Raw genomic sequence first — 128,619 nt, 5'->3', positions numbered from 1 at the left:
ACGGCGAAGATACACCGCTTCTTTTGCAGCCGTGGATAAAGCAACGTACTCTGCTTCTGTACTGCTCATGGCGACGACGCTCTGCTTAGCTGAAGTCCATGAAAACGCACTGCCTCCAAGGAAGAATGCATACCCACTGTATGATTTGCGATCTGACAGGTCGTTTGCCCAGTCTGCGTCGGCGAAGCCCATTACCTGTTCGCCGGACTTGCTGTATGTGATTTTGAGATCAACCGTGGCTGAGAGGTATCTCAAAACATGTTTCGCTGCAGTCTCGTCTTCACTGTGTGGATCATTATTTCTTTGCGACAGTTTGCTCACTGTATGCAAAATGTCTGGTCGGCTCAAGACTGCTAAATACATAAGGGAACCGATTAATGATTGAAATTGTGTTATATTTACCTTGACACAATTCTCATTTCTACAACCCATCTTATAACCAGGGTCTAGCGGCGTAGCTGCGGGACGACAATTTTGCATGCCATATTCATCCAATAGGTTTATGATGAACTGCTTCTGGCATAGCGAAATCGACCCTCTTGTACTTTCTCGTTGGATTTCCATGCCAAGGAAATAATTTAGTTGGCCGCCATCATGTATGTCGAATTTATTTGCGATCTTCCTCTTAATCGCGCTGATCTCGTTCTCGTCGTAGCTGATGATGATTAGATCGTCGACATATACTGCAATGTAACTGTGTTGTTGCTGCTGCTGCTTTACGTACAGGCACGCCTCATTTTTGCTGCGCTTGAAAACCAATGCTCTTTAAAACTTCGTCCAATGTGTCATTCCAGACACGCCCTGACTGTTTAAGTCCGTAGATCGCCTTTTGAAGCTTTAATACTTTGTTTGGATGCTTCTCATCAATGAAGTTTTGTGGTTGCCTCATATACACTTCTTCTTGAAGTCTGCCGGTTTAAATATGCGTTTGATATGTCAACCTGGTGCATGCATAGCTGTTTTTCTGCTGCTATAGCGAATAGCATTCTGATGGTTTCGTAGCGGATTACTGGAGAAAACGTTTCCGAATAGTTGACGCCCATCTTTGCCCACAACTTGAGCAACAAGTCTTGATTTAACTTTTGTATATTTCCCTCTTTATCCTTTTTGACGCGAAAGACCCACTTGGATCCTATGGCCTTCTGTCCTATAGGTAAATCACACAATGTCATGTGTTATTTGAAAATGAAGCATCATATTCTTTCTGCATTGACGTCTTCCAGTCTTGGGCATGCTCGCCTCGTAAAGCGTCTCCACGCACTGTGGCGTCTCAATGTCTTCAATGTAATTGAGGCTGTTATATGTTTTCTGGGTCTACCGGACTTACCACTGCGAATAATTTTTGGTCTGCCGGGTCCACGTCGAGGTGCGTTGCTTCTTGCTCTTGTACGTCTGGTACGATCTCCTCCTCAGTGAGAATTTGTTTTTCATCGCTTGCGCTTACAAACTCCTCCTCCTCTTCACCGGAGTCATAGCTGTCGTAAGAATTACTGCTCTGCTCGACCACCATGGGCATAGCCTGCCGCTGCTGCTCTGGTACTTGGATGTTTGACTCAAGGTGAATGATGTTTGTAGCGAAGTCATTATTTTGTTCCGAAATAGTGCATTTTTCAGATTCAGGGTTATCAAACTCACCCTCTACAAATTTGACATCACGATGTGCAACAATGATACGTTTTTCACGATCGTATAAACGGTAAGCTTTAGCTGTTGAAGAGTATCCTACAAATATATACTCTTTTCCTTTTGCCTGGAACTTGCTTTTTCTTGTCTTATCCAGTGCAAACGCGCGAGATCCGAACACTCGTAAATGTTTAACGGATGGCTTCCTATTTTGCCATATTTCGAAGGGTGTAGCGCCCATGAGTGCTTTGGAAGGGCACCTGTTACGCAAATATGAAGCTGTGGACACGGCCTCGGCCCACAAAAACTCCTCTAATTTCGCATGAATCAGCATACTTTTGGCCATCTCGACGATCGTTCGATTAGCGCGTTCCGCGACGCCGTTTTGTTGTGGTGTATACGGAACCGTTAATTGCCTTTTTATGCCGCAGGTGTTCAAATACTCTGTAAACTGCCTGTTTACATATTCTGTCCCGTTGTCACTTCGTAAAGCTTTTATTTTCTTGCCCGTTTGGCACTCGACATATGATTTGAACAATTGGAATTTATCAAACACTTCATTCTTCGCATGCATAAAATATATAAATATTTTCCTTGAATAGTCGTCTATGAACGTGACGAAATACTTGTTGCCGCCTAAAGAACTAACATTCACTGGCCCGCACACGTCACTGTGAACTAGTTCCAGTACACTTTGCGTAGCTCTCTCGCTATTCTGTGGGAATGGCAATACGTGTATTTTTGCCATATTGCATGTGTCGCAATTAATATTCACCGACATATTTTTAACGTCCATGCCAATTACTAGCTCTTTTTCTTTGATTTCTTTTAAACATTGAAAATTTAAATGACCAAACCGATTGTGCCATGTTGCCATGCGAGAGAATCATTCAACAAATGAACCGCACCGTTTTTAGAGCTACTTGTAAATAAATACAAATTGTCTTCTTGCATTGCTCTCATCATCACTTCACCTTGTTTATTTTTTATCACCGCCGCCTTTTTATCAAAAGTAGTTATGTTTTCGTACTCCGCAGACTTGCTCACTGATAAAAAATTCATATGCAATGATGGAACGTAAATTACATCTCGTAATTCAATTTTTACATTTTGTGATTTAAGCATGACAGTCCCGATGCCGCTCGATTTCACGAACTTATCAGCTGCTAGCATAATCGATGTTTCCTTATTCATGAAAGATGTAAACAATCCCTTGTCACAACACATATGCGACGTGGCACCACTATCAACACACCATATGTTCTTCCTTTGAGTGGTAGCACTAATATGCATCAAGCAGTTTGATTTCTCCTTGCTTTCCCCTAGTTTTTTATGCCTCTCTTTGCTCGGGCATTCTCGTGCTCGGTGTCCGAATTTCTCGCAAATGTAGCATTTGCCCTTGAAACTATGTTTTTCAAGGTTATTTTCTTCGCGTTGTTTTTGCTTTGCAGTTCCATGTAATTTTGTATGTACATACACGGCTTGGACAGAACCTTCGCGATCGTCCCTCTCTTGCTTGCGCGCTCCTTCTTCCAGAAGCTTCACTTTTACCGTTTCGAACGTCGGCAGCGTGTCGCGTGTTTCGATCGCTACGACGAAATTTTCCCACGAATTTGGTAAACTGGATAACAACATGATGCTTTTTAATTCATCATTAATTGTTATGTCCATCTCAGCTAATTTGTCGACTGTTTCAGCAAATTTATTGACATATTGAACAACGTTATCCCCTTCAAGCATTCTCAGCCTTGATAGTTTTTGATATAACTGCACTTTTCTGATCGGGCCACCTGGCAAATGTACATCACACAATTTTTTCCATGCGTCTGCTGCTGTTGTGCATGCCTTTATATGCATTAACTGCGTTGCTTTTAAATTTAAAAACAAACTTGCCAGGGCCTTTTGATCGAGCATATTCCATCTTTCGGAATCTTCAGAGCCATCTTCTGGCTTTACATATTGGCCAAAACGACTTTCCATAGATCTGCTGTTATAAGCACACTACGCATTAAAATGCTCCATACGTCGTAATTGTCGTCGCCTAATTTTTCTATTTGAATTGACACACTCATTTTGTCGAATTCCGCAAATTAGTTTTTATTTATTTCGAGTTTCAACCGGACGCGTGTTAGTCCATTTAATTACTTTGAATTATTCAAACCGAAAACTTAGCTTGCTGAAGGCCCATAACCAACTGTTAGTTATTTACCGTACGATCAGGACAACCGTTATGTGCTTCTAGACCGACCGACCAAATAAACACAAGAACGTAGTGGTGTAGTTGACGGTTTAATTGAAACTGAGTAATGGGAATTTCACAATGACTTCTTAAGCTATAATTGAGCGTTGCCAGATCAAAAACATATAAAGCTTATTTAAATTATAACGTAATTTCAACATTTACAAATAATTCCCAACTTGTTATGGTTTAATTTTCATTATATGTCCCCTTTGAGAGCCCATAAACTAGAGAGGACCGAAAGCTCCGTGGATTCAATTTGCTGCATAAAAACATTTATCATGTTGAATATTTATTGTTGACTTCCATCTAAAACTAAACTACATTTTGTATATAGAATTCATTTATTCTTGGTGTCATGCATTGGACCTTACATCTTTCTAACTTTTGGACACGTTATCGTTTATTATATCCATTACGTTTACAAATAATTCCCAACTTGTTATGGTTTATTTTCATTATATGTCCCCTTTGAGAGCCCATAAACTAGAGAGGACCGAAAGCTCCGTGGATTCAATTTGCTGCATAAAAACATTTATCATGTTGAATATTTATTGTTGACTTCCATCTAAAACTAAACTACATTTTGTATATAGAATTCATTTATTCTTGGTGTCATGCATTGGACCTTACATCTTTCTAACTTTTGGACACGTTATCGTTTATTATAATTCAAAACTTATATCCATTACGTTTACAAATAATTCCCAACTTGTTATGGTTTAATTTTCATTATATGTCCCCTTTGAGAGCCCATAAACTAGAGAGGACCGAAGAAATCAATAATATTTTTAAAGTAAGAACATCTGTTTTTTTTGATAATCAAAATTAAATTTAATCAACATTAGATATTAATCAAACAATTATAGACAAATAATTCGCAATATAAATTGTAAACAAATGGCCGATAAATATTCATTAAACTAATATGGTATGTTGAATTTTTAATTTGCTGCATAAAAACATTTATCATGTTGAATATTTATTGTTGACTTCCATCTAAAACTAAACTACATTTTGTATATAGAATTCATTTATTCTTGGTGTCATGCATTGGACCTTACATCTTTCTAACTTTTGGACACGTTATCGTTTATTATAATTCAAAACTTATATCCATTACGTTTACAAATAATTCCCAACTTGTTATGGTTTAATTTTCATTATATGTCCCCTTTGAGAGCCCATAAACTAGAGAGGACCGAAAGCTCCGTGGATTCAATTTGCTGCATAAAAACATTTATCATGTTGAATATTTATTGTTGACTTCCATCTAAAACTAAACTACATTTTGTATATAGAATTCATTTATTCTTGGTGTCATGCATTGGACCTTACATCTTTCTAACTTTTGGACACGTTATCGTTTATTATAATTCAAAACTTATATCCATTACGTTTACAAATAATTCCCAACTTGTTATGGTTTAATTTTCATTATATGTCCCCTTTGAGAGCCCATAAACTAGAGAGGACCGAAAGCTCCGTGGATTCAATTTGCTGCATAAAAACATTTATCATGTTGAATATTTATTGTTGACTTCCATCTAAAACTAAACTACATTTTGTATATAGAATTCATTTATTCTTGGTGTCATGCATTGGACCTACATCTTTCTAACTTTTGGACACGTTATCGTTTATTATAATTCAAAACTTATATCCATTACGTTTACAAATAATTCCCAACTTGTTATGGTTTAATTTTCATTATATGTCCCCTTTGAGAGCCCATAAACTAGAGAGGACCGAAAGCTCCGTGGATTCAATTTGCTGCATAAAAACATTTATCATGTTGAATATTTATTGTTGACTTCCATCTAAAACTAAACTACATTTTGTATATAGAATTCATTTATTCTTGGTGTCATGCATTGGACCTTACATCTTTCTAACTTTTGGACACGTTATCGTTTATTATAATTCAAAACTTATATCCATTACGTTTACAAATAATTCCCAACTGTTATGGTTTAATTTTCATTATATGTCCCTTTGAGAGCCCATAAACTAGAGAGGACCGAAAGCTCCGTGGATTCAATTTGCTGCATAAAAACATTTATCATGTTGAATATTTATTGTTGACTTCCATCTAAAACTAAACTACATTTTGTATATAGAATTCATTTATTCTTGGTGTCATGCATTGGACCTTACAACTTTCTAACTTTTGGACACGTTATCGTTTATTATAATTCAAAACTTATATCCATTACGTTTACAAATAATTCCCAACTTGTTATGGTTTAATTTTCATTATATGTCCCCTTTGAGAGCCCATAAACTAGAGAGGACCGAAGAAATCAATAATATTTTTAAAGTAAGAACATCTGTTTTTTTTGATAATCAAAATTAAATTTAATCAACATTAGATATTAATCAAACAATTATAGACAAATAATTCGCAATATAAATTGTAAACAAATGGCCGATAAATATTCATTAAACTAATATGGTATGTTGAATTTTTAATTTGCTGCATAAAAACATTTATCATGTTGAATATTTATTGTTGACTTCCATCTAAAACTAAACTACATTTTGTATATAGAATTCATTTATTCTTGGTGTCATGCATTGGACCTTACATCTTTCTAACTTTTGGACACGTTATCGTTTATTATAATTCAAAACTTATATCCATTACGTTTACAAATAATTCCCAACTTGTTATGGTTTAATTTTCATTATATGTCCCCTTTGAGAGCCCATAAACTAGAGAGGACCGAAAGCTCCGTGGATTCAATTTGCTGCATAAAAACATTTATCATGTTGAATATTTATTGTTGACTTCCATCTAAAACTAAACTACATTTTGTATATAGAATTCATTTATTCTTGGTGTCATGCATTGGACCTTACATCTTTCTAACTTTTGGACACGTTATCGTTTATTATAATTCAAAACTTATATCCATTACGTTTACAAATAATTCCCAACTTGTTATGGTTTAATTTTCATTATATGTCCCCTTTGAGAGCCCATAAACTAGAGAGGACCGAAAGCTCCGTGGATTCAATTTGCTGCATAAAAACATTTATCATGTTGAATATTTATTGTTGACTTCCATCTAAAACTAAACTACATTTTGTATATAGAATTCATTTATTCTTGGTGTCATGCATTGGACCTTACATCTTTCTAACTTTTGGACACGTTATCGTTTATTATAATTCAAAACTTATATCCATTACGTTTACAAATAATTCCCAACTTGTTATGGTTTAATTTTCATTATATGTCCCCTTTGAGAGCCCATAAACTAGAGAGGACCGAAGAAATCAATAATATTTTTAAAGTAAGAACATCTGTTTTTTTGATAATCAAAATTAAATTTAATCAACATTAGATATTAATCAAACAATTATAGACAAATAATTCGCAATATAAATTGTAAACAAATGGCCGATAAATATTCATTAAACTAATATGGTATGTTGAATTTTTAATTTGCTGCATAAAAACATTTATCATGTTGAATATTTATTGTTGACTTCCATCTAAAACTAAACTACATTTTGTATATAGAATTCATTTATTCTTGGTGTCATGCATTGGACCTTACATCTTTCTAACTTTTGGACACGTTATCGTTTATTATAATTCAAAACTTATATCCATTACGTTTACAAATAATTCCCAACTTGTTATGGTTTAATTTTCATTATATGTCCCCTTTGAGAGCCCATAAACTAGAGAGGACCGAAAGCTCCGTGGATTCAATTTGCTGCATAAAAACATTTATCATGTTGAATATTATTGTTGACTTCCATCTAAAACTAAACTACATTTTGTATATAGAATTCATTTATTCTTGGTGTCATGCATTGGACCTTACATCTTTCTAACTTTTGGACACGTTATCGTTTATTATAATTCAAAACTTATATCCATTACGTTTACAAATAATTCCCAACTTGTTATGGTTTAATTTTCATTATATGTCCCCTTTGAGAGCCCATAAACTAGAGAGGACCGAAAGCTCCGTGGATTCAATTTGCTGCATAAAAACATTTATCATGTTGAATATTTATTGTTGACTTCCATCTAAAACTAAACTACATTTTGTATATAGAATTCATTTATTCTTGGTGTCATGCATTGGACCTTACATCTTTCTAACTTTTGGACACGTTATCGTTTATTATAATTCAAAACTTATATCCATTACGTTTACAAATAATTCCCAACTTGTTATGGTTTAATTTCATTATATGTCCCCTTTGAGAGCCCATAAACTAGAGAGGACCGAAGAAATCAATAATATTTTTAAAGTAAGAACATCTGTTTTTTTTGATAATCAAAATTAAATTTAATCAACATTAGATATTAATCAAACAATTATAGACAAATAATTCGCAATATAAATTGTAAACAAATGGCCGATAAATATTCATTAAACTAATATGGTATGTTGAATTTTTAATTTGCTGCATAAAAACATTTATCATGTTGAATATTTATTGTTGACTTCCATCTAAAACTAAACTACATTTTGTATATAGAATTCATTTATTCTTGGTGTCATGCATTGGACCTTACATCTTTCTAACTTTTGGACACGTTATCGTTTATTATAATTCAAAACTTATATCCATTACGTTTACAAATAATTCCCAACTTGTTATGGTTTAATTTTCATTATATGTCCCCTTTGAGAGCCCATAAACTAGAGAGGACCGAAAGCTCCGTGGATTCAATTTGCTGCATAAAAACATTTATCATGTTGAATATTTATTGTTGACTTCCATCTAAAACTAAACTACATTTTGTATATAGAATTCATTTATTCTTGGTGTCATGCATTGGACCTTACATCTTTCTAACTTTTGGACACGTTATCGTTTATTATAATTCAAAACTTATATCCATTACGTTTACAAATAATTCCCAACTTGTTATGGTTTAATTTTCATTATATGTCCCCTTTGAGAGCCCATAAACTAGAGAGGACCGAAAGCTCCGTGGATTCAATTTGCTGCATAAAAACATTTATCATGTTGAATATTTATTGTTGACTTCCATCTAAAACTAAACTACATTTTGTATATAGAATTCATTTATTCTTGGTGTCATGCATTGGACCTTACATCTTTCTAACTTTTGGACACGTTATCGTTTATTATAATTCAAAACTTATATCCATTACGTTTACAAATAATTCCCAACTTGTTATGGTTTAATTTTCATTATATGTCCCCTTTGAGAGCCCATAAACTAGAGAGGACCGAAAGCTCCGTGGATTCAATTTGCTGCATAAAAACATTTATCATGTTGAATATTTATGTTGACTTCCATCTAAAACTAAACTACATTTTGTATATAGAATTCATTTATTCTTGGTGTCATGCATTGGACCTTACATCTTTCTAACTTTTGGACACGTTATCGTTTATTATAATTCAAAACTTATATCCATTACGTTTACAAATAATTCCCAACTTGTTATGGTTTAATTTTCATTATATGTCCCCTTTGAGAGCCCATAAACTAGAGAGGACCGAAAGCTCCGTGGATTCAATTTGCTGCATAAAAACATTTATCATGTTGAATATTTATTGTTGACTTCCATCTAAAACTAAACTACATTTTGTATATAGAATTCATTTATTCTTGGTGTCATGCATTGGACCTTACATCTTTCTAACTTTTGGACACGTTATCGTTTATTATAATTCAAAACTTATATCCATTACGTTTACAAATAATTCCCAACTTGTTATGGTTTAATTTTCATTATATGTCCCCTTTGAGAGCCCATAAACTAGAGAGGACCGAAAGCTCCGTGGATTCAATTTGCTGCATAAAAACATTTATCATGTTGAATATTTATTGTTGACTTCCATCTAAAACTAAACTACATTTTGTATATAGAATTCATTTATTCTTGGTGTCATGCATTGGACCTTACATCTTTCTAACTTTTGGACACGTTATCGTTTATTATAATTCAAAACTTATATCCATTACGTTTACAAATAATTCCCAACTTGTTATGGTTTAATTTTCATTATATGTCCCCTTTGAGAGCCCATAAACTAGAGAGGACCGAAAGCTCCGTGGATTCAATTTGCTGCATAAAAACATTTATCATGTTGAATATTTATTGTTGACTTCCATCTAAAACTAAACTACATTTTGTATATAGAATTCATTTATTCTTGGTGTCATGCATTGGACCTTACATCTTTCTAACTTTTGGACACGTTATCGTTTATTATAATTCAAAACTTATATCCATTACGTTTACAAATAATTCCCAACTTGTTATGGTTTAATTTTCATTATATGTCCCCTTTGAGAGCCCATAAACTAGAGAGGACCGAAAGCTCCGTGGATTCAATTTGCTGCATAAAAACATTTATCATGTTGAATATTTATTGTTGACTTCCATCTAAAACTAAACTACATTTTGTATATAGAATTCATTTATTCTTGGTGTCATGCATTGGACCTTACATCTTTCTAACTTTTGGACACGTTATCGTTTATTATAATTCAAAACTTATATCCATTACGTTTACAAATAATTCCCAACTTGTTATGGTTTAATTTTCATTATATGTCCCCTTTGAGAGCCCATAAACTAGAGAGGACCGAAAGCTCCGTGGATTCAATTTGCTGCATAAAAACATTTATCATGTTGAATATTTATTGTTGACTTCCATCTAAAACTAAACTACATTTTGTATATAGAATTCATTTATTCTTGGTGTCATGCATTGGACCTTACATCTTTCTAACTTTTGGACACGTTATCGTTTATTATAATTCAAAACTTATATCCATTACGTTTACAAATAATTCCCAACTTGTTATGGTTTAATTTTCATTATATGTCCCCTTTGAGAGCCCATAAACTAGAGAGGACCGAAAGCTCCGTGGATTCAATTTGCTGCATAAAAACATTTATCATGTTGAATATTTATTGTTGACTTCCATCTAAAACTAAACTACATTTTGTATATAGAATTCATTTATTCTTGGTGTCATGCATTGGACCTTACATCTTTCTAACTTTTGGACACGTTATCGTTTATTATAATTCAAAACTTATATCCATTACGTTTACAAATAATTCCCAACTTGTTATGGTTTAATTTTCATTATATGTCCCCTTTGAGAGCCCATAAACTAGAGAGGACCGAAAGCTCCGTGGATTCAATTTGCTGCATAAAAACATTTATCATGTTGAATATTTATTGTTGACTTCCATCTAAAACTAAACTACATTTTGTATATAGAATTCATTTATTCTTGGTGTCATGCATTGGACCTTACAACTTTCTAACTTTTGGACACGTTATCGTTTATTATAATTCAAAACTTATATCCATTACGTTTACAAATAATTCCCAACTTGTTATGGTTTAATTTTCATTATATGTCCCCTTTGAGAGCCCATAAACTAGAGAGGACCGAAGAAATCAATAATATTTTTAAAGTAAGAACATCTGTTTTTTTTGATAATCAAAATTAAATTTAATCAACATTAGATATTAATCAAACAATTATAGACAAATAATTCGCAATATAAATTGTAAACAAATGGCCGATAAATATTCATTAAACTAATATGGTATGTTGAATTTTTAATTTGCTGCATAAAAACATTTATCATGTTGAATATTTATTGTTGACTTCCATCTAAAACTAAACTACATTTTGTATATAGAATTCATTTATTCTTGGTGTCATGCATTGGACCTTACATCTTTCTAACTTTTGGACACGTTATCGTTTATTATAATTCAAAACTTATATCCATTACGTTTACAAATAATTCCCAACTTGTTATGGTTTAATTTTCATTATATGTCCCCTTTGAGAGCCCATAAACTAGAGAGGACCGAAAGCTCCGTGGATTCAATTTGCTGCATAAAAACATTTATCATGTTGAATATTTATTGTTGACTTCCATCTAAAACTAAACTACATTTTGTATATAGAATTCATTTATTCTTGGTGTCATGCATTGGACCTTACATCTTTCTAACTTTTGGACACGTTATCGTTTATTATAATTCAAAACTTATATCCATTACGTTTACAAATAATTCCCAACTTGTTATGGTTTAATTTTCATTATATGTCCCCTTTGAGAGCCCATAAACTAGAGAGGACCGAAAGCTCCGTGGATTCAATTTGCTGCATAAAAACATTTATCATGTTGAATATTTATTGTTGACTTCCATCTAAAACTAAACTACATTTTGTATATAGAATTCATTTATTCTTGGTGTCATGCATTGGACCTTACATCTTTCTAACTTTTGGACACGTTATCGTTTATTATAATTCAAAACTTATATCCATTACGTTTACAAATAATTCCCAACTTGTTATGGTTTAATTTTCATTATATGTCCCCTTTGAGAGCCCATAAACTAGAGAGGACCGAAAGCTCCGTGGATTCAATTTGCTGCATAAAAACATTTATCATGTTGAATATTTATTGTTGACTTCCATCTAAAACTAAACTACATTTTGTATATAGAATTCATTTATTCTTGGTGTCATGCATTGGACCTTACATCTTTCTAACTTTTGGACACGTTATCGTTTATTATAATTCAAAACTTATATCCATTACGTTTACAAATAATTCCCAACTTGTTATGGTTTAATTTTCATTATATGTCCCCTTTGAGAGCCCATAAACTAGAGAGGACCGAAAGCTCCGTGGATTCAATTTGCTGCATAAAAACATTTATCATGTTGAATATTTATTGTTGACTTCCATCTAAAACTAAACTACATTTTGTATATAGAATTCATTTATTCTTGGTGTCATGCATTGGACCTTACATCTTTCTAACTTTTGGACACGTTATCGTTTATTATAATTCAAAACTTATATCCATTACGTTTACAAATAATTCCCAACTTGTTATGGTTTAATTTTCATTATATGTCCCCTTTGAGAGCCCATAAACTAGAGAGGACCGAAAGCTCCGTGGATTCAATTTGCTGCATAAAAACATTTATCATGTTGAATATTTATTGTTGACTTCCATCTAAAACTAAACTACATTTTGTATATAGAATTCATTTATTCTTGGTGTCATGCATTGGACCTTACAACTTTCTAACTTTTGGACACGTTATCGTTTATTATAATTCAAAACTTATATCCATTACGTTTACAAATAATTCCCAACTTGTTATGGTTTAATTTTCATTATATGTCCCCTTTGAGAGCCCATAAACTAGAGAGGACCGAAGAAATCAATAATATTTTTAAAGTAAGAACATCTGTTTTTTTTGATAATCAAAATTAAATTTAATCAACATTAGATATTAATCAAACAATTATAGACAAATAATTCGCAATATAAATTGTAAACAAATGGCCGATAAATATTCATTAAACTAATATGGTATGTTGAATTTTTAATTTGCTGCATAAAAACATTTATCATGTTGAATATTTATTGTTGACTTCCATCTAAAACTAAACTACATTTTGTATATAGAATTCATTTATTCTTGGTGTCATGCATTGGACCTTACATCTTTCTAACTTTTGGACACGTTATCGTTTATTATAATTCAAAACTTATATCCATTACGTTTACAAATAATTCCCAACTTGTTATGGTTTAATTTTCATTATATGTCCCCTTTGAGAGCCCATAAACTAGAGAGGACCGAAAGCTCCGTGGATTCAATTTGCTGCATAAAAACATTTATCATGTTGAATATTTATTGTTGACTTCCATCTAAAACTAAACTACATTTTGTATATAGAATTCATTTATTCTTGGTGTCATGCATTGGACCTTACATCTTTCTAACTTTTGGACACGTTATCGTTTATTATAATTCAAAACTTATATCCATTACGTTTACAAATAATTCCCAACTTGTTATGGTTTAATTTTCATTATATGTCCCCTTTGAGAGCCCATAAACTAGAGAGGACCGAAAGCTCCGTGGATTCAATTTGCTGCATAAAAACATTTATCATGTTGAATATTTATTGTTGACTTCCATCTAAAACTAAACTACATTTTGTATATAGAATTCATTTATTCTTGGTGTCATGCATTGGACCTTACATCTTTCTAACTTTTGGACACGTTATCGTTTATTATAATTCAAAACTTATATCCATTACGTTTACAAATAATTCCCAACTTGTTATGGTTTAATTTTCATTATATGTCCCCTTTGAGAGCCCATAAACTAGAGAGGACCGAAAGCTCCGTGGATTCAATTTGCTGCATAAAAACATTTATCATGTTGAATATTTATTGTTGACTTCCATCTAAAACTAAACTACATTTTGTATATAGAATTCATTTATTCTTGGTGTCATGCATTGGACCTTACATCTTTCTAACTTTTGGACACGTTATCGTTTATTATAATTCAAAACTTATATCCATTACGTTTACAAATAATTCCCAACTTGTTATGGTTTAATTTTCATTATATGTCCCCTTTGAGAGCCCATAAACTAGAGAGGACCGAAAGCTCCGTGGATTCAATTTGCTGCATAAAAACATTTATCATGTTGAATATTTATTGTTGACTTCCATCTAAAACTAAACTACATTTTGTATATAGAATTCATTTATTCTTGGTGTCATGCATTGGACCTTACATCTTTCTAACTTTTGGACACGTTATCGTTTATTATAATTCAAAACTTATATCCATTACGTTTACAAATAATTCCCAACTTGTTATGGTTTAATTTTCATTATATGTCCCCTTTGAGAGCCCATAAACTAGAGAGGACCGAAAGCTCCGTGGATTCAATTTGCTGCATAAAAACTTTTATCATGTTGAATATTTATTGTTGACTTCCATCTAAAACTAAACTACATTTTGTATATAGAATTCATTTATTCTTGGTGTCATGCATTGGACCTTACATCTTTCTAACTTTTGGACACGTTATCGTTTATTATAATTCAAAACTTATATCCATTACGTTTACAAATAATTCCCAACTTGTTATGGTTTAATTTTCATTATATGTCCCCTTTGAGAGCCCATAAACTAGAGAGGACCGAAAGCTCCGTGGATTCAATTTGCTGCATAAAAACATTTATCATGTTGAATATTTATTGTTGACTTCCATCTAAAACTAAACTACATTTTGTATATAGAATTCATTTATTCTTGGTGTCATGCATTGGACCTTACATCTTTCTAACTTTTGGACACGTTATCGTTTATTATAATTCAAAACTTATATCCATTACGTTTACAAATAATTCCCAACTTGTTATGGTTTAATTTTCATTATATGTCCCCTTTGAGAGCCCATAAACTAGAGAGGACCGAAAGCTCCGTGGATTCAATGCATGTAATGGCTTAAATCTGCGTTGGTGCTGGCGATGTATTATTAGGAGCGTCAATGATGTTGTAAAGCAAGGACCAAAACGAGGCAGGTTCGTACTTTAAGAAATCAATAATATTTTTAAAGTAAGAACATCTGTTTTTTTTGATAATCGAAATTAAATTTAATCAACATTAGATATTAATCAAACAATTATAGACAAATAATTCGCAATATAAATTGTAAACAAATGGCCGATAAATATGCATTAAACTAATATGCTATGTTGAATTTTTAATTTGCATAAAAACATTTATCATGTTGAATATTTATTGTTGACTACATTTTGTATATAGAATTCATTTATTCTTGGTGTCATGCAGTGGACCTTACATCTTTCTAACTTTTGGACACGTTATCGTTTATTATAATTCAAAACTTATATCCATTACGTTTACAAATAATTCCCAACTTGTTATGGTTTAATTTCCATTATATATACCCTCTGAGAGCCCATAAACCAGCGACGACCGGAAGTTCCGTGGATGTTATTACTTAAATCTGCGTCGCTGCAGGCGATGTATTTTTAGGAGTGTCCAGGATGTTGTGCATCAAGGACCAAAACAAAGCAGGTTCCTAGTTTAAGAAATTAATAATAATTTTAAAATAAGTACATCCGTATTTTTGATAATCGAAATTAAATTCAATCGACATTAAATATTAATCAAGGAATTATCGATAAATAATTCGCAATATGAATTGTCAACAAATGGCCGATAAATATGCATTAAACTAATATGCTATGTTGAATTTTTAATTTGCATAAAAACATTTATCATGTTGAATATTTATTGTTGACTTCCATCTAAAACTAAACTAGATTTTGTATATAGAATTCATTTATTCTTGGTGTCATGCATTGGACCTTACAACTTTCTAACTTTTGGACACGTTATCGTTTATTATAATTCAAAACTTATATCCATTACGTTTACAAATAATTCCCAACTTGTTATGGTTTAATTTTCATTATATGTCCCCTTTGAGAGCCCATAAACTAGAGAGGACCGAAAGCTCCGTGGATTCAATGCATGTAATGGCTTAAATCTGCGTTGGTGCTGGCGATGTATTATTAGGAGCGTCAATGATGTTGTAAACCAAGGACCAAAACGAGGCAGGTTCGTACTTTAAGAAATCAATAATATTTTTAAAGTAAGAACATCTGTTTTTTTTGATAATCAAAATTAAATTCAATCAACATTAGATATTAATCAAACAATTATAGACAAATAATTCGCAATATAAATTGTAAACTAATGGCCGATAAATATGCATTAAACTAATATGCTATGTTGAATTTTTAATTTGCATAAAAACATTTATCATGTTGAATATTTATTGTTGACTACATTTTGTATATAGAATTCATTTATTCTTGGTGTCATGCAGTGGACCTTACATCTTTCTAACTTTTGGACACGTTATCGTTTATTATAATTCAAAACTTATATCCATTACGTTTACAAATAATTCCCAACTTGTTATGGTTTAATTTCCATTATATATACCCTCTGAGAGCCCATAAACCAGCGACGACCGGAAGTTCCGTGGATGTTATTACTTAAATCTGCGTCGCTGCAGGCGATGTATTTTTAGGAGTGTCCAGGATGTTGTGCATCAAGGACCAAAACAAAGCAGGTTCCTAGTTTAAGAAATTAATAATAATTTTAAAATAAGTACATCCGTATTTTTGATAATCGAAATTAAATTCAATCGACATTAAATATTAATCAAGGAATTATCGATAAATAATTCGCAATATAAATTGTAAACTAATGGCCGATAAATATGCATTAAACTAATATGCTATGTTGAATTTTTAATTTGCATAAAAACATTTATCATGTTGAATATTTATTGTTGACTTCCATCTTAAACTAAACTACATTTTGTATATAGAATTCATTTATTCTTGGTGTCATGCATTGGACCTTACATCTTTCTAACTTTTGGACACGTTATCGTTTATTATAATTCAAAACTTATATCCATTCCGTTTACAAATAATTCCCAACTTGTTATGGTTTAATTTCTATTATATATACCCTCTGAGAGCCCATAAACCAGCGACGACCGGAATTTCCGTGGATGTTATTACTTAAATCTGCGTCGCTGCAGGCGATGTATTTTTAGGAGTGTCCAGGATGTTGTGCATCAAGGACCAAAACAAAGCAGGTTCCTAGTTTAAGAAATTAATAATAATTTTAAAATAATTGCGTCCGTTTTTTTGATATTCGAAATTAAATTCAATCGATATTAAATATTAATCAAAGAATTATCGACAAATAATTCGATAAATATGCATAAAAATATTATGCTATGTTAAGCACTTATTTTGCTGCATAAAAAACATTTATAAACGAATTCATTTATTCTTGGTCTCATGCATTGGACATTACATTTGGCTAGCTCTTGACCACTTTATCGTTTATTATGATTTAAAACATATATCCATTAATTTTAATATAATTCCCAACTTGCTATGGTTTAATTTCCATTATATATACCCTCTGAGAGCCCATAAACCAGAGACGACCGGAAGTTCCGTGGATGTTATTGCTTAAATCTGTGTCTCTGCAGGCGATGTATTTTTAGGAGTGTCCAGGATGTTGTGCATCAAGGACCAAAATAAAGCAGGTTCCTAGTTTAAGAAATTAATAATAATTTTAAAATAAGTACTTCCGTTTTTTTGATAATCAAATTAAATTCAATCGACATTAAATATTAATCAAAGAATTATCGACAAATAATTCGCAAAATGATTTGTCAACAAATGGCCGATAAATATGCATAAAAACAGTATGCTAGTTGAACACTTAATTTGCTGCATAAAAACATTTATCATATTGAATATTTATGGATAACTTTCATTAATAACTAAACCACATTTTGGAGATAGAAATCATATATTCTTGGTGTCATTCATTGGACATTACATTTTGCTAGCTCTTGGCCACGTTATCGTTTATTATAAGTTAAAACTTATATCCATTATGTTTAATATAATTCCCAACTTGTATGGTTTAATTTTCATTATATATACCTTCCGAGAGCCCATAAACCAGAGAAGACCGGAAGTTCTGTGGATGTTATTGCTTAAATCTGCGTTAGTGCTGGCGATGTATTTTTAGGAGCGTCCAGGATGTTGTGCATCAAGGACCAAAACAAAGCAGGTTCCTAGTTTAAGAAATTAATAATAATTTTAAAATAAGAACATCCGTTTTTTTGATAATCAAATAAAATTCAATCGACATTAAATATTAATCAAAGAATTATCGACAAATAATTCGCAATACGAATTGTCAACAAATGGACGATTACATTTTGCTAGCTCTTGGTCACATTATCGTTTATTATGATTTAAAACATATATCCATTAATTTTAATATAATTCCCAACTTGCTATGGTTTAATTTCTATTATATATACCCTCTGAGAGCCCATAAACCAGAGACGACCGGAAGTTCCGTGGATGTTATTGCTTAAATCTGCGTCGCTGCAGGCGATGTATTTTTAGGATCGTCCAGGATGTTGTGCATCAAGGACCAAAACAAGGCAGGTTCCTAGTTTAAGAAATTAATAATAATTTTTAAATAATTGCGTCCGTTTTTTTGATATTCGAAATTAAATTCAATCGATATTAAATATTAATCAAAGAATTATCGACAAATAATTCGCAAAATGAATTCTCAACAAATGGCCGATAAATATGCATAAAAACAGTATGCTAGTTGAACACTTAATTTGCTGCATAAAAACATTTATCATATTGAATATTTATGGATAACTTTCATTAATAACTAAACCACATTTTGGAGATAGAAATCATATATTCTTGGTGTCATTCATTGGACATTACATTTTGCTAGCTCTTGGCCACGGTATCGTTTATTATAATTTAAAATTTATATCCATTACGTTTAATATAATTCCCAACTTGTATGGTTTAATTTGCATTATATAGTGACATATTCATTTCTTCATACGACATATTCACTCTTCATATAAAAAAGCTAAAGCCGATCTTTTGGAAAGCTTCACTCTCCAAAAGCCTCATAAATAACATTCCCCCAAGATACGAACCGCTTAACGGTAACGAGCTTAATGATCTGTTAAGCTTGACATATAAAGCTAGGTAGAACTTAAAAGGCTTATGTTAATCCTCTGTAAAAGGTTTGCTGGGCCGAAAGAATACCTTTGTAAATTAGTTCTTAACTGACCTCTGGTGAAACTTATTCAAATAAAGATCATAAAAAAGGAAAATATATATTTTTTTTCATTAAATCTATCACCAAAAAAGTTTATTGGCGCAGTCGGTAGGATACTGAAAAAAGTCCTAGTAAACTCGTTATCCTTTGACAATCTAGTGAAAAGAGGAAACTTGTACGACCAAGTAACCTTTTCTGATTGTACCCGCGAATTGGCCGCAACAAAGTGATTTCGGTTCGTTTAAAGTGACTAAAATCGGTATCCGCACAAGAACCTGTGCGATCGGAGTTAATTTAAAGACCTAATTTTGTGGACCGCTTCGTAAAGTGAGACCTCCACTAAGGTGTAATACAATTAAAAGGCGCACAGTGCAGTTCACTAAGACATAATTCTCGACATACTGTAGCAGTCTGTGAACAAAAACAGTAGCCCACTAAAATCAAAAGTGCGACCGCTACTATAGTATAAAACAATAAAAAGTTAAAACCGTGCAGTTCACTTAAGGCATAAGTCTCGACATACTGCAGCAGTCTGTGAACAAGAACAGAAACTAACTTATAAATAAAACTAAAATGGAATTACCAGCGGAAAATATGACTCAATTACTTCGGCAAATACGCCAAGTACCGAAATTCTCTGGAGACCCATCGAATCTCAGCTCGTTCATCAGACGTATCGAATACCTGTTGAACTTATACCCTTCAAACGACGCTCGACAGAAGGCGGTTATATTTGGAGCCATCGAACTTCAAATTGTCGGAGATGCGGAAAAGGTTACCCAATTTGGAATGCACAACGAATGGACAACTTTAAGAGACGCCCTAATCACGGAATTCAAGACTCAGACGCCCCTGGAGGATCTACTAGGAAGACTGTATCGCACACCTTTTAAGGGTAACTTACGTCTATTCTGTGACGTCAACGCTCACACCCTGATAGTTTGTTCATGACCTTAGCGAGGTATGACATTTCAACCGTTCAAAAGTTAAGACAATCCGCCCAACAAGAAGGTCTATACGAAAACCCAATTTCCAAAACATTCGATAATCAACAAAGACTTAACTCAAATTCACCTAACACCTATAAACATACTAACATTAATCAAATCAAAAACACTCACCCCAACCAACGATTCATTCGCCCCTTTATTCCATTAAATCCCACACAGATCCAAAACACTAACGTAAACAATCAAACCCCTTTTAGACAAATTCCTCCGACCAGACAACAGCAACTTAATCAGTACAGAAATTTATACAACGGATTCAGAACAGACTTACTTCAGGACCGTCAAAACGACACCCGAAACTACTATCAGCCCCCCCAACAACCAAGAGTGCCAAATAAGCGTTTTAGAGAAAGCAGCGAACAATCGCGTATGCAGACAAATGAAAATTTTCACCAGCACGAATTAGATAACGAAACTGAACACTACATTAATAACGACGAACAGTTCCACGAAGATCAATTACAGAATACTCAGACAGAATTGTTTACAGATCAGCAATATCAACAAGCTGAAAATTTTCCAATACCAGCCTGGGATCCCACCAATACATAGAGATCATGTTTAATAACCACAGATATAGATGCATAGTTGATACTGGCTCTTCGATAAACTTGATGAGCTCAAACTTTTTCAATCTTCAAGTTAAAGATAAGCAAATAACTGTCCGAAGTATGACAGGCTATTCTAAATTAAATAAATATGTAGATCTTCCAGCCAACGGTCTTTTTCAACAAACGCAAAAATTCTATATTCATTCATTTTCACCTTATTATGATATTCTGTTAGGAAGAAAAATACTAATGGAGAATAACGGTTTAATAGACTACTCTCGGAAAGAAACAATAATTAACGAAAGAACATTCATTCACAAAGAATTAGATCCATGCGATGAGAACTCTTGGGAAAACTTTAATGCACTCTTACAAGAAAACAACTTTACATCAGAAATAAACTATGCCATGGACAACAACATAGACTCAGAACACACATACAGACTAGAACATTTAAATAGTGAGGAAAAATACAGACTTACAAATTTATTAAAAGAGTTCAATGACATTCAATATTCCAAAAATGAAAACTTTACATTTACAAGTATAATACGTCACGATATAAAAACCTCTCATGAAAACCCAGTTTACAGACCATACTCGTAGCCGTTTTCCTACGAAGCAGAAGTAAATAAGCAAATTGAGGAAATGTTAAAACAAGGCATTATACGCGAAAGCGACTCCCCTTATTGCAGTCCATTATGGATTGTCCCCAAAAAGATGGATGCCTCTGGCAAACCGAAATTCAGGTTGGTCGTGGACTATCGAAATCTAAATGAAATAACAATAAATGATAAATTTCCGATTCCTAACATGGACGAAATACTAGGCAAATTAGGAAAATGACAGTATTTTACTACAATTGACTTAGCAAAAGGCTTTCATCAAATCGAAATGGACCCTAAGTCTATACCAAAAACGGCGTTTTCGACCAAACACGGTCACTATGAGTACACTCGCATGCCATTTGGCTTAAAAAATGCTCCTGCAACCTTCCAACGATGCATGAATTACGTCCTAAAAGACCTCATAAATAAGCATTGCCTTGTTTATTTAGATGATGTGATCATCTATTCAACATCTCTGAACGAACACCTAGACTCACTGAGGAAGGTTTTTGAGAAACTTATCTTAAACTCCAATTGGACAAATGCGAATTTTTAAAAAAGCAAACAAATTTCTTAGGTCATATAATAAGTCCAGAAGGCATACGACCTAATAAAGAGAAAGTTGTTAAGGCAATCGAAAAATTTCCTCTCCCAAAGACGCCAAAAGAAATCAAATCTTCCTTAGGCTTATGCGGATACTACCGTAAGTTCATTCCAGACTTTGCAAAGATTGCAAAACCTCTGACAATATTTCTAAAAAAAGGAGCTAAAATAGACACAAGAAACGAAGAATACAATAAATCATTTGAAAAATTGAAAACACTCATAATGAACGACCCAATTTTGATTTGCCCTGATTTCACAAAAACATTTCAAGTCACTACTGACGCTAGCAATTTCGCCATAGGAGCCGTGTTATCACAAGACAATAAGCCAATAAGCTTTGCAAGTAGAACATTAAATGATCATGAACAAAATTATAGCAATCGTTTGGGCAACCAAATATTTCCGCCCATATTTATATGGAGTCCCCTTTGAGATTTTGAGCGATCACAAACCCCTTGTTTGGCTAAATAATATTAAAGAGCCTAACATAAAACTACAACGTTGGCGAATTAGACTTAGCGAATATAATTTCAAAATCAAATATTTAGATGGTAAACTTAATCATGTAGCAGACGCTTTATCTCGCGTCAAAATTGAAGAAAACATGGTAGGCGAAGAAGAAAATATTTCAACAGCAGAAAGAAAACACAGTTCATTAGAAAGCAACGAAACCTACATTGAAATTACAGAAAAGCCCATAAACTATTTTGCAAGACAAATTGAATTTATAAAAGATAGCGTAGACCAAGTAGAGACAACGAAATATACTTTTCCAAAATAAAACTGACCATCAAATACACTGATATGACCCTGACAAAGACAAAATATATCCTTATTAAATACTTCTTAAATAATAGCAGTGTTATTTACCTGGAGAACGATAAAGACTTTTTAGTTTTTCAAAAAGCATATCGAGAAACCATTAACCCACATAGTAACGTGAAAATTCTGAAAAGTATCATAATGTTAAAAGACATAAAATCTTATACTGAATTTAAAGAATTCATTATTACTCAACATTCTAAATTGTTACACCCTGGTATTGAAAAAATGATACGATTATTTAAAGAAACTCACTATTTTCCAGATTATAATAAACTAATTCAAAACATTATCAATGATTGTGAAGTCTGTAACCTTGCAAAGACAGAACATAGACCAACAAAACTAGTTTTCGAAATAACTCCAGAGACAATAACCCACGCGAAATTTATGTTATTGACTTTTATGCTATTGACAACGAACAGTATATATCTTGTATAGACGTTTATTCAAAATTTGCGTCACTTATTAAAACAAACAGTAGAGATTGGTTAGAGGCAAAACGAGCCCTTACTAGAATTTTTAACGACATGGGAAACCACAGAAAATTAAAGCAGACAAGGACTCCGCGTTTATAAGCACTTCTTTAAAAACTTGGCTAAACAACGAAGACATACAAATAGATATTACCACAAGTAAAACAGGAATAGCAGACATAGAACGCCTTCATAAAACCATAAATGAAAAAATCAGAATTATCAATACTGAAAACAATAGAGAAAATAAAGAAACACGAATGGAAACAATTTTATACATATACAACCACAAGACTAAACATAACACAACCGGACAGATACCGGCTAACATCCTTCTTTACGCAGACACACCTACTTATGATACCCAGATGATTAAAGAAATGAAAATCAAAATCTTAACAAAAAACGACAGGATTTCGAAATCGACACAAAATTTAGACAAGCACCCTTAACACGCGCAAAATCAAAGAATCCCTTTAGAAAAACAGGCAGAATAGAACAATTAGACGAAAAACATTATAACGAAAATAATAGAGGTCAAAATGTTATTCATTATAAAAGCAAATTTAAAAAGAAAAAGAAAGTTAATGACAGCAAATACTTGCAGCAAACCGACACCTCCCAATCATCGGACTCATAATCACCATAATAACTTATATAACATAATAACGTATTGCGACACAAACTACAGCAGGAACAATCGAAATCAACCCAATAGAAAACAATCAAGGATTTATCTTGTTTGAATCTGGAACAATACAAATCCCCATCACCTTTATGCATCACTGTCTCACCATAAATATTACAGAAGTTGAAGAAACATTTAATAGTATAATTAAACAATGTCAAGAATTTAAAAAGGTCACAAAAATTAAATATTTAACCGAGAAAATGGAAAGAGAAATAAATGGCATACGCATCTCAAAACGAAACAAACGAGGACTGGCTAACTTTGTAGGTTCCACATTAAGATATCTTTTTGGCACACTAGACGAAGACGACAGACAACATATTGAACAACAAATTTCGACTCTATCACAAGACACAGTACATGTCAGCACTCTAAACCACGTTATTGACAGTCTCAATAATGGCATAGAAATAATTAACAACCAGTCCAATTCTTTGAAAAAGGAACAAAAATTGAATCTATTAATATTTAATATTGAACATTTTACCGAATATATCGAAGACATTGAAATGGGTTCACAACTAACACGACTAGGAATATTTAATCCTAAACTACTAAAACATGAAAATATTGGCAACATTAATTACAAAAATCTGATAAACATAAAAACTTTCGCTTGGTATAACGTACCTACTAATGAAATATTCCTAATGTCCCACATTCCTATGAATTCAATTGAACGACCAACTTTCATCATTGCACCTTACCCCGACAATAATGGCCAAATTATTAAGGAAAATATTGAAGGCAAATTCTACTCACATAACAACTGCGTTCTAAATACACTAACAAAGAATATTGTCACAGACCATTGCATAGCTAACATAATAAAACACGAAACACCAACTTGTACTTTTCAAAAATATCGTAAACAATCCTATATTCAATACATTAAACCAAATATACTTATAACCTGGAATATGACCAGAGAAAAACTTTATCACAATTGTAACGGTCAAGAGATTTATATTGAAAATAATAAACCTTTAAAAATATCCAACTGCACAGCAGAATTAAAACAAATTACAATATCTAATAGTATTCAACAATACACAAATGTAATATTTACTGAACACAATGTAACAAAAATCGAACCAATGTCACACATAGAAATAAAGGAAATGATTTTGTTAAACAATAAGAGTAACAAAATTTACAGAAACATACTAATAATCTTCATATCTGTTTTAGTTTTAATTTACATATTTTACTTTTATATGAAATGTAAAACAGCGCCTTACAAAATTATTATCTCTTACTAAAACCAAGTAAAACCACTAACAAAAATATCGAAAAAGAAACAGAGACAAAAACAGAAATAGCTGAAATTGCAAATCCAGTATCACACTTATATCCAGAAATAATCGCTTGAGGACAAGCTAATATCTAAATGGTGGGGGAGTGACATATTCATTTCTTCATACGACATATTCACTCTTCATATAAAAAAGCTAAAGCCGATCTTTTGGAAAGCTTCACTCTCCAAAAGCCTCATAAATAACATTCCCCCAAGATACGAACCGCTTAACGGTAACGAGCTTAATGATCTGTTAAGCTTGACATATAAAGCTAAGTAGAACTTAAAAGGCTTATGTTAATCCTCTGTAAATGGTTTGCTGGGCCGAAAGAATACCTTTGTAAATTAGTTCTTAACTGACCTCTGGTGAAACTTATTCAAATAAAGATCATAAAAAAGGAAAATATATATTTTTTTCATTAAATCTATCACCAAAAAAGTTTATTATATATACCTTCTGAGAGCCAATAAACCAGAGAAGACCGGAAGTTCTGTGGATGTTATTGCTTAAATCTGCGTTGGTGCTGTCGATGCAGTTTTAGGAGCGTCCAGGATGTTGTGAATCAAGGACCAAAACAAGGCAAGTTCGCAGTGTAAAAAATTAATAATAATTTTATAATAATAAAATAGGTACATCCGTATTTTTGATAATCGAAATTAAATTCAATCGACATTAAATATTAATCAAAGAATTATCGATAAATAATTCGCAATATGAATTGTCAACAAATGGCCGATAAATATGCATATGTTGAACACTTAATTTGCTGCATAAAAACATTTATCGTATTGAATATTTATGGATAACTTTCATCTAATAACTAAACTACATTTTCGAGATAGAATTAATTTATTCTTGGTGTCATGCATTGGACATTACATTTTGCTAGCTCTTGGTCACGTTATTGTTTATTATAATTTAAAACTTATATCCATTACGTTTAATATAATTCCCAACTTGTTATGGTATAATTTCCATTATATATACCCTCTGAGAGCCCATAAACCAGAGACGACCGGAAGTTCCATGGATTTTATTGCTTAAATCTCCGTTGATGCTGGCGATGTATTCTTAGGAGCGTCCAGGATGTTGTGAAACAAGGACCAAAACAAGGCAGGTTCGTAGTTTAAGAAATTAATAATAATTTTAAAATAAGTACATCCGTATTTTAGATAATCAAAATTAAATTCAATCGACATTAAATATTATTCAACGAATTATCGACAAATAATTCGCAAAATGAATTGTCAACAAATGGCCGATAAATATGCATAAAAATAATATGCTATGTTAAGCACTTAATTTGCTGCATAAAAAACATTTATAAACGAATTCACTTATTCTTGGTGTCATGGATTGGACATTACATTTTGCTAGCTCTTGACCACGTTATCGTTTAATATAATTTAAAATTTATATCCATTACGTTTAATATAATTCCCAACTTCTTATGGTTTAATGTCCATTATATATACCCTCTAAGAGCCCGTAAACCAGAGACGACCGGAAGTTCCGATGATGTTATTGCTCAAATCTGCGTTAGTGCTGGCTATGCATTTTTAGGAGCGTCCAGGATGTTGTGAATCAAGGACCAAAACAAGGCAGGTTCGCAGTGTAAAAAATTAATAATAATTTTAAAATAATTGCGTCCGTTTTTTTGATATTCGAAATTAAATTCTATCGATATTAAATATAAATCAAAGAATTATCGACAAATAATTCGCAAAATGAATTGTCAACAAATGGCCGATAAATATGCATAAAAATAATATGCTATGTTGAACACTTAATTTGCTGCACAAAAAAACATTTATAAACGAAATCATTTATTCTTGGTGTCATGCATTGGGCATTACATTTTGCTAGCTCTTGACCACGTTATCGTTTAATATAATTTAAAATTAATATCCATTACGTTTAATATAATTCCCAACTTCTTATGGTTTAATGTCCATTATATATACCCTCTAAGAGCCCGTAAACCAGAGACGACCGGAAGTTCCGATGATGTTATTGCTCAAATCTGCGTTAGTGCTGGCTATGTATTTTTAGGAGCGTCCAGGATGTTGTGAATCAAGGACCAAAACAAGGCAGGTTTGTAGTTTAAGAAATTAATAATAATTTTAAAATAAGAACATCCGTTTTTTTGATAATCAAATAAAATTCAATCGACATTAAATATTAATCAAAGAATTATCGACAAATAATTCGCAAAATGAATTGTCAACAAATGGCCGATAAATATGCATAAAAATAATATGCTATGTTAAACACTTAATTTGCTGCATAAAAAACATTTATAAACGAATTCACTTATTCTTGGTGTCATGCATTGGACATTACATTTTGCTAGCTCTTGACCACGTTATCGTTTAATATAATTTAAAATTAATATCCATTACGTTTAATATAATTCCCAACTTCTTATGGTTTAATGTCCATTATATATACCCTCTAAGAGCCCGTAAACCAGAGACGACCGGAAGTTCCGATGATGTTATTGCTCAAATCTGCGTTAGTGCTGGCTATGTATTTTTAGGAGCGTCCAGGATGTTGTGAATCAAGGACCAAAACAAGGCAGGTTTGTAGTTTAAGAAATTAATAATAATTTTAAAATAATTGCGTCCGTTTTTTTGATATTCGAAATTAAATTCAATCGATATTAAATATAAATCAAAGAATTATCGACAAATAATTCGCAAAATGAATTGTCAACAAGTGGCCGATAAATATGCATAAAAATAATATGCTATGTTGAACACTTAATTTGCTGCACAAAAAAACATTTATAAACGAAATCATTTATTCTTGGTGTCATGCATTGGGCATTACATTTTGCTAGCTCTTGATCACGTTATCGTTTAATATAATTTAAAATTTATATCCATTACGTTTAATATAATTCCCAACTTGTTATGGTATAATTTCCATTATATATACCCTCTGAGAGCCCATAAACCAGAGACGACCGGAAGTTTCGTGGATATTATTACTTAAATCTGCGTTGGTGTTGGCGATGCATTTTTAGGAGCGTCCAGGATGTTGTGAATCAAGGACCAAAACAAGGCAGGTTTCTAGTTTAAAAAATTAATAATAATTTTAAAATAATTGCATCCGTTTTTTTGATATTCGAAATTAAATTCAATCGATATTAAATATTAATCAAAGAATTATCGACAAATAATTCGCAAAATGAATTGTCAACAAATGGCCGATAAATATGCATAAAAATAATATGCTATGTTAAACACTTAATTTGCTGCACAAAAAACATTTATAAACGAAATCATTTATTCTTGGTGTCATGCATTGGACATTACATTTTGCTAGCTTTTGACCACGTTATCGTTTAATATAATTTAAAATGTATATCCATTACGTTTAATATAATTCCCAACTTGTTATGGTTTAATTTCCATTATATATTCACTCTGAGAGCCCAAAAACCAGCGACGACCGGAAGTTCCGTGGATGTTATTGCTTAAATCTGCATCGGTGCTGGCGATGTATTTTTAGGAGCGTCCAGGATGTTGTGCATCAAGGACCAAAACAAAGCAGGTTCCTAGTTTAAGAAATTAATAATAATTTTAAAATAAGTACATCCGTTTTTTTGATAATGAAATTAAATTCAATCGACATTAAATATTAATCAAAGAATTATCGATAAATAATTCGCAAAATGAATTGTCAACAAATGGCCGATAACTATGCGTGAAAATAATATGCTATGTTGAACACTTAATTTGCTGCATAAAAACATTTATCATATTGAATATTTATGGTTAACTTCCATCTAATAACTAAACTATTGTGAACCAAGGACCAAAACAAGGCAGGTTCGTAGTTTCAGAAATTAATAATATGTTTTAAATAAGTACATCCGTTCTTTTGATAAACAAAATTAAGTTCAATCGAAATTAAATATTAATCAAAGAATTATCGACAAATAATTCGCAATATGAATTGTCAACAAATGGCCGATAAATATGCATAAAAACAAAATGCTATGTTGCACACTTAATTTGCTTATTTAATAACTAAACTACCTTTTCAGATAGAAATGATTTATTCTGCTAGCTCTTGGTCACGTTATCGTTTATTATGATTTAAAACTTATATCCATTAATTTTAATATAATTTCCAACTTGCTATGGTTTAATTTCCATTATATAAGTTAACACCAGCAGTTTTCACGGAGTGAAACTGCCGAGTTGCGGGCCATATCCGGTGGCCTGCACGCGCATTGAAAAGACCGCTGATCCCGCACTTGCGCAATTGCCCGGAGTCCGAGCCAAACATTCGCGGAGCGAGTGATCGGCCGGATACAGAAGTGCTGACCTGGCCCTCTGCCGGCAGCGCTGCAACTAACCAGAGGCCTGGAGTTGCATTAGATTGTAAACTTAAGTTCAGTAAATAATTGTACTCCAGAGCTTACGCTCTGTACTTATTGTAACAATCGAATATTTCTCTCACCCTAACGGGGGAGTAGAATAATAAGTAATAATAAAACTAACATAAAGACTTATTAATGGTCGCCCAACGTGTTCAAACCCACGAAAAATAGCAAAGTAAAAGACAAAGTAGTCTCGCGCGGAACCAAAACTGGTGCAAGTGAAATCCTAAATTTTTTCTTAGCCTTTACAAGGCAAGAAAAATATCACTGAAAAGTAATTGGTGCAGTGTAATATTCATTCTTAGCTTTTAACAAAGCAGGAAAAATTAATCAAGAAAATAAAATTGATTAAGTGAAACAACATTCTCAACTTCTAGCAAGTGAGAAAAATTTAATCGAAGAAAATAAAGGTGGCAAAGTGAAACGCCATAAAAATTACCGGCTTTCAACAAAGCGAGAAAATTCAAAATAAATAAAATACAAAACGAAATAAATAAGCAAAAGAACTTCCAGCGAGAAAAATTAATGAAAACTGAAACCAAACACAAAACCAAAAAATTCCAAATAAATAAAATACAAAATCGAAATAAATAAGCAAAAGAACTTCCAGTGGGAAAAAATAAAGAAAACTGAAACCAAGCACAAAACCAAAAGGGGAGAAACTTCCCCTCGCCCTACAACGGCAGCAGCAACGGCTGCAATAGCGGCAGCAGCGACAACGGCAGCAACGACAGCGGCGGCGGCGATAGCGGCGGCAGCGACGGTAGCGGCAGTGACGGCAGCGGTAGCGGCGGCGGCAGAGGCAGCGGCGGCAGCAGCAGCGACAGCGGCAGAAGCAGTACCAACAGAAAAAAGCCGTCGGCAAATGCAAATTTCGAAATTAAATTTACAAAGGAACATGTGAGTAAGCTTTTTGTCCAAAAACTCACCGAACAAAAGAATATCATACAAAAAATAAATAAGAACTTGACTTTTGAGTGTCTAATACTTGATGAAAATAATTTACAAATATTCAGAAAAAATAATAAGAGAAATTAATTGCAAATAAAACAAGAGAGAACGCTATAGTCGAGTTCCCCGACTATCTGATACCCGTTACTCAGCTAGTGGAAGGGAGAAGGAGAGTCTTAAACACAATTTTTGGCGGTTTTTAGGCGTTATAGTGGGCGTGGCAGAAAGTTTTTTGGCAAATCGATAGAAATTTACAAGACCAATATAAAAATGAAAAAATATCAAAACATTTTTCAAAAGTGTGGGCGTAGCAGCTTTGGGCGGTTTGAGGGCGTTAGAGTGGGCGTGGCAAAAAGTTTTTTGGTAAATCGATAGAAAATTACAAGACTAATACAAAAATGAAAAAATTTCAAAACATTTTTCAAAAGTGTGGGCGTGGCAGTTTTGGGCGGTTTGTGGGCGTTAGAGTGGGCGTGGCAAAATGAATCGATAAACTTGCGCTGCTTCTATGTCTCTGGAGTCTGTATGCTTAATCTCAACTTACTAGCTTTTGTAGTTCCTGAGATCTCGACGTTCATACGGACGGACAGACGGACAGACGGACGGACAGACGGACATGGCCAGATCGACTCGGCTATTGATCCTGATCACAAATATATATACTTTATATGGTCGGAAACGCTTCCTTCTGCCTGTTACATACTTTTCAACGAATCTAGTATACCCTTTTACTCTACGAGTAACGGGTATAAAAAGAAACAAAGTGGCAAAGAGGGCAGTCGACACGGTCTCCACAGAAAATCAATTTTTTGACGGAAGAAAACTCCGACGAAGAAGATTACGACTCCCTTGCCCAAACAAACGCCACCGAAATAGAGGATGAGCTGGATGCAGAAGACTCCTGCAATTTTTTAGGGTAAAGTCCATGCTTCCCTACATAACACGTACGGTAGCAGGAAAAGAAATAAAACAAGAGAGAACGCTATAGTCGAGTTCCCCGACTATCTGATACCCGTTACTCAGCTAGTGGAAGTGCAAAGGAGAGTCTTTAACACTGACAGTTTTTGGCGGTTTGTGGGCGTAAGAGTGGGCGTGGCAAAAAGTTTTTTGGCAAATAGATAGAAATTTACAAGACCAATACAAAAATGAAAAAATATCAAAACATTTTTCAAAAGTGTGGGCGTGGCAGATTTGGGCGGTTTGTGGGCGTTAGAGTGGGCGTGGCAAAAAGTTTTTTTGCAAATCGATAGAAATTTACAAGACTAATACAAAAATGAAAAAATATCAAAACATTTTTCAAAAGTGTGGGCGTAACAGATTTGGGCGGTTTGTGGGCGTTAGAGTGGGCGTGGCAGCACGATTCGACAAACTTGCGCTGCGTCTATGTCCCTGGAGTCTGTATGCTTAATCTCAACTTACTAGCTTTTGTAGTTCCTGAGATCTCGACGTTCATACGGACAGACAGACGGACAGACGGACAGACGGACAGACGGACGGACAGACGGACATGGCCAAATCGACTCGGCTATTGATCCTGATCAAGAATATATATACTTTATATGGTCGGAAACGCTTCCTTCTGCCTGTTACATACTTTTCAACGAATCTAGTATACCCTTTTACTCTACGAGTAACGGGTATAATTATTACTCGATACCGGCACATCCAAAAACTATATTTCTCCACTCCCGGGGCTAAAAGGCGTCGTGGCAGCGGAAAAACCTTTCACGGTAAGGTCGATTCATGGCTTTACAAAAATCGAAAAAAAATGTTTCGTTTCGGTGTTTAACGTAAAAACACCCTTTTATATTTTAAACAGTCTTAAGGAATTTGAAGGCATTATCGGGCTCGACTTGCTTAAACAAGTCAATGCGAAACTCGATTTTACTGGAAATATAATAAATACTAGTAACGGAGCTGAAAAGATCTAGTTCACTAGAGCAGAAAACGTTAACTTCATCAAAATTAATGATGAAGACGTATCTCCTGCAATTAAGAACTCATTCAATAGGATGATTCTTAAAAATCATAGGGCCTTCGCTGACCCAGACGAAGCCCTACCATTTAATATAAACACGATCGCCACGATACAAACTGACGGGCAGCCGGTATATTCTAAATCATACCCGCATCCCATGGGTGTGACCGAATTCGTCAATGCAGAGGTTAACAACTTCTTGCGGACGGCGTGATAAGGCCATCCAAATCTCAATACAACAACCCGACTTGGGTTGTAGATAAAAAAGGGACAGATCTAAATGGAGTAAAAAAGAAGCGACTAGTTATCTATTTTAGGAAACTAAATCAGAGGACAGTCGACGATAAGTACTCTATACCGACAATTCCGACAATACTGTCAAACATGGGCGAGTCTAAATTTTTTACGACCCTCGACCTTAAGTCAGGCTTTCACCAAATAGAGCTGGCAGAAAAAGATAGGGAAAAAACAGCATTCTCTATAAACAACGGCAAATACGAGTTCTGTAGATTGCCATTTGGGCTTAAAAACGCCCCAAGCATTTTCCAAAGGGCCATCGACGATGTCCTACGGAACGGAATCTCGAAAATATGCTACGTTAACGTCGATGAAGTCATAATCTTCTCAAAAACAAAAGAAGAACACGTTAAAGACGTGGATTGGGTTTTAACAAAACTCTTAGAAGCAGGCATGAGAGTACCTCAAGAAAAGTCAAAGTTCTTTAAAAAGAGCGTTGAGTACTTGGGGTTTATTGTGTCGCAAGGGGGATTGCGAACTTCACCTGAAAAGGTAAAGGCCATAAAACAATTCCCCCTACCAAAAACGCTTTTCGAGCTCAGATCATTTCTGGGCCTAGCAAGCTACTATAGGTGCTTTAAAAAAGACTTTGCGAAAATCGCAAGGCCTTTAACGAGCATCCTAAAAGGCGAAAACGGAAATGCAAGCAAATATCAGTCAAGAAAGATTGATATTGATATGACTAAGGAACAGAAAGAAGCGTTCGACAGGTTGAGAGAAATCTTGGCATCAGAGGACGTTTTACTTTCATACCCAGACTTCAAGAGACCATTCGATTTAACAACGGAGAAACGAGAAAAACTATGCAACCAATGAGCGAGAGCTCCTCGCCATAGTTTGGGCGCTAAAAAACCTCCGCAATTACCTATACGGTGTAAAAGGCTTGCAGATCTTTACCGATCACCAGCCACTTACCTTTGCCGTTTCAGACAAAAACCCTAACGCGAAATTGAAGCGCTGGAAAGGGTTTATCGAAGACCATGGTGCTAAATTGGTCTACAAACCGGGGAAAGAAAATCTTGTGGCAGACGCTTTGTCTCGCCAAAACATAGCATAGACGTAGCAACCATTCACAGCGAACAATCGCTGACTTACACCATAGACACAACAGAAAACCCGGTAAACTGTTTAAAGAACCAAATAGAAGGAAAAGAAGGAAACAGCTTCTCGGTGGACACATTCATCTTGTTTAAAAGCAAGGTGAGGCACATAATAAGAATCCCTAACCGGGAAAATCTTCTTAATGCTCTACAAAAAGTAGTAAATGCCGAGGTAGTGAACGCAATATATTGCTCCTTACCGATCTTGGCATTTATTCAACACCGACTAGTGAACTGTTGCCAAGCACTTCTTTCAAACACACGAAGAGCTTTGTCCAAGACATTACCGATGCAACCGAACAACGGGAAATCGTTATAACGGAACATAACAGGGCCCACCGAGCCGCACAGGAAAACGTAAAGCAAATCTTGAGGGACTACTTTTTCCCTAAGATGCTTCGGCTAGCTACAGAAGCAACTTCAAATTGCAAGACCTGTGCAATGGCGAAATACAAACGTCACCCATGCAAGCAAGAGGTAGCGAAAACACCGATACCCTCCTTTGTGGGGGAAATCCTCCACGTTGACATTTTTTCAACGGACGGAACCCTGTTTCTCACCTGCATTGATAAATTTTCAAAATTCGCCACAGTGCAAGCCATCGCATCGAGGGCTATTGTGGACGTAAAGTCCCCGTTATTGCACATAGTAAATTTCTTCCCGAAGATAAAAACAATTTACTGCGATAATGAAAGATCGTTGAATTCTGAAACCATCAAAACGATCCTGCTAAACCACTTTAATATAACCATTTCCAACGCCCCGCCTCTACATAGCACCTCAAACGGTCAAGTAGAGAGGTTTCATAGTACCCTGGCAGAAATTGCCAGATGCTTGAAGCTCGAAACCAACCTGAACGATACGACCGAATTGATTCTGCTAGCAACTAACAGATACAACAATTCAATTCACTCGGTTACTAACGAAAAACCGATTGCAATTATCCACTCGAAGTCTAAAGAATTCGAAGGGATAATTAGCAAAAAAATTAAGCGGGCCCAGGAAAAGACCCTTGACCAGGTGAATAAAGATAGGACCTATAAGGACTATCAAGTTGGTGAAAAGGTGTTCTTAAAAACAAACAAACGCCTAGGGAACAAATTTTGTCCGCTATGTTCGGAGGAAACCATAGAGGCAGACCTGGGGACCACGGTCTTAATAAAGGGGAGAGTGGTCCACAAAGACAATCTACGATAAACATCTTCGCAAGATCCTTGACCCCGTTTCCTATCTTTTTATATTTTTTTAGGTTACGATATTACATTATAATCATTATACTAACGACGGTATGGACAGACGAGACGGTAAGACTTAACGTCTATACGAACGCGGACTACATCCCAATAGAAGACAACGAAATTGTCATCTGGGAATCGTACGGATACTTACAACACTCGACGAACATGACAACGTACGAAGACTACGCCGACAGGACGGAGACGATGACAAAGACATTTACAGACGACCACAGGACTCCAGTAATAATGACGGACTTGACACACATTCGCAAATTAGTAGCCACCTTAAGATTCCACCATAGGGCTGCTAGGAGTCTAAATTTGATCGGGACGGCACTAAAGGTCATCGCCGGCACCCCCGACTTCAATGACTGGGAAAAAATTAAATTCAATCAGGAACAGTTAGAAAGAACCGAAGAGGGTCAAACGGAATTGAATATCAAATTTCAGACACGCTTGAACGAACTCGCTAATTCATTAAACCAAATTCAAAAAACTGAAACAAATAGAGAAACCCACCTCCTGGAAATCATTTTGGCAAAAAATAGAATTGTTATCACAGATTTAGAGAATATTCTTATGGGCTTAACCCTGGCAAAATTAAACATTGTAAGTCCGGCAATTTTGGACGAAACCGATATTGGCGAATTTAGGGACAGACAGCTTATTGACGTTAGCTTAATAGAATTATTAGAAGTATCTAGTGTAAGCGTTTTTCAAAATTTTGAAATTTTACATTTTTTAATTAAATTTCCTAGCCCTAAGGTCATATGTAAGAAAATTACTGTCTTTCCGGTCCAGCGCAGCAACAAGATCTTAAACTTCGAAGACGGAAACTTAGTGGCAGAATGCAAAGCTCGAAACCTCAACATCGGGCAGGGAAGTTCCCTTCTGCAGGGAACTTCAAAATGGCACCTGCGCCCAGCAGATAGTTTCCGGGGCTGTTGCACACTGCTCCACACTCCCGGGTCACCTGGATCCAGTGACGATTGTTGATCACGGCACTCTCATTGTGAACGACGCCAATGTAACCATAACCGACGACCAAGGACGAGAGCAAAGGATATCCGGCACCTACCTAGTAACCTACTCCAGCAAGGTAGCTCTGAATGGTACTTGGTTCATCAATCAGCTGGGAAATTCAAAAAAGAAACCGGCTGTGTCGGCCATGGCTGTTGTAAACGTCACGGCTCATCAGAACTGATTAAGCCTTCCACTCCTCCACGAGCTGAGTCTGAGGAACCTCCACCACATTGGGGCCCTTAGAGAAAAACTTACCATGGGGTCCCTCCTCAGCAACTCCTTCGCCTTACTTGCTGCCCTCCTATTGTGCTGTACCATTGGGATTGGCTACCACCTCTTACGGGCCAGAAGCCACGCCGAGCCAGGAGCCAGCACTGGTGCAGAGCCAGCGGGTCCCCGAGACGGCGACCTCTTAAAGGAGGGAAGAGTTAACACCAGCAGTTTTCACGGAATGAAACTGCCGAGTTGCGGGCCATATCCGGTGGCATGCACGCGCATTGAAAAGACCGCTGATCCCGCACTTGCGCAATTGCCCGGAGTCTGAGCCAAATATTCGCGGAGCGAGTAATCGGCCGGATACAGAAGTGCTGACCTGGCCCTCTGCCGGCAGCGCTGCAACTAACCAGAGGCCTGGAGTTGCATTAGATTGTAAACTTAAGTTCAGTAAATAATTGTACTCCAGAGCTTACGGTCTGTACTTACTGTAACAATCGAATATTAATCTCTCACCCTAACGGGGGAGTAGAATAATAAGTAATAATAAAACTAACATAAAGACTTATTAATTTATATACCTCTGAGAGCCCATAAACCAAACACGACCGGAAGTTCCGTGGATGTTATTGCTTAAATCTGCGTTGGTGCTGGCGATGCATTTTTAGGAGAGTCCAGGATGTAGTGAATCAAGGACCAAAACAAGGCAGGTTCGTAGTTTAAGAAATTAATTATAATTTTAAAATAATAACATCCGTTTTTTTGATAATCAAATAAAATTCAATCGACATTGAATATTAATAAAAGAATTATCGACAAATAATTCGCAAAATGATTGTCAACAAATGGCCGATAAATATGCATAAAATAATATGCTATGTTGAACAAATAACTTGCTGCATAAAAACATTTATCATATTGAATATTTATGGATAACTTTCATCTAATAATTAAACTACATTTTCGAGATAGAATTCATTTATTTCTGGTGTCATGCATTGGACATTACGACATTACATTTTGCTAGCTCTTGGTCACGTTATCGTTTATTTTGATTTAACACTTATATCCATTAATTTTAATATAATTCCCAACTTACTATGGTTTAATTTCCATTGTATATACCCTCTGAGAGCCCATTAACCAGAGACGACCGGAAGTTCCGTTGATGTTGTTGCTCAAAATCTTTTGATATTCGAAATTAAATTCAAACGACTTAAAATATTAATCAAAGAATTATCGACAAATAATTCGCAATATGAATTGTCAACAAATGGACGATAAATATGCTATGTTAAACACTTAATTTGCCGCATAAAAACATTTATCATATTGAATATTTATGGATAACTTTCATCTAATAACTAAACTACATTTTCGAGATAGAATTAATTTATTCTTGGTGTCATGCATTGGACATTACATTTTGCAAGCTCTTTGCCACTTTATCGTTTATTATAATTTAAAACTTATATCCAGTCCATAAACCAGAGACGACCGGAAGTTCCGTGGATGCTATTGCTTAAATCTGCGTTGTTGCTGGCGATGTATTCGTGGGAGCGTCTAGGATGTTGCGAATCAAGGTCCAACACAAGGCTGTTTCGTAGTTTAAGAAATTAATAATAATTTTAAAAGAAGTACATCCGTTTTTTTTAATAATCAAAATTAAATTCAATCGACATTAAATATTAATCAAAGAATTATCGATAAATAATTCGTAATATGAATTGTCAACAAATGGACGATAAATATGCTATCTTAAACACTTAATTTGCCGCATAAAAACATTTATCATATTGAATATTTATGAATAACTTCCATCTAATAACTAAACTACATTTTGGAGATAGAATTCATTTATTCTTGGTGCATGCATTGGACATTACATTTTGCTAGTTCTAGGTCACGTTATCGTTTTTTATGATTTAAAACTTATATCATTTAATTTTAAAATAATTCCCAACTTGATATGGTTTAATTTCCATTGTATATACCCTCTGAGAGCCCATTAACCAGAGACGACCGGAAGTTCCGTTGATGTTATTGCTCAAAATCTTTTGATATTCGAAATTAAATTCAATCGACTTAAAATATTAATAAAAGAATTATCGACAAATAATTCGCAAAATGAATTGTCAACAAGTGGCCTATAAATATGCATAAAAATAATATGCTATGTTGAACACTTAATTTGCTGCACAAAAAACATTTATAAACGAAATCATTTATTCTTGGTGTCATGCATTGGACATTACATTTTGCTAGCTCTTGACCACGTTATCGTTTAATATAATTTAAAATTTATATCCATTACGTTTAATATAATTCCCAACTTCTTATGGTTTAATGTCCATTATATATACCCTCTAAGAGCCCGTAAACCAGAGACGACCGGAAGTTCCAATGATGTTATTGCTCAAATCTGCGTTAGTGCTGGCGATGTATTTTTAGGAGCGTCCAGGATGTTGTGAATCAAGGACCAAAACAAGGCAGGTTTCTAGTTTAAGAAATTAATAATAATTTTAAAATAATTGCATCCGTTTTTTTGTTATTCGAAATTAAATTCAATCGATATTAAATATTAATCAAAGAATTATCGACAAATAATTCGCAATATGAATTGCCCACAAATGGCCGATAACTATGCGTGAAAATAATATGCTATGTTGAACACTTAATTTGCTGCATAAAAACATTTATCATATTGAATATTTATGGTTAACTTCCATCTAATAACTAAACTATTGTGAACCAAGGACCAAAACAAGGCAGGTTCGTAGTTTCAGAAATTAATAATATGTTTTAAATAAGTACATCCGTTCTTTTGATAAACAAAATTAAGTTCAATCGAAATTAAATATTAATCAAAGAATTATCGACAAATAATTCGCAATATGAATTGTCAACAAATGGCCGATAAATATGCATAAAAACAAAATGCTATGTTGCACACTTAATTTGCTTATTTAATAACTAAACTACCTTTTCAGATAGAAATGATTTATTCTGCTAGCTCTTGGTCACGTTATCGTTTATTATGATTTAAAACTTATATCCATTAATTTTAATATAATTTCCAACTTGCTATGGTTTAATTTCCATTATATAAGTTAACACCAGCAGTTTTCACGGAGTGAAACTGCCGAGTTGCGGGCCATATCCGGTGGCCTGCACGCGCATTGAAAAGACCGCTGATCCCGCACTTGCGCAATTGCCCGGAGTCCGAGCCAAACATTCGCGGAGCGAGTGATCGGCCGGATACAGAAGTGCTGACCTGGCCCTCTGCCGGCAGCGCTGCAACTAACCAGAGGCCTGGAGTTGCATTAGATTGTAAACTTAAGTTCAGTAAATAATTGTACTCCAGAGCTTACGCTCTGTACTTATTGTAACAATCGAATATTTCTCTCACCCTAACGGGGGAGTAGAATAATAAGTAATAATAAAACTAACATAAAGACTTATTAATGGTCGCCCAACGTGTTCAAACCCACGAAAAATAGCAAAGTAAAAGACAAAGTAGTCTCGCGCGGAACCAAAACTGGTGCAAGTGAAATCCTAAATTTTTTCTTAGCCTTTACAAGGCAAGAAAAATATCACTGAAAAGTAATTGGTGCAGTGTAATATTCATTCTTAGCTTTTAACAAAGCAGGAAAAATTAATCAAGAAAATAAAATTGATTAAGTGAAACAACATTCTCAACTTCTAGCAAGTGAGAAAAATTTAATCGAAGAAAATAAAGGTGGCAAAGTAAAACGCCATAAAAATTACCGGCTTTCAACAAAGCGAGAAAATTCAAAATAAATAAAATACAAAACGAAATAAATAAGCAAAAGAACTTCCAGCGAGAAAATTAATGAAAACTGAAACCAAACACAAAACCAAAAAATTCCAAATAAATAAAATACAAAATCGAAATAAATAAGCAAAAGAACTTCCAGTGGGAAAAAATAAAGAAAACTGAAACCAAGCACAAAACCAAAAGGGGAGAAACTTCCCCTCGCCCTACAACGGCAGCAGCAACGGCTGCAATAGCGGCAGCAGCGACAACGGCAGCAACGACAGCGGCGGCAGCGACGGTAGCGGCAGTGACGGCAGCGGTAGCGGCGGCGGCAGAGGCAGCGGCGGCAGCAGCAGCGACAGCGGCAGAAGCAGTACCAACAGAAAAAAGCCGTCGGCAAATGCAAATTTCGAAATTAAATTTACAAAGGAACATGTGAGTAAGCTTTTTGTCCAAAAACTCACCGAACAAAAGAATATCATACAAAAAATAAATAAGAACTTGACTTTTGAGTGTCTAATACTTGATGAAAATAATTTACAAATATTCAGAAAAAATAATAAGAGAAATTAATTGCAAATAAAACAAGAGAGAACGCTATAGTCGAGTTCCCCGACTATCTGATACCCGTTACTCAGCTAGTGGAAGGGAGAAGGAGAGTCTTAAACACAATTTTTGGCGGTTTTTAGGCGTTATAGTGGGCGTGGCAGAAAGTTTTTTGGCAAATCGATAGAAATTTACAAGACCAATATAAAAATGAAAAAATATCAAAACATTTTTCAAAAGTGTGGGCGTAGCAGCTTTGGGCGGTTTGAGGGCGTTAGAGTGGGCGTGGCAAAAAGTTTTTTGGTAAATCGATAGAAATTTACAAGACCAATATAAAAATGAAAAAATATCAAAACATTTTTCAAAAGTGTGGGCGTAGCAGCTTTGGGCGGTTTGTGGGCGTTAGAGTGGGCGTGGCAAAATGAATCGATAAACTTGCGCTGCTTCTATGTCTCTGGAGTCTGTATGCTTAATCTCAACTTACTAGCTTTTGTAGTTCCTGAGATCTCGACGTTCATACGGACGGACAGACGGACAGACGGACGGACAGACGGACATGGCCAGATCGACTCGGCTATTGATCCTGATCACAAATATATATACTTTATATGGTCGGAAACGCTTCCTTCTGCCTGTTACATACTTTTCAACGAATCTAGTATACCCTTTTACTCTACGAGTAACGGGTATAAAAAGAAACAAAGTGGCAAAGAGGGCAGTCGACACGGTCTCCACAGAAAATCAATTTTTGACGGAAGAAAACTCCGACGAAGAAGATTACGACTCCCTTGCCCAAACAAACGCCACCGAAATAGAGGATGAGCTGGATGCAGAAGACTCCTGCAATTTTTTAGGGTAAAGTCCATGCTTCCCTACATAACACGTACGGTAGCAGGAAAAGAAATAAAATTATTACTCGATACCGGCACATCCAAAAACTATATTTCTCCACTCCCGGGGCTAAAAGGCGTCGTGGCAGCGGAAAAACCTTTCACGGTAAGGTCGATTCATGGCTTTACAAAAATCGAAAAAAAATGTTTCGTTTCGGTGTTTAACGTAAAAACACCCTTTTATATTTTAAACAGTCTTAAGGAATTTGAAGGCATTATCGGGCTCGACTTGCTTAAACAAGTCAATGCGAAACTCGATTTTACTGGAAATATAATAAATACTAGTAACGGAGCTGAAAAGATCTAGTTCACTAGAGCAGAAAACGTTAACTTCATCAAAATTAATGATGAAGACGTATCTCCTGCAATTAAGAACTCATTCAATAGGATGATTCTTAAAAATCATAGGGCCTTCGCTGACCCAGACGAAGCCCTACCATTTAATATAAACACGATCGCCACGATACAAACTGACGGGCAGCCGGTATATGCTAAATCATACCCGCATCCCATGGGTGTGACCGAATTCGTCAATGCAGAGGTTAACAACTTCTTGCGGACGGCGTGATAAGGCCATCCAAATCTCAATACAACAACCCGACTTGGGTTGTAGATAAAAAAGGGACAGATCAAAATGGAGTAAAAAAGAAGCGACTAGTTATCGATTTTAGGAAACTAAATCAGAGGACAGTCGACGATAAGTACTCTATACCGACAATTCCGACAATACTGTCAAACATGGGCGAGTCTAAATTTTTTACGACCCTCGACCTTAAGTCAGGCTTTCACCAAATAGAGCTGGCAGAAAAAGATAGGGAAAAAACAGCATTCTCTATAAACAACGGCAAATACGAGTTCTGTAGATTGCCATTTGGGCTTAAAAACGCCCCAAGCATTTTCCAAAGGGCCATCGACGATGTCCTACGGAACGGAATCTCGAAAATATGCTACGTTAACGTCGATGAAGTCATAATCTTCTCAAAAACAAAAGAAGAACACGTTAAAGACGTGGATTGGGTTTTAACAAAACTCTTAGAAGCAGGCATGAGAGTACCTCAAGAAAAGTCAAAGTTCTTTAAAAAGAGCGTTGAGTACTTGGGGTTTATTGTGTCGCAAGGGGATTGCGAACTTCACCTGAAAAGGTAAAGGCCATAAAACAATTCCCCCTACCAAAAACGCTTTTCGAGCTCAGATCATTTCTGGGCCTAGCAAGCTACTATAGGTGCTTTAAAAAAGACTTTGCGAAAATCGCAAGGCCTTTAACGAGCATCCTAAAAGGCGAAAACGGAAATGCAAGCAAATATCAGTCAAGAAAGATTGATATTGATATGACTAAGGAACAGAAAGAAGCGTTCGACAGGTTGAGAGAAATCTTGGCATCAGAGGACGTTTTACTTTCATACCCAGACTTCAAGAGACCATTCGATTTAACAACGGATGCGTCGGGCTTTGGTCTAGGAGCAGTGCTATCTCAGGATGGCCGCCCGATTACTATGATATCGCGCGACCTGCGGGATAACGAGAAAAACTATGCAACCAATGAGCGAGAGCTCCTCGCCATAGTTTGGGCGCTAAAAAACCTCCGCAATTACCTATACGGTGTAAAAGGCTTGCAGATCTTTACCGATCACCAGCCACTTACCTTTGCCGTTTCAGACAAAAACCCTAACGCGAAATTGAAGCGCTGGAAAGGGTTTATCGAAGACCATGGTGCTAAATTGGTCTACAAACCGGGGAAAGAAAATCTTGTGGCAGACGCTTTGTCTCGCCAAAACATAGCATAGACGTAGCAACCATTCACAGCGAACAATCGCTGACTTACACCATAGACACAACAGAAAACCCGGTAAACTGTTTAAAGAACCAAATAGAAGGAAAAGAAGGAAACAGCTTCTCGGTGGACACATTCATCTTGTTTAAAAGCAAGGTGAGGCACATAATAAGAATCCCTAACCGGGAAAATCTTCTTAATGCTCTACAAAAAGTAGTAAATGCCGAGGTAGTGAACGCAATATATTGCTCCTTACCGATCTTGGCATTTATTCAACACCGACTAGTGAACTGTTGCCAAGCACTTCTTTCAAACACACGAAGAGCTTTGTCCAAGACATTACCGATGCAACCGAACAACGGGAAATCGTTATAACGGAACATAACAGGGCCCACCGAGCCGCACAGGAAAACGTAAAGCAAATCTTGAGGGACTACTTTTCCCTAAGATGCTTCGGCTAGCTACAGAAGCAACTTCAAATTGCAAGACCTGTGCAATGGCGAAATACAAACGTCACCCATGCAAGCAAGAGGTAGCGAAAACACCGATACCCTCCTTTGTGGGGGAAATCCTCCACGTTGACATTTTTTCAACGGACGGAACCCTGTTTCTCACCTGCATTGATAAATTTTCAAAATTCGCCACAGTGCAAGCCATCGCATCGAGGGCTATTGTGGACGTAAAGTCCCCGTTATTGCACATAGTAAATTTCTTCCCGAAGATAAAAACAATTTACTGCGATAATGAAAGATCGTTGAATTCTGAAACCATCAAAACGATCCTGCTAAACCACTTTAATATAACCATTTCCAACGCCCCGCCTCTACATAGCACCTCAAACGGTCAAGTAGAGAGGTTTCATAGTACCCTGGCAGAAATTGACAGATGCTTGAAGCTCGAAACCAACCTGAACGATACGACCGAATTGATTCCGCCCCGTTTCCTATCTTTTTATATTTTTTTAGGTTACGATATTACATTATAATCATTATACTAACGACGGTATGGACAGACGAGACGGTAAGACTTAACGTCTATACGAACGCGGACTACATCCCAATAGAAGACAACGAAATTGTCATCTGGGAATCGTACGGATACTTACAACACTCGACGAACATGACAACGTACGAAGACTACGCCGACAGGACGGAGACGATGACAAAGACATTTACAGACGACCACAGGACTCCAGTAATAATGACGGACTTGACACACATTCGCAAATTAGTAGCCACCTTAAGATTCCACCATAGGGCTGCTAGGAGTCTAAATTTGATCGGGACGGCATTAAAGGTCATCGCCGGCACCCCCGACTTCAATGACTGGGAAAAAATTAAATTCAATCAGGAACAGTTAGAAAGAACCGAAGAGGGTCAAACGGAATTGAATATCAAATTTCAGACACGCTTGAACGAACTCGCTAATTCATTAAACCAAATTCAAAAAACTGAAACAAATAGAGAAACCCACCTCCTGGAAATCATTTTGGCAAAAAATAGAATTGTTATCACAGATTTAGAGAATATTCTTATGGGCTTAACCCTGGCAAAATTAAACATTGTAAGTCCGGCAATTTTGGACGAAACCGATATTGGCGAATTTAGGGACAGACAGCTTATTGACGTTAGCTTAATAGAATTATTAGAAGTATCTAGTGTAAGCGTTTTTCAAAATTTTGAAATTTTACATTTTTTAATTAAATTTCCTAGCCCTAAGGTCATATGTAAGAAAATTACTGTCTTTCCGGTCCAGCGCAGCAACAAGATCTTAAACTTCGAAGACGGAAACTTAGTGGCAGAATGCAAAGCTCGAAACCTCAACATCGGGCAGGGAAGTTCCCTTCTGCAGGGAACTTCAAAATGGCACCTGCGCCCAGCAGATAGTTTCCGGGGCTGTTGCACACTGCTCCACACTCCCGGGTCACCTGGATCCAGTGACGATTGTTGATCACGGCACTCTCATTGTGAACGACGCCGATGTAACCATAACCGACGACCAAGGACGAGAGCAAAGGATATCCGGCACCTACCTAGTAACCTACTCCAGCAAGGTAGCTCTGAATGGTACTTGGTTCATCAATCAGCTGGGAAATTCAAAAAGAAACCGGCTGTGTCGGCCATGGCTGTTGTAAACGTCACGGCTCATCAGAACTGATTAAGCCTTCCACTCCTCCACGAGCTGAGTCTGAGGAACCTCCACCACATTGGGGCCCTTAGAGAAAAACTTACCATGGGGTCCCTCCTCAGCAACTCCTTCGCCTTACTTGCTGCCCTCCTATTGTGCTGTACCATTGGGATTGGCTACCACCTCTTACGGGCCAGAAGCCACGCCGAGCCAGGAGCCAGCACTGGTGCAGAGCCAGCGGGTCCCCGAGACGGCGACCTCTTAAAGGAGGGAAGAGTTAACACCAGCAGTTTTCACGGAATGAAACTGCCGAGTTGCGGGCCATATCCGGTGGCATGCACGCGCATTGAAAAGACCGCTGATCCCGCACTTGCGCAATTGCCCGGAGTCTGAGCCAAACATTCGCGGAGCGAGTAATCGGCCGGATACAGAAGTGCTGACCTGGCCCTCTGCCGGCAGCGCTGCAACTAACCAGAGGCCTGGAGTTGCATTAGATTGTAAACTTAAGTTCAGTAAATAATTGTACTCCAGAGCTTACGGTCTGTACTTACTGTAACAATCGAATATTAATCTCTCACCCTAACGGGGGAGTAGAATAATAAGTAATAATAAAACTAACATAAAGACTTATTAATTTATATACCTCTGAGAGCCCATAAACCAAACACGACCGGAAGTTCCGTGGATGTTATTGCTTAAATCTGCGTTGGTGCTGGCGATGCATTTTTAGGAGAGTCCAGGATGTAGTGAATCAAGGACCAAAACAAGGCAGGTTCGTAGTTTAAGAAATTAATTATAATTTTAAAATAATAACATCCGTTTTTTTGATAATCAAATAAAATTCAATCGACATTGAATATTAATAAAAGAATTATCGACAAATAATTCGCAAAATGATTGTCAACAAATGGCCGATAAATATGCATAAAATAATATGCTATGTTGAACAAATAACTTGCTGCATAAAAACATTTATCATATTGAATATTTATGGATAACTTTCATCTAATAATTAAACTACATTTTCGAGATAGAATTCATTTATTTCTGGTGTCATGCATTGGACATTACATTTTGCTAGCTCTTGGTCACGTTATCGTTTATTTTGATTTAACACTTATATCCATTAATTTTAATATAATTCCCAACTTACTATGGTTTAATTTCCATTGTATATACCCTCTGAGAGCCCATTAACCAGAGACGACCGGAAGTTCCGTTGATGTTGTTGCTCAAAATCTTTTGATATTCGAAATTAAATTCAATCGACTTAAAATATTAATCAAAGAATTATCGACAAATAATTCGCAATATGAATTGTCAACAAATGGACGATAAATATGCTATGCTAAACACTTAATTTGGCGCATAAAAACATTTATCATATTGAATATTTATGGATAACTTTCATCTAATAACTAAAGTACATTTTGGAGATAGAACTGATTTATTCTTGGTGTCAGGCATTTGACATTACATTTTGCTAGCTCTTGACCACGTTATCGTTTATTATAATTTAAAACTTATATCCAGCCCATAAACCAGAGACGACCGGAAGTTCCGTGGATGCTATTGCTTAAATCTGCGTTGTTGCTGGCGATGTATTCGTAGGAGCGTCCAGGATGTTGTGAATCAATGACCAACACAAGGCTGTTTCGTAGTTTAAGAAATTAATAATAATTTTAAAAGAAGTACATCCGTTTTTTTGATAATCGAAATTAAATTCAATCGACATTAAATATTAATCAAAGAATTATCGATAAATAATTCGATAATAATTAGCAAAAAAATTAAGCGGGCCCAGGAAAAGACCCTTGACCAGGTGAATAAAGATAGGACCTGTAAGGACTATCAAGTTGGTGAAAAGGTGTTCTTAAAAACAAACAAACGCCTAGGGAGCAAACTTTCTCCGCTATGTTCGGAGGAAACCATAGAGGCAGACCTGGGGACCACGGTCTTAATAAAGGGGAGGGTGGTCCACAAAGACAATCTACGATAAACATCTTCGCAAGATCCTTGACGCCGACCAGACGGAGACGATGACAAAGACATTTACAGACGACCAGAGGACTCCAGTAATATTGACGGACTTGACACACATTCGCAAATTAGTAGCCACCTTAAGATTCCACCATAGGGCTGCTAGGAGTCTAAATTTGATCGGGACGGCATTAAAGGTCATCGCCGGCACCCCCGACTTCAATGACTGGGAAAAAATTAAATTCAATCAGGAACAGTTAGAAAGAACCGAAGAGGGTCAAACGGAATTGAATATCAAATTTCAGACACGCTTGAACGAACTCGCTAATTCATTAAACCAAATTCAAAAAACTGAAACAAATAGAGAAACCCACCTCCTGGAAATCATTTTGGCAAAAAATTGAATTGTTATCTAAGATTTAGAGAATATTCTTATGGGCTTAACCCTGGCAAAATTAAACATTGTAAGTCCGGCAATTTTGGATGAAACCGATATTGGCGAATTTAGGGACAGACAGCTTATTGACGTTAGCTTAATAGAATTATTAGAAGTATCTAGTGTAAGCGTTTTTCAAAATTTTGAAATTTTACATTTTTTAATTAAATTTCCTAGCCCTAAGGTCATATGTAAGAAAATTACTGTCTTTCCGGTCCAGCGCAGCAACAAGATCTTAAACTTCGAAGACGGAAACTTAGTGGCCGAATGCAAAGCTCGAAACCTCAACATCGGGCACTGCAAGACGACGGTCGGCGCCACCTTCTGCAGGGAACTTCAAAATGGCACCTGCGCCCAGCAGATAGTTTCCGGGGCTGTTGCACACTGCTCCACACTCCCGGGTCACCTGGATCCAGTGACGATTGTTGATCACGGCACTCTCATTGTGAACGACGCCAATGTAACCATAACCGACGACCAATTACGAGAGCAAAGGATATCCGGCACCTACCTAGTAACCTACTGCAGCAAGGTAGCTCTGAATGGTGCTTGGTTCATCAATCAGCTGGGAAATTCAAAAAAGAAACCGGCTGTGTCGGCCATGGCTGTTGTAAACGTCACGGCTCATCAGAACCGATTAAGCCTTCCACTCCTCCACGAGCTGAGTCTGAGGAACCTCCACCACATTGGGGCCCTTAGAGAAAAACTTACCATGGGGTCCCTCCTCAGCAACTTTTTCGCCTTACTTGCTGCCCTCCGATTGTGCTGTACCATTGGGATTGGCTACCACCTCTTACGGGCCAGAAGCCACGCCGAGCCAGGAGCCAGCACTGATGCAGAGCCAGCGGGTCCCCGAGACGGCGACCTCTTAAAGGAGGGAGGAGTTAACACCAGCAGTTTTCACGAAGTGAAACTGTCGAGTTGCGGGCCATATCCGGTGGCCTGCACGCGCATTGAAAAGACCGCTGATCCCGCACTTGCGCAATTGCCCGGAGTCTGAGCCAAACATTCGCGGAATGAGTGATCGGCCGGATACAGAAGTGCTGACCGGCAGCGCTGCAACTAACCAGAGGCCTGGAGTTGCATTAGATTGTAAACTTAAGTTCAGTAAATAATTGTACTCCAGAGCTTACGCTCTGTACTTATTGTAACAATCGAATATTTCTCTCACCCTAACGGGGGAGTAGAATAATAAGTAATAATAAAACTAACATAAAGACTTATTAATGGTCGCCCAACGTGTTCAAACCCACGAAAAATAGCAAAGTAAAAGACAAAGTAGTCTCGCGCGGAACCAAAACTGGTGCAAGTGAAATCCTAAATTTTTTCTTAGCCTTTACAAGGCAAGAAAAATATCACTGAAAAGTAATTGGTGCAGTGTAATATTCATTCTTAGCTTTTAACAAAGCAGGAAAAATTAATCAAGAAAATAAAATTGATTAAGTGAAACAACATTCTCAACTTCTAGCAAGTGAGAAAAATTTAATCGAAGAAAATAAAGGTGGCAAAGTGAAACGCCATAAAAATTACCAGCTTTCAACAAAGCGAGAAAATTCAAAATAAATAAAATACAAAACGAAATAAATAAGCAAAAGAACTTCCAGCGAGAAAAATTAATGAAAACTGAAACCAAACACAAAACCAAAAAATTCCAAATAAATAAAATACAAAAACGAAATAAATAAGCAAAAGTACTTCCAGTGGGAAAAAATAAAGAAAACTGAAACCAAGCACAAAACCAAAAGGGGAGAAACTTCCCCTCGCCCTACAACGGCAGCAGCAACGGCTGCGATAGCGGCAGCAGCGACAACGGCAGCAACGACAGCGGCGGCGGCGGCAGCGACGGTAGCGGCAGTGACGGCAGCGGTAGCGGCGGCGGCAGAGGCAGCGGCGGCAGCAGCAGCGACAGCGGCAGAAGCAGTACCAACAGAAAAAAGCCGTCGGCAAATGCAAATTTCGAAATTAAATTTACAAAGGAACATGTGAGTAAGCTTTTTGTCCAAAAACTCACCGAACAAAAGAATATCATACAAAAAATAAATAAGAACTTGACTTTTGAGTGTCTAATACTTGATGAAAATAATTCAGAAAATATTTAGAAAAAATAATAAGAGAAATTAAATGCAAATAAAAAGAAACAAAGTGGCAAAGAGGGCAGTCGACACGGTCTCCACAGAAAATCAATTTTTTGCCGGAAGAAAACTCCGACGAAGAAGATTACGACTCCCTTGCCCAAACAAACGCCACCGAAATAGAGGATGAGCTGGATGCAGAAGACTCCTGCAATTTTTTAGGGTAAAGTCCCTGCTTCCCTACATAACACGTACGGTAGCAGGAAAAGAAATAAAATTATTACTCGATACCGGCACATCCAAAAACTATATTTCTCCACTCCCGGGGCTAAAAGGCGTCGTGGCAGCGGAAAAACCTTTCACGGTAAGGTCGATTCATGGCTTTACAAAAATCGAAAAAAAATGTTTCGTTTCGGTGTTTAACGTAAAAACACCCTTTTTTATTTTAAGCAGTCTTAAGGAATTTGAAGGCATTATCGGGCTCGACTTGCTTAAACAAGTCAATGCGAAACTCGATTTTACTGGAAATATAATAAATACTAGTAACGGAGCTGAAAAGATCTAGTTCACTAGAGCAGAAAACGTTAACTTCATCAAAATTGATGATGAAGACGTCCCTCCTGCAATTAAGAACGATAGGATGATTCTTAAAAATCATAGGGCCTTCGCTGACCCAGACGAAGCCCTACCATTTAATATAAACACGATCGCCACGATACAAACTGACGGGCAGCCGGTATATGCTAAATCATACCCGCATCCCATGGGTGTGACCGAATTCGTCAATGCAGAGGTTAACAACTTCTTGCGGACGGCGTGATAAGGCCATCCAAATCTCAATACAACAACCCGACTTGGGTTGTAGATAAAAAAGGGACAGATCAAAATGGAGTAAAAAAGAAGCGACTAGTTATCGATTTTAGGAAACTAAATCAGAGGACAGTCGACGATAAGTACTCTATACCGACAATTCCGACAATACTGTCAAACATGGGCGAGTCTAAATTTTTTACGACTCTCGACCTTAAGTCAGGCTTTCACCAAATAGAGCTGGCAGAAAAAGATAGGGAAAAAACAGCATTCTCTATAAACAACGGCAAATACGAGTTCTGTAGATTGCCATTTGGGCTTAAAAACGCCCCAAGCATTTTCCAAAGGGCCATCGACGATGTCCTACGGAACGGAATCTCGAAAATATGCTACGTTAACGTCGATGAAGTCATAATCTTCTCAAAAACAAAAGAAGAACACGTTAAAGACGTGGATTGGGTTTTAACAAAACTCTTAGAAGCAGGCATGAGAGTACCTCAAGAAAAGTCAAAGTTCTTTAAAAAGAGCGTTGAGTACTTGGGGTTTATTGTGTCGCAAGGGGGATTGCGAACTTCACCTGAAAAGGTAAAGGCCATAAAACAATTCCCCCTACCAAAAACGCTTTTCGAGCTCAGATCATTTCTGGGCCTAGCAAGCTACTATAGGTGCTTTAAAAAAGACTTTGCGAAAATCGCAAGGCCTTTAACGAGCATCCTAAAAGGCGAAAACGGAAATGCAAGCAAATATCAGTCAAGAAAGATTGATATTGATATGACTAAGGAACAGAAAGAAGCGTTCGACAGGTTGAGAGAAATCTTGGCATCAGAGGACGTTTTACTTTCATACCCAGACTTCAAGAGACCATTCGATTTAACAACGGATGCGTCGGGCTTTGGTCTAGGAGCAGTGCTATCTCAGGATGGCCGCCCGATTACTATGATATCGCGCGACCTGCGGGATAACGAGAAAAACTATGCAACCAATGAGCGAGAGCTCCTCGCCATAGTTTGGGCGCTAAAAAACCTCCGCAATTACCTATACGGTGTAAAAGGCTTGCAGATCTTTACCGATCACCAGCCACTTACCTTTGCCGTTTCAGACAAAAACCCTAACGCGAAATTGAAGCGCTGGAAAGGGTTTATCGAAGACCATGGTGCTAAATTGGTCTACAAACCGGGGAAAGAAAATCTTGTGGCAGACGCTTTGTCTCGCCAAAACATAGCATAGACGTAGCAACCATTCACAGCGAACAATCGCTGACTTACACCATAGACACAACAGAAAACCCGGTAAACTGTTTAAAGAACCAAATAGAAGGAAAAGAAGGAAACAGCTTCTCGGTGGACACATTCATCTTGTTTAAAAGCAAGGTGAGGCACATAATAAGAATCCCTAACCGGGAAAATCTTCTTAATGCTCTACAAAAAGTAGTAAATGCCGAGGTAGTGAACGCAATATATTGCTCCTTACCGATCTTGGCATTTATTCAACACCGACTAGTGAACTGTTGCCAAGCACTTCTTTCAAACACACGAAGAGCTTTGTCCAAGACATTACCGATGCAACCGAACAACGGGAAATCGTTATAACGGAACATAACAGGGCCCACCGAGCCGCACAGGAGAACGTAAAGCAAATCTTGAGGGACTACTTTTTCCCTAAGATGCTTCGGCTAGCTACAGAAGCAACTTCAAATTGCAAGACCTGTGCAATGGCGAAATACAAACGTCACCCATGCAAGCAAGAGGTAGCGAAAACACCGATACCCTCCTTTGTGGGGGAAATCCTCCACGTTGACATTTTTTCAACGGACGGAACCCTGTTTCTCACCTGCATTGATAAATTTTCAAAATTCGCCACAGTGCAAGCCATCGCATCGAGGGCTATTGTGGACGTAAAGTCCCCGTTATTGCACATAGTAAATTTCTTCCCGAAGATAAAAACAATTTACTGCGATAATGAAAGATCGTTGAATTCTGAAACCATCAAAACGATCCTGCTAAACCACTTTAATATAACCATTTCCAACGCCCCGCCTCTACATAGCACCTCAAACGGTCAAGTAGAGAGGTTTCATAGTACCCTGGCAGAAATTGCCAGATGCTTGAAGCTCGAAACCAACCTGAACGATACGACCGAATTGATTCTGCTAGCAACTAACAGATACAACAATTCAATTCACTCGGTTACTAACGAAAAACCGATTGCAATTATCCACTCGAAGTCTAAAGAATTCGAAGGGATAATTAGCAAAAAAAATTAAGCGGGCCCAGGAAAAGACCCTTGACCAGGTGAATAAAGATAGGACCTGTAAGGACTATCAAGTTGGTGAAAAGGTGTTCTTAAAAACAAACAAACGCCTAGGGAGCAAACTTTCTCCGCTATGTTCGGAGGAAACCATAGAGGCAGACCTGGGGACCACGGTCTTAATAAAGGGGAGGGTGGTCCACAAAGACAATCTACGATAAACATCTTCGCAAGATCCTTGACCCCGTTTCCTATCTTTTTATATTTTTTTAGGTTACGATATTACATTATAATCATTATACTAACGACGGTATGGACAGACGAGACGGTAAGACTTAACGTCTATACGAACGCGGACTACATCCCAATAGAAGACAACGAAATTGTCATCTGGGAATCGTACGGATACTTACAACACTCGACGAACATGACAACGTACGAAGACTACGCCGACAGGACGGAGACGATGACAAAGACATTTACAGACGACCACAGGACTCCAGTAATAATGACGGACTTGACACACATTCGCAAATTAGTAGCCACCTTAAGATTCCACCATAGGGCTGCTAGGAGTCTAAATTTGATCGGGACGGCATTAAAGGTCATCGCCGGCACCCCCGACTTCAATGACTGGGAAAAAATTAAATTCAATCAGGAACAGTTAGAAAGAACCGAAGAGGGTCAAACGGAATTGAATATCAAATTTCAGACACGCTTGAACGAACTCGCTAATTCATTAAACCAAATTCAAAAAACTGAAACAAATAGAGAAACCCACCTCCTGGAAATCATTTTGGCAAAAAATGGAATTGTTATCACAGATTTAGAGAATATTCTTATGGGCTTAACCCTGGCAAAATTAATCATTGTAAGTCCGGCAATTTTGGACGAAACCGATATTGGCGAATTTAGCGACAGACAGCTTATTGACGTTAGCTTAATAGAATTATTAGAAGTATCTAGTGTAAGCGTTTTTCAAAATTTTGAAATTTTACATTTTTTAATTAAAATTCCTAGCCCTAAGGTCATATGTAAGAAAATTACTGTCTTTCCGGTCCAGCGCAGCAACTAGATCTTAAACTTCGAAGACGGAAACTTAGTGGTCGAATGCAAAGCTCGAAACCTCAACATCGGGCACTGCGAGACGACGGTCGGCGCCACCTTCTGCAGGGAACTTCAAAATGGCACCTGCGCCCAGCAGATAGTTTCCGGGGCTGTTGCACACTGCTCCACACTCCCGGGTCACCTGGATCCAGTGACGATTGTTGATCACGGCACTCTCATTGTGAACGACGCCGATGTAACCATAACCGACGACCAAGGACGAGAGCAAAGGATATCCGGCACCTACCTAGTAACCTACTCCAGCAAGGTAGCTCTGAATGGTACTTGGTTCATCAATCAGCTGGGAAATTCAAAAAAGAAACCGGCTGTGTCGGCCATGGCTGTTGTAAACGTCACGGCTCATCAGAACCGATTAAGCCTTCCACTCCTCCACGAGCTGAGTCTGAGGAACCTCCACCACATTGGGGCCCTTAGAGAAAAACTTACCATGGGGTCCCTCCTCAGCAACTCCTTCGCCTTACTTGCTGCCCTCCTATTGTGCTGTACCATTGGGATTGGCTACCACCTCTTACGGGCCAGAAGCCATGCCGAGCCAGGAGCCAGCACTGATGCAGAGCCAGCGGGTCCCCGAGACGGCGACCTCTTAAAGGAGGGAGGAGTTAACACCAGCAGTTTTCACGGAGTGAAACTGCCGAGTTGCGGGCCATATCCGGTGGCATGCACGCGTATTGAAAAGACCGCTGATCCCGCACTTGCGCAATTGCCCGGAGTCTGAGCCAAACATTCGCGAAGCGAGTAATCGGCCGGATACAGAAGTGCTGACCTGGCCCTCTGCCGGCAGCGCTGCAACTAACCAGAGGCCTGGAGTTGCATTAGATTGTAAACTTAAGTTCAGTAAATAATTGTACTCCAGAGCTTACGGTCTGTACTTATTGTAACAATCGAATATTAATCTCTCACCCTAACGGGGGAGTAGAATAATAAGTAATAATAAAACTAACATAAAGACTTATTAATTTATATACCTCTGAGAGCCCATAAACCAGAGACGACCGGAAGTTCCGTGGATGTTATTGCTTAAATCTGCGTTGGTGCTGGCGATGCATTATTAGGAGAGTCCAGGATGTTGTGCATCAAGGACCAAAACAAGGCAGGTTCGTAGTTTAAGAAATTAATAATAATTTTAAAATAAGTACATCCGTTTTTTTGATAATCAAATAATATTCAATCGACATTAAATATTAATCAAAGAATTATCGACAAATAATTCGCAATATGAATTGTCAACATATGGCCGATAAATATGCATAAAAATAATATGCTATTTTGAACACTTAATTTGCTGCATAAAAACATTTATCATATTGAATATTTATCGATAACTTTCATCTAATAACTAAACTACATTTTGGAGATAGAATTAATTTATTCTTGGAAAATACATTTTGCTAGCTCTTGGCCACGTTATCGTTTATTCTAATTTAAAACTTATATCCATAACGTTTAATATAATTCCCAACTTGTTATTGTTTAATTTCCATTATATATACCTCTGAGAGCCCATAAACCAGAGACGACCGGAAGTTCCTTTAATGTTATTGCTCAAATCTGCGTTAGTGCTGGCGATGTATTTTTAGGAGCGTCCATGATGTTGTGAATCGTGGACCAAAACAAGGCAGGTTCGTAGTTTAAGAAATTAATAATAATTTTAAAATAAGTACATCCGTATTTTAGATAATCGAAATTAAATTCAATCGACATTAAATATTTATCAAAGAATTATCGACAAATATTTCGCAAAATGAATTGTCAACAAATGGCCGATAAATATGCATAAAAATAATATGCTATGTTGAACACTTAATTTGCGGCATAAAAACATTTATCATATTGAATATTTATCGATAACTTTCATCTAAAAACTAAACTACATTTTGGAGATAGAATTAATTTATTCTTGGTGTCATGCATTGGACATTACATTTTGCTAGCTCTTGGCCACGTTATCGTTTATTATAATTTAAAACTTATATCCATTACGTTTAATATAATTCACAATTTGTTATTGTTTAATTTCCAATATATATACCATCTGAGAACCCATAAACCAGCGACGACCGGAAGTTCCGTAGATGCTATTGCTTAAATCTGCGTTGGTGCTGGCGATGCATTTTTAGGAGAGTCCAGGATGTTGTGCATCAAGGAACAAAACAAGGCAGGTTCGTAGTTTATGAAATTAATAATAATTTTAAAATAAGTACATCCGTTTTTTTGATAATCAAATAATATTCAATCGACATTAAATATTAATCAAAGAATTATCGACAAATAATTCGCAATATGAATTGTCAACATATGGCCGATAAATATGCATAAAAACAAAATGCTATGTTGAACACTTATTTGCGGCATAAAAACATTTATCATATTGAATATTTATGGATAACTTTCATTTAATAACTAAACTACATTTTGGAAATAGAAATCATTTATTCTTGGTGTCATTCATTGAACATTAAATTGTGTTAGCTATTGGCCACGTTATCGTTTATTATAATTTAAAACTTATATCCATTACGTTTAATATAATTCCCAACTTGTTATGGTTTAATTTCCATTATATTTATCTCTGAGAGCCCATAAACCAGCGTCGACCGGAAGTTCCGTGGATGTTATTGCTTAAATCTGCGTCGGTGCAGGCGATGCATTTTTAGAAGCGTCCCGGATGTTGTGCATCAAGGACCAAAACAAAGCAGGTTCCTAGTTTAAGAAATTAATAATAATTTTAAAATAAGTACATCCGTTTTTTGATAATGAAATTAAATTCAATCGACATTATATATTAATCAAAGAATTATCGACAAATAATTTGCATAAAAATAATATGCTATGTTGAACACTTAATTTGCTGCATAAAAACATTTATCATATTGAATATTTATCGATAACTTTCATCTAATAACTAAACTACATTTTGGAGATAGAATTAATTTATTCTTGGTGTCATGCATTGGACATTACATTTTGCTACCTCTTAGCCACGTTATCGTTTATTATAATTTAAAACTTATATCCATTATGTTTAATATAATTCCCAACTTGTATGGTTTAATTTGCATTATATATACCTCTGAGAGCCTATTAACCAGAGACGACCGGGAGTTCCGTGGATGTTATTGCTTAAATCTGCGTTGGTGCTGGCGATGTATTTTTAGGAGCGTCCAGGATGTTGTGAATCAAGGACCAAAACAAGACAGGTTCACATTGTAAGAAATTAAGTACATCTGTTTTTTTGATACTCGAAATTAAATTCAATCGACATTAAATATTAATCAAAGAATTATCGATAAATAATTCGCAATATGAATTGTCAACAAATGGACGATAAATATGCTATGTTAAACACTTAATTTTATCATATTGAATTTATCATATTGAATATTTATGGATAACTTCCATCTAATAATAATGGAGATAGAATTCATTTATTCTTGGTGTCATGCATTGGACATTACATTTTGTTAGCTCTTGGCCACGTTATCGTTTATAATAATTTAAAACTTATATCCATTACGTTTAATATAATTCCCAACTTGTTATTGTTTAATTTCCATTATATATACCATCTGAGAGCCCATAAACCAGCGACGACCGGAAGTTCCGTGGATGTTATTGCTTAAATCTGCGTCGGTGCAGGCGATGTATTTTTAGGAGCGTCCAGGATGTTGTGCATCAAGGACCAAAACAAAGCAGGATCCTAGTTTAAGAAATTAATAATAATTTTAAAATAAGTACATACGTTTTTTGATAATGAAATTAAATTCAATCGACATTTAATATTAATCAAAGAATTATCGAAAAATAATTCGCAAAATGAATTGTCAACAAATGGCCGATAAATATGCATAAAAATAATATGCTATGTTAAACACTTATTTGCGGCAAAAACACATTTATCATATTGAATATTTATGGATAACTTTCATTTAATAACTAAACTACATTTTGGAAATAGAAATCATTTATTCTTGGTGTCATTCATTGGACATTAAATTTTGTTAGCTATTGGCCACGTTATCGTTTATTATAATTTAAAACATATCCATTACGTTTAATATAATTCCCAACTTGTTATTGTTTAATTTCCATTATATATACCTCTGAGAGCCCATAAACCAGAGACGATCGGAAGTTCCATGGATTTTATTGCTTAAATCTCCGTTGATGCTGGCGATGTATTCTTAGGAGCGTCCAGGATGTTGTGAATCAAAGAACAAAACAAGGCAGGTTTGTAGTTTAAGAAATTAATAATAATTTTAAAATAAGTACATCCGTTTTTTTGATATTCGAAATTTAATTCAATCGACATTAAATATTAATAAAAGAATTATCGACAAATAATTCGCAATATGAATTGTCAACATATGGCCGATAAATATGCATAAAATAAAATGCTATGTTAAACACTTATTTGCTGCATAAAAACATTTATCATATTGAATATTTATGGATAACTTTGATTTAATAACTAAACTACATTTTGGAAATAGAAATCATTTATTCTTGGTGTCATTCATTGAACATTAAATTGTGTTAGCTATTGGCCACGTTATCGTTTATTATAATTTAAAACATATCCATTACGTTTAATATAATTCCCAACTTGTTATTGTTTAATTTCCATTATATATACCTCTGAGAGCCCATAAACCAGAGACGATCGGAAGTTCCATGGATTTTATTGCTTAAATCTCCGTTGATGATGGCGATGTATTCTCAGGAGCGTCCAGGATGTTGTGAATCAAAGAACAAAACAAGGCAGGTTTGTAGTTTAAGAAATTAATAATAATTTTAAAATAAGTACATCCGTTTTTTTGATATTCGAAATTAAATTCAATCGACATTAAATATTAATAAAAGAATTATCGAAAAATAATTCGCAATATGAATTGTCAACATATGGCCGATAAATATGCATAAAAATAAAATGCTATGTTAAACACTTATTTGCTGCATAAAAACATTTATCATATTGAATATTTATGGATAACTTTCAATTAATAACTAAACTACATTTTGGAGATAGAATTCATTTATTCTTGGTGTCATGCATTAGACATTACATTTTGCTAGCTCTTGACCACGTTATCGTTTATTATAATTTAAAACTTATATCCAGCCCATAAACCAGAGACGACCGGAAGTTCCTTTAATGTTATTGCTCAAATCTGCGTTAGTGCTGGCGATGTATTTTTAGGAGCGTCCATGATGTTGTGAATCGTGGACCAAAACAAGGCAGGTTCGTAGTTTAAGAAATTAATAATAATTTTAAAATAAGTACATCCGTATTTTAGATAATCGAAATTAAATTCAATCGACATTAAATATTTATCAAAGAATTATCGACAAATATTTCGCAAAATGAATTGTCAACAAATGGCCGATAAATATGCATAAAAATAATATGCTATGTTGAACACTTAATTTGCGGCATAAAAACATTTATCATATTGAATATTTATCGATAACTTTCATCTAAAAACTAAACTACATTTTGGAGATGGAATTAATTTATTCTTGGTGTCATGCATTGGACATTACATTTTGCTAGCTCTTGGCCACGTTATCGTTTATTATAATTTAAAACTTATATCCATTACGTTTAATATAATTCACAATTTGTTATTGTTTAATTTCCAATATATATACCATCTGAGAACCCATAAACCAGCGACGACCGGAAGTTCCGTAGATGCTATTGCTTAAATCTGCGTTGGTGCTGGCGATGCATTTTTAGGAGAGTCCAGGATGTTGTGCATCAAGGAACAAAACAAGGCAGGTTCGTAGTTTAAGAAATTAATAATAATTTTAAAATAAGTACATCCGTTTTTTTGATAATCAAATAATATTCAATCGACATTAAATATTAATCAAAGAATTATCGACAAATAATTCGCAATATGAATTGTCAACATATGGCCGATAAATATGCATAAAAACAAAATGCTATGTTGAACACTTATTTGCGGCATAAAAACATTTATCATATTGAATATTTATGGATAACTTTCATTTAATAACTAAACTACATTTTGGAAATAGAAATCAATTATTCTTGGTGTCATTCATTGGACATTACATTTTGCTAGCTCTTGGCCACGTTATCGTTTATTATAATTTAAAACTTATATCCATTACGTTTAATATAATTCCCAATTTGTTATTGTTTAATTTCCATTATATATACCTTTGAGAGCCCATAAACCAGAGACGACCGGAAGTTCCGTTAATGTTATTGCTCAAATCTGCGTTAGTGCTGGCGATGTATTTTTAGGAGCGTCCAGGATGTTGTGAATTGAGGACCAAAACAAGGCGCAGGTTCGCATTGTAAGAAATTAAGTACATCTGTTTTTTTGGCCGATATGAATGCATAAAAACAATTTGATATGGTGAACACTTAATTTGCTGCATAAAAACATTTATCATATTGAATATTTATCGATAACTTTCATCTAATAACTAAACAACATATTCAAGATAGAATTAATTTATTCTTGGTGTCATTCATTGGACATTACATTTTGCTAGCTCTTGGCCACGTTATCGTTTATTATAATTTAAAACTTATATCCATTACGTTTAATATAATTCCCATCTTGTTATGTTTTAATTTCCATTATATATACCTTCTGAGAGCCCATAAACCAGAGACGACCGGAAGTTCCGTGGATGTTATTGCTTAAATCTGCGTTGGTGCTGGCGATGCATTATTAGGAGAGTCCAGGATGTTGTGAAACAAGGACCAAAACAAGGCAGGTTCACATTGTAAGAAATTAAGTACATCTGTTTTTTTGATACTCGAAATTAAATTCAATCGACATTAAATATTAATCAAAGAATTATCGATAAATAATTCGCAATATGAATTGTCAACAAATGGACGATAAATATGCTATGTTAAACACTTAATTTTATCATATTGAATTTATCATATTGAATATTTATGGATAACTTCCATCTAATAACTAAAGTACATTTTGGAGATAGAATTCATTTATTCTTGGTTCATGCATTGGACATTTCATCTTTTTACTAGCTCTTGGCCACGTTATCGTTTATAATAATTTAAAAATTATATCCATTACGTTTAATATAATTCCCAACTTGTTATTGTTTAATTTCCATTATATATACCATCTGAGAGCCCATAAACCAGCGACGACCGGAAGTTCCGTGGATGTTATTGCTTAAATCTGCGTCGGTGCAGGCGATGTATTTTTAGGAGCGTCCAGGATGTTGTGCATCAAGGACCAAAACAAAGCAGGATCCTAGTTTAAGAAATTAATAATAATTTTAAAATAAGTACATACGTTTTTTGATAATGAAATTAAATTCAATCGACATTTAATATTAATCAAAGAATTATCGAAAAATAATTCGCAAAATGAATTGTCAACAAATGGCCGATAAATATGCATAAAAATAATATGCTATGTTAAACACTTATTTGCGGCAAAAAAACATTTATCATATTGAATATTTATGGATAACTTTCATTTAATAACTAAACTACATTTTGGAAATAGAAATCATTTATTCTTGGTGTCATTCATTGGACATTAAATTTTGTTAGCTATTGGCCACGTTATCGTTTATTAAAATTTAAAACATATCCATTACGTTTAATATAATTCCCAACTTGTTATTGTTTAATTTCCATTATATATACCTCTGAGAGCCCATAAACCAGAGACGATCGGAAGTTCCATGGATTTTATTGCTTAAATCTCCGTTGATGCTGGCGATGTATTCTTAGGAGCGTCCAGGATGTTGTGAATCAAAGAACAAAACAAGGCAGGTTCATAGTTTAAGAACTTAATAATAATTTTAAAATAAGTACATCCGTTTTTTTGATTTTCGAAATTTAATTCAATCGACATTAAATATTAATAAAAGAATTATCGACAAATAATTCGCAATATGAATTGTCAACATATGGCCGATAAATATGCATAAAAATAAAATGCTATGTTAAACACTTATTTGCTGCATAAAAACATTTATCATATTGAATATTTATGGATAACTTTGATTTAATAACTTAACTACATTTTGGAAATAGAAATCATTTATTCTTGGTGTCATTCATTGAACATTAAATTGTGTTAGCTATTGGCCACGTTATCGTTTATTATAATTTAAAACATATCCATTACGTTTAATATAATTCCCAACTTGTTATTGTTTAATTTCCATTATATATACCTCTGAGAGCCCATAAACCAGAGACGATCGGAAGTTCCATGGATTTTATTGCTTAAATCTCCGTTGATGCTGGCGATGTATTCTCAGGAGCGTCCAGGATGTTGTGAATCAAAGAACAAAACAAGGCAGGTTTGTAGTTTAAGAAATTAATAATAATTTTAAAATAAGTACATCCGTTTTTTTGATATTCGAAATTAAATTCAATCGACATTAAATATTAATAAAAGAATTATCGAAAAATAATTCGCAATATGAATTGTCAACATATGGCCGATAAATATGCATAAAAATAAAATGCTATGTTAAACACTTATTTGCTGCATAAAAACATTTATCATATTGAATATTTATGGATAACTTTCATTTAATAACTAAACTACATTTTGGAAATAGAAATCATTTATTCTTGGTGTCATTCATTGAACATTAAATTGTGTTAGCTATTGGCCACGTTATCGTTTATTATAATTTAAAACATATCCATTACGTTTAATATAATTCCCAACTTGTTATTGTTTAATTTCCATTATATATACCTCTGAGAGCCCATAAACCAGAGACTTTCGGAAGTTCCATGGATTTTATTGCTTAAATCTCCGTTGATGCTGGCGATGTATTCTTAGGAGCGTCCAGGATGTTGTGAATCAAAGAACAAAACAAAGCAGGTTCCTAGTTTAAGAAATTAATAATAATTTTAAAATAAGTACATACGTTTTTTGATAATGAAATTAAATTCAATCGACATTTAATATTAATCAAAGAATTATCGAAAAATAATTCGCAAAATGAATTGTCAACAAATGGCCGATAAATATGCATAAAAATAATATGCTATGTTGAACACTTTTTTGCTGCATAAAAACATTTATCATATTGAATATTTATGGATAACTTTCATTTAATAACTAAACTACATTTTGGAAATAGAAATAATTTATTCTTGGTGTCATTCATTGGACATTAAATTTTGTTAGCTATTGGCCACGTTATCGTTTATTATAATTTAAAACATATCCATTACGTTTAATATAATTCCCAACTTGTTATTGTTTAATTTCCATTATATATACCTCTGAGAGCCCATAAACCAGAGACGATCGGAAGTTCCATGGATTTTATTGCTTAAATCTCCGTTGATAATGGCGATGTATTCTTAGGAGCGTCCAGGATGTTGTGAATCAAAGAACAAAACAAAGCAGGTTCCTAGTTTAAGAAATTAATAATAATTTTAAAATAAGTACATCCGTTTTTTTGATATTCGAAATTAAATTCAATCGACATTAAATATTAATAAATGAATTATCGACAAATAATTCGCAATATGAATTGTCAACATATGGCCGATAAATATGCATAAAAACAAAATGCTATGTTAAACACTTATTTGCTGCATAAAAACATTTATCATATTGAATATTTATCGATAACTTTCATCTAATAACTAAACTACATTTTCGAGATAGAATTAATTTATTCTTGGTGTCATTCATTGGACATTAAATTTTGTTAGCTATTGGCCACGTTATCGTTTATTATAATTTAAAACATATCCATTACGTTTAATATAATTCCCAACTTGTTATTGTTTAATTTCCATTATATATACCTCTGAGAGCCCATAAACCAGAGACGATCGGAAGTTCCATGGATTTTTTTTTTATTGCTTAAATCTCCGTTGATGCTGGCTATGTATTCTTAGGAGCGTCTAGGATGTTGTGAATCAAAGAACAAAACAAGGCAGGTTTATAGTTTAAGAAATTAATAATAATTTTAAAATAAGTACATCCGTTTTTTTGATAATCGAAATTAAATTCAATCGACATTAAATATTTATCAAAGAATTATCGACAAATAACTCGCAATATGAATTGTCAACAAATGGCCGATAAATATGCATAAAAACAAAATGCTAATTTGAACACTTAATTTGCTGCATAAAAACATTTATCATATTGAATATTTATGGATAACTTTCATTTAATAACTAAACTACATTTTGGAAATAGAAATCATTTATTCTTGGTGTCATTCATTGAACATTAAATTGTGTTAGCTATTGGTCACGTTATCGTTTATTATAATTTAAAACTTATATCCATTACGTTTAATATAATTCCCAACTTGTTATGGTTTAATTTCCATTATATTTATCTCTGAGAGCCCATAAACCAGCGTCGACCGGAAGTTCCGTGGATGTTATTGCTTAAATCTGCGTCGGTGCAGGCGATGCATTTTTAGAAGCGTCCCGGATGTTGTGCATCCAGGACCAAAACAAAGCAGGTTCCTAGTTTAAGAAATTAATAATAATTTTAAAATAAGTACATCCGTTTTTTGATAATGAAATTAAATTCAATCGACATTATATATTAATCAAAGAATTATCGACAAATAATTTGCATAAAAATAATATGCTATGTTGAACACTTAATTTGCTGCATAAAAACATTTATCATATTGAATATTTATCGATAACTTTCATCTAATAATTAAACTACATTTGGAGATAGAATTAATTTATTCTTGGTGTCATGCATTGGACATTACATTTTGCTACCTCTTAGCCACGTTATCGTTTATTATAATTTAAAACTTATATCCATTATGTTTAATATAATTCCCACTTGTATGGTTTAATTTGCATTATATATACCTCTGAGAGCCTATTAACCAGAGACGACCAGGAGTTCCGTGGATGTTATTGCTTAAATCTGCGTTGGTGCTGGCGATGTATTTTTAGGAGCGTCCAGGATGTTGTGAATCAAGGACCAAAACAAGGCAGGTTCACATTGTAAGAAATTAAGTACATCTGTTTTTTTGATACTCGAAATTAAATTCAATCGACATTAAATATTAATCAAAGAATTATCGATAAATAATTCGCAATATGAATTGTCAACAAATGGACGATAAATATGCTATGTTAAACACTTAATTTTATCATATTGAATTTATCATATTGAATATTTATGGATAACTTCCATCTAATAACTAAAGTACATTTTGGAGATAGAATTCATTTATTCTTGGTTCATGCATTGGACATTTCATCTTTTTACTAGCTCTTGGCCACGTTATCGTTTATAATAATTTAAAAATTATATCCATTACGTTTAATATAATTCCCAACTTGTTATTGTTTAATTTCCATTATATATACCATCTGAGAGCCCATAAACCAGCGACGACCGGAAGTTCCGTGGATGTTATTGCTTAAATCTGCGTCGGTGCAGGCGATGTATTTTTAGGAGCGTCCAGGATGTTGTGCATCAAGGACCAAAACAAAGCAGGATCCTAGTTTAAGAAATTAATAATAATTTTAAATAAGTACATACGTTTTTTGATAATGAAATTAAATTCAATCGACATTTAATATTAATCAAAGAATTATCGAAAAATAATTCGCAAATGAATTGTCAACAAATGGCCGATAAATATGCATAAAAATAATATGCTATGTTAAACACTTATTTGCGGCAAAAAAACATTTATCATATTGAATATTTATGGATAACTTTCATTTAATAACTAAACTACATTTTGGAAATAGAAATCATTTATTCTTGGTGTCATTCATTGGACATTAAATTTTGTTAGCTATTGGCCACGTTATCGTTTATTAAAATTTAAAACATATCCATTACGTTTAATATAATTCCCAACTTGTTATTGTTTAATTTCCATTATATATACCTCTGAGAGCCCATAAACCAGAGACGATCGGAAGTTCCATGGATTTTATTGCTTAAATCTCCGTTGATGCTGGCGATGTATTCTTAGGAGCGTCCAGGATGTTGTGAATCAAAGAACAAAACAAGGCAGGTTTGTAGTTTAAGAAATTAATAATAATTTTAAAATAAGTACATCCGTTTTTTTGATATTCGAAATTAAATTCAATCGACATTAAATATTAATAAAAGAATTATCGAAAAATAATTCGCAATATGAATTGTCAACATATGGCCGATAAATATGCATAAAAATAAATGCTATGTTAAACACTTATTTGCTGCATAAAAACATTTATCATATTGAATATTTATGGATAACTTTCATTTAATAACTAAACTACATTTTGGAAATAGAAATCATTTATTCTTGGTGTCATTCATTGAACATTAATTGTGTTAGCTATTGGCCACGTTATCGTTTATTATAATTTAAAACATATCCATTACGTTTAATATAATTCCCAACTTGTTATTGTTTAATTTCCATTATATATACCTCTGAGAGCCCATAAACCAGAGACTTTCGGAAGTTCCATGGATTTTATTGCTTAAATCTCCGTTGATGCTGGCGATGTATTCTTAGGAGCGTCCAGGATGTTGTGAATCAAAGAACAAAACAAAGCAGGTTCCTAGTTTAAGAAATTAATAATAATTTTAAAATAAGTACATACGTTTTTTGATAATGAAATTAAATTCAATCGACATTTAATATTAATCAAAGAATTATCGAAAAATAATTCGCAAAATGAATTGTCAACAAATGGCCGATAAATATGCATAAAAATAATATGCTATGTTGAACACTTTTTTGCTGCATAAAAACATTTATCATATTGAATATTTATGGATAACTTTCATTTAATAACTAAACTACATTTTGGAAATAGAAATAATTTATTCTTGGTGTCATTCATTGGACATTAAATTTGTTAGCTATTGGCCACGTTATCGTTTATTATAATTTAAAACATATCCATTACGTTTAATATAATTCCCAACTTGTTATTGTTTAATTTCCATTATATATACCTCTGAGAGCCCATAAACCAGAGACGATCGGAAGTTCCATGGATTTTATTGCTTAAATCTCCGTTGATAATGGCGATGTATTCTTAGGAGCGTCCAGGATGTTGTGAATCAAAGAACAAAACAAAGCAGGTTCCTAGTTTAAGAAATTAATAATAATTTTAAAATAAGTACATCCGTTTTTTTGATATTCGAAATTAAATTCAATCGACATTAAATATTAATAAATGAATTATCGACAAATAATTCGCAATATGAATTGTCAACATATGGCCGATAAATATGCATAAAAACAAAATGCTATGTTAAACACTTATTTGCTGCATAAAAACATTTATCATATTGAATATTTATCGATAACTTTCATCTAATAACTAAACTACATTTTCGAGATAGAATTAATTTATTCTTGGTGTCATTCATTGGACATTAAATTTTGTTAGCTATTGGCCACGTTATCGTTTATTATAATTTAAAACATATCCATTACGTTTAATATAATTCCCAACTTGTTATTGTTTAATTTCCATTATATATACCTCTGAGAGCCCATAAACCAGAGACGATCGGAAGTTCCATGGATTTTTTTTTTATTGCTTAAATCTCCGTTGATGCTGGCTATGTATTCTTAGGAGCGTCTAGGATGTTGTGATCAAAGAACAAAACAAGGCAGGTTTATAGTTTAAGAAATTAATAATAATTTTAAAATAAGTACATCCGTTTTTTTGATAATCGAAATTAAATTCAATCGACATTAAATATTTATCAAAGAATTATCGACAAATAACTCGCAATATGAATTGTCAACAAATGGCCGATAAATATGCATAAAAACAAAATGCTAATTTGAACACTTAATTTGCTGCATAAAAACATTTATCATATTGAATATTTATGGATAACTTCATTTAATAACTAAACTACATTTGGAAATAGAAATCATTTATTCTTGGTGTCATTCATTGAACATTAAATTGTGTTAGCTATTGGTCACGTTATCGTTTATTATAATTTAAAACTTATATCCATTACGTTTAATATAATTCCCAACTTGTTATGGTTTAATTTCCATTATATTTATCTCTGAGAGCCATAAACCAGCGTCGACCGGAAGTTCCGTGGATGTTATTGCTTAAATCTGCGTCGGTGCAGGCGATGCATTTTTAGAAGCGTCCGGATGTTGTGCATCCAGGACCAAAACAAAGCAGGTTCCTAGTTTAAGAAATTAATAATAATTTTAAAATAAGTACATCCGTTTTTTGATAATGAAATTAAATTCAATCGACATTATATATTAATCAAAGAATTATCGACAAATAATTTGCATAAAAATAATATGCTATGTTGAACACTTAATTTGCTGCATAAAAACATTTATCATATTGAATATTTATCGATAACTTTCATCTAATAATTAAACTACATTTGGAGATAGAATTAATTTATTCTTGGTGTCATGCATTGGACATTACATTTTGCTACCTCTTAGCCACGTTATCGTTTATTATAATTTAAAACTTATATCCATTATGTTTAATATAATTCCCAACTTGTATGGTTTAATTTGCATTATATATACCTCTGAGAGCCTATTAACCAGAGACGACCGGAAGTTCCGTGGATGTTATTGCTTAAATCTGCGTTGGTGCAGGCGATGTATTTTTAGGAGCGTCCAGGATGTTGTGAATCAAGGACCAAAACAAGGCAGGTTCACATTGTAAGAAATTAAGTACATCTGTTTTTTTGATACTCGAAATTAAATTCAATCGACTTAAAATATTAATCAAAGAATTATCGACAAATAATTCGCAATATGAATTGTCAACAAATGGACGATAAATATGCTATGTTAAACACTTAATTTTATCATATTGAATTTATCATATTGAATATTTATGGATAACTTCCATCTAATAACTAAAGTACATTTTGGAGATAGAATTCATTTATTCTTGGTGTCATGCATTAGACATTACATTTTGCTAGCTCTTGACCACGTTATCGTTTATTATAATTTAAAACTTATATCCAGCCCATAAACCAGAGACGACCGGAAGTTCCTTTAATGTTATTGCTCAAATCTGCGTTAGTGCTGGCGATGTATTTTTAGGAGCGTCCATGATGTTGTGAATCGTGGACCAAAACAAGGCAGGTTCGTAGTTTAAGAAATTAATAATAATTTTAAAATAAGTACATCCGTATTTTAGATAATCGAAATTAAATTCAATCGACATTAAATATTTATCAAAGAATTATCGACAAATATTTCGCAAAATGAATTGTCAACAAATGGCCGATAAATATGCATAAAAATAATATGCTATGTTGAACACTTAATTTGCGGCATAAAAACATTTATCATATTGAATATTTATCGATAACTTTCATCTAAAAACTAAACTACATTTTGGAGATGGAATTAATTTATTCTTGGTGTCATGCATTGGACATTACATTTTGCTAGCTCTTGGCCACGTTATCGTTTATTATAATTTAAAACTTATATCCATTACGTTTAATATAATTCACAATTTGTTATTGTTTAATTTCCAATATATATACCATCTGAGAACCCATAAACCAGCGACGACCGGAAGTTCCGTAGATGCTATTGCTTAAATCTGCGTTGGTGCTGGCGATGCATTTTTAGGAGAGTCCAGGATGTTGTGCATCAAGGAACAAAACAAGGCAGGTTCGTAGTTTAAGAAATTAATAATAATTTTAAAATAAGTACATCCGTTTTTTGATAATGAAATTAAATTCAATCGACATTATATATTAATCAAAGAATTATCGACAAATAATTTGCATAAAAATAATATGCTATGTTGAACACTTAATTTGCTGCATAAAAACATTTATCATATTGAATATTTATCGATAACTTTCATCTAATAACTAAACTACATTTTGGAGATAGAATTAATTTATTCTTGGTGTCATGCATTGAACATTACATTTTGCTACCTCTTAGCCACGTTATCGTTTATTATAATTTAAAACTTATATCCATTATGTTTAATATAATTCCCAACTTGTATGGTTTAATTTGCATTATATATACCTCTGAGAGCCTATTAACCAGAGACGACCAGGAGTTCCGTGGATGTTATTGCTTAAATCTGCGTCGGTGCAGGCGATGCATTTTTAGAAGCGCCCCGGATGTTGTGCATCAAGGACCAAAACAAAGCAGGTTCCTAGTTTAAGAAATTAATAATAATTTTAAAATAAGTACATCCGTTTTTTGATAATGAAATTAAATTCAATCGACATTATATATTAATCAAAGAATTATCGACAAATAATTTGCATAAAATAATATGCTATGTTGAACACTTAATTTGCTGCATAAAAACATTTATCATATTGAATATTTATCGATAACTTTCATCTAATAACTAAACTACATTTTGGAGATAGAATTAATTTATTCTTGGTGTCATGCATTGAACATTACATTTTGCTACCTCTTAGCCACGTTATCGTTTATTATAATTTAAAACTTATATCCATTATGTTTAATATAATTCCAACTTGTATGGTTTAATTTGCATTATATATACCTCTGAGAGCCTATTAACCAGAGACGACCAGGAGTTCCGTGGATGTTATTGCTTAAATCTGCGTCGGTGCAGGCGATGCATTTTTAGAAGCGTCCCGGATGTTGTGCATCAAGGACCAAAACAAAGCAGGTTCCTAGTTTAAGAAATTAATAATAATTTTAAAATAAGTACATCCGTTTTTTGATAATGAAATTAAATTCAATCGACATTATATATTAATCAAAGAATTATCGACAAATAATTTGCATAAAAATAATATGCTATGTTGAACACTTAATTTGCTGCATAAAAACATTTATCATATTGAATATTTATGGATAACTTTCATTTAATAACTAAACTACATTTTGGAAATAGAAATCATTTATTCTTGGTGTCATTCATTGAACATTAAATTGTGTTAGCTATTGGCCACGTTATCGTTTATTATAATTTAAAACTTATATCCATTACGTTTAATATAATTCCCAACTTGTTATGGTTTAATTTCCATTATATTTACTCTGAGAGCCCATAAACCAGCGTCGACCGGAAGTTCCGTGGATGTTATTGCTTAAATCTGCGTCGGTGCAGGCGATGCATTTTTAGAAGCGTCCCGGATGTTGTGCATCAAGGACCAAAACAAAGCAGGTTCCTAGTTTAAGAAATTAATAATAATTTTAAAATAAGTACATCCGTTTTTTGATAATGAAATTAAATTCAATCGACATTATATATTAATCAAAGAATTATCGACAAATAATTTGCATAAAAATAATATGCTATGTTGAACACTTAATTTGCTGCATAAAAACATTTATCATATTGAATATTTATCGATAACTTTCATCTAATAACTAAACTACATTTTGGAGATAGAATTAATTTATTCTTGGTGTCATGCATTGGACATTACATTTTGCTACCTCTTAGCCACGTTATCGTTTATTATAATTTAAAACTTATATCCATTATGTTTAATATAATTCCCAACTTGTATGGTTTAATTTGCATTATATATACCTCTGAGAGCCTATTAACCAGAGACGACCAGGAGTTCCGTGGATGTTATTGCTTAAATCTGCGTTGGTGCTGGCGATGTATTTTTAGGAGCGTCCAGGATGTTGTGAATCAAGGACCAAAACAAGGCAGGTTCACATTGTAAGAAATTAAGTACATCTGTTTTTTTGATACTCGAAATTAAATTCAATCGACATTAAATATTAATCAATGAATTATCGATAAATAATTCGCAATATGAATTGTCAACAAATGGACGATAAATATGCTATGTTAAACACTTAATTTTATCATATTGAATTTATCATATTGAATATTTATGGATAACTTCCATCTAATAACTAAAGTACATTTTGGAGATAGAATTCATTTATTCTTGGTGTCATGCATTGGACATTTCATCTTTTTACTAGCTCTTGGCCACGTTATCGTTTATAATAATTTAAAACTTATATCCATTACGTTTAATATAATTCCCAACTTGTTATTGTTTAATTTCCATTATATATACCATCTGAGAGCCCATAAACCAGCGACGACCGGAAGTTCCGTGGATGTTATTGCTTAAATCTGCGTCGGTGCAGGCGATGTATTTTTAGGAGCGTCCAGGATGTTGTGCATCAAGGACCAAAACAAAGCAGGATCCTAGTTTAAGAAATTAATAATAATTTTAAAATAAGTACATACGTTTTTTGATAATGAAATTAAATTCAATCGACATTTAATATTAATCAAAGAATTATCGAAAAATAATTCGCAAAATGAATTGTCAACAAATGGCCGATAAATATGCATAAAAATAATATGCTATGTTAAACACTTATTTGCGGCAAAAAAACATTTATCATATTGAATATTTATGGATAACTTTCATTTAATAACTAAACTACATTTTGGAAATAGAAATCATTTATTCTTGGTGTCATTCATTGGACATTAAATTTTGTTAGCTATTGGCCACGTTATCGTTTATTATAATTTAAAACATATCCATTACGTTTAATATAATTCCCAACTTGTTATTGTTTAATTTCCATTATATATACCTCTGAGAGCCCATAAACCAGAGACGATCGGAAGTTCCATGGATTTTATTGCTTAAATCTCCGTTGATGTTGGCGATGTATTCTTAGGAGCGTCCAGGATGTTGTGAATCAAAGAACAAAACAAAGCAGGTTCCTAGTTTAAGAAATTAATAATAATTTTAAAATAAGTACATACGTTTTTTGATAATGAAATTAAATTCAATCGACATTTAATATTAATCAAAGAATTATCGAAAAATAATTCGCAAAATGAATTGTCAACAATTGGCCGATAAATATGCATAAAAATAATATGCTATGTTGAACACTTTTTTGCTGCATAAAAACATTTATCATATTGAATATTTATGGATAACTTTCATTTAATAACTAAACTACATTTTGGAAATAGAAATAATTTATTCTTGGTGTCATTCATTGGACATTAAATTTTGTTAGCTATTGGCCACGTTATCGTTTATTAAAATTTAAAACATATCCATTACGTTTAATATAATTCCCAACTTGTTATTGTTTAATTTCCATTATATATACCTCTGAGAGCCCATAAACCAGAGACGATCGGAAGTTCCATGGATTTTATTGCTTAAATCTCCGTTGATGCTGGCGATGTATTCTTAGGAGCGTCCAGGATGTTGTGAATCAAAGAACAAAACAAGGCAGGTTCATAGTTTAAGAAATTAATAATAATTTTAAAATAAGTACATCCGTTTTTTTGATTTTCGAAATTTAATTCAATCGACATTAAATATTAATAAAAGAATTATCGACAAATAATTCGCAATATGAATTGTCAACATATGGCCGATAAATATGCATAAAAATAAAATGCTATGTTAAACACTTATTTGCTGCATAAAAACATTTATCATATTGAATATTTATGGATAACTTTGATTTAATAACTTAACTACATTTTGGAAATAGAAATCATTTATTCTTGGTGTCATTCATTGAACATTAAATTGTGTTAGCTATTGGCCACGTTATCGTTTATTATAATTTAAAACATATCCATTACGTTTAATATAATTCCCAACTTGTTATTGTTTAATTTCCATTATATATACCTCTGAGAGCCCATAAACCAGAGACGATCGGAAGTTCCATGGATTTTATTGCTTAAATCTCCGTTGATGCTGGCGATGTATTCTCAGGAGCGTCCAGGATGTTGTGAATCAAAGAACAAAACAAGGCAGGTTTGTAGTTTAAGAAATTAATAATAATTTTAAAATAAGTACATCCGTTTTTTTGATATTCGAAATTAAATTCAATCGACATTAAATATTAATAAAAGAATTATCGAAAAATAATTCGCAATATGAATTGTCAACATATGGCCGATAAATATGCATAAAAATAAAATGCTATGTTAAACACTTATTTGCTGCATAAAAACATTTATCATATTGAATATTTATGGATAACTTTCATTTAATAACTAAACTACATTTTGGAAATAGAAATCATTTATTCTTGGTGTCATTCATTGAACATTAAATTGTGTTAGCTATTGGCCACGTTATCGTTTATTATAATTTAAAACATATCCATTACGTTTAATATAATTCCCAACTTGTTATTGTTTAATTTCCATTATATATACCTCTGAGAGCCCATAAACCAGAGACGATCGGAAGTTCCATGGATTTTATTGCTTAAATCTCCGTTGATGCTGGCGATGTATTCTTAGGAGCGTCCAGGATGTTGTGAATCAAAGAACAAAACAAAGCAGGTTCCTAGTTTAAGAAATTAATAATAATTTTAAAATAAGTACATACGTTTTTTGATAATGAAATTAAATTCAATCGACATTTAATATTAATCAAAGAATTATCGAAAATTAATTCGCAAAATGAATTGTCAACAAATGGCCGATAAATATGCATAAAAATAATATGCTATGTTGAACACTTTTTTGCTGCATAAAAACATTTATCATATTGAATATTTATGGATAACTTTCATTTAATAACTAAACTACATTTTGGAAATAGAAATAATTTATTCTTGGTGTCATTCATTGGACATTAAATTTTGTTAGCTATTGGCCACGTTATCGTTTATTATAATTTAAAACATATCCATTACGTTTAATATAATTCCCAACTTGTTATTGTTTAATTTCCATTATATATACCTCTGAGAGCCCATAAACCAGAGACGATCGGAAGTTCCATGGATTTTATTGCTTAAATCTCCGTTGATAATGGCGATGTATTCTTAGGAGCGTCCAGGATGTTGTGAATCAAAGAACAAAACAAAGCAGGTTCCTAGTTTAAGAAATTAATAATAATTTTTAAATAAGTACATCCGTTTTTTTGATATTCGAAATTAAATTCAATCGACATTAAATATTAATAAAAGAATTATCGACAAATAATTCGCAATATGAATTGTCAACATATGGCCAATAAATATGCATAAAAACAAAATGCTATGTTAAACACTTATTTGCTGCATAAAAACATTTATCATATTGAATATTTATCGATAACTTTCATCTAATAACTAAACTACATTTTCGAGATAGAATTAATTTATTCTTGGTGTCATTCATTGGACATTAAATTTTGTTAGCTATTGGCCACGTTATCGTTTATTATAATTTAAAACATATCCATTACGTTTAATATAATTCCCAACTTGTTATTGTTTAATTTCCATTATATATACCTCTGAGAGCCCATAAACCAGAGACGATCGGAAGTTCCATGGATTTTTTTTTTATTGCTTAAATCTCCGTTGATGCTGGCTATGTATTCTTAGGAGCGTCTAGGATGTTGTGAATCAAAGAACAAAACAAGGCAGGTTTATAGTTTAAGAAATTCAGTCGAGTTTATGCGTTCAATTAGTACGGTCGTGTCAGCTTCAAATCTAAACCGAAGAGTGATCTTCAACTTCTTTTGCTTGTGCTTATCAGTGCGCAATCTATTTTTAGACACCGTCTGCCAAGCGGTGTCTCTGTGGACTTCGCAAAAACAATAAACACCAGAGCGAAACTGAAAACTTAGTGTACGTCCCTGCCCATTGGGCTGGTGTCTTGTCTCTCGCTTGTTAACGCACAGGCCGGCGAGAGATAAAAAAATAAAACTTTTGTCTCCACGTTTTGATGTCAATGCATATGATTTCTATTTTTTCCGAGTTTAAAATTTAGTTAATTATTAAATGGATAAAAACACCCCTTCTAATCCGCCGCTCTCGGAAGAGCTGAACGGATTCGAGAGGATGAAGAAAATCGCTGGACACACTCCAGCAGAGATACGAGCTATGATTGCCTCAAGGCAATACGATTCTCTTGGCCTTTCACAAGCAAGTCTTGGTAAAACCAGCTCTGCTTCAACAGTAACAAATACAGTTACCACTTCTCTTGTTTGTTCAACATCAACATACACTGTGGGAGCTTCCACAAGTACTGCTTCAGTTAATTTCTCTGTAATAAGTATGTCCACAGGTTATACTACTTCACCAGAGGTTCCCCGTCTGGGGTGCTCGTTTCAGACCCGCCCCCCTTCTGGACGCAGGAAGCGGAACCCTACCGATTCTGGAAAAGATCCTACATTATTGAAAAAAAGCAAGGAAACCATCTCCCGAGCGTCTATGAGAAAAACAAGACAAGCTTCGCCCTCAACTAGTCTGCGCAACAACCGTTTCGCACCTTTAGCTGAAGAAATAAGCCTTACCGAAGATTTGGAGACTAATGAGGAATCAATTGAATTTAGCGCCGACAACTCAAATAATGACCAGCCGCGTCAAACGGCAGCTCCAAAACCTCCTCCAATATGTGTTCCAAATGTTAACAGTATCAGTAAGCTAGAAAGCACCCTCAACCATATAATCGCTGAAGATAAATATGACATACGTACTTCCAGATCAGGAATCTCTCGAGTCTACACAGCAGATGCAACGTCATTCAGAAGTGTGGTCCGTAGCTTGACTGCCCTGAATTGCCAGTTTTGGCAAAACCATATAGGCTGGTGCTGAAGAACATACACTCAACTGTCCCAAGAGAAGAAATAGAGCGCTGCTTCACAGACAAAGGCTTCGTTGTAATGAACATCTACTCCCCAAGGAAGCCTGGCTGGAATGAAATCTTGGCTGGTGGAAACGACGACGAAGAAGCCACTAATGCACAAACTAGACAAAATCTGTTCTTTGTCAATCTTAAGCCGACTCCGAATGTGGCCGAGTCTCTAAAAGTAAACCGTATTGGAAGGCACAGGGTTACAGTGGAGAGGGCTACTCGCAACAAGGACATAGCTCAATGTTACAATTGCCAAAATTTTGGCCACACCCGCAATTGCTGTCATATAAGCCCAGATTGCGGGAATTGTGCGGGAGAGCATCCTACCGGTTCAAAATCATGTGAGACACACCTAAACAATCAATACGTATGTGCAAACTGCATGGAGAATCACCCTGCCAGTTTTAAAGGCTGCAAAGTCAGAATAGAATTGAGTAAAAAATTAAAGCCAGGGCCGAGACCACCCAACTACACCATTAACAGAGATAATGAAATCCGCCATGTACAATACGCGTCGACGTCAGCTGTCAGAAATGGAGTTTCCTATGCTGACATGACAAGAACTAAAGCTGAAAACAACTACAGCGTTCCAGCTAGGAACACAATCACTCAAAGTACTGGGGAGCAATACAACTCTAACAGGAACCTTGCCACCCTCGAGAAGGCAATCTTGGACATTAACGCAAGATTGGATCAACTATTTAAATTAGTCACGGAAACGATTGAGTCCAACAAAGCTTTTCGTGATCTAGTCCACGTTCTGATTTCGAAAAAATTATAGTCTCAAACCTAAAAATCGGATTATGGAACGCAAGAGGGTTAGTAAAGAAGAATGAAGAACTTCGACTTTTTCTTATTGACCACTCTATAGACTTGATGCTAATTACTGAAACTTATATGCGCCCTGGACTAAAAGTATATACTCCAGGCTATGAACAATATTATGCCAATCATCCAAGTAACAACGCCAAAGACGGTTCTGCAATCTTCATCAAAGCCAATATTCGCCACAGTCAAAATAAATCAACAATGCGCACTGATGTACAAGTCACCAGTCTCGATGTACCAACGAGTGGTGGTATTATCAAAACAGCTTCTCTGTATCTTCCTCCAAATAAGCCTTGGACTAAAAACGACTTTGATCAGCTACTTATCACATTGGGCCCCAAGTGTATAGCAGGAGGGGATTACAATGCAAAGCATCAATGGTGGGGCAACCTAAGGGCATGCAGTCGAGGAAAACGACTACAAGAGGCCATCGTAACTAGTTCTAGCGAAGTTTTAGCTACAGGTGAACCTACCTTTTACTCATCTAACACTAGACTGACGCCAACAGCTTTGGACTTTTTTGTCGTAAATGGGGTGCCAATAAATAAACTTTCAATTGAAACAAAATACGATCTATCTTCGGATCACCTACCCTTAGTTGCAACATTAAGCCACACTCCCCAATATAAATCCAGAAAGAAATCCTTACTAGCTCCCGGCTCCTCTGTCGAAACATTTAGGAATGTCCTAGACAGAAGCATTAACCTAAACATCAACATAAATTATCCAGAAGACATCGAAGATGCTATAGTGACGTTCATGGACACAATTAACGTGGCTGCGGCACTTGCTACACCAGGAAGCAGAAATTCTCCTACTCAGAGTAGACGTAGTATACTTCCACAAAACGCTTCAGTTCTCATACAGCTCAAACGAAGAGCTAGACAAGAATTTTCCAGAACAGGAGACGCACGCGCCCACAACATTTACAAAAGGTTATCAAATCGTCTTAACAAAGTTCTGGTGAAAAACAAACAAGACCACTTTGACCAAATGCTGGAAAATGCAAGTCCTGATGCATCGACTAACTACTCGCTGTGGAAACTCACGAATAACCTTAAAAGACAAGTTATTCCAAAGGCTCCCATCAGAAATCCGGCTGGTGGTTGGTGCGGCTCCAGTCAGGAGAAGGCCGATATCTTTGCAATCAGTTTAGAGGATAGATTTAAGCCATTGAATCTTACTTCGGCAGAACACCGAAACAGGGTGCAAACACTCTTGGACCAACCTTTTCAAATGGCCCTCCCCACAAATCCTGTTACTTTGGAAGAGGTAGTAACGCAGATTAAAATGCTCAAACCTAAAAAATCGCCTGGTGAGGACCTCCTAGACAACAGGACGCTTAAACTCCTTCCCATCAAAGCTGTACTTTTCGTAGTCCTATTGTTTAATAGCGCCCTAAGGCTGGGACACTTTCCAAACAAATGGAAATCGGGTTGCCTGGAAAGCAACCCACTGAAGTAGATGCATATAGGCCCATTAGTCTTCTACCCGCGCTTGGGAAAATGTTGGAAAGGGTAATACTAGAGCGCATCCTTAAACTTTCAAGCGTGAGCCAAGCTATTCCAAAGTGGCAGTTCAGTTTCCGAAAAAGTCATGGCACTCCAGAACAGCTGCACCGAGTGACAAACTTTGCTTTGGAGGCAATGGAGGACAAGATGTATACAACCGCTGTATTCATGGATATACAACAAGCCTTTGATAGAGTATGGCATGATGGTCTTCTAAGTAAACTTAAGACCCATTTGACGCCACAGCTATTTCTTCTTATCAAAAGCTTTCTATCGAACAGACAGTTCAGTGTGGTTGTCGATGGCGACAAATCGTCTACGCGTACAATCTCAGCAGGTGTACCCCAAGGCAGTGTTTTAGGGGGACTCTTTATTCGCTGTATACCTCCGATATGCCGGATTCCTGGTGCTGTACAGAAGTTGAAGACGAAAAAGTTCTCATTGCAACCTATGCGGATGACACCGCGGTAATGGTCAGAAGTACAAGCATGAGTGATGCAACCAGGGGCTTACAGGAATACGTGACGGCCTTCGAGGGGTGGGCAACGAAATGGAATATCGGCACTAATTGCAGCAAATGTGCTTGCGTCACATTCACAAAAAGGCCCTTGAACTGCTCAGGAATTTCCATGCTCGGCTCCACACTTCGACACGAGACCTTCTACAAATACCTCGGGGTGATTTTGGACAGAGGACTAACGTTTCAAAGGCATACGACGATGATCAAGAAAGCAGTACTTTCAAAGGCTTCAAAAATGTCGTGGCTCTTTTCGCCGAGAAACAAACTCTCATTGCCAAATAAAGTTCGCCTGTATAAATCCATCCTGACCCCAATTTGGAAGTATGCGTTGCAAGTATACGGAATTACGGCCAGAACTAATCTGAACAAAATAAGAGTTGCTCAAAGTAAGGTCGTTAGATCACTATGTAATTCCCCCTGGTACATGAGAACCAGAGATATCGAAAGGGATCTTAATATTCCAAAGATAGGCGATGTACTGAGGACCCATGCGGAAAGATACATGCGGCGACTCGGTTCCCACCCCAACACCCTGGCGAGAAGGCTTATCCATCCCCTGCGAAAAAGAAGGCTGAAAATATTCCACCCACATGATCTCCCATCGAGATTATTATAAATATTTTTTTAGCTTAATTTGTAAAGTAATGTATATATTGACTATGCCTATGCTGTAGAAATTTATGTAAAACCTGGTAAAGCTGCCACATAGGTAGCAGTAAACTTGTTTAATTCCAATTAATAAAATTTAAAAAAAAAAAAAAAAAAAGTTTAAGAAATTAATAATAGTTTTAAAATAAGTACATCCGTTTTTTTGATATTCGAAATTAAATTCAATCGACATTAAATATTAATAAAAGAATTATCGACAAATAATTCGCAAAATGAATTGTCAACAAATGGACGATAAATATGCATAAAAATAATATGCTATGTTGAATACTTAATTTGCTGCATAAAAACATTTATCATATTGAATATTTATCGATAACTTTCATCTAATAACTAAACTACATATTCGAGATAGAATTAATTTATTCTTGGTGTCATTCATTGGACATTACATTTTGCTAGCTCTTGGCCACGTTATCGTTTATTATAATTTAAAACTTATATCCATTACGTTTAATATAATTCCCAATTTGTTATTGTTTAATTTCCATTATATATACCTTTGAGAGCTCATAAACCAGAGACGACCGGAAGTTCCGTTAATGTTATTGCTCAAATCTGCGTTAGTGCTGGCGATGTATTTTTAGGAGCGTCCAGGATGTTGTGAATTGAGGACCAAAACAAGGCAGGAAATTAAGTACATCTGTTTTTTTGGCCGATAAATATGCGTAAAAACAAAATGCTAATTTGAACACTTAATTTGCTGCATAAAAACATTTATCATATTGAATATTTATGGATAACTTTCATTTAATAACTAAACTACATTTTGGAAATAGAAATCATTTATTCTTGGTGTCATGCATTGGACATTTCATCTTTTTACTAGCTCTTGGCCACGTTATCGTTTATAATAATTTAAAACTTATATCCATTACGTTTAATATAATTCCCAACTTGTTATTGTTTAATTTCCATTATATATACCTCTGAGAGCCCATAAACCAGAGACGATCGGAAGTTCCATGGATTTTATTGCTTAAATCTCCGTTGATGCTGACGATGTATTCATAGGAGCGTCCAGGATGTTGTGAATCAATGAATAAAACAAGGCAGTTTTGTAGTGTAAGAAATTACTAATAATTTTAAAATAAGTACATCCGTTTTTTTTATATTCGAAATTAAATTTAATCGACATTAAATATTAATAAAAGAATTATCGACAAATAATTTGCAATATTTTTTTATTTTTTTTTGCAGTCTGCCTTAGAACTATGACAATAAGCAAATTATATAGCACCTAAAAAATACTTGACAGGATTGCTTGAGCTCCAATGAGCACATACAATATATATACATATTTACATTTATTTACATTTTCCACTTAAACTTAACTTTCGAATCTATGTGGCAAGTCTATCGTGTGAAATCTTTTTAATCGTCTAAGACTGCTAGTATTGTCTAATAGACCTATTGCCATTATGTTTTCGTGGTTGTGTAGTCTGTTAATATATTCTTTAACCGTAAGTAAGTTTAGGTCTTTATGAATGTCATAATTGGACATATACAAAGGTGCACCTGTTATTGTTCTAAGTGTCATGGACTGAAACCTTTGCAATATTTCGATATTTGAGTTACTTGCTGTTCCCCACAATTGCATCGCATATGTCCACACTGGCTTAAGGATTGCCTTGTATAAACGAATTTTGTTCTCTAAGCTGAGCTGGGAACGTGGACCTAACAGCCAGTACATCTTTCTTGTTTTTGCCTTGAGCTGCTTCGCTTTGATGTGCTGCTTCCAGATTAGTCGTCTGTTCAGGTGTACTCCAAGGTATTTCACCGTTTAACTAACGAGTATGTAGGTCCCATTGAGCATTACATGAGGACAATTCCCAGGTCTCAGGGAAAATGTGACTTGAACTGACTTCTGGGCGTTGACCACTATTCTCCACCTCTCCAACCACGCTTCAATTAGACCAAGTTCTTCTTGAAGTAGATTGGATGCTTCGTGTGGGACATTGCCCGTGGCAATGACTGCCGTATCATCAGCATATGTTGCAATTTCAACAGCATTAGTTGTGGGCAAATCAGCTGTAAAAATTTTGTATAATACTGGACCTAAAACACTCCCTTGTGGGACTCCAGCGTGAGCAGTATGTAACCTGGACGATTCGTCGTATTCGTGCACATAGAAGACTCTGTTTTTCAAGTACGATTGAATTATGAGGAAATATGGTGCGGGTAGCCATTTTTTAATTTTATAGAGTAGCACTGCGTGCCAGACTTTATCGAAGGCCTGCTTGACATCAATGAATACAACTGTGCAGTACTTTTTGTACTCAAATGCATTGACGATTGTATGCGTGATCCGATGGCATTGCTCGATCGTTCCATGTCCCCTTCTGAACCCAAACTGGTGTTCGGGTATGATGTTAAGTTCTTCCAGCACAGGCAACATTCTTCTCAAAAGTATTCGCTCAAATACCTTAGAGAATGTCACCAGCAAACTAATGGGACGGTAAGACGAGGTGCAGCCTTCCGGCTTGTTGGGTTTAGCGATCATAATTACTTCCGCACATTTCCATTGACTTGGGAAGTATTCATGGCATTATAAATATACGTCAGCAATCGGATGTACTTCGGCGGGAGATTTCTGATTGTGTTTGCACAGATTTTGTCATATCCTGGTGACTTTTGCCTATTTAACTTCTTTATCTCATCTTCTACCTCTGTGAAGGTTGTTTGGAATTTGCAATATGAATTGTCCACAAATGGCCGATAAATATGCATAAAAACAATATGCTATGTTGAACACTTACTTTGCTGCATAAAAACATTTATGATATTGAATATTTATGGATAACTTTCATCTAACAACTAATGTACATTTTGGAGATAGAATTCATTTATTCTTGGTGCCATGCATTGGACATTACATTTTGCTACCTCTTAGCCACGTTATCGTTCATTATAATTTAAAACTTATATCCATTATGTTTAATATAATTCCCAACTTGTATGGTTTAATTTGCATTATATATACCTCTGAGAGCCCATTAACCAGAGACGACCGGAAGTTCCGTGGATGTTATTGCTTAAATCTGCGTTGGTGCTGCTACATCTGTTTTTTTGATACTCGAAATTAAATTCAATCGACTTAAAATATTAATCAAAGAATTATCGACAAATAATTCGCAATAAGAATTGTCAACAAATGGACGATAAATACGCTATGCTAAACACTTAATTTGCTGCATAAAAACATTTATGATATTGAATATTTATGGATAACTTTCATCTAACAACTAAAGTACATTTTGGAGATAGAATTCATTTATTCTTGGTGCCATGCATTGGACATTACATTTTGCTACCTCTTAGCCACGTTATCGTTTATTATAATTTAAAACGTATATCCATTATGTTTAATATAATTCCCAACTTGTATGGTTTAATTTGCATTATATATACCTCTGAGAGCCCATAAACCAGAGACGTTCGGAAGTTCCATGGATTTTATTGCTTAAATCTCCGTTGATGCTGGCGATGTATTCTTAGGAGCGTCCAGGATGTTGTGAAACAAGGACCAAAACAAGGCAGGTTCGTAGTTTAAGAAATTAATAATAATTTTAAAATAAGTACATCCGTATTTTAGATAATCAAAATTAAATTCAATCGACATTAAATATTTATCAAAGAATTATCGACAAATAATTCGCAATATGAATTGTCAACAAATGACCGATAAATATGCATAAAAACAATGTACTATGTTGAACACTTACTTTGCTGCATAAAAACATTTATCATATTGAATATTTATCGATAACTTTCATCTAATAACTAAACTACATTTTGGAGATAGAATTCATTTATTCTTGGTGCCATGCATTACATTTTGCTAGCTCTCGGCCACGTTATCGTTTATTATAATTTAAAACTAATATCCATTATGTTTAATATAATTGCCAACTGGTATGGTTTAATTTGCATTATATATACCTTCTGAGAGCCCATAAACCAGAGACGACCGGAAGTTCCGTGGATGTTATTGCTTAAATCTGCGTCGGTGCAGGAGTTACCGGTTCCAACCGGTATACCGACCCACCAGCTAAGCCACCCAGGCTTACCCTGGAATCGGGACAAACAAACACATAAACTTTGAAACCCGAACAACGGCCGTTCAATGACCGGCCGTTGCCTAAATATGAAATATGTCTACGCTGCACTTGGGCAGGATGCCCCCACTCCGCAGCGTACCAGGAATCCACAGCTACGAGTCAGCAACAGGCCCCCACTCCAACTCAAGACAATCCGACACAGCAGTTTATTTACATTTGTATTTATGCTTAAGACTATGTATCCCTTTGTATGTACTTAAACGGCGGAGGTCTCATTGTGGCTAAAGCTAAAATATAAAGTCAGTCTGATTTTGACATCCAAGTTCTTCACAAGTATTCTTTTAAACAAACTGAATTACCCTACAAGTTTAAAACTACAGCCGATCTATTTCCTCGACAACTACCCCCGGAACTATAACTGGCGCAGCCGTCTACGGACCAAAAATGAAGCTCCCTGTCTTACTTACTATGTAAGAAAAAGATGCACATAAAAATACACACACACACAAAAACCGCAAGTATTAAGTGAAGTGTACATTTAAAAAAAAAAAAAAAAAAAAAAAAAAATTGGAGGAAAAATGAATGAAAACGGGAGGAGGAGTTTGATCAGCGTTATTTGGTCACTGGGTAACAGTTATATAAAAAGAAGAAAATATATGATATATAGAAAAACTGAAAAGAATTAATCCCCAAAGTTATTAAAAAATAAAAAAGAGAGAGTTGATAAAATGGTATCCAACTCGTAAAAAAATTTTTTATAATGATAAAAAGGAAAGTTGTGAATAATAGATATGTTGTTTTTATGCACTTTAAATTCAGGGCGAATTTATAGCTAATTAAAACTACATATTTTCTTAACTCTAGAAAAGAAATGTGTAACCTATACAAGAAATACAACACACAAAAAAGAATATATAAATTCTTCTCGTGGCACATACAGGCTTTTGAACACATATACATTTCTTTAAGTGGTTGCGTTTTAAATTCAGGGCGAATTTCTAGCGTAATTAAACTTTGAATTCTCTAACCTACGAACAAAAAAATTAATATATGGTATACGTTTTTATGAGCTTTTAATTCAGGGCGAATTTCTATAAAAATTTAAAAAACTATATACCCCATCAATAAATTCTTCTCGTGGCATATGCAAAACAAAAAAAAGAGGAAGAAAACAAAAAAGAATATATATACAATCTTGTAAGTTTTTGCGTTTTAAATTCAGGGCGAATTTCTAACGTAATTAAACTTTGAAGCCTCTAGAATTCAGGGCGAATTCTCGGCAAAACCAAGTAAAAAAAAAAAAAAAAAAAGAAGAAGTAAATATATATGTTTTATGAGCTTTTAATTCAGGGCGAATTTCTAGCGAAATTTAAAACTATATAACCCGCCAATAAACTTCTCGTGGCATATGCAAGCTTGAAGACGGAAGAAAATAAAAATAATATACCAAATATATATACAACTTTTAAAGTTTTTGCGTTTTTTTAATTCAGTGCGAATTTCTAACGTAATTAAACTTCGAGAGTCGAGAACTCTAAGCCAAATTCTCTAACACACAAAAAAAACTACGTAAAAATAAAAATATATGGAGAAAAGAGATGTGTATGTGTGCGAAATATGTGTATGTGTGGGAAATTTATACAAATATAGTTGAAGCCGCAAAGGCATGACAGATGTACTACGTACTAGCAGCTAGTAGTTATTTCTTAAACGCATACTAAAAATCTTTTTTCTCCATACCTACAGGTTTTGAACAACGTTGAGTTGGGCAAAGCCTAACCTAAAACACAAAAAAAGAACACAATTAAAGAAAGGACAACACGATCATTACTACTTCAACTTGAAGCGCAAGGTATCGAAATCCAGAACTTGCACACACAATAGACAAATTCGATAGAGCCATGTATGATTTAAAAGAAATTTCCTATTCTAGAGAGGTAGTAGGTAGTCTGTTCCTCAATCAATCAATAAAATGCATTAACGGATAGAGTAAATATTCTAATACCCAAAGGTAGACAGAGGAGAGGATTAATAAACGGTTTAGGCAGTATCATAAAGACAGTAACAGGAAATTTAGATGAGTCAGATGGTCAGCGAATCAAAGAGAATTTCAAAATTATTAGAGAAAACGAAAGAGAGCTAGTAAACAAATGACATTTAATAACAAAGTAATTGAAAGATTTGAAAATATCACTAAACACATAAATGAAGAGCAAGAAAACATTAATACTTTCATAAATAAATATAAAAACATGATTTTTAAGACAATAAATACAGAATTTAAACAAATACACCTCCTACAATACGTAACTAGAATAAGTATTAACATTGATATTCTATCAAACTTTTTAAATAATATAGAAGAAAGTATTCTTTTATCTAAACTAAGAATTATACCTAAACTCATTTTATCAACACAAGAAATTGAACTAATAAAGAAAGAAATACAAGACAACGAGATCCAAAACAAGAATAATGAAGAAATAATAAAACTATTAGAACTTGAAACATTTATACAGAACAAAAAGATTACATTCAAAGTAAAACAAGAGAGAACGCTATAGTCGAGTTCCCCGACTATCTGATACCCGTTACTCAGCTAGTGGAAGGGAAAAGGAGAGTCTTAAACACAGTTTTTGGCGGCTTGTAGGCGTTATAGTGGGCGTGGCAGAACGTTTCTTGGCAAATCGATAGAAATTCACAAGACCAATATAAAAATGAAAAAATATCAAAACATTTTTCAAAAGTGTGGGCGTATAAGCTTTGGGCGGTTTGAGGGCGTTAGAGTGGGCGTGGCAAAAAGTTTTTTGGTAAATCGATAGAAAATTACAAGACTAATACAAAAATGAAAAAATTTCAAAACATTTTTCAAAAGTGTGGGCGTGGCAGTTTTGGGCGGTTTGTGGGCGTGGCAACATGAATCGACAAACTTGCGCTGCTTCTATGTCCCTGGAGTTTGTATGCTTAATCTCAACTTTCTAGCTTTAGTAGTTCCTGAGATCTCGACGTTCATACGGACGGACAGACGGACGGACAGACGGACAGACGGACGGACAGACGGACATGGCCAGATCGACTCGGCTATTGATCCTGATCAAGAATATATATACTTTATATGGTCGGAAACGCTTCCTTCTGCCTGTTACATACTTTTCAACGAATCTAGTATACCCTTTTACTCTACGAGTAACGGGTATAAATACCACTCTTCAGCAAACTTCATTATGAATTCTTACATATTATCCCTTTACCTGTCAATATATCAAAGTACTTAATACTACCTAAATTTATAGCTTATCACGACCCAAATAATATTAAGAACTTCGATAAAAGATGTTTACAAATACAAAACCTATTCTTCTGCGAAAACCTAGCTATAAGCTCAAACAATTTTGAACCCACTTGTATAATCGATATTTTAAATATATCGTGGAGGAAGAAGTCGGATATATCTTCATTTTTAACACCAGGAAGACAACAATCGAATCTGATTGTTCAACACCAAACGTCATAATGGGATCAGCAATCCTAGAAGTCCAGAATTGCACAATATCTATAAATGGAGTTACCTATGACAAACAGCTTTACACCAAAGAAGAAAGGCCAGAATTAATCTTCACCTCCATTCAAAGTATCAACCTAACAAATAACATAGATGATTTAAATCTGCAAAAACTTAACTTACAAACAATTCAAGATCAAAATGATCTAATTTATTGGAAAAATGTAACGACAACAAATTTCACCATTATATACATCTTGGGAAGCATCACAATAATAGCATGCTTAATCATCGTCACCAAAACTAAAAAGATACTCTATTCACCTTCTGTCCAACCGGAAACTTTCGTGATGACCACTCCTTCGTTCTGGCCATCACTTCAATCCAAGGGGGGAGGAGTTACCGGTTCCAACCAGTATACCGACCCACCAGCTAAGCCACCCAGGCTTACCCTGGAATCGGGACAAACAAACACATAAACTTTGAAACCCGAACAACGGCCGTTCAATGACCGGCCGTTGCCTAAATATGAAATATGTCTACGCTGCACTTGGGCAGGATGCCCCCACTCCGCAGCGTACCAGGAATCCACAGCTACGAGTCAGCAACAGGCCCCCACTCCAACTCAAGACAATCCGACACAGCAGTTTATTTACATTTGTATTTATGCTTAAGACTATGTATCCCTTTGTATGTACTTAAACGGCGGAGGTCTCATTGTGGCTAAAGCTAAAATATAAAGTCAGTCTGATTTTGACATCCAAGTTCTTCACAAGTATTCTTTTAAACAAACTGAATTACCCTACAAGTTTAAAACTACAGCCTATCTATTTCCTCGACAACTACCCCCGGAACTATAACTCAGGCGATGTATTTTTAGGAGCTTACAGGATGTTGTGAATCAAAGAACAAAACAAGGCAGGTACATACCATACATACATAAGGTAAGTACATACGTTTTTTTGATAATCAAATAATATTCAATCGACATTAAATATTAATAAAAGAATTATCGACAAATAATTCGCAATATGAATTGTCAACATATGGCCGATAAATATGCATAAAAACAATATACTATGTTGAACACTTACTTTGCTGCATAAAAACATTTATCATATTGAATATTTATGGATAACTTCCATCTAACAACTAAACTAAATTTGGGAGATAGAATTCATTTATTCTTGGTGTCATGCATTGGACATTACATTATGCTAGCCCTTGGCCACGTTATCGTTTATTATAATTTAATAATAATATACATTATGTTTAATATAATTCCCAACTTGTATGGTTTAATTTGCATTATATATACCTTCTGAGAGCCCATAAGCCAGAGACGACCGGAAGTTCCGTGGATGTTATTGCTTAAATCTGCGTTGGTGCTGGCGATGCATTATTAGGAGAGTCCAGGATGTTGTGAATCAAGGACCAAAACAAGGCAGGTTCGTAGTATCCGTATTTTAGATAATCGAAATTAAATTCAATCGACATTAAATATTTATCAAAGAATTATCGATAAATAATTCGCAATATGAATTGTCAACGAATGGCCGATAGATATGCATAAAAATAATATGCTATGTTGAACACTTAATTTGCTGCATAAAAACATTTATCATGTTGAATATTTATCGATAACTTTCATCTAATAACTAAACTACATTTTCGAGATAGAATTAATTTATTCTTGGTGTCATGCATTGCACATTACATTTTTCTAGCCCTTGGCCACGTTATCGTTTATTATTATTTAAAACTTATATCCATTATGTTTAATATAATTCCCAACTTGTATGGTTTAATTTGCATTATATATACCTTCTGAGAGCCCATAAACCAGAGACGACCGGAAGTTCCGTGGATGTTATTGCTAAAATCTGCGTTGGTGCTGGCGATGTATTTTTAGGAGCGTCCAGGATGTTGTAAATCGAGGACCAAAGCAAGGCAGGTTCGCATTGTAAGAAATTAAGTACATCTGTTTTTTTGATATTCGAAATTAAATTCAATCGACTTAAAATATTAAAGAATTATCGACAAATAATTCGCAATATGAATTGTCAACAAACGGCCGATAAATATGCATAAAAATAATATGCTATGTTGAAGAAATAATTTGCTGCATAAAAAATAATTATCATATTTATGGATAACTTCCATCTAATAACTAAACTAAATTTGGGAGATAGAATTCATTTATTCTTGGTGTCATTCATTGGACATTACATTTAGCTAGCTCTTGGCCACGTTATCGTTTATTATAATTTAAAACTTATATCCATTATGTTTAATATAATTCCCAACTTGAATGGTTTAATTTGCATTATATAAGGACATATTCATTTCTTCATACGACATATTCACTCTTCATATAAAAAAGCTAAAGCCAATCTTTTGGAAAGCTTCACTCTCCAAAAGCCTCATAAATAACATTCCCCCAAGATACGAACCGCTGAACGGTAAGCTTGACATATAAAGCTAAGTAGAACTTAAAAGGCTTATGTTAATCCTCTGTAAAAGGTTTGCTGGGCCGAAAGAAATTAGTTGTAAATTAGTTCTTAACTGACCTCTGGTGAAACTTATTCAAATAAAGATCATAAAAAGGAAAATATATTTTTTTCATTAAATCTATCACCAAAAAAAGTTTATTGGCGCAGTCGGTAGGATACTGAAAAAAGTCCTAGTAAACTCGTTATCCTTTGACAATCTAGTGAAAAGAGGAAACTTGTACGACCAAGTAACCTTTTCTGATTGTACCCGCGAATTGGCCGCAACAAAGTGATTTCGGTTCGTTTAAAGTGACTAAAATCGGTATCCGCACAAGAACCTGTGCGATCGGAGTTAATTTAAAGACCTAATTTTGTGGACCGCTTCGTGAAGTGAGACCTCCACTAAGGTGTAATACAATTAAAAGGCGCACAGTGCAGTTCACTTAAGGCATAAGTCTCGACATACTGCAGCAGTCTGTGAACAAGAACAGAAACTAACTTATAAATAAAACTAAAATGGAATTAACAGCGTAAAATATAACTCAATTACTTCGGCAAATACGCCAAGTACCGAAATTCTCTGGTGACCCATCAAATCTCAGCTCGTTCATCAGACGTATCGAATACCTGTTGAACTTATACCCTTCAAACGACGCTCGACAGAAGGCGGTTATATTTAGAGCCATCGAACTTCAAATTGTCGGAGATGCGGAAAAGGTTACCCAATTTGGAATGCACAACGAATGGACAACTTTAAGAGACGCCCTAATCACGGAATTCAAGACTCAGACGCCCCTGGAGGAACTACTAGGAAGATTGTATCGCACACCTTTTAAGGGTAACTTACGTCTATTCTGTGACGTCAACGCTCGCACCCTGATAGTTTGTTCATGACCTTAGCGAGGTATGACATTTCAACCGTTCAAAAGTTAAGACAATCCGCCCAAGAAGAAGGTCTATACGAAAACCCAATTTCCAAAACATTCGATAATCAACAAAGACTTAACTCAAATTCACCTAACACCTATAAACATACTAACATTAATCAAATCAAAAACACTCATCCCAACCAACGATTTATTAGCCCCTTTATTCCATTAACAAATCCCACACAGACCCAAAACACTAACGTAAACAACCAAAGCCCTTTTAGACAAATTTCTCCGACCAGACAACAACAACTTAATCAGTAATTTATACAACGGATTCAGAACAGACTTACTTCAGGACCGTCAAAACGACACGCGAAACTACTATCAGCCCCCCCAACAACCAAGAGTGCCAAATAAGCGTTTTAGAGAAAGCAGCGAACAATCGCGTATGCAGACAAATGAAAATTTTCACCATCGCGAAATAGATTACGATAACGAAACTGAACACTACATTAATAACGACGAACAATTACAGAATACTCAGACAGAATTGTTTACAGATCAGCAATATCAACAAGCTGAAAATTTTCCAATACCAGCCTGGGATCCCACCAATCCATAAAAATCATGTTTAATAACCACAGATATAGATGCATAGTTGATACTGGCTCTTCGATAAACTTGATGAGCTCAAACTATTTCAATCTTCAAGTTAAAGATAAGCAAATAACTGTCCGAAGTATGACAGGCTATTCTAAATTAAATAAATATGTACCCTTCCAGCCAACGGTCTTTTTCAACAAACGCAAAAATTCTATATTCATTAATTTTCACCTTATTATGATATTCTCTTATGAAGAAAAGTACTAATGGAGAATAACGGTTTAATAGACTACTCTCGGAAAGAAACAATAATTAACGAAAGAACTAGAAAGAACTAGATCCATGTGATGAGAACTCTTCGGAAAACTTTAATGCACTCTTACAAGAAATCAACTTTACATCAGAAATAAACTATGCCATGGACACCAACATAGACTCAGAACACACATACAGACTAGAACATTTAAATAATGAAGAAAAATACAGACTTACAAATTTATTAAAAGAGTTCAATGACATTCATTCAATATTCCAAAAATGAAAACCTTACATTCACAAGTATAATACGTCACGATATAAAAACCTCCCAAGAAAACCCAGTTTACAGACCATACTCGAAGCCGTTTTCCTACGAAGCAGAAGTAAATAAGCAAATTGAGGAAATGTTAAAACAAGGCATTATACGCGAAAGCGACTCCCCTTATTGCAGTCCATTATGGATTGTCCCCAAAAAAATGGATGCCTCTGGCAAACCGAAATTCAGGTTGGTCGTGGACTATCGAAATCTAAATGAAATAGCAATAAATGATAAATTTCCGATTCCTAACATGAACGAAATACTAGGCAAATTAGGAAAATGCCAGTAGTTTACTACAATTGACTTAGCAAAAGGCTTTCATCAAATCGAAATGGACCCTAAGTCTATACCAAAAACGGCGTTTTCGACCAAACATGGTCACTATGAGTACACTCGCATGCCATTTGGCTTAAAAAATGCTCCTGCAACCTTCCAACGGTGCATGAATTACGTCCTAAAAGACCTCATAAATAAGCATTGCCTTGTTTATTTAGATGATCATCTATTCAACATCTCTGAACGAACACCTAGACTCAATGAGGAAGGTTTTTGAGAAACTTAAAGAAGCCAATCTTAAACTCCAATTGGACAAATGCGAATTTTTAAAAAAGCAAACAAATTTCTTAGGTCATATTATAAGTCCAGAAGGCATACGACCTAATAAAGAGAAAGTTAAGGCAATCGAAAAATTTCCTCTCCCAAAGACACCAAAAGAAATCAAATCTTTCTTAGGCTTATGCGGATACTACCGTAAGTTCATTCAAGACTTTGCAAAGATTGCAAAACCTCTTACAATATTTTAAAAAAAGGAGCTAAAATAGACACAAGAAACGAAGAATACAATAAATCATTTGAAAAATTGAAAACACTCATAATGAACGACCCAATTTTGATTTGCCATGATTTCACAAAAACATTTCAAGTCACTACTGACGCTAGCAATTTCGCCATAGGAGCCGTGTTATCACCAGACAATAAGCCAGTAAGCTTTGCAAGTAGAACATTAAATGATCATGAACAAAATTATAGCACTATTGAAAAAGAACTACTAGCAATCGTTTGGGCAACCAAATATTTCCGCCCATATCTATATGGAATCCCCTTTGAGATTTTGAGCGATCACAAACCCCTTGTTTGGCTAAATAATATTAAAGAGCCTAACATAAAACTACAACGTTGGCGAATTAGACTTAGCGAATATAATTTCAAAATCAAATATTTAGAAGGTAAACTTAATCATGTAGCATACGCTTTATCTCGCGTCAAAATTGAAGAAAACATGGTAGGCGAAGAAGAAAATATTTCAACAGCAGCAACAATACACAGTTCATCAGAAAGCAACGAAACCTACATTGAAATTACAGAAAAACCCATAAACTATTTTACAAGACAAATTGAATTTATGAAAGAAAGCGTAGACCAAGTAGAGACAACGAAATACTTTTCCAAAATAAAACTGACCATCAAATACACTGACATGACCCTGACAAAGGCAAAAGATATCCTTATTAAATACACGACATGGGAAAACCACAGAAAATTGAAGCAGACAAGGACTCCGCGTTTATAAGCACTTTTTTAAAAACTTGGCTAAACAACGAAGACATACAAATAGATATTACCACAAGTAAAACAGGAATAGCAGACATAGAACGCCTTCATAAAACCATAAATGAAAAAATCAGAATTATCAATACTGAAAAAATAAGGAGAATAAAGAGAACAATAGAGAAAATAAAGAAACACGAATGGAAACAATTTTATACATATACAACCACAAGACTAAACATAACACAATCAGACAGATACCGGCTAACATCCTTCTTTACGCAGACACCCCTACTTATGATACCCAGATGATTAAAGAAATGAAAATTAAAAAATCTTAACAAAAAACGACAGGATTTCGAAATCGACACAAAATTTAGACAAGCACCCTTAACACGCGCAAAATCGAAAAATCCCTTTAGAAAAACATGCAGAATAGAACAATTAGACGAAAAACATTATAACGACAATAATAGAGGACAAAACGTTATTCATTATAAAAGCAAATTTAAAAAGAAAAAGTAAGTTAATGACAGCAAATACTTGCAGCAAACTGACACCTCCCAGTCATCGGACTCATAATCACCATAATAACTTATATTGCGACACAAACTACAGCAGGAACAATCGAAATCAACCCAATAGAAAACAATCAAGGATTTATCTTGTTTGAATCTGGAACAATACAAATCCCCATCACCTTTATGCATTTAACATTTAATAGTATAATTAAACAATGTCAAGAATTTCAAAATGTCACACAAATTTAATATTTAACCGAGAACATGGAAAGAGAAATAAATGGCATACGCATCTTAAAACGAAACAAACGAGGACTGGCTAACTTTGTAGGTTCCACATTAGGATATCTTTTTGGCACACTAGACGAAGACGACAGACAACATATTGAACAACAAATTTCGACTCTATGTCAGCACTCTAAACCACGTTATTAACAGTCTCAATAATGGCATAGAAATAATTAACAACCAGTCCAATTCTTTGAAAAAGGCACACAAATTTAATCTATTAATATTTAATATTGAACATTTTACCGAATATATCGAAGACATTGAAATGGGTTCACAACTAACACGACTAGGAATATTTAATCATAAACTACTAAAACATGAAAATATTGGCAACATTAATTACAAAAATCTGATAAACATAAAAACTTCCGCTTGGTATAACGTACCTACTAATGAAATATTCCTAATGTCCCACATTCCTATGAGTTCAATTGAACGACCAACTTTCATCATTGCACCTTACCCCGACCATAATGGCCAAATTATTAAGGAAAATATTGAAGGCAAATTCTACTCACATAAAAACTATGTTCCAAATACACTAACAAAGAATATTGTCAAAGACCATTGCATAGCTAACATAATAAAACACGAAACACCAACTTGTACTTTTCAAAAACATCGTAAACAATCCTATATTCAATACATTAAGCCAAATATACTTATAACCTGGAATAAGACCAGAGAAAAACTTTATCACAATTATCACAATCACGGTCAAGAGATGTATATTGAAAATAATAAAATTATAAAAATATCCAACTGCACAGCAGAATTAAAACAAATTACAATATCTAATAGTATTCAACAATACACAAATGTAATATTTACTGAACACAATGTAACAAAAATCGAACCAATGTCACACATAGAAATCAAAGAAATCATTTTGTTAAACAATAAGAGTAACACAATTTACAGAAACATACTAATAATCTTCATATCTGTTTTAGTTTTAATTTACATATTTTACTTTTATATGAAATGTAAAACAGAGCCACACAAAATTATTATCTCTTACCTAAAACCAAGTAAAAACACTAACAAAAATATCGAAAAAAACAGAGACAAAAACAGAAATAGCTGAAATTGCAAATCCAGTACCACACTTATATCCAGAAATAATCGCTTGAGGACAAGCTAATATCTAAAAGGTGGGGGAGTGACATATTCATTTCTTCATACGACATACTCACTCTTCATATAAAAAAGCTAAAGCCGATCTTTTGGAAAACTTCACTCTCCAAAAGCCTCATAAATAACATTCCCCCAAGATACGAACCGCTTAACGGTAACGAGCTTAATGATCTGTTAAGCTTGACATATAAAGCTAAGTAGAGCTTAAAAGGCTTATGTTAATCCTCTGTAAAAGGTTTGCTGGGCCGAAAGAAATTAGTTGTAAATTAGTTGTAAATTAGTTCTTAACTGACCTCTGGTGAAACTTATTCAAATAAAGATCATAAAAAGGAAAATATATTTTTTTCATTAAATCTATCACCAAAAAAGTTTATTTTATATACCTTCTGAGAGCCCATAAACCAGAGACGACCGGAAGTTCCGTGGATGTTATTGCTTAAATCTGCGTTGGTGCTGTCGATGCAGTTTTAGGAGCGTCCAGGATGTTGTGAATCAAGGACCAACACAAGGCTGTTTCGTAGTTTAAGAAATTAATAATAATTTTAAAATAAGTAACTACATCCGTTTTTTGATAATCGAAATTAATATTAATCAAAGAATTATCGATAAACAATTCGCAATATGAATTGTCAACAAATGGCCGATAAATATGCATAAAAATAATGTGCTATGTTGAAGAAATAATTTGCTGCATATTTATGCATATGGAAGTTATAATAATAGCTAACTATATTATAATAACTAAACTAAATTTGGGAGATAGAATTCATTTATTCTTGGTGTCATGCATTGGACATTACATTTAGCTAGCTCTTGCCCACGTTATCGTTTATTATAATTTAAAACTTATATCCATTATGTTTAATATAATTCCCAACTTGTATGGTTTAATTTGCATTATATATACCTCTGAGAGCCCATAAACCACAGACGACCGGAAGTTCCGTGGATGTTATTGCTTAAATCTGCGTTGGTGCTGACGATGCAGTTTTAGGAGAGTCCAGGATGTTGTGAATCAAGGACCAACACAAGGCAGTTTCGTAGTTTAGGAAATTAATAATAATTTTAAAATAAGTACATCCGTATGTTTAATAATCGAAATTAAATTCAATCGACATTAAATATTAATCAAAAAATTATCAGCAAATAATTCGCAATGTATATTGTCAACAATGAATTGGTTGCATTCATTGGACATTACATTCAGGCGTCCAGGATGTAGTGAATCAAGGAACAAAACATGACAGTTTCGTAATTTAAGAAATTAAGAAATTCAATCGACATTAAATATTAATCAAAAAATTATCAGCAAATAATTCGCAATGTGTATTGTCAACAATGAATCGGTTGCATTCATTGGACATTACATTCAAGCGTCCAAGATGTAGTGAATCAAGGAACAAAACATGACAGTTTCGTAATTTAAGAAATTACTAATAATTTTAAAATAAGTACATCCGTTTTTTTGATAATCGACACAAGTATCAATCAACGAATTATCGACAAGGATTTATCAATTTGAATTGTCATATTGTGATATGTTGAACACTTAATTTTCTGCATAAAAACCTTTATCACATTGAATATTAAATTTTTGATATGTAATTCATTTATTCTTGGTGTTATGCATTTGACATTGCATTTTGCTAGCTCTTGGCCACTGTTATATAATTCCCAACTAATAACTAATGACCGATAAATTTGCTTAAAAATAATAATGTATGTTGACATTATATGCTCCACACAAATATTTATCATCTTGAAATTTCAGGGTAACATTCATCATTTGGAAATATAATTTATTTTAGTACCTTTGAGAGCCAATAAACTAGAGACGACTGGAAGTTCCGTGGACGCAGTATATGTAATTGCTTAAGCCTGCGTTTATAATAATTTTATATAAACCAGCGACGACCGGAAGTTTCGTGGATGTTATTGCTCAAAATCTGCGTTATTGCTGGCGATATCATTTTAGGATGTTGTGAATCAAGAACCAAAACAAGGAAGGTGCGTAGTTTAAGAAATTAAGAACATCGGTTTTTTGATAATCGAAATTAAATTCAATCGACATTAAATATTAATCAAAGAATTATCGACAAATAATTCGCAATATGAATTTTCAACATATGGCCGATAAATATGCATAAAAACAAAATGCTATGTTGAACACTTAATTTGCTGCATAAAAACATTTATCATATTGAATATTTATGGATAACTTTCATTTAATAACTAAACTACATTTTGGAAATAGAAATCATTTCATTCTTGGTGTCATTCATTGGACATTAAATTTTGTTAGCTATTGGCCACGTTATCGTTTATTATAATTTAAAACTTATATCCATTACGTTTAATATAATTCCCAACTTGTTATTGTTTAATTTCCATTATATATACCTCTGAGAGCCCATAAACCAGAGACGATCGGAAGTTCCATGGATTTTATTGCTTAAATCCCCGTTGATGCTGGCGATGTATTCTTAGGAGCGTCCAGGATGTTGTGAATCAAGGACCAAAACAAGGCAGGTTCACATTGTAAGAAATTAAGTACATCTGTTTTTTTGATACTCGAAATTAAATTCAATCGACTTAAAATATTAATCAACGAATTATCGACAAATAATTCGCAATATGAATTGTCAACAAATGGACGATAAATATGCTATGTTAAACACTTAATTTGTCGCATAAAAACATTTATCATATTGAATATTTATGGATAACTTCCATCTAATAACTAAAGTACATTTTGGAGATAGAATTCATTTATTCTTGGTGTCATGCATTGGACATTACATTTTGCTAGCTCTTGACCACGTTATCGTTTATTATAATTTAAAACTTATATCCAGCCCATAAACCAGAGACGTTCCGTAGATGCTATTGCTTAAATCTGCGTTGGTGCTGGCAATGCATTTTTAGGAGAGTCCAGGATGTTGTGAATCAAGGACCAAAACAAGGCAGGTTCGTAGTTACCTTTGTAAATTAGTTCTTAACTGACCTCTGGTGAAACTTATTCAAATAAAGATCATAAAAAAGGAAAATATATTTTTTTTTCATTAAATCTATCACCAAAAAAGTTTATTGGGCAGTCGGTAGGATACTGAAAAAAGTCCTAGTAAACTCGTTATCCTTTGACAATCTAGTGAAAAGAGGAAACTTGTACGACCAAGTAACCTTTTCTGATTGTACCCGCGAATTGGCCGCAACAAAGTGATTTCGGTTCGTTTAAAGTGACTAAAGTCGGTATCCGCACAAGAACCTGTGCGATCGGAGTTAATTTAAAGACCTATTTTTGTGGACCGCTTTGTAAAGTGAGACCTCCACTAAGGTGTAATACAATTAAAAGGCGCACAGTGCAGTTCACTAAGACATAAGTCTCGACATACTGTAGCAGTCTGTAAACAAAAACGGTAGCCCACTAAAATCATAAGTGCGACCGCTACTATTGTATAAAACAATAAAAAGTTAAAACCGTGCAGTTCACTTAAGGCATAAGTCTCGACATACTGCAGCAGTCTGTGAACAAGAACAGAAACTAACTTATAAATAAAACTAAAATGGAATTACCAGCGGAAAATATGACTCAATTACTTCGGCAAATACGCCAAGTACCGAAATTCTCTAGAGACCCATCGAATCTCAGCTCGTTCATCAGACGTATCGAATACCTGTTGAACTTATACCCTTCAAACGACGCTCGACAGAAGGCGGTTATATTTGGAGCCATCGAACTTCAAAAAACACTCACCCCAACCAACGATTCATTCGCCCCTTTATTCCATTAAATCCCACACAGACCCAAAACACTAACGTAAACAATCAAACCCCTTTTAGACAAATTCCTCCGACCAGACAACAGCAACTTAATCAGTACAGAAATTTATACAACGGATTCAGAACAGACTTACTTCAGGACCGTCAAAACGACACCCGAAACTTCTATCAGCCCCCCCAACAACCAAGAGTGCCAAATACGCGTTTTAGAGAAAGCAGCGAACAATCGCGTATGCAGACAAATGAAAACTTTCACCAGCACGAATTAGATTACGATAACGAAACTGAACACTACATTAATAACGACGAACAGTTCCACGAAGATCAATTACAGAATACTCAGACAGAATTGTTTACAGATCAGCAATATCAACAAGCTGAAAATTTTCCAATACCAGCCTGGGATCCCACCAATACATAGAGATCATGTTTAATAACCACAGATATAGATGCATATTTGATACTGGCTCTTCGATAAACTTGATGAGCTCAAACTATTTCAATCTTCAAGTTAAAGATAAGCAAATAACTGTCCGAAGTATGACAGGCTATTCTAAATTAAATAAATATGTAGACCTTCCAGCCAACGGTCTTTTTCAACAAACGCAAAATTCTATATTCATTCATTTTCACCTTATGATATTCTGTTAGGAAGAAAAATACTAATGGAGAATAACGGTTTAATAGACTACTCTCGGAAAGAAACGATAATTAACGAAAGAACATTCATTCACAAAGAATTAGATCCATGTGAACTCTTCGGAAAACTTTAATGCACTCTTACAAGAAAACAACTTTACATCAGAAATAAACTATGCCACGGACAACAACATAGACTCAGAACACACATACAGACTAGAACATTTAAATAGTGAGGAAAAATACAGACTTACAAATTTATTAAAAGAGTTCAATGACATTCAATATTCCAAAAATGAAAACCTTACATTTACAAGTATAATACGTCACGATATAAAAACCTCTCATGAAAACCCAGTTTACAAAAGACCATACTCGTACCCGTTTTCCTACGAAGCAGAAGTAAATAAGCAAATTGAGGAAATGTTAAAACAAGGCATTATACGCGAAAGCGACTCCCCTTATTGCAGTCCATTATGGATTGTCCCCAAAAAGATGGATGCCTCTGGCAAACCGAAATTCAGGTTGGTCGTGGACTATCGAAATCTAAATGAAATAACAATAAATGATAAATTTCCGATTCCTAACATGGACGAAATACTAGGCAAATTAGGAAAATGCCAGTATTTTACTACAATTGACTTAGCAAAAGGCTTTCATCAAATCAAAATGGACCCTAAGTCTATACCAAAAACGGCGTTTTCGACCAAACACGGTCACTATGAGTACACTCGCATGCCTATTGGCTTAAAAAATGCTCCTGCAACCTTCCAACGGTGCATGAATTACGTCCTAAAAGACCTTATAAATAAGCATTGCCTTGTTTATTTAGATGATGTGATCATCTATTCAACATCTCTGAACGAACACCTAGACTCACTGAGGAAGGTTTTTGAGAAACTTAAAGAAGCCAATCTTAAACTCCAATTGGACAAATGCGAATTTTTAAAAAAGCAAACAAATTTCTTAGGTCTTATTATAAATCCAGAAGGCATACGACCTAATAAAGAGAAAGTTAAGGCAATCGAAAAATTTCCTCTCCCAAAGACACCAAAAGAAATCAAATCTTTCTTAGGCTTATGCGGATACTACCGTAAGTTCATTGCAGACTTTGCAAAGATTGCAAAACCTCTGACAATATTTCTGAAAAAAGGAGCTAAAATAGACACAAGAAACGAAGAATACAATAAATCATTTGAAAAAATGAAAACACTCATAATGAACGACCCAATTTTGATTTGCCCTGATTTCACAAAAACATTTCAAGTCACTACTGACGCTAGCAATTTCGCCATAGGAGCCGTGTTATCACAAGACAATAAGCCAGTAAGCTTTGCAAGTAGAACATTAAATGATGAACAAAATTATAGCACTATTGAAAAAGAACTACTAGCAATCGTTTGGGCAAGCAAATATTTCCGCCCATATTTATATGGAGTCCTCTTTGAGATTTTGAGCGATCACAAACCTCTTGTTTGGCTAAATAATATTAAAGAGCCTAACATAAAACTACAACGTTGGCGAATTAGACTTAGCGAATATAATTTCAAAATCAAATATTTAGAAGGTAAACTTAATCATGTAGCAGACGCTTTATCTCGCGTCAAAATTTAAGAAAACATGGTAGGCGAAGAAGAAAATATTTCAACAGCAGCAACAATACACAGTTCATCAGAAAGCAACGAAACCTACATTGAAATTACAGAAAAGCCATAAACTATTTTGAAAGACAAATTGAATTTATAAAAGATAGCGTACACCAAGTAGAGACAACGAAATACTTTTCCAAAATAAAACTGACCATCAAATACTATGTGGGTTAATGGTTTCTCGATATGCTTTTTGAAAAACTAAAAAGGCCTTTTGGTTTTCAGGTAAATAACACTGCTATTATTTAAGAAGTATTTAATGAGGATATCTTTTGCCTTTGTCAGGGTCATATCAGTGTATTTGATGGTCAGTTTTATTTTGGAAAAGTATTTCGTTGTCTCTACTTGGTGTACGCTATCTTTTATAAATTCAATTTGTCCACATAGTAACGTGAAAATTCTGAAAAGTATCATAATGTTAAAAGACATAAAATCTTATACTGAATTTAAAGAATTCATTATTACTCAACATTCTAAATTGTTACACCCTGGTATTGAAAAAATGATACGATTATTTAAAGAAACTCACTATTTTCCAGATTATAATAAACTAATTCAAAACATTATCAATGATTGTGAAGTCTGTAACCTTGCAAAGACAGAACGAACATAGACCAACAAAACTAGTTTTCGAAATAACTCCAGAGACAAATAACCCACGCGAAATTTATGGGATTGACTTTTATGCTATTGACAACGAACAGTATTTCTTGTATAGACATTTATTCAAAATTTGCGTCACTCATTAAAACAAACAGTAGAGATTGGTTAGAGGCAAAACGAGCCCTTACTAGAATTTTTAACGACATGGGAAAACCACAGAAAATTAAAGCAGACAAGGACTCCGCGTTTATAAGCACTTCTTTAAAAAATGGATAAACAACGAAGACATACAAATAGATATTACCACAAGTAAAACAGGAATAGCAGACATAGAACGCCTTCATAAAACCATAAATGAAAAAATCAGAATTATCAATACTCAAAACAATAGGGAAATTAAAGAAACACGAATGGAAACAATTTTATACATATACAACCACAACACTAAACATAACACAACCGGACAGATACCGGCTAACATCCTTCTTTACGCAGACACACCTACTTATGATACCCAGATGATTAAAGAAATGAAAATCAAAAATCTTAACAAAAAACGACAGGATTTCGAAATCGACACAAAATTTAGACAAGCACACAATCACCATAATAACTTGTATTGCGACACAAACTACAGCAGGAACAATCGAAATCAACCCAATAGAAAACAATCAAGGATTTATCTTGTTTGAATCTGGAACAATACAAATCACCTTTATGCATCACTGTCTCACCATAAATATTACAGAAGTTGAAGAAACATTAATTAGTATAATTAAACAATGTCAAGAATTTAAAAATGTCACACAAATTAAATATTTAACCGAGAAAATGGAAAGAGAAATAAATGGCATACGCATCTCAAAACGAAACAAACGAGGACTGGCTAACTTTGTAGGTTCCACATTAAGATATCTTTTTGGCACATTAGAAGAAGACGACAGACAACATATTGAACAACAAATTTCGACTCTATCACAAGACACAGTACAGGTCAGCACTCTAAACCACGTTATTGACAGTCTCAATAATGGCATAGAAATAATTAACAACCAGTCCAATTCTTTGAAAAAGGCACAAAAATTGAATCCATTAATATTTAATATTGAACATTTTACCGAATATATCGAAGGCATTGAAATGGGTTCACAACTAACACGACTAGGAATATTTAATCCTAAACTACTAAAACATGAAAATATTGGCAACATTAATTACAAAAATCTTATAAACATAAAAACTTCCGCTTGGTATAACGTACCTACTAATGAAATATTCCTAATGTCCCACATTCCTATGAATTCAATTGAACGACCAACTTTCATCATTGCACCTTACCCCGACAATAATGGCCAAATTATTAAGGAAAATATTGAAGGCAAATTCTACTCACATAACAACTACGTTCTAAATACACTAACAAAGAATATTGTCAAAGACCATTGCATAGCTAACATAATAAAACACGAAACACCAACTTGTACTTTTCAAAAATATCGTAAACAATCCTATATTCAATACATTAAACCAAATATACATATAACCTGGAATATGACCAGAGAAAAACTTTATCACAATTGTAACGGTCAAGAGATTTATATTGAAAATAATAAAATTATAAAAATATCCAACTGCACAGCAGACTTAAAACAAATTACAATATCTAATAGTATTCAACAATACACAAATGTAATATTTACTGAACACAATGTAACAAAAATCGAACCAATGTCACACATAGAAATTAAGGAAACGATTTTGTTAAACAATAAGAGTAACACAATTTACAGAAACATACTAATAATCTTCATATCTGTTTTAGTTTTAATTTACATATTTTACTTTTATATGAAATGTAAAACAGCGCCACACAAAATTATTATCTCTTACCTAAAACCAAGTAAAACCACTAACAAAAATATCGAAAAAGAAACAGAGACAAAAACAGAAATAGCTGAAATTGCAAATCCAGTACCACACTTATATCCAGAAATAATCGCTTGAGGACAAGCTAATATCTAAATGGTGGGGGAGTGACATATTCATTTCTTCATACGACATATTCACTCTTCATATAAAATAGCTAAAGCCGATCTTTTGGAAAGCTTCGCTCTCCAAAAGCCTCATAAATAACATTCCCACAAGATACAAACCGCTTAACGGTAACGAGCTTAATGATCTGTTAAGCTTGACATATAAAGCTAAGTAGAACTTAAAAGGCTTATGTTAATCCTCTGTAAGAGGTTTGCTGGGCCGAAAGAATACCTTTGTAAATTAGTTCTTAACTGACCTCTGGTGAAATTTATTCAAATAAATATCATAAAAAAGGAAAATATATTTTTTTTTTCATTAAATCTATCACCAAAAAAGTTTATTATATATACCTCTGAGAGCCCATAAACCAGAGACGACGGGAAGTTCCGTTGATGCTATTGCTCAAATCTGCGTTAGTGCTGGCGATGTATTCTTAGGAGAACAAAACAAGGCAGGTTTGTAGTTTAAGAAATTAATAATAATTTTAAAATAAGTACATCCGTTTTTTTGATAATGAAATTAAATTCAATCGACATTAAATATTAATAAAAGAATTATCGACAAATAATTTGCAATATGAATTGTCCACAAATGGCCGATATATATGCATAAAAACAATATGCTATGTTGAACACTTACTTTGCTGCATAAAAACATTTATCATATTGAATATTTATGGATAACTTTCATCTAACAACTAAAGTACATTTTGGAGATAGAATTCATTTATTCTTGGTGCCATGCATTGGACATTACATTTTGCTACCTCTTGACCACGTTATCGTTTATTATAATTTAAAACTTATATCCATTATGTTTATTATAATTCCCAACTTGTATGGTTTAATTTGCATTATATATACCTCTGAGAGCCCATAAACCAGAGACGATCGGAAGTTCCATGGATTTTATTGCTTAAATCTCCGTTGATGCTGGCGATGTATTCTTAGGAGCGTCCAGGATGTTGTGAATCGAGGACCAAAATCAGGCAGGTTCGCATTGTTAGAAATTAAGTACATCCGTTTTTTTGACAATGAAATTAAATTCAATTGACATTAAATATTAAAGAATTATAGACAAATAATTTGCAAAATGAATTGTCAAATGGCCGATAAATAATATAATTCCCAACTTGTTATTGTTTAATTTCCATTATATACACCTCTGAGAGCCCATAAACCAGAGACGATCGGAAGATCCATGGATTTTATTGCTTAAATCTCCGTTGATGCTGGCGATGTATTCTTAGGAGCGTCCAGGATGTTGTGAATCAAAGAACAAAAGAAGGCAGGTTTGTAGTTTAAGAAATTACGAATAATTTTACATACGTTTTTTTACATACGTTTTTTTATATTCGAAATTAAATTCAATCGACATTAAATATTAATCAAAGAATTATCGACAAATAATTCGCAAAATGAATTGTCAACAAATGGCCGATAAATATGCATAAAAATAATATGCTATGTTGAACACTTACTTTGCTGCATAAAAACATTTATCATATTGAATATTTATGGATAACTTTCATCTAACAACTAAAGTACATTTCATTTATTCTTGGTGCCATGCATTGGACATTACATTTTGCTACCTCTTGGCCTCTTATTATAATTTAAAACTTATATCCATTATGTTTAATATAATTCCCATCTTGCATGGTTTAATTTGCATTATATATACCTCTGAGAGCCCATAAACCAGAGACGACCGGAAGTTCCGTGGATGTTATTGCTTAAATCTGCGTTGGTGCTGGCGATGTATTTTTAGGAGCGTCCAGGATGTTGTGAATCAAGGACCAAAACAAGGCAGGTTCACATTGTAAGAAATTAAGTACATCTGTTTTTTTGACACTCAAAATTAAATTCAATCGACTTAAAATATTAATCAAAAAATTATCGACAAATAATTCGCAATGTGTATTGTCAACAATGAATCGGTTGCATTCATTGAACATTACATTTAGGCGTCCATGATGTAGTGAATCAAGGAACAAAACATGACAGTTTCGTAATTATTAATAATTTTAAAATAAGTACATCCGTTTTTTTGATAATCGACACAATTATCGGCAAGGATTTATCATTTTGAATTGTCAACAAATGGCCGATAAATATGCATACAATTAATATTGATATGCTGAACACTTAATTTTCTGCATAAAAACCTTTATCACATTGAATATTTAGGGTTAACATTCTCTAATAACTAAACTAGATTTTTGATATGTAATTCATTTATTCTTGCTAGCTCTTGGCCACTGTTTAATATAATTCCCAACTAATAACTAATGGCCTATAAATTTTCTTAAAAATAATAATGTATGTTGAACACATTATATGCTCCATACAAATATTTATCATCTTGAAATTTCAGGGTAACATTCATCTATAAATTAAACTACATTTTGGAAATATAATTTATTTTAGTACCTTTGAGAGCCAATAAACTAGAGACGACTGGAAGTTCCGTGGACGCAGTATATGTAATTGCTTAAGCCTTCTTTTATAATAATTTAATATAAACCAGCGACGACCGGAAGTTTCGTGGATGTTATTGCTCAAAATCTGCGTTATTGCTGGCGATATAATTTTAGGATGTTGTGAATCAAGGACCAAAACAAGGCAGGTGCGTAGTTTAAAAAATTAAGAACATCCGTTTTTTTGATATTTGAAATTAAATTCAATCGACATTAAATATTAATCAAAGAATTATCGACAAATAATTCGCAAAATGAATTGTCAACAAATGGCCGATAAATATGCATAAAAATAATATGCTATGTTGAACACTTAATTTGCTGCATAAAAACATTTATCATATTGAATATTTATGGATAACTTTCATTTAATAACTAAACTACATTTTCGAGATAGAATTAATTTATTCTTTGTGTCATTCATTGGACATTTTGCTAGCTCTTGGCCACGTTATCGTTTATTATAATTTAAAACTTATATCTATTATGTTTAATATAATTCCCAACTTGTTATTGTTTAATTTCCATTATATATACCTCTGAGAGCCCATAAACCAGAGACGACCGGAAGTTCCTTTTATGTTATTGCTCAAATCTGCGTTAGTGCTGGCGATGTATTTTTAGGAGCGTCCATGATGTTGTGAATCGTGGACCAAAACAAGGCAGGTTCGTAGTTTAGGAAATTAATAACAATTTTAAAATAAGTACATCCGTATTTTTAATAATCGAAATCAAATTCAATCGACATTAAATATTAATCAAAAAATTATCAACAAATAATTCGCAATGTGTATTGTCAACAATGAATCGGTTGCATTCATTGGACATTACATTCAGGCGTCCAGGATGTAGTGAATTAAGGAACAAAACATGACAGTTTCGTAATTTAAGAAATTACTAATAATTTTAAAATAAGTACATCCGTTTTTTTGATAATCGACACAAATATCAATCAACGAATTATCGACAAGGATTTATCATTTTGAGTTGTCAACAAATGGCCGATAAATATGCATACAATTAATATTGATATGTTGAACACTTAATTTTCTGCATAAAAACCTTTATCACATTGAATATTTAGGGTTAACATTCTCTAATAACTAAACTAGATTTTTGATATGTAATTCATTTATTCTTGCTAGCTCTTGGCCAGTGTTTAATATAATTCCCAACTAATAACTAATGGCCTATAAATTTTCTTAAAAATAATAATGTATGTTGAACACATTATATGCTCCACACAAATATTTATCATCTTGAAATTTCAGGGTAACATTCATCATTTGGAAATATAATTTATTTTAGTACCTTTGAGAGCCAATAAACTAGAGACGACTGGAAGTTCCGTGGACGCAGTATATGTAATTGCTTAAGCCTGCGTTTATAATAATTTTATATAAACCAGCGACGACCGGAAGTTTCGTGGATGTTATTGCTCAAAATCTGCGTTATTGCTGGCGATATAATTTTAGGATGTTGTGAATCAAGAACCAAAACAAGGCAGGTGCGTAGTTTAAGAAATTAAGAACATCGGTTTTTTGATATTCAAAATTAAATTCAATCGACATTAAATATTAATCAAAGAATTATCGACAAATAATTCGCAAAATGAATTGTCCACAAATGGCCCATAAATATGCATATCCATTACGTTTAATATTATTCCCAACTTGTTATGGTTTAATTTCCATTATATATACCCTCTGAGAGCCCATAAACCAGCGACGACCGGAAATTCCGTGGATGTTATTGCTTAAATCTGCGTCGGTGCTGGCGATGTATTTTTAGGAGCGTCCATGATGTTGTGAATCGTGGACTAAAACAAGGCAGGTTCGTAGTTTAAGAAATTAATAATAATTTAAAAATAAGTACATCCGTATTTTAGATAATCGAAATTAAATTCAATCGACATTAAATATTTATCAAAGAATTATCGACAAATAATTCGCAATATGAATTGTCAACAAATGGCCGATAAATATGCATTAAAACAAACTGATTGTTGTACACTTAATTTGCTGCATAAAAACATTTATCATATTGAATATTTATGGATAACTTTCATTTAATAACTAAACTATATTTTGGAAATAAAAACCATTTATTCTTGGTGTCATTCATTGGACATTAAATTTTGTTAGCTATTGGCCACGTTATCGTTTATTATAATTTAAAACTTATATCCATTACGTTAAATATAATTCCTATCTCGTAATGGTTTAATTTCCATTATATATACCCTCTGAGAGCCCATAAACCAGCGACGACCGGAAGTTCCGTGAATGTTATTGCTTAAATCTGCGTTGGTGCTGGTGCATTTTTAGGAGGGACCAGGATGTTGTGAATCGAGGACCAAAACAAGGCAGGTTCGCATTGTAAGAAATTAAGTACATCTGTTTTTTTGATATTCGAAATTAAATTCAATCGACTTAAAATATTAATCAAAGAATTATCGACAAATAATTCGCAAAGTGAATTGTCAACAAATGGCCGATAAATAATTTAATTCCCAACTTGTTATGGTTTAATTTCCATTATATATACCTCTGAGAGCCCATAAACCAGCGACGACCGGAAGTTCCGTGGATGTTATTGCTTAAATCTGCGTCGGTGCAGGCGATGTATTTTTAGGAGCGTCTAGGATGTTGTGCATCAAGGACCAAAACAAAGCAGGTTCCTAGTTTAGGAAATTAATAATAATTTTAAAATAAGTACATCCGTTTTTTAATAATGAAATTAAATTCAATCGACATTAAATATTAATCAAAGAATTATCGACAAATAATTCGCAAAGTGAATTGTCAACAAATGGCCGATAAATAATTTAATTCCCAACTTGTTATGGTTTAATTTCCATTATATATACCTCTGAGAGCCCATAAACCAGCGACGACCGGAAGTTCCGTGGATGTTATTGCTTAAATCTGCGTCGGTGCAGGCGATGTATTTTTAGGAGCGTCTAGGATGTTGTGCATCAAGGACCAAAACAAAGCAGGTTCCTAGTTTAGGAAATTAATAATAATTTTAAAATAAGTACATCCGTTCTTTGATAATGAAATTAAATTCAATCGACATTAAATATTAATCAAAGAATTATCGACAAATAATTCGCAAAATGAATTGTCAACAAATGGCCGATAAATATGCATAAAAATAATATGCTATGTTGAACACTTAATTTGCTGCATAAAACATATATCATATTGAATATTTATCGATAACTTTCATCTAATAACTAAACTACATTTTGGAGATGGAATTAATTTATTCTTGGTGTCATTCATTGGACATTACAGTTTGCTAGCTCTTGGTCACGATATCGTTTATTATAATTTAAAACCTATATTCATTACGTTTAATATAATTCCCAACTTGTTATTGTTTAATTTCCATTATATATACCTCTGAGAGCCCATAAACCAGAGACGACCGGAAGTTCCTTTAATGTTATTGCTCAAATCTGCGTTAGTGCTGGCGATGTATTTTTAGGAGCGTCCAGGATGTTGTGAATCAAAGAACAAAACAAGGCAGGTTTGTAGTTTAAGAAATTACTAATAATTTTAAAATAAGTACATACGTATTTTAGATAATCGAAATTAAATTCAATCGACATTAAATATTTATCAAAGAATTATCGACAAATAATTCGCAAAATGAATTGTCAAATAATGGCCGATAAATATGCATAAAAATAATATGCTATGTTGAACACTTAATTTGCTGCATAAAAACATATATCATATTGAATATTTATCGATAACTTTCATCTAATAACTAAACTACATTTTGGAGATGGAATTAATTTATTCTTGGTGTCATTCATTGGACATTACATTTTGCTAGCTCTTGGCCACGATATCGTTTATTATAATTTAAAACCTATATTCATTACGTTTAATATAATTCCCAACTTGTTATTGTTTAATTTCCATTATATATACCTCTGAGAGCCCATAAACCAGCGACGACCGGAAGTTCCGTGGATGTTATTGCTTAAATCTGCGTCGGTGTTGGCGATGTATTTTTAGGAGCGTCCATGATGTTGTGAATCGTGGACTAAAACAAGGCAGGTTCGTAGTTTAAGAAATTAATAATAATTTAAAAATAAGTACATCCGTAGTTTAGATAATCGAAATTAAATTCAATCGACATTAAATATTTATCAAAGAATTATCGACAAATAATTCGCAAAATGAATTGTCAAATAATGGCCGATAAATATGCATAAAAATAATATGCTTTGTTGAACACTTAATTTGCTGCATAAAAACATTTATCATATTGAATATTTATCGATAACTTTCATCTAATAACTAAACTACATTTTGGAGATGGACTTAATTTATTCTTGGTGTCATTCGTTGGACATTACATTTTGCTAGCTCTTGGCCACGATATCGTTTATTATAATTTGAAACCTATATTCATTACGTTTAAAATAATTCCCAACTTGTTATTGTTTAATTTCCTTTATATATACCTCTGAAAGCCCATAAACCAGAGACGATCGGAAGTTCCATGGATTTTATTGCTTAAATCTCCGTTGATGCTGGCGATGTATTCTTAGGAGCGTCCAGGATGTTGTGAATCAAAGAACAAAACAAGGCAGGTTTGTAGTTTAAGAAATTACTAATAATTTTAAAATTAGTACATACGTTTTTTTATATTCAAAATTAAATTCAATCGACATTAAATATTAATAAAAGAATTATCGACAAATAATTTGCAATATGAATTGTTCACAAATGGCCGATAAATATGCATAAAAACAATATGCTATGTTGAACACTTAATTTGCTGCATAAAAACATTTATCATATTGAATATTTATCGATAACTTTCATCTAATAACTAAACTACATTTTGGAGATGGAATTAATTTATTCTTGGTGTCATTCATTGGACATTACATTTTGCTACCTCTTGGCCACGTTATCGTGTATTATAATTTAAAACTTATATCCATTACGTTTAATATAATTCCCAACTTGTTATTGTTTAATTTCCATTATATAGTGACATATTCATTTCTTCATACGACATATTCACTCTTCATATAAAAAAGCTAAAGCCGATCTTTTGGAAAGCTTCACTCTCCAAAAGCCTTGTCCTAGTAAACTCGTTATCCTTTGACAATCTAGTGAAAAGAGGAAACTTGTACGACCAAGTAACCTTTTCTGATTGTACCCGCGAATTGGCCGCAACAAAGTGATTTCGGTTCGTTTAAAGTGACTAAAGTCGGTATCCGCACAAGAACCTGTGCGATCGGAGTTAATTTAAAGACCTATTTTTGTGGACCGCTTTGTAAAGTGAGACCTCCACTAAGGTGTAATACAATTAAAAGGCGCACAGTGCAGTTCACTAAGACATAAGTCTCGACATACTGTAGCAGTCTGTAAACAAAAACGGTAGCCCACTAAAATCATAAGTGCGACCGCTACTATTGTATAAAACAATAAAAAGTTAAAACCGTGCAGTTCACTTAAGGCATAAGTCTCGACATACTGCAGCAGTCTGTGAACAAGAACAGAAACTAACTTATAAATAAAACTAAAATGGAATTACCAGCGGAAAATATGACTCAATTACTTCGGCAAATACGCCAAGTACCGAAATTCTCTAGAGACCCATCGAATCTCAGCTCGTTCATCAGACGTATCGAATACCTGTTGAACTTATACCCTTCAAACGACGCTCGACAGAAGGCGGTTATATTTGGAGCCATCGAACTTCAAATTGTCGAAGATGCGGAAAAGGTTACCCAATTTGGAATGCACAACGAATGGACAACTTTAAGAGACGCCCCTGGAGGATCTACTAGGAAGACTGTATCGCACACCTTTTAAGAGTAACTTACGCCTATTCTGTGAACAATTAGAAGATAAGTCCAGTATAATTATAAATAAGTTAGCATTAGAGAATTGCCGAAATAATATGGTGGTTTATACAAAAGCAATGGCAACCACAATAAAAAATACAATTCAACGCTCACTCCCCGATAGGTTGTTCATGACCTTAGCGAGGTATGACATTTCAACCGTTTAAAAACTAAGGCAAACCGCCCAACAAGAAGGTCTATACGAAGACCCAATTTCAAAAACATTCGATAGTCAGCCAAAATTTAACTCAAATTCACCTAACACCTATAAACATACAAACATTAACCACATCAAAAACACTCACCCCAACCAACGATTCATTCGCCCCTTTATTCCATTAAATCCCACACAGACCCAAAACACTAACGTAAACAATCAAACCCCTTTTAGACAAATTCCTCCGACCAGACAACAGCAACTTAATCAGTACAGAAATTTATACAACGGATTCAGAACAGACTTACTTCAAGACCGTCAAAACGACACCCGAAACTTCTATCAGCCCCCCCCAACAACCAAGAGTGCCAAATAAGCGTTTTAGAGAAAGCAGCGAACAATCGCGTATGCAGACAAATGAAAACTTTCACCAGCACGAACTAGATTACGATAACGAAACTGAACACGACATTAATAACGACGAACAGTTCCACGAAGATCAATTACAGAATACTCAGACAGAATTGTTTACAGATCAGCAATATCAACAAGCTGAAAATTTGCCAATACCAGCCTGGGATCCCACCAATACATAGAGATCATGTTTAATAACCACAGATATAGATGAATAGTTGATACTGGCTCTTCGATAAACTTGATGAGCTCAAACTTTTTCAATCTTCAAGTTAAAGATAAGCAAATAACTGTCCGAAGTATGACAGGCTATTCTAAATTAAATAAATATGTAGACCTTCCAGCCAACGGTCTTTTTCAACAAACGCAAAATTCTATATTCATTCATTTTCACCTTATTATGATATTATGTTAGGAAGAAAAATACTAATGGAGAATAACGGTTTAATAGACTACTCTCGGAAAGAAACAATAATTAACGAAAGAACATTCATTCACAAAGAATTAGATCCATGTGAACTCTTCGGAAAACTTTAATGCACTCTTACAAGAAAACAACTTTACATCAGAAATAAACTATGCCACGGACAACAACATAGACTCAGAACACACATACAGACTAGAACATTTAAATAGTGAGGAAAAATACAGACTTACAAATTTATTAAAAGAGTTCAATGACATTCAATATTCCAAAAATGAAAACTTTACATTTACAAGTATAATACGTCACGATATAAAAACCTCTCATGAAAACCCAGTTTACAAAAGACCATACTCGTACCCGTTTTCCTACGAAGCAGAAGTAAATAAGCAAATTGAGGAAATGTTAAAACAAGGCATTATACGCGAAAGCGACTCCCCTTATTGCAGTCCATTATGGATTGTCCCCAAAAAGATGGGATGCCTCTGGCAAACCGAAATTCAGGTTGGTCGTGGACTATCGAAATCTAAATGAAATAACAATAAATGATAAATTTCCGATTCCTAACATGGACGAAATACTAGGCAAATTAGGAAAATGACAGTATTTTACTACAATTGACTTAGCAAAAGGCTTTCATCAAATCGAAATGGACCCTAAGTCTATACCAAAAACGGCGTTTTCGACCAAACACGGTCACTATGAGTACACTCGGATGCCTATTGGCTTAAAAAATGCTCCTGCATCCTTCCAACGGTGCATGAATTACGTCCTAAAAGACCTTATAAATAAGCATTGCCTTGTTTATTTAGATGATGTGATCATCTATTCAACATATCTGAACGAACACCTAGACTCACTGAGGAAGGTTTTTGAGAAACTTAAAGAAGCCAATCTTAAACTCCAATTGGACAAATGCGAATTTTTAAAAAAGCAAACAAATTTCTTAAGTCTTATTAAGTCTTATATACGACCTAATAAAGAGAAAGTTAAGGCAATCGAAAAATTTCCTCTCCCAAAGACACCAAAAGAAATCAAATCTTTCTTAGGCTTATGCGGATACTACCGTAAGTTCATTCCAGACTTTGCAAAGATTGCAAAACCTCTGACAATATTTCTGAAAAAAGGAGCTAAATTAGACACAAGAAACGAAGAATACAATAAATCATTTGAAAAATTGAAAACACTACTGAACACTACTGACGCTAGCAATTTCGCCAAAAGAGCCGTGTTATCACAAGACAATAAGCTAGTAAGATTTGCAAGTAGAACATTAAATGATCATGAACAAAATTATAGCACTATTGAAAAAGAACTACTAGCAATCGTTTGGGCAACCAAATATTTCCGCCCATATTTATATGGAGTCCCCTTTGAGATTTTGAGCGATCACAAACCCCTTGTTTGGCTAAATAATATTAAAGAGCCTAACATAAAACTACAACGTTGGCGAATTAGACTTAGCGAATATAATTTCAAAATCAAATATTTAGATGGTAAACTTAATCATGTAGGAGACGCTTTATCTCGCGTAAAAATTAAAGAAAACATGGTAGGCGAAGAAGAAAATATTTCAACAGCAGCAACAATACACAGTTCATCAGAAAGCAACGAAACCTACATTGAAATTACAGAAAAACCCATAAACTATATACATCAAATACACTGATATGACCCTGACAAAGGCAAAAGATATCCTTATTAAATAAATACTTCTTAAATAATAGCAGTGTTATTTACCTGGAAAACGATAAAGACTTTTTAGTTTTTCAAAAAGCATATCGAGAAACCATTAACCCACATAGTAACGTGAAAATTCTGAAAAGTATCATAATGTTAAAAGACATAAAATCTTATCCTGAATTTAAAGAATTCATTATTACTATTACTAATAATAATTTTAAAATAAGTACATACGTTTTTTTATATTCGAAATTATTTCAATCGACATTAAATATTTATCAAAGAATTATCGATAAATAATTCGCAAAATGAATTGTCAACAAATGGCCGAAAATATGCATAAAAATAATATGCTATGTTGAACACTTCATTTGCTGCATACAAACATTTATCGATAACTTTCATCTAATAACTAAACTACATTTTCGAGATAGAATTAATTTATTCTTTGTGTCATTCATTGGACATTACATTTTGCTAGCTCTTGGCCACGTTATCGTTTATTATAATTTAAAACTTATATCCATTACGTTTAATATAATTCCTATCTCGTAATGGTTTAATTTCCATTATATATACTTTCTGAGAGCCCATAAACCAGCGACGACCGGAAGTTCCGTGGATGTTATTGCTTAAATCTGCGTTGGTGCTGGTGCATTTTTAGAAGAGTCCAGGATGTTGTGAATCGAGGACCAAAACAAGGCAGGTTCACATTGTAAGATATTAAGTACATCTGTTTATTTGATACTCGAAATTAAATTCAATCGACTTAAAATATTAATCAAAGAAATATTGACAAATAATTCGCAATATGAATTGTCAACAAATGGACGCTAAAATGCTATGTTAAACACTTAATATTCCGCATAAAAACATTTATCATATATAGGGTGTTTTTTTTAGAGGTATAGAACTTTAAATTGCAATAAAACAACGATGGATTATTCGATTGACATGAATTTATTGACATGAAAGATAATCTTGTGGCATTACATTTTAAATATGATTTCTGGCATATGACCGCCACGGCTGCTCGGATGTAGTCCAATCTGGACGTCCAATTTGCAATGACTTTTTCCAACATTTGGCCGTATATCGGCAATAACACGGCGAATGTTGTCTTCCAAATGGTTTAGCGTTTGTGGCTTATCCGCATAGACCAATGACTTTACATAGCCCCACAAAAAGTAGTCTAGCGGTGTTAAATCACAAGATCTTGGAGCTTATGAAAAATCGGAACAACAGCAATCTCGTTTTGGCCCATTCGACGAATCTACGCCTTGCTTGATGATCGTTTGGTTTCAATTCTTGCACGAGTTGGATTTTGTAAGCACGCATGACGAATTGCCAAACCAAACTGAGAATAAATCACTTGACAGCTGTTAAATCGGTCGCCATCTTGAACAGTAATGCCAACTTAAAGTTCTATACCTCTAAAAAAAACACCCGTTATAATATTTATGGATAACTTCCATCTAATAACTAAAGTACATTTTGGAGATAAAATTCATTTATTCTTGGTGTCATGCATTGGACATTACATTTTGCTAGCTCTTGACCACGTTATCGTTTATTATAATTTTAAACTTATATCCAGCCCATAAACCAGAGACGACCGGAAGTTCCGTAGATGCTATTGCTTAAATTTGCGTTGGTGCTGGCGATGCATTTTTAGGAGATTCCAGGATATTGTGAATCAAGGACCAATAATAATTTTAAAATAAGTACATCCGTATTTTAGATAATCGAAATTAATTTCAATCGACATTAAATATTTATCAAAGAATTATCGATAAATAATTCGCAAAATGAATTGTCAACAAATGGCAAATAAATATGCATAAAAATAATACGCTATTTATCGATAACTTTCATCTAATAACTAAACTACATTTTCTAGATAGAATTAATTTATTCTTTGTGACACACCTACTTATGATACCCAGATGATTAAAGAAATGAAAATCAAAAATCTTAACAAAAAACGACAGGATTTCGAAATCGACACAAAATTTAGACAAGCACATTTAACACGCGCAAAATCAAAGAATCCCTTTAGAAAAACAGGTAAATAGAATAATTTGACGAAAAACATTATAACGAAAATAATAGAGGTCAAAGCGTTATTCATTATAAAAGCAAATTTAAAAAGAAAAAGAAAGTTAATGACAGCAAATACTTGCAGCAAACCGACACCTCCCAATCATCGGACTCATAATCACCATAATAACTTGTATTGCGACACAAACTACAGCAGAAACAATCGAAATCAACCCAATAGAAAACAATCAAGGATTTATCTTGTTTGAATCTGGAACAATACAAATCCCATCACTTTATGCATTTAACATTTAATAGTATAATTAAACAATGTCAAGAATTTCAAATGTCACACAAATTTAATATTTAACCGAGAACATGGAAAGAGAAATAAATGGCATACGCATCTTAAAACGAAACAAACGAGGACTGGCTAACTTGTAGGTTCCACATTAGGATATCTTTTGCACACTAGACGAAGACGACAGACAACATATTGAACAACAAATTTCGACTCTATGTCAGCACTCTAAACCACGTTATTAACAGTCTCAATAATGGCATAGAAATAATTAACAACCAGTCCAATTCTTTGAAAAAGGCACACAAATTTAATCTATTAATATTTAATATTGAACATTTTACCGAATGTATCGAAGACATTGAAATGGGCTCACAACAAACACGACTAGGAATATTTAATCATAAACTACTAAAACATGAAAATATTGGCAACATTAATTACAAAAATCTGATAAACATAAAAACTTCCGCTTGGTATAACGTACCTACTAATGAAATATTCCTAATGTCCCACATTCCTATGAGTTCAATTGAACGACCAACTTTCATCATTGCACCTTACCCCGACCATAATGGCCAAATTATTAAGGAAAATATTGAAGGCAAATTCTACTCACATAAAAACTATGTTCCAAATACACTAACAAAGAATATTGTCAAAGACCATTGCATAGCTAACATAATAAAACACGAAACACCAACTTGTACTTTTCAAAAATATCGTAAACAATCCTATATTCAATACATTAAGCCAAATATACTTATAACCTGGAATAAGACCAGAGAAAAACTTTATCACAATTATCACAATCACGGTCAAGAGATGTATATTGAAAATAATAAAATTATAAAAATATCCAACTGCACAGCAGAATTAAAACAAATTACAATATCTAATAGTATTCAACAATACACAAATGTAATATTTACTGAACACAATGTAACAAAAATCGAACCAATGTCACACATAGAAATTAAGGAAATGATTTTGGTAAACAATAAGAGTAACACAATTTACAGAAACATACTAATAATCTCCATATCTGTTTTAGTTTTAATTTACATATTTTACTTTTATATGAAATGTAAAACAGCGCCACACAAAATTATTATCTCTTACCTAAAACCAAGTAAAACCACTAACAAAAATATCGAAAAAGAAACAGAGACAAAAACAGAAATAGCTGAAATTGCAAATCCAGTACCACACTTATATCCAGAAATAATCGCTTGAGGACAAGCTAATATCTAAATGGTGGGGGAGTGACATATTCATTTCTTCATACGACATATTCACTCTTCATATAAAAAAGCTAAAGCCGATCTTTTGGAAAGCTTCACTCTCCAAAAGCCTCATAAATAACATTCCCACAAGATACGAACCGCTTAACGGTAACGAGCTTAATGATCTGTTAAGCTTGACATATAAAGCTAAGTAGAACTTAAAAGGCTTATGTTAATCCTCTGTAAGAGGTTTGCTGGGCCGAAAGAATACCTTTGTAAATTAGTTCTTAACTGACCTCTGGTGAAATTTATTCAAATAAATATCATAAAAAAGGAAAATATTTTTTTTTTCATTAAATCTATCACCAAAAAAGTTTATTATATATACCTCTGAGAGCCCATACACCAGAGACGACGGGAAGTTCCGTTGATGCTATTGCTCAAATCTGCGTTAGTGCTGGCGATGTATTCTTAGGAGAACAAAACAAGGCAGGTTTGTAGTTTAAGAAATTAATAATAATTTTAAAATAAGTACATCCGTTTTTTGATAATGAAATTAAATTCAATCGACATTAAATATTAATAAAAGAATTATCGACAAATAATTTGCAATATGAATTGTCCACAAATGGCCGATATATATGCATAAAAACAATATGCTATGTTGAACACTTACTTTGCTGCATAAAAACATTTATCATATTGAATATTTATGGATAACTTTCATCTAACAACTAAAGTACATTTTGGAGATAGAATTCATTTATTCTTGGTGCCATGCATTGGACATTACATTTTGCTACCTCTTGGCCACGTTATCGTTTATTATAATTTAAAACTTATATCCATTATGTTTATTATAATTCCCAACTTGTATGGTTTAATTTGCATTATATATACCTCTGAGAGCCCATAAACCAGAGACGATCGGAAGTTCCATGGATTTTATTGCTTAAATCTCCGTTGATGCTGGCGATGTATTCTTAGGAGCGTCCAGGATGTTGTGAATCAAAGAACAAAACAAGGCAGTTTTGTAGTTTAAGAAATTAATTATAATTTTAAAATAAGTACATCCGTATTTTTCATATTCGAAATTTCATCTAATAACTAAACTACATTTTCGAGATAGAATTAATTTATTCTTTGTGTCATTCATTGGACATTACATTTTGCTAGCTCTTGGCCACGTTATCGTTTATTATGATTTAAAACATATATCCATTAGTTTTAATATAATTCCCAACTTGCTATGGTTTAATTTCTATTATATATACCCTCTGCAAGCCCATAAACCAGCGACGACCGGAAGTTCCGTGGATGTTATTGCTTAAATCTGCGTTAGTGCTGGCGATGTATTTTTAGGAGCGACACGGATATTGTGCATCAAGGACCAAAACAAAGCAGGTTCCTAGTTTAAGATATTAATAATAATTTTAAAATAAGTACATCCGTTTTTGATAATGAAATTAAATTCAATCGACATTAAATATTAATCAAAGAATTATCGACAAATAATACGCAAAGTGAATTGTCAACAAATGGCCGATAAATAATATAATTACCAACTTTTTATTGTTTAATTTCCATTATATATACCTCTGAGAGCCCATAAACCAGAGACGACCGGAAGTTCCGTTAATGTTATTGCTCAAATCTGCGTTAGTGCTAACGATGTATTTTTAGGAGCGTCCAGGGTGTTGTGAATCGAGGAACAAAATCAGGCAGGTTCGCATTGTTAGAAATTGAGTATATCCGTTTTTTTGACAATGAAATTAAATTCAATCGACATTAAATATTAAAGAATTATAGACAAATATAGACAAATTCGCAAAATGAATTGTCAACAAATGGCCGATAAATATGCAAAAAAATAATATGCTATGTTGAACACTTAATTTTCTGCATAAAAACATTTATCATATTGAGTATTTATGGATAACTTTCATCTAACAACTAAAGTACATTTTGGAGCTAGAATTCATTTATTCTTGGTGTCATGCATTGGACATTACATTTAGCTAGTTCTTGGCCACGTTATCGTTTATTATAATTTAAGACTTATATCCATTATGTTTAATATAATTCCCAACTTGTTATTGTTTAATTTCTATTATATACAGAGCCCATAAACCAGAGACGATCGGAAGTTCCATGGATTTTATTGCTTAAATCTCCGTTGATGCTGGCGATGTATTCTTAGGAGCGTCCAGGATGTTGTGAATCAAAGAACAAAACAAGGCAGTTTTGTAGTTTAAGAAATTAATTATAATTTTAAAATAAGTACATCCGTATTTTAGATAATCGAAATTAAATTCAATCGACATTAAATATTAATCAAAGGATTATCGACAAATAACTCGCAAAATGCATTGTCAACAAATGGCCGATAAAATGCATAAAAATAATATGCTATGTTGAACACTTAATTTGCTGCATAAAAACATTTATCACATTGAATATTTACCGATAACTTTAATTTAATAACTAAACTACGTTTTGGAGATAAAATTCATTTATTCTTGGTGTCATGCATTGGACATTACATTTTGCTAGCTCTTGACCACGTTATTGTTTATTATAATTTAAAACTTATATCCAGCCCATAAACCAGAGACGACCGTAGATGCTATTGCTTAAATCTGCGTTGGTGCTGTAGTGTGTAACGTAGTGCGCCACTGTTCTCAACACAAGAAGGAATTATAACTCTTTGCGTTAGACAGGCTTTCGAGGATCTGAGCTGCGGGGCACGCTTTAGATTCCGGCTCTAGCTCTTCGGCTTTGGGGGTGGTGGTCTTGCTCACCCAGATCTCGGACACGGACTACACATCACTATTAATAAAGACAAGAATTGAGCGTGCTTGCGACAAAAAAACAGGAGCTAGAACTAAACCGGAAGAAAAATAAATAAATAAATTCTAGAAAATGAAAGTTAGAAGAAAGGACGAAAGATAGAGGAAAAGACAGAGAGAAAACTATCATTTGCGAAGACACGGATGTTGTTGTGCTCGCTTGAGGCCCACCCAACCTATGATCATCTTCCGCAGGAGCATGGCTCCGATGATCCCTTGAAACCTTACGACCGTGAAGTCATCAGTAGAGTCGGTAACGGAAATGTTTAGTTGCTCATAATTTCGTTAAACATTAAATTTAATAAACATAAAGTAATTAAGACTAACATCGTATTTAGGTAGTGTGATTATAAGCTTAGATAGTTATAAGAATATTTATGTATCGCATGATTTAATAATATGTAGTAAAAGAAAATGTGGGATTTAGATATAAATGTTAATTCTAATATATAAATCTAATTTAATTTATTGGTAGACAACTTCTCGTTTCTTTTAATTAAATTCAATTAAACTTCATTTTAATTCACGACAAATTTTAAAAAAAATATTTAATTTATTACAGCGATAGGCAAATTTCAGTTGTTGCGGCATTTAATTCGTTTCTGAACTTCTTTTATATCATTGCCATTTAATAAATTTCTCTTCAGTTTTGGGTTAGCACTTAAAACAAGATTATATCAACTCACGCATCTTATCCATCGGCGAAAGATCAATCTCCCTCGAAGGTGTGCTGAAAATTATATGGCTTTGGCAGGCCACTTTGGGGTTTTAAGGCATTAGTTTAAACAAAAGAGTCAAAAGGCATTCTTCTACACAATTCGTTTCACTTCGCAACAAGAGAAATTTCCTTAGATTTTAACTAACTTTACTTAAATTATAAAAAAATAAATGTATTCTAATTTTCAGGGTTTTCATCAACTATTCATGGCTTCTATTACCAGAATCAAATTCACAAAAAAACATTTCATATGAGTGTCGAAAATTGTGGCGAAAATTACAAGAAATCTTAATTCAGCAGAACTGGGTTAAAACCCATTTAATGGTTTTGCTTTAATGTACAAGACAATTTAAAGTCGGACATCGGATGCTCGGATCTACACTTAGGTTCACTTTCAGAATCCTTTTAGGTTAATCCCACATGGGTGCTGGGGTCAACAGGGGTCAACTAGGGGTCAAAATTTGGGGTCACTTTTGGCACTGCCAATTTGCATTAAATGTTTCATGAAACGCCAAAGCTGGCCACTGTAGGTTATTGCGCATGCGCGCTGTTGGCCAATTAAACACTTGAGGTTATTTGCCGATCATTCTCTTGCTGCTTCTGCTGCTGCTCTCCTAGTAGTCCATCCTGCCCCTCCCAGGTGCTCCTCGGGACAGGACGCAAACTCGGCTTGCTGGGCTAGATCCGCTGGTTGAGTCCCGATGAAATAAATGGGTTTTCCAGACGGGCCTATGGCACTGGCTGTCAGTCCGCCGCCTGGTTGCCTCCGTGGACACTCTTTCCGTGACCTGGGCAACAAAAGGTTATGCATCTGTATGCAAATGAAAACGGCTTTACTCACTTGAGTTTGGTTAAGCTTTCGCCGAATAAATTTTTCCGCCACTGGCACTATGTGATTATTATATATATCTTAACGGCCACTGCAACGATTTGCACTCTACCGGATCTCAAAAGGAATAGACTTTAGCACGGAAACGGTTGGAGTTGCTTAGCACTTTTTCTCTGCCACAGCATAAAAATTTCCTAATCCGACTAAAGCTTTCCAGATCTTCCCTGGCGCATCCATGAGCTATCTGGTATTTGTGTCCAAAACTCTGTTCTGGCAGAAATGCAGCTAGCTAATTAAAATGCATGTGCATTAAAGCTCAGCTTAAACTACGTAAAGCTTTTACTAAAATGCATCGACGTTATTCCCGTTGCGTAAAGCCAGGCTCAGAGTATCACATAATTTAGTGCATACTTCTAGGCAGAAAATGTTTATATCTTTTAAGGTTGATCTAAAATTTATTTAGCGGCTCTTCAGTCGCCACTACAAAAGCCCCCCCGGTAACATCTGGCTAGGGTATATGTTCGACTGGTACCCTAGACGGATGACACGACTGAAGACACGTCATTGCCGAATATCTTTCGCATGGTATGTACCTATTAGTCTTCCCTGTAAATCTTCTAGCACGTAGTAAGCGCTTCCTAGCCTTCTGCGAACCCTTGCTTTCACAAAAGAAGGACCAAATTTAGCGTTGTATCCTGTTTGGAAACAGCTTTGCTTAAAATTTCTTCGGAATACTTCTTGCCCTTCCGTATAAGCAACAACTCGAGACCGAAGATTGTATAGGGTGTTTTTTTTAGAGGTATAGAACTTTAAATTGCAATAAAACAACGATGGATTATTCGATTGACATGAATTTTATTGACATGAAAGATAATCTTGTGGCATTACATTTTAAATATGATTTCTGGCATATGACCGCCACGGCTGGCTCGGATGTAGTCCAATCTGGACGTCCAATTTGCAATGACTTTTTCCAACATTTGGCCGTATATCGGCAATAACACGGCGAATGTTGTCTTCCAAATGGTTTAGCGTTTGTGGCTTATCCGCATAGACCAATGACTTTACATAGCCCCACAAAAAGTAGTCTAGCGGTGTTAAATCACAAGATCTTGGAGGCTTATGAAAAATCGGGAACAACAGCAATCTCGTTTTGGGCCCATTCGACGAATCTACGCCTTGCTTGATGATCGTTTGGTTTCAATTCTTGCACGAGTTGGATTTTGTAAGCACGCATGACGAATTGCCAAACCAAACTGAGAATAAATCACTTGACAGCTGTTAAATCGGTCGCCATCTTGAACAGTAATGCCAACTTAAAGTTCTATACCTCTAAAAAAAACACCCGTTACTTCTTTTCATTCTCGGAGTGTTTTTCCATCATCTTCTTACATGCTTTCTCCCGTACAATATCAAATGAGTCTGACCGATTGAACTTCAAAGATCGATCATCCAATAGGTTGAGCTTCCTCAACAAAGAGTACGTAGAAGCAGAGGTAACCATGTGTTGCCCGAACACCATATAGTAAGGAGAAGTTCCTAGGCTTGAATGTACGGACGATCTCAACGCACAACTAATCTTGTTTAAGTATTCGTCCCAGTCTTTTTGATCGGGTCTCACATATGCCCTAATTGCAGCAATAACTGGTCGGTTCACGCGCTCGGAGGCATTCGCCTGTGGCGAATGTACAGCAGTAAATGTATGAGTAATGCCATACTGCTGCATTAACTTTTGAAAAGCGTGTGAACGGAATTGAGATCCATTATCTGACACTATCGTTTCGGGAGTGCCATACGACATAAATAATTCTCCTTCAAGATATTTTATGACAACACCTGAATTTATCTTCTTTACCGGTTTAAGAAAGACATATTTGGAGAAATGGTCAAGGACGATAAAAACTCCAATGTTCCCACTTCTAGACCTTGGATAAGGTCCAAGAAAGTCTATAAATAAGCGTTGGAAAAACCTTTGACTCTCAGGCGCTTTTCCTAACGGTGGTCGCAAAACGTAATTAGGTGCTTTTGTGGTTTTGCACACCTCACACGCATTTATATAGGCCTTAACGTCTGCTACAAGTCCAGGCCAGAAATAATAATATCGGTCCTAAGATCAGGAAAATTCTTCTGATTTGCGCTCACTTTCTGCACTAACTCGGTGTATTCCGCTGATTTAAAGTGGTCAGAATTTAGATCCACGAGAAGTCCCTCCCGCAAGTCAATTGCAGCTACCGCGTCTTCGTTCACCCGAGACAAGGAGTCGGGAACTACGTTCATCGAACCTTTGCGATGCTCAATCGCGAAATCATACCTTTGCAAGGCCAAAGCCCATCGAGCTAGGCGCGAATTAAGGTCATGGTTAGACATCAACCATTTTAGTGACGCATGATCAGTTATGATCTTGAACCTATGTCCTTCCACGTACGCCCTAAAACTTTTAAGAGCCACGATCGCGGCGAGACATTCTTGCTCTGTGACTGTATAGTTTTGTTGCGCCTCATTTAACTTTTTTGAAATGAAGGCAATAGGACGCTCATCTCCTTCTTCCGAAACTTGGACTAATACGGCTCCAACTCCGGTCTTGCTCGCATCGCAATGTATTGCGAACGGTTTCGAAAAATCAGGACTGCATAAAACAGGAGCCTCGCTAAGACATTGCTTTAGCTTCTCAAAAGATTCTACTGCTGCTTCAGTCAAACTGAATCTTCTTTTCGTGGTCATTAGATCAGTTAAAGGAGCAGCAAGAGATGCAAAATTAGGAACGAACTTGCGATACCAGCCACATAAACCCATGAAACTTCGCAGACTGCGCAACGTTTTAGGCAAAGGAAAATTCCTAATTGCGGCTACTTTTTCTGGATCGGTACGGATTCCTCCATCTCCGATTATGTGACCTAGGTAACGCACTCTCAACATGCAGAAGTGACTTTTGCCAATATTGATCGTCAAACCTGCACGTCTTATCTGTAGCGCAACCTCTCTTAGCACTTCGAGGTGCCTCTCAAAACTTGATGAAACCACCAGCAGATCATCTAGGTAAATAAAAACCTCATTCCTAAGATGAGCTGGCACCACTTTGTCCATCAAACGAGACATTGTACTTGTGGCATTGCATAGCCCGAACGGCATAACTTTAAACTGATAGAGGGGTCTACCAGGAACGGTGAACGCCGTCTTGTCACGCGAAGCTTTTTCCAAAGGCACTTGCCAATAAGCGTCCTTTAGATCAAGGCTAGTTATGTACTCGGCCTTCGGCAACCTACTCAAAATACCACTAATTTGAGGCAGAGGATATGCATCCTTTTCGGTGAAGCTATTCACCTTACGACTGTCTAGACAAATTCTAACCTTTCCAGGTTTCGTTACCATAACGATTGGAGATGACCAAGAACTGTCAGACTCTTCTATCACTCCTAGTTGTAGCATCCTGTCAATCTCGGAATACATTGCCTTTTCTACGGCTGGTGAAACAGGAAAATGGCGTTGTTTTATTGGCTTTGCCATACCTACATCAATAGAGTGCGATATAAGGTTGGTCTTACCAAGACCATCTTGACTAAATGACGGAAAACAATTGATCACATTCGTTAGCCTCGCCTTATCCATCTCGGATAACTTATGTTGGTCAACTTTAACTTTGAAATCAACTTCAGTTGAATCTAGCTCAGATATGATAAGTCTTCTGGGAAGTAAATCGTAAAGCTTCCAAAAATCTATCCCTAAATATAGGTCTTGTTTAAGCGACGGTACGATGTAAATTTTTAAAACCTTCTTCTGGTCGCCGTATTCTACCTCTGTTTGAATATGTCCTCGTATCTGCTGTGATCGGCCGTCTGCCGTTGTAGCACTACTATTAATGGCCTTATAGTTTCCTGTAGCTTCTACTTCACGGGCTAAGTTACCTCCTACACAACTTGCCGATGCGCCAGAGTCTAACAGACCGTAAACCGTACGATTAAACAACCGAATTGGCAAAAACGGACGAGGATCTTTTGGTCCTTCAGGTAGCGACTTTATATAATTGAATCCAATTCTACAGCTCTTGACATTTTGCCAGAATGCTTTAATTCGACTAGAATTTCGACCCTTTCGTTTCCCAATATTTTGTAAATAAGTCTCTTCATGTTTAATTTCCTTTAGTGTTTGGATTTTGCTATGTCGCAAAGAACTAGCAGGTAGTTGTTGTTCGTCAGGGATTGGAGGTTGTGCAACATTTGCTGCATCTCTTACTCTTCGGTCATTGTGGAGTGGCTCCGGGAGGCAATCGAAGTCTTCTGTTTGAATTGCGACTTCGACGTGCCGGCTTTGGAGTTTTTTGAACACTTATTACAACTTGGCTTGTAAGTGTTTGCAGCTCCACAACCGTAACAAAATATTCTTCTCTCCGATACGCAATCCTGATATCGGTGTCCTTCCTTGCGGCAATTCCAGCATAATAAGGAGAACGCTTCGACATCAGCCTCATTTTCAGGTTCTGATTCTAACTGCGTATCATACTTCTGGCTAAATTCAGCCATTTCCCGTTTAAACGGAGTGCTTCGCACGTAGCCGCTAACCCGCTTAACATTGGCCAAGAAGGTTTCGCGCCTGCGACAAATCTGTCTGAGATCTGAAACCGTCTTAATATCAATGTTTAAGATCTCATGTCTTATCTCTGGACGCAAATTGTTTCTGAGAACTCGAATTAATTTACTCGTAGTCCAAGGATGCTCCAGCTGATCGACTA

The 128,619-nt window shown here is 34.5% G+C and overlaps 3 protein-coding genes across 3 annotated transcripts; all 3 read left to right on the top strand.

The window, feature by feature from the left end:
* Positions 1–20,213: 20,213 nt before the first annotated feature.
* LOC122756572 lies at positions 20,214–36,908 on the top strand. The gene is made up of 3 exons (XM_044006668.1): positions 20,214–20,319; positions 30,566–30,779; positions 36,250–36,908. Exons 1-3 carry the CDS (start codon positions 20,214–20,216, stop codon positions 36,437–36,439), a joined length of 510 nt encoding a protein of 169 aa, XP_043862603.1. The 3' UTR covers positions 36,440–36,908.
* On the top strand, positions 36,723–48,677 carry LOC120457532 (transcription factor Maf-like). Its single transcript, XM_044006667.1, has 3 exons — positions 36,723–37,004; positions 40,662–40,896; positions 48,428–48,677. Exons 1-3 carry the CDS (start codon positions 36,723–36,725, stop codon positions 48,634–48,636), a joined length of 726 nt encoding a protein of 241 aa, XP_043862602.1. The 3' UTR covers positions 48,637–48,677.
* A 1,375-nt stretch (positions 48,678–50,052) lies between these two features.
* LOC122756573 lies at positions 50,053–55,259 on the top strand. The gene is made up of 2 exons (XM_044006669.1): positions 50,053–50,189; positions 54,405–55,259. The coding sequence occupies exon 2, from the start codon at positions 54,781–54,783 to the stop codon at positions 55,177–55,179; it is 399 nt and encodes a 132-aa protein (XP_043862604.1). The 5' UTR covers positions 50,053–50,189; positions 54,405–54,780; the 3' UTR covers positions 55,180–55,259.
* The last annotated feature ends 73,360 nt before the right edge of the window (positions 55,260–128,619 follow it).

Source organism: Drosophila santomea, unplaced genomic scaffold (assembly GCF_016746245.2).
Source record: "Drosophila santomea strain STO CAGO 1482 unplaced genomic scaffold, Prin_Dsan_1.1 Segkk15_quiver_pilon_scaf, whole genome shotgun sequence".
Taxonomy (NCBI): domain Eukaryota; kingdom Metazoa; phylum Arthropoda; class Insecta; order Diptera; family Drosophilidae; genus Drosophila; species Drosophila santomea.
The sequence above is the reverse complement of the archived record's forward strand: the minus strand, read 5'-3'. Positions and strand labels throughout refer to the sequence as shown.

Bases quoted from the DNA above. Each gene is read 5' to 3' on its own strand.
- LOC120457532 (XM_044006667.1), top strand. From the start codon at position 36,723: ATGGGGTCCCTCCTCAGCAACTCCTTCGCCTTACTTGCTGCCCTCCTA. The intron at 37,005-40,661 runs GTCTGAGCCAAA...CAAAACCAAAAG, and splicing joins CACTTGCGCAATTGCCCGGA to GGGAGAAACTTCCCCTCGCC. The intron at 40,897-48,427 runs GTAAGCTTTTTG...TTTCCGGTCCAG, and splicing joins ATTTACAAAGGAACATGTGA to CGCAGCAACAAGATCTTAAA.
- LOC122756572 (XM_044006668.1), top strand. From the start codon at position 20,214: ATGCACAACGAATGGACAACTTTAAGAGACGCCCTAATCACGGAATTC. The intron at 20,320-30,565 runs GTAACTTACGTC...CTACAACGGCAG, and splicing joins GTATCGCACACCTTTTAAGG to CAGCAACGGCTGCAATAGCG. The intron at 30,780-36,249 runs GTGAGTAAGCTT...GGTCCAGCGCAG, and splicing joins TTAAATTTACAAAGGAACAT to CAACAAGATCTTAAACTTCG.
- LOC122756573 (XM_044006669.1), top strand. From the start codon at position 54,781: ATGGCTGTTGTAAACGTCACGGCTCATCAGAACCGATTAAGCCTTCCA.